The sequence below is a fragment of the Pseudophryne corroboree genome, chromosome 8 (assembly GCF_028390025.1).
Source record: "Pseudophryne corroboree isolate aPseCor3 chromosome 8, aPseCor3.hap2, whole genome shotgun sequence".
Lineage (NCBI taxonomy): Eukaryota > Metazoa > Chordata > Amphibia > Anura > Myobatrachidae > Pseudophryne > Pseudophryne corroboree.
In genome coordinates, this window is record NC_086451.1 from 170,741,556 (window position 1) to 170,883,044 (window position 141,489).

Sequence of the window (141,489 nt, forward strand, 5' to 3'; positions counted from 1 at the left end):
TAGAAGACTATTACAAGTGAAACCAATAATTGAAATCTGTAACCACACCCCACCCCCTCAAATGCCAGGCAATAAATTACCTTAAAAACAACAACCAGGCATTCCACAAAGATTAAACTGGGTCTATATCATTCAAAACTTTAAAAAAGTACTTCAAAATCACATACTATGCAATAATGTTTCAATTTGCATAACCCAGCAGAATTAGCTTTGCATATATAGATATAGTGCAGCAGAATATATTGGTGGTTGTAGTCAATTGTAATTACCTGTAGGTGACAAGAAGAGAAGAAACGTCAATTCACAATCAATATCAGCTGAAGATAAATTAACGCTGATTGAACGCTGCTGTTATGTGTCAATTTTATCACGCTTTGATAAAAATGCACGCTTAGATCAATAAATGCACAGCCAAACGGCTTTGCACAGCCTACACCATTGGACTTAAGTAGAAGACTATTACAAGTGAAACCAATAATTGAAATCTGTAACCACACCCCACACCCTCAAATGCCAGGCAATAAATTACCTTAAAAACAACAACCAGGCATACCACAAAGATTAAACTGGGTCTATATCATTCAAAACTTTAAAAAAGTACTTCAAAATCACATACTATGCAATAATGTTTCAATTTGCATTACCCAGCAGAATTAGCTTTGCATATATAGATATAGTGCAGCAGAATATATTGGTGGTTGTAGTCAATTGTAATTACTCAGCAGAATTAGCTTTGCATATTATAAGGGCACGGTCGTGCCCTTATATTAAGGCTGAATCGAACAAACGGAATTCTCCCATAGGGAACTTCTGAGATGGGGGCATGGTGTTTGAGGGGCTACACCTCAAAACTGATTGGACGTACCGAGCTGAAATTTGGCATGGACGTGTAGAATCGTCACCCGCTGGTGCATGCCAAATTTCAGGGCAAAATAATAAAAAATGAGGAATTGAGAGTAAGCTAAAGTTCCAACTGTCAGTTTTTTTCTGCCACTCCCTCTGTGGCTTTTTGACATGGTTTTCCTATAGAGTGAATGAGGATTTTTTTGGGAAGGCATAACTCAGGATAGAGGACAAATTAAGACTTGGGGTTTGTTTTATTAGATAGAGTATGTCCCAGTGTAGTGCCTTTTGGGGTTGTGGTTTTTCAAAAAGTTATAGTTTTTTTTTAATTAAGTAAAATATGCCCCATTATAAAGATAGGGCTTTTCAATTTGTTGCGCCTGCGCAGTGGCCGCCAGCAGGGGGTGAACATAGATGAGCTTGTCAAGTTGTGCACGAGGAGAGCGTGGGAAGCAGTGTCTCGTGCATGACGAGGACAGCTGCAGGCGGCGGGAGGACGAGAAGGAGGGAGCCTCTACAAGACCCGGAGGAGATCGCGGGACGTGAGCGATGGAGGGAGCCTTACTGGGGGAGGAGAACGACGGAGCAGAAGCCGGGTCCCCTTCAGGAGTGTCAGCGGGAGGAGATAGCCGCAGCTCGGAGGAAGCCGGGCCCACTTAACTCAGCGGGAGCATCGGCAGGATGTATGCCATCCTTTCTTATTTTTCTTATACTTCTCCCGCCCTGCTGTGTCCGCCCGCCCGGCCGCCCTGCTGTGTCCGCCCGCCCGGCCGCCCTGCTGTGTCCGCCCGCCCGGCCGTGTCCGTCCCCCGCCTGCCCGCCCGGCCGTGTCCGTCCCCCGCCTGCCCGCCCGGCCGTGTCCGCCCGGCCTGCTATGTCCGTCCTCCGATGCTGTGCCCGCCCTGCTGTGCCCGGCCGCCCGCCCGCCCTGCTGTGTCCGCCCGGCCTGCTGTGTCCATCCGGCCTGCTGTGTCCGTCCTGCCGTGTCCGTCCTCCGCCCTCCCTGCTGTGTACGCCCATCCCCCCCCGCCCTCCCTGCTGTGTACGCCCTCCCTGCTGTGTACGCCCATCCCCCCCCGCCCTCCCTGCTGTCTACGCCCATCCCCCCCGCCCTCCCTGCTGTCTACGCCCACCCCCCCCGCCCTCCCTGCTGTCTACGCCCATCCCCCCCCGCCCTCCCTGCTGTCTACGCCCATCCCCCCCCGCCCTCCCTGCTGTCTACGCCCATCCCCCCCCGCCCTCCCTGCTGTCTACGCCCTCCCTGCTGTCTACGCCCACCCCCCCGCCCTCCCAGCTGTCTACGCCCTCCCTGCTGTCTACGCCCACCCCCCCCGCCCTCCCAGCTGTCTACGCCCACCCCCCCCACCCTCCCAGCTGTCTACGCCCATCCCCCCCGCCCTCCCTGCTGTCTACGCCCATCCCCCCCCCGCCCTCCCTGCTGTCTACGCCCATCCCCCCGCCCTCCCTGCTGTGTACGCCCACCCCCCCGCCCTCCCTGCTGTGTACGCCCACCCCCCCCGCCCTCCCTGCTGTGTCCGCCCACCCCCCCCCGCCCTCCCTGCTGTGTACGCCCATCCCCCCGCCCTCCCTGCTGTGTACTCCCACCCCCCCCGCCCTCCCTGCTGTGTCCGCCCACCCCCCCGCCCACCCTGCTGTGTCCGCCCATCCCCCCCCCGCCCTCCCTGCTGTGTCCGCCCATCCCCCCCGCCCTCCCTGCTGTGTACGCCCGCCCTCCCTGCTGTGTACGCCCACCCCCCCGCCCTCCCTGCTGTGTCCGCCCATCCCCCCCCCCGCCCTCCCTGCTGTTTCCGTCCACCCCCCCGCCCTCCCTGCTGTGTCCGTCCACCCCCCCGCCCTCCCTGCTGTGTCCGTCCACCCCCCCCGCCCTCCCTGCTGTGTCCGTCCATCCCCCCCGCCCTCCCTGCTGTGTCCGTCCATCCCCCCCCGCCCTCCCTGCTGTGTCCGTCCATCCCCCCCCGCCCTCCCTGCTGTGTCCGTCCATCCCCCCCCGCCCTCCCTGCTGTGTCCGTCCATCCCCCCCGCCCTCCCTGCTGTGTCCGTCCATCCCCCCCGCCCTCCCTGCTGTGTCCGTCCATCCCCCCCCCGCCCTCCCTGCTGTGTCCGTCCATCCCCCCCCGCCCTCCCTGCTGTGTCCGTCCATCCCCCCCCGCTCTCCCTGCTGTGTCCGTCCATCCTCCCCCGCCCTCCCTGCTGTGTCCGTCCATCCCCCCCGCCCTCCCTGCTGTGTCCGTCCATCCCCCCCGCCCTCCCTGCTGTGTCCGTCCATCCCCCCCGCCCTCCCTGCTGTGTCCGTCCATCCCCCCCCGCCCTCCCTGCTGTGTCCGCCCATCCCCCCCGCCCTCCCTGCTGTGTCCGCCCATCCCCCCCGCCCTCCCTGCTGTGTCCGTCCATCCCCCCCGCCCTCCCTGCTGTGTCCGTCCATCCCCCCCCGCCCTCCCTGCTGTGTCCGTCCATCCCCCCCGCCCTCCCTGCTGTGTCCGTCCATCCCCCCCTGCCCTCCCATCCCCCCCGCCCTCCCTGCTGTGTCCGTCCATCCCCCCCCGCCCTCCCTGCTGTGTCCGTCCATCCCCCCCGCCGCCCTCCCTGCTGTGTCCGTCCATCCCCCCCGCCGCCCTCCCTGCTGTGTCCGTCCATCCCCCCCGCCCTCCCTGCTGTGTCCGTCCATCCCTCCCCGCCGTCCCCAGACGCATCACCTGACACTCACACGGACCTGACACACACGCACACATTCACACGCAGCGCCTGACACACACAGTCGCGCAGCGCCTGACACACACAGACGCGCAGCGCCTGACACACACAGACGCGCAGCGCCTGACACACACAGACGCGCAGCGCCTGACACACACAGACGCGCAGCGCCTGACACACACAGACGCGCAGCGCCTGACACACACAGACGCGCAGCGCCTGACACACACAGACGCGCAGCGCCTGACACACACAGACTCGCAGCGCCTGACACACACAGATGCGCAGCGCCTGACACACACACACACGCAGCACCTGACACACACACGCAGCACCTGACACACACACGCAGCACCTGACACACACACGCAGCACCTGACACACACACTCACGCACCTGACACATGCACTCACACGCAGCACCTGACATACTCACACGCAGCACCTTACACACACACACACACATGCAGCACCTGACACACACACGCAGCACCTGACACACGCAGACATGCAGCACCTGGCACACGCAGACACGCAGCACCTGGCACACGCAGACACGCAGCACCTGACACACGCAGACACGCAGCACTTGACATGCAGCACCTGACACACACACACGCAGCACCTGACACACACACACACACACACACACACACACAGCACCTGACATTCAGACATGCAGCGCCTGACACATACACACACGCAGACATGCAGCGCCTGACAGACACACACACAGACATGCAGCACCTGACACACACACACACAAATATGCAGCACTTGACACACCCACACACATACAGACATGCAGCACCTGACACACACACACACAGGCAGCACCTGACACACACACACAGACGCAGCACATGACACTCACACGGACCTGACACACGCACACACTCACACGCAGCACCTGACACACACACACAGACGTGCAGCGCCTGACACACACAGACGCGCAGCGCTTGACACACACAGGCACGCAGCACCTGACACACACACACAGACGCGCAGCACCTGACACACACAGACGCGCAGCACCTGACACAGACGCGCAGCGCCTGACACACACACACAGACGCGCAGCGCCTGACACACACACACAGACGCGCAGCGCCTGACACACACAGACGCGCAGCGCCTGACAGACACAGACACGCAGCGCCTGACACACGCAGCGCCTGACAGACACGCGCACTCACACGCAGCACCTGACAGACACGCGCACACGCACTCACACGCAGCACCTGACAGACACGCGCACACGCACTCACACGCAGCACCTGACAGACACGCGCACACGCACTCACACGCAGCACCTGACAGACATGCGCACACGCACTCACACGCAGCGCCTGACACACACGCGCACTCACACGCAGCGCCTGACACACACGCGCACTCACAGGCAGCGCCTGACACGCACACACACTCACACGCAGCGCCTAACACACTCACACGCAGCGCCTGACACGCACATACTAGTGATGAGTGGGTTCGGTTCGTCGGAATCCGGACCCCCCGAACTTCGCCCCTTTTACACGAGGCAGGTTCGAACCTTCCCGCCTTGCTCGGCTAACCCAAGCGCGCCCGAACGTCATCATCCCGCTGTCGGATTCTCACGAGATTCGGATGTCTGCATTCGTGGAAAGGGGTCCCATGTGTAAACATGGGACCCCTTTCAGTCCGTCTGGTCCGGGTGTTCGGTTTGTTGTTTTGCCAAGTACGTGGATTTAATCTGGAACCTGGATCAGGTGAGTATAATTATCTTTTATTTTCAGGTACCCGTGGATTCTACTTGGAGAAGAGGACCGACTGCTTCGTGTCAACATAGGTAAGTATATGTGTGACGGCAGGTGTGAAATAAAGTTATACTTTCACGGTGTCTGTGTCCTGTTTTTATTTGGGTATTTTTTTTCCAGTAGAACTACAGGTACCAGCGGGCCCGTTTTTCTCCCGCATGCTGGTACTTGTGGTTCTCAAAGTACCCGCTTGCGGGGGAGGCTTGCTGGGACTTGTAGTACTACTGGAAAAAACAATATTCTTTCAATTTTCTCAAGGCTATCAGCCTCCCATCCGCAGCCCTTGGATGGGGGGGACAGCCTCGGGCTTCACCCTTGGCCCTTGGGTGGCTGGGGGGGGGGGACCCCTTGATTGAAGGGGTCCCCACTCCCCCAGGGTACCCCGGCCAGGGGTGACTAGTTGGATATTTAATGCCACGGCCGCAGGGCACTGTATAAAAGTGACCCCCGGCTGTGGCATTATCTGTCCAGCTAGTGGAGCCCGATGCTGGTGTAAAAAATACGGGGGTCCCCTACTCTTTTTGTCCCCCGTATTTTTTGCACCAGCACCAGGCGCAGAGCCCGGTGCTGGTTTTAAAAATACGGGGGATCCGCTGTCCGTTTTTCCCCCGGATTTTTAGAACCAGGACCGGCTCGAAGAGCCCGAGGCTGGTTATGCTTTGGAGGGGGGACCCCACGCAATTTTTTTTTCCGGGTTTTTTACATTCCATTTAAAAAAATAATAATCTTTTAAAAAATATATAAATAATACTTGTGCCTCCAAAAAAGACAAACCAAGTACCTAATCCCTTCTAATATAGATATGCTATTACCAAAAAAACAACAACTTTTATTTATTAGATTCCGCCTGCAAAGTGTGACGGATTGAAAATGACGAATTTACTGTTTAAAAGCACTGTTGTCGAATTTACAAACTTCAATTGAATATACTTTTGTCGAATTGCTGCATTTGTACCATTGCAGAAAAGTCGAATTTGTCAAATGACGAATTTTAAAAAGTCGAATTTTGAAAGCCTGTAAGAATAGGCCCCGCCCCCTTCTTCACATCAGCCGTCCCCTTCTACCCCTGTACCTTGCTCTCTCCTGTCTGTGTTCTCTCCCGTCTGTAGGACTAGGCCCCGCCACCTTCTTACCCTCCAGTGACTGCTCTCTCCTGACAAGTGGACCAGGCCTGCCCCCTACACGCTGCTGGTGTCTTCATTGTTACTTGGTCTGGAGCTCCGTTGGGGAGAGAACTCACGTGAGCTCATTAAGAATGAGGAACTGGGATGTGCACCTGACACACACGCACACACGCAGCACCTGACACACACACACGCACACACGCAGCACCTGACACACACGCAGACACGCAGCACCTGACACACACACACACACACGCAGCACCTGACACACACACACAGCACCTGACACACACGCAGCACCTGACACACACACACACGCAGCACCTGACACACAGACACGCAGCACCTGACACACACACACGCAGACATGCAGCGCCTGACACACACATGCAGCACCTGACAGACACGCACACACAAAGACACGCAGCACCTGACACACACGCAGCATTTGACACACACACGCAGACACGCAGCACCTGACACACAGACATGCAGCGCCTGACACACGCAGACATGCAGCACCTGGCACACACATGCAGCACCTGAAAGACACACACACACACACACACACACACAGACATGCAGCACCTGACACACCCACACACACAGACATGCAGCACCTGACACACCCACACACATACAGACATGCAGCACCTGACACACACACAGGCAGCACCTGACACATATATACATGTGGCATTTAACGCACGCACGCACAGCACCTGACACACAATCATATACACACGCAGCACCTGCTACTCACACATATATACACATGCAGCACCTGCCACTCCCACATACATGAACAGCACCTAACACACACATATATACATGCAGCACCTGACACACACATACACGCGCAGCACCTGACAGTCGCACACATGCAGATGCGACACCTGACACAAACACATACACTCTCAACACCTGACACCCACGTGGCAGCTGACGCATACAAATGAAGCCCCTGAGATACACACATATACACGTGCAGCACCTGAGACACACACACACACACATGTATGTACACGCGCGGCTCCAGGCACACACATACGTACGTACACGCGCGGCACCTGACACACACACACACACACACGTACATACACGTGTGGCACCTGACACACACACACGTATGCACACGCGTGGCTCCTGACACACATACACACATGTACGTACACGCGCGGCTCCTGACACACACACATACACATATATGTACGTACACGCGCGGTTCCTGACACCCACACACATGGACATGCGCGGCTCCTGGCACACACACACGTACACGTGCGGCACCTGACACATACACGCGTGTACGTACACACATGCACAGCACCTGACATACACATGTAGGTACGCGCCACCTGACACACACACACGTACACGCACGACACCTGACACACGTACGTACACGCGCGGCACCTGACACACACGTACGTGCACGCACGGCACCTGACGCACACGTACATACTAGTGATGAGTGGGTTCGGTTCGTCGGAATCCGAACCCCCCGAACTTCACCCATTTTACACGGGTCCGAGGCAGGTTCGAACCTTCCCGCCTCGCTCGGCTAACCCGAGCGCGCCCGAACGTTGTCATCCCGCTGTCGGATTCTCGCGAGATTCGGATGTCTGCATTCGTGGACATGGGACCCCTTTCAGTCCGTCTGGTCCGTGTGTTCGGTTTGTTGTTTTGCCAAGTACGTGGATTTAATCTGGAACCTGGATCAGGTGAGTATAATTTATCTTTTATTTACAGTTACCCGTGGATTCTACTTGGAGAAGAGGACCGACTGCTTCGTGTCAACATAGGTAAGTATGTGTGTGTCGGCAGGTGTGAAATAAAGTTATACTTTCACGGTGTCTGTGTCCTGTTTTTATTTGGGTATTTTTTTCCCAGTAGAACTACAGGTACCAGCGGGCCCGTTTTTCTCCAGCATGCTGGTACTTGTGGTTCTCAAAGTACCCGCTTGCGGGGGAGGCTTGCTGGGACTTGTAGTACTACTGGAAAAAACAATATTCTTTCAATTTTCTCAAGGCTATCAGCCTCCCATCCGCAGCCCTTTTATGGGGGGGACAGCCTCGGGCTTCACCCCTGGCCCTTGGGTGGCTGGGGGGGGACCCCTTGATTGAAGGGGTCCCCACTCCCCCAGGGTACCCGGGCCAGGGGTGACTAGTTGGATATTTAATGCCACGGCCGCAGGGCACTGTATAAAAGTGACCCCCGGCTGTGGCATTATCTGTCCAGCTAGTGGAGCCCGATGCTGGTGTAAAAAATAAGGAGGACCCCTACTCTTTTTGTCCCCCGTATTTTTTGCACCAGGCGCAGAGCCTGGTGCTGGTTTTAAAAATACGTGGGATCCCCTGTCCGTTTTCCCCCCGGATTTTTAGAACCAGGACCGGCTCGAAGAGCCCGAGGCTGGTTATGCTTTAAGGGGGGACTCCACGCAATTTTTTTTACGGGTTTTTCACATTCCATTTAAAAAATAATAATAATCTTTTAAAAAATATATAAATAATACTTGTGCCTCCAAAAAAGACAAACTAAGTACCTAATCCCTTCTAATATAAATAGATATGATATTACCAAAAAAGAAAACTGCAAAAAAAACATGTTTTTACATTTTTTTATTAGATTCCGCCAGCAAAGTGTGGCGGATTGAAAATGACGAATTTACTGTTTAAAAGCACTGTTGTCGAATTTACAAACTTCAATTGAATATACTTTTGTCGAATTGCCGCATTTGTACCATTGCAGAAAAGTCGAATTTGTCAAATGTCGAATTTTTAAAAAAATCGAATTTTGAAAGCCTGTAAGAATAGGCCCCGCCCCCTTCTTCACATCAGCCGTCCCCTTGTACCCATGTACCTTGCTCTCTCCTGTCTGTGCTCTCTCCCGTCTGTAGGACTAGGCCCCGCCCCCTTCTTACCCTCCAGTGACTGCTCTCTCCTGACAAGTGGACCAGGCATGCCCCTACACGCTGCTGGTGTCTTCATTGTTACTTGGTCTGGAGCTCCGTTGGGAAGAGAACTCACGTGAGCTCATTAAGAATGAGGAACTGGGATGCTTTAATTTTATTGTGAGTAGTGTAGTGTGGTGATGTAGTATGTTGTATGGGGGGTATAGTGTAATTATGAAGTGCAGCATATGGGAGGGCTATAGCATAGTGATGTAGTGTGGCATATGGGGGGTGGTAGCGCATAGGCGTGCGTACAGGGGGTGCCTGGTGCGCACAGGCACTCCCTAATGTCCAGCATCGCTGCACGCCACGCTTGCTGTAGCACAGTGATCACTGAGTGTGTGATCGGTGGAGCCTAGCCTGCAGCTCATTTCCGTACCTCCCACCACCGATGCGCCCGCCCCCCCTCTGCCTGCTGCTAATACTATGCTGAGTGCATTAGTTGGCGGCCTCACTGGGGGGACTGGCGTCACCTTGCAATGTGACTTGGTGATGTCCGCCCATGCTCTCCTCCCGCCCACCTGTGCTTTCCTCCCGCTGCGGTCTCTCAGTCCTAGTGTGCCGCGGCCGCCACACCACTGGGGACTGGGAGCCGCCGGCAGACACATTCTGCTGAGACTTACTTGTCAGTGCGGGTTCCGGACGGCAGGCGGCGGGTGGGAGGGCAGACGGGGAGCAGGTGTCACAAGGAGTGTGTGGGTAACTAATTCACAATACTTCCGCTCAACGTGGCACTGCTGGTCCTTCATCTCCCATGTCTCTTCACCAGGTGGCGGGCGGCCCGGAAATTAAGTGATGTGTTGTGCAGCAGTCAGTGTGAAGTGACTGTGAGTAACACTGGTGGTGCTGATGATGCTGCTGCAGAATCGGGAAGCAATTAATTCATAAATATAATGTACTCTATCAATGTATTATACATACATAAACATGGACATACGTGTATTTGTGTATACATGTATATACATGAGTGTGTGTGTGTGTGTGTGTGTGTGTGTATATATATATATATATATATATATATATGACTTGGGGTTTGTTTTATTAGATAGAGCATGTCCCAGTGAAGTGCCTTTTGGGGTTGTGGTTTTTCAGAAAGTTACAGGTTTTTTTTAATTAAGAGAAATATGCCCCATTAGAGATCGGGCATTTCAATTTGTTGCGCCTGCACAGTGGCCGCCAGCAGGGGGTGTATTAGAGTGCCTTCACTTGAGAGCCGCAATATGGCCGCCTTCTCCCCGGTTATTCTGTAAATAGGAAAATAACCTCACAGGTTCACATAGGGCAGAGTTGCCACCACTAGTGCAGGGCTGTAACGTACAGTACTAAGGAAAAGCCATATACTAAAGCGGCACGGTGACCTCACCCCTCTCAGAGACACCAGGGCGCAGCACACTGTACGGGGTACACTTGGTACACACACCTGTTAGCTCAGGGCAGCACTATAGGACCCTCCTGTAATGCTGTGCTGGAGGCGTGTAGTGATCAGGGCACTGGGAGACTGGCTGGCTGGTCTCCGTCTCTGCTGCCTATAGAACTTCCACCTCTGTTATATATCAGGGCTGCTCTCCTGTGTGTTCTCTTCCTCTCCTACTTCACACTGGAACTAGCCGCCCAGAGAACGAGAGGGCAGCGGCTGACATCAGAGAGGGTGCAGCAATCTGTGTGGGCAGAGCCCCTCACAGCAAGGTGTCCTTTTGCTGTGCCCCATGTAATCACTGTGATCCATACAGACTCTTACCCTGGTAAGCTCTCTATTTATTATTTATTTTTGTACACTGCAGCATGCTCGAGGGAAGGGAGCAGGCACCCCCCCACCCCACCGCCACTACTCCTCCGCCAGCATCACTGCCGAGCCGGTCAGTGTTCCGGTGGCAATGAGCAGTAGGCAGCCACCAGCAACAACAGCCAGGAAGCTGTTACTCCCGGCAGCAGTAGCGTCAAGCTGCAATTCAGCCAGCGGCACGATGATCCGGGAGACAGTGGCAGCACAGGGAAGCAGTACCCCCTCCAATCGCAGCACCAACCTGGAGACTGAGGCAGCAACCCACCCCCAGCAGCAGCACCACCCTGATGATAGGTAAGATGCATTTTGGTGTCACAAGAAGGTGGCCGGAGTAGTGGCTGGCTGTGGTCACACCCCGGGCAAAAGTGATAGTGATTTCAGTGTTCCCTTGCGCGGGGATTGGATGTGTAGATGTATGAAGGCTATGTTTGTATAGATGTGAGCGGCAGTGTGCGGATGTATGAGAGCGGCAATGTACAGCTGTATGAGTGCGATGGTGTGCGGCTGTAAGAGTGCGATGGTGTGCGGCTGTAAGAGTGCGATGGTGTGCGGCTGTAAGAGTGCAATGGTGTGCGGCTGTAAGAGTGCGGCAGTGTGCGGCTGTAAGAGTGCGGCAGTGTGCGGCTGTAAGAGTGCGGCAGTGTGCGGATGTATGAGAGCGGGGTTGTACGGATGTATGAGAGCGGCAGTGTATGGATGTATGAGAGCAGCAGTGTACAGTTGTGTGAGAGCGGCAGTGTATGGATGGCAGCATCATGGGGAGGGATGTCAGAATGCTGTTATAGGGTTCCTAATACAAAATGGAATCCGTATAGTGGGCGGGGCTGCACCATGGCACCACGTTGGGCTTGATGGGCAGGTAGTGCGGCAAGCACACCCAAATTGGCGTCTGACGTCGCCCGCAGTCCACACTGTTGTGAGGAGTCAGAGTTAATTTTGACTGTGTAGTGTACTCACAGAGGACCTACCGCCCGTCCCCTCCTCGCATCTGAGCAGCAGGTCAGTCTCTTATTTTCTTTTTAATCAGGAGAGGCCGAGTGAACTCTGAGCAGGGGGGCAGAGCTACATGGGACCCAGAGGGGCTGCTGTGCTGTCAGAGAGGAAGAGAGAGATGAAGCTACTGCAGATCCCCAGCTGATTGTGAGGTGCCGGGTTGAAGGGTGATGTGATCACCCTTCTCCCTCGCTGCAGCTGGGGACCGCATCTAGGCTTCCTCCATCGAGTGCATGCGGCGCAGCAGTGGGCGGCGTGTAATGAGTTTGTCTGACTCATTATACTGCTGCCTGTTGTGGACACCTCCGTCCGTACGGACTGGTGTACATGCCCAGCACAGAGGTGACAGTGTTGGTAGAAGTGCTGCCCAGCTCTGACCCTGCAGGCCTCCCTGATCTGGCTGCGGCCGCTGCTGCTGTGGCCTGAAACCCCTGCCGGTCCCCTCCATAGACTTCCGCCTGGCCAGCGCTGAGGTACTAGGGGTAGCCCAGCTGCGGGAAGGGTATGTCTCTGGCTTTCTCTCCGGCAGGGGAAGGTGACAGCGGCGGAGGAAGTGCTGCCCACCTCAGACACTACAGGCCTCCCCGATCCAGCTGCGGCCACAGCTGATGCTGCCAGAACCCCCTGCTGGTCTCCTTTGTTGACTGCCGCATGGCCAGTGCTGAAGTACTGGGGGTAAGCCAGCTACGGGAAGAGTGTCTCTGCCTCTGGCTCTCTCTCTCTGGCAGGGGAAGGAAGGGCTGATTCTCTGGCACAACAGGGAGGGCTGGGCTGCAGGAACACAGCACTGGAAGAAACAGGAGGCCGAACTCATGACCAAAAAGTGAGCAGTGCAGTGATCAGCCCCCTAGTCTTTCCCTCTCTCTGGGTGCAGAGCTGTATTCTACAGAGAGAGCTGGGATGGGAAGAAGGGGAACGGCACTTGACATACACATACACGCGCAACCTGACACACACATACACGTGCGGCACCTGACACACACACACGTAGCATCAGACACAATAAAATAAACATGCAGCACCTGACCCACACATACACGCGCAACACCTGACACACACACATATACACAGGCGGCACCTGACACACACACGTAGCATCAGACACAATTAAATTAACATGCAGCACCTGACACATGCATATACACGCAGCACCTGACACATACATATACACGCACACCATCAGACACACACATACACATGCAGCACCTTACTCACACACACATAGACACGTGTAGTACCTGACGCACACACATGTACACGCGCAGCACCTGACGCACACTCATGTACACACGCAGCACCTGACGCACACTCATGTACACGCGCAGCACCTAATGCACACTCATGTACACACGCAGCACCCGACGCACACTCATGTACACGCGCAGCACCTAATGCACACTCATGTACACGCGCAGCACCTGATGCACACATGTACACGCGCAGCACCTGACACAGACATACGTATTCATGCACAGCACCAGACCTACCCTTGTACACACGCGGAGCACCTGATACTCACACACATATACACCCGCAACACCTGACACACATACACGTGCGGCAGCTGACGCATACACACGCACCATCAGACACACTCGTATATACACGCAGCACCTGACACACACACACACAGGAGCTGATACACAGGCAGCACCTGACACACACACACACATATACACGCGCAGCACCTGACACCACGCACTCACACGTACAAGCAATGCATTTCACGCCTACCTCCAGCCTCAGTCACAGGCTGCTGCCGCCTACCCCCCTCCCTGCATCAGCTGCAAAGGCAGCAAAATATTTTGACCAAAGTCTAAAGGCCCATACACATTAAACGATGTCGCTCTGTGAGCGACATCATCTAATGTTTCCCCCGGCCGGCGGCCAACTGTACACGCTGAGCGATATGACCGCTCATATCGCTCAGTGACGTCACGCCCCCGCCAGCCCTGCATGAAGGTCGTGGACGACAGTCCACATCCTTCATGCATGACCTACCGACAGCGACGATTGTTGCCGACCCGCGGGGCCGCGCATCGTTCGTCGCTGGCGGCATACACACTTAACGATAAAACGAGCGACATCGCTCAAAGAGGGGGAAAATGAGCGACGTTGCTCATTAAATCGTTAAGTGTGTATGGACCTTAAACAATTCGGTTTGGTTAATAAAATAATTTTGCACAGAACAGTGATGTTATACGAACATTTTCATTAAACATTTAAAAAATCAAATGTTTATTCTTACAGTGAAATTTTACATTTCTGAATAAAAAGAATAAATTTAAAAAAAGCGATGAAATTCCATAGACAAAAAACCTTACGGTTTCACATGTCCCATTAAGGCTTCTTAGACATGATCGAAATTTCAGAAACCTGTTGTAACTCTTCCACTCAAACTCCAAAAAGCAATGAAATTCCGATCATTAAGGCTGACGCCTTAATGGACGTGTTCCTTGCGCAATACAGATATGGTATGCCATCACAGCCTGTGGGTAAGTGCAGATTCAGCACTCTCACAGAGTGAGATTGCTGTCACTCACACAATGGTGGAGCTGCTAATTCACAGATTTGTGTGCTCATTGGAATACACACATGCAGTCTATGCAACTGAAGGTCTGAGCGGAAGACAAAGCTGCTCAGATGAGGTAAGAGTGTTGTTGATTGGAGGGAGGAGAGCGGTGTGGATGGGGGAACAGAAGTGTGTGGATAGAGTTGAACACTAAGCAGCACTGATGGGGGGGACAAAGAAACACAGGGGGTAATTCAGACCGCAGCAGCAGCAATCGCAGTCTGAATTAGTTTGTGAGGTGCGCACGTGCAATGGCCGCACTGTGCGTGCGTACCCCAGGAGCCCAGTGAGATGCTATCAGCATCTCACTGGCTGCGATCACCCTGCCTGATTGATAGGCAGAGGTGGTTGCGGGGAAGGAGGGGGGCGTGCAAACAGCGTTAGCATGCCATTGGCAGGGCATGGTCTGCACAACGGAGGCGTTTCCAGACCACTGGGGGGTGGGCTGTAGCGGTTATCCCCCTGCCAAGAGCACATGATCCACGAAATTTACCTTCAGGATGTCAGCTACATGAATGGGGTAAGAGTGGTGTGGATAGGGGGTAGATTAAGCAGCAAGTATGGGAAGGGAGACAGAGCGGTGCAGATGGGTTGAAAACACTGGCATGGATGGGTAGAAAACTGGTGCAGATGGGAGAGAAAATAGTGTGCCATGTACTGAAGGAGGCAGAGTGACGTTGAAGAAGGAAACACTGAGCAGCACAGAGAAGGAAACGGTGGTACAGACAAGGCACAGGTGGGGAAAGACAGATGGTGCAGATAAGTTAGTACAGACTAGCACAGATGGGAGAACACAGCAGTAGGGATTGGGGAAGACAGGGCAGCATGGGGGTGTATAGGGGAAGTAAGTGTAGATGCATAGACCGTAGATAGGGTATTATAGTTTTAGCAATTAACCAAGATGTTTGAGGGAGCTAAATGTGTATACTATGTGAGATGGATGTATGGAGTCAGAAGGATGTTGTAACAAGGTGGGATGGTTGTGGTGACCGAATGGGATGGTTGTGGGCACTGTGTGGGATGGGAGCACCACAAAACTGCTCAGACCTTCAGTTGCATAGACTGCATGTGTGTATTCCAATGAGCACACAAATCTGTGAATTAGCAGCTCCACCATTGTGTGAGTGACAGCAATCTCACTCTGTGAGAGTGCTGAATCTGCACTTACCCACAGGCTGTGATGGCATACCATATCTGTATTGCGCAAGGAACACGTCCATTAAGGCGTCAGCCTTAATGATCGGAATTTCATTGCTTTTTGGAGTTTGAGTGGAAGAGTTACAACAGGTTTCTGAAATTTCGATCATGTCTAAGAAGCCTTAATGGGACATGTAAAACCGTAAGGTTTTTTGTCTATGGAATATAGATATAGTGCAGCAGAATATATTGGTGGTTGTAGTCAATTGTAATTACCCAGCAGAATTAGCTTTGCAAATATAGATTTAGTGCAGCAGAATATATTGGTGGTTGTAGTCAGTTGTAATTACCCAGCAGAATTAGCTTTGCATATATATAGTGCAGCAGAATATATTGGTGGTTGTAGTCAATTGTAATTACCCAGCAGCAGCTCTACTGCACTCAACATCACCAGTGCTCACAATATATATAATGCTATATACTATGCCATAGTGGTGCTTACTATATAACACCTCCTACTGCGTTCCCCCTGGCAATGAGCATGACACCCAGAGAGTGAAACCCCTGGCAATGAGCATGACACCCAGCACGTGAAACTCTTGGCATTGAGCAGTTTTTGTAAAAGTAATTAGAAGCTTTACTGTAGGGCATAGTGTATAACAGATATTGTGGTGAGTGACATAATATGTTCCAAAGGGCATTAATGTGTGGGGCTTAACATGGTGAAAATTACTGTACTTTTTTCCCTGTGGTAGCCGAGGTCTGTTGGTGCAGGGTCAAGAACTGGGGTGTAAGGTAGTCTTTGCCTGCAAGGCTACGCCCATTTTATGGAGACCATACCCATTTTTGCGAGGTCACGCCCCCCATCCCGTCCGGAGCGCTCACGCAAATATATTTTTTTTTATATATATATATATGGGGGAGGGGCACAATTTTTAATGCCAATGGTGGCAGGGGGCACGCATTTGAAGCCAAATTGTTTAGAAACACCCCTGCAAGAAAATATCTGCAAATCCAATGTTACCATAAGTGTGGCATATACCTGCGCTTGCTCGCGGGGTGAGAACATCTCCCTAATTGAATTCAGCGATATGAATAGAGGTTGTGCAGCAGCCACAGAAAGGGTTAATCTCTGCAGCTTGTCACTAAATTACATTGTTGCAATTTTAGCTGGGAGCTGCAATAATTACTCTAATACATAACACAGCCAACACTTCTATATTCACACAATATACTGCATGGTGAATATAGAAGTGGTGCTTACTAAACAGCACCTCCTACTGCATTCCACATCACCGCTGGTCACACTCATATCAGGCCCATAATGCTGTATACTATGCCATAGTGGTGCTTACTATATAACACCAGGTGCTGTGCAGTGGTCAAAACACACTAACTGGTCCCATGCTGTTGTTGAACTAAAGGCCTATACACACGATGAGATTCGGTCTATGCTAATAGGTTTAAAAAGGTTACATAAAAGCTACTTTATGTATTTATTCATTAAAGTTTTTAAGTTGTATTTTACAACCATACAATGATATGATATATAATGTATCGTATAATCATTACATAATGTTGATGGCATTGAATTGTCTCTGCCTTGACTAGTGGCAGCAGCTTCAGCACTAGGTGGAAGCGGATCTTGATCTTTCCCTATTTTACCCTCCACCTTTTTGTTCTCCATTTTTTAATGTGTGGAATTATATGCCAGTAATATATCTGGAATTAGACGGTGGTAATGTCTGGAATTAGATACCACTAGATAGATACCAGATATCACTGTGACTGGAATGATGACATATGCACAGTGACAGGACACTACCACAGCACCCTACAGCAGCTATATGCGGCACAAGACACTGGAGTATTAGTAATGTACTGTAGTATACTGAGCACCACAAGACAATGAGCAGTGATACGGAGCACTGATGAGATTACTAGAACTGACACTGAGCAGCCAGATGCAGCACTGGACTATTAGTAATGTACTCTAGTATACTGAGCACCACAATGCAGCACAAGACAATGAGCAGTGATACTGAGCACTGATGAGGATACTACTGAGAACTGACACTGAGCAGGAGAGACACACTACAATTTCATCTTGCGCCTCTTTTTTTATTTATCTTTGCATCATGTGCTGTTTGGGGCTATTTTTTTAAGTGCCATCCTGTCTGACACTGCAGTGCCACTCCTAGATGGGCCAGGTGTTTGTGCTGCCCACTTGGGTCGCTTAGCTTAGTCATCCAGGGACCTTGGTGCAAATTTTAGGACTAAAAATAATATTGGGAGGTGTGAGGTGTTCAGAATAGACTGGAAAGGAGTAGAAATTATGGTTATTGAGCTTAATACTATAGGATCAAAATTACCCCCAAATTCTATGATTTTAGCTGTTTGAGGTTTTAAAAAAAAATCACCCGAATCCAAAACCCGAAAGGGTGGTTTTGCCAAAACGCGTCCGTATCCAAAACACAACTGCGGATCCGAAACCAAAACCAAAACATGAAACACGAAAAATGCCCGCTGCACATCTCTAGTTAGGGGAGAAGCATGTAGCCTTGTAGACTATGCACAGCTATATCTAGAAAAATATACGATCTAATCTTTAACCAACCAATGCAAGAAAGTATTTAATGTGAAAATACGAAACACTAGACTAATTGGAGGTGCGCCCTAAAGCAAATGACAATGTTAGGATTAGGGGGTTCGGAAAGACCTCTAGTGTATACACTACTATATACATTTTAAGGTAGGAAGGTACAAATTACATATTCACATTGCATCTATGGGCTGGATTCAAATGTCCCTTTCCTCCCTCAATCGTGCCCGTCAGCAGCTATTCTAATGTTGCTGCCAACGGGTGCGACATGTTTATTTCAGCTCGCTACCCCCAGGGGAAACAAGCTGAAATGTGTGCAAAGAGACCCATTTGGGCAACCAAACGGTGTCTTTTCACGATCGCGCCCATTACTTTATTCAGGTTTAGGTGCTTTGTGCACCTAAACCAGAGTGTAATGGGCGCAATAATTGAGGGCATTTGAATTTCCCTTATATGTGTGTGTGTGATATACACACAGACACACATACTGTATTTCTTTATATAATGGACACCTCAGTTTCTATTCATTCATGTCCTGCCCCCTACTCTGTCAGACCCCTTCCCCTCTACTTTTCTGACCCCAAACGCCACTCATTCTTGTTGAGTGCTGGTGGGCCCATTCAGAATTTTGCTATGGGGCCCACAAAGGTCTAGTTACGCCACTGGGCAGGGTTATAGAGGAGGCGGTGCAAGGCATCCTGGGAACAGTCAAAGCTTTAGCCTGTTGGTGCCTTGGATCAACATCCAACTCTACACCCCGATGTTAGTGTAGTGCCTTTTGGGGTTAAGGTTTTACAGAAAGTTACAGGTTTTTTTAATTTAGTAAAATATGCCCCATTTTAAAGATAGGGCATTTAAATTTGTTGCACCTGTGCAGTACATAGCAGCCTGCAGGGCATGTACAGTGGCTTCATTTGGGTGCACATACATTGCCGGCTCCTGGTCGCAAACTGAAATTATTGTGTGTAAGTGGAATTAGCGGTGTTTATGTCATACAGGGGGGTGGGGGAGGTTTGTGGTTGGCGGGGGGCACGCTGTGCGATTATTATCCTGCATCTATACATACATGCGCTAAAACCTGGACATACACTGATGTACCCACACCTAATATCCATACATACACGCCCTGACACCTGGACATACACCAACATTCCCACACCTGCATCTATACATACACATGCTGACACCTGGACATACACCAACATTCAAGCACCTGCATCTATATATACACGCGCTGACAAATGGACATACACCGACGTACCCACACTTGCATCTATACATACATGCACTGACATCTGGACATACAAGCACCTGCATCTATACATACACGCGCTGACACCTGAACCTACACTGACGTTCCCACACCTGCATCTATACATACACATTCTGACACCTGGACATACACAGACGTACCCACACCTGCATCTATACATACACGCGTTGACACCTGGACGTACACTGACGTACACACACCTACATCTATATATGCATGGATGCAAATGTGGGTACGACTGTATACGTCCAGTTGTTAGCATGTGTATGTATAGATGTTAGGTGTGGGTACATCAGTGTATGTCCAGGTGTCAGCACATGTATGTATAGATTCACATGTGGGTACGTTGGTGTACGTTTAGGGGTCAGCGTGTTTATGTATAGATGTTGGTGTGTGTATGTCAGTGTACGTACAGATATAGGTGTGTGTATGTATGTATGTATGTATGTATGTATATGTATAGAGGAAGGTGTGATACATACATATAACACATACATGATAGATACATACATATATCACACACACGATAGATAGATAGATAGATAGATAGATAGATAGATAGATAGATAGATAGATAGATAGATAGAACACATACATACAAGATAGATACATACATACATATATGATAGATACATATATACACACACATACGATAGATAGATAGATAGATAGATAGATAGATAGATAGATAGATACATATATATATATATATATATCACAAACATATATGATTCATACATATATCACACACACATACATGATACATACATGAGAAAGACCTGGGAAGGTGATGAGGCCCGGGCCCCCTGCTGATGTTGCGTTGAGGAAGGCAGTGTTCCAGGGCGGATGCCAGTCGGGGAGAGCGCCGCGCAGCCCGGGAAAAATACTGCTGAGGAGCTACATCTGGAAGAGCCCCAGGGAGGGAGAGTGTCACATGCCCCATCCTGCGCGGCACACTCTGCAGGCCTGCACATGGGAAGGGAGGTCTCTGGCCACACATACTCACCCTGCTGCTGAAGCCCCGCTGCTGTCCCCATCAGCGCTCTCCAGCGGGGAGCGGGGCCACGATGAACCTCAACCTGTGAGAACTATCTTCATGATCAAGAGATCTCATATGCAAGATAAGTATGTGTTGGGAAAGGGCTGGGGAGGGCGGCTGCTCGGGCACACCCTCGTCAAGTTAAGGAGATTTAACTGAGGAAGCACAAGGGAACTCTCGTCTGGGGACAACAACTGCAGGGAGACCACATCTTTTCAGATGAACATGGGAGGGCGGAAGGCTGCCTAATACTGAAGCACCCTCAGACATTAAACCATATGCAACAACTATTGCAAGCATTCCTGGGGGAAGGTCTGCAGCAGACGGATTTGCATTCAGTGATGTCATCCAAGCAGTGGGCCAAAGTTGGCTGGAACCCTCATCTGTATATGAAAAGAGAAAAGGGGCATGCGGGGCATGGCGGTCTTTTGCGGCGCTTGGATAACCCCAAGTTTGCATTAAACACCCCCACCCTCCTTCGGTGTGGGGCTCATGTTGGCCATGCCCAAGCCCCTGAAGCATTCAAGCTGATTTCTTGCAGCAGCTGGGCTCTACAAGACAAGTAAAAGGGTGTGGGCCCTGCAGCACCACCGGTAGTTTGCATACACACATATATAGGACAGCATCTCTTATATGCCCCAGGGTCAATAAAATAGTATCCTTGTCTAGGCTATCCATCCCCTCAGATAAGGCATTTGTCCATGCCGCTACAGCACTACACACCCAGGTCGACGCAATTGCCGGTCTGAGTAAGGTACCTGAATGTGTATAAATGGACTTCAGGGTAATCTCCTGTTTGCGGTCAGCACACTCTTTGAGGGTAGCCGTATCCTGGGACGGGAGGGCTACCTTCTTGGATAAGCGTGTTAATGCTTTGTCCACCCTAGGGGAGGATTCCCATCGTAACCTATCCGTTGATGGGAAAGGATACGCCATAAGAATCCTTTTGGAAATCTGCAGTCTTTTATCTGGAGATTTCCAAGCTTTTTTACATAACTCGTTCAGCTCGTGTGAGGGGGGAAAGGTTACCTCAGGCTTCTTTCCCTTGTACATATGTACCCTCTTGTCAGCGACAGGGGGTTACTCTGTGATGTGCAAAACATCTTTTATTGCCATAATCATAAATCGAATGGATTTTGCCAATTTTGGCTGTAACTTTGCATCATCGTAATCGACACTGGAGTCAGAATCCGTGTCGGTATCTGTGTCAACAAACTGGGATAGTGGGCGCTTATGAGACCCTGACAGTCCCTGCAACATAGGATCAGGCATGGGTTGAGACCCTGACTGTCCCAAAGCTTCTGCCTTGTCTAATCTTTTGTGCAATGAGTTTACACTAGCATTTAAAACATTCCACATATCCATCCAATCAGCTGTCGGCAGAGAAACCACATTCATTTGCTCCCGCTCCTCTCTAATATAGCCTTCTTCCTCAGACATGTCGACACACGTGTACCGACACACCACACACACAGGGAATGCTTTTTCTGAAGACAGTTTCCCCACAAGGCCCTTTGGAGAGACAGAGAGGGAGTATGCCAGCACACACCCCAGCGCTATATAACCCAGGAATAAAACAGTAACTTAATGTTTGCCCAGTAGTGCTGCTGTATGTAATTTGCGAATTATGTGCCCCCCCCCCTCTTTTCAACCCTCTTGTCTAACGTGGTATAAGCAGGGTAGAGTCCGGGGAGCTTCCTCTCAGCGGTGCTGTGGAGAAAAAAAGGCGCTGGTGAGTGCTAAGGGAGAAGCCCCGCCCCCTCGGAGGCGGGCTTCTGTCCCGCTTAAACTGTAAAATTGGTGGGGGCTCATACATTTATACAGTGCCCAGCTGTATATATGTTATATTTTTGCGAAAGAGGTTTATATTGCTGCCCAGGGCGCCCCCCCTGCGCCCTGCACCCTTACAGTGACCGGAGTATGTGAGGTGTATGGGAGCAAAGGCACACAGTGCTGTGCGTTACCTCAGTGAAGATCATGAAGTCTTCTGCAGCCTCTGAAGTCTTCTTTTCTTCTCATACTCACCCGGCTTCTATCTTCCGGCTCTGCGAGGGGGACGGCGGCGCGGCTCTGGGACGGACGGCGAGGGTGAGATCCTGCGTACCAATCCCTCTGGAGCTAATGGTGTCCAGTAGCCTAAGAAGCAGGACCTTGCAACTCAGAGAGTAGGGCTGCTTCTCTCCCCTCAGTCCCTCGATGAGGGAGTCTGTTGCCAGCAGTGCTCCCTGAAAATTAAAAACCTAACAAAATACTTTCTGTCAGAAAGCTCAGGAGAGCTCCTGAAAAGCACCCAGTCTCCACTGGGCACAGTATCAAACTGAGGTCTGGAGGAGGGGCATAGAGGGAGGAGCCAGTGCACACCCAGAACTAAAGTCTTTCTTAAAGTGCCCATGTCTCCTGCGGAGCCCGTCTATCCCCATGGTCCTTACGGAGTCCCCAGCATCCTCTAGGACGTTAGAGAAAATAGGATTTTAATACCTACTGGTAAATCCTTTTCTCTTATTCCGTAGAGGATGCTGGGCACCCGTCCCAGTGCGTACTGTGTCTGCAGTTATTAAATGGCCCTTAACTCCAGAACATTTATGTGGAGACAACTTTCCTGACTTGACCATCTTCCTTGGATGTTTTCCCCCTGTGTGACTGCTCCCCAGCCTCGGAGGGTTGCATCCGTGGTCCCTAGGATCCCGTCCTGGATCCCAAACCATCGCCCCTCTAGGTGGTGAGAACTGTGCAGCCACCAATGGAGTGAGATTCTGGTCTTGGAAGACAGGATTATCCTCCGGTGCATGTGTAGGTGGGATCCGGACCACTTGTCCAACAGGTCCCACTGGAACACTCTGGCATGGAGCCTGCCAAACTGAATGGCCTCGTAGGCCGCAACCATCTTCCCCAGCAACCGAATGCATTGATGGATTAACACTCTTGCTGGTTTCAGAATTTGTTTGACCAGACTCTGGATCTCCAGAGCCATTCCACTAGAAGAAAACCTCTTCTGTGTCCAGTATCACTCCCAAAAACAACAACCGCGTCATTAGGACCAACTGCGATTTTGGCAAGTTTAGGAGCCAACCATGTTGTTAAAGAACTGTCAGGGAGAGTAGATGTTTTGCACCAACTGGTACCGGGATCGCGTCCTTTATCAGGAGATCATCCAAGTACGGGATAATTGTGACTCCTTGCTTGCGAAGGAGAACCATCATTTCCGCCATCACCCTGGTGAAAATCCTCGGAGCCGTGGACAGACCAAACGGCAACGTCTGAAATTGGTAATGACAATCCTGAATTGCAAACCTCAGGTAGCTTGATGCAGTGGCTAAATGGGAACATGTAAGTAGGCATCCTTTATGTCTACCAAAACCATGAAATCTCCTTTATCCCCCTACCCTGAGAGATTCCATCTTGAAATTGAATTTCTTTAGGTAGAAATTAAGGGATTTCAGATTTAAGATTGGTCTGACTGAGCTGTCCGGCTTCGGGACCACGAAGAGGCTTGAATAAAAACCTTCTCCCTGCTGACTAAGGCTGATTTGAACAATTGGTGAGGGGGAACTTCTTGAAACCCCAGTTTGTACCCTTGGGACACTATTTGTAAAACCCACGAGTCCAGGTCCGAATGAATCCAGAACTGACTGAAGAGTTTTAGACGTGCCCCCCAGTGGCGGAACTAGCGAGCAGTGGGCCCATGTGCGACAAAATGGCTTGGGCCCCCCCCCCATCCCATCCCATCCAAGTCCACCCCCTCACCCCTGGAGAGGATCTGGTGAGGGGGGCCTGCTCAGGGAAGTGGATACCTAGCAACAGTGCCGTAACTAGACATTTTAGCAGTGTGTGCAAGAAACGGCATTGGAGCCCCACCCCTGCATGCAAAACAGGGGCAGTGCGCGCCGTAGGCGCGCGCAAAAAAACATAGTGGCGTGGCTTCGTGGTTAAGGGGTGTGGCCACAAAATAATACCAATTCATAAAACGGTGCACAGTAGTCTCCATTATTCAAATTACGCCGCACAGTAGCACCACTACACCAGGTAGAGACCCTTTTACACCTTACGGCGGACAGATTCCTCTTTTTACACATTACAGCAGACAGCGTCCTCTTTTTACACATTACAGCAGACAGCGTCCCCTTTTTACACATTACGGCAGACAGCATCCCCCTTTTTTACACAACGGCAGACAGCGTGCCCTTGTTACACATAGCGGCAGACAGCGTACATTTTTTTCACATAACGGCAGACAGCCTGCCCTTGTTAAACATAGCGGCAGACAGCGTACACTTTTTACACATAACGGCAGACAGCCTGCCCTTGTTAAACATAGCTGCAGACAGCGTACACTTTTTTCACATAACAGCAGTCAGCCTGCCCTTGTTATACATAATGGCAGACATCGTACACTTTTTACACATTACAGCAGACAGCTTGCCCTTGTTACACATTACATCAGACAGCTTGCCCTTGTTACACATTATGGCAGACAGCGTGCCCTTGTTACACATTACAGCAGACAGCATCCCCCTTGTTACACATTACGGCAGGCAGATTCCCCCTTGTTACACATTGCGGCAAGCAGATTCCCCCTTTTTACACATTGCGGCAAGCAGCTTCCTCCTTTTTACACATTGCGGCAGGCAGATTCCCCCTTTTTACACATTGCGGCAGGCAGTCCCCCTTTTTACACATAGCTGCAGGCAGATTCCCCCTTTTTACACATAGCGGCAGGCAGATTCCCCCTTTTTACACATTGCGGCAGGCAGTCCCCCTTTTTACACATAGCTGCAGGCAGATTCCCCCTTTTAACACATAGCTGCAGGCAGATTCCCCCCTTTTACACATAGCTGCAGGCAGATTCCCCCTTTTTACACAAAAAGCGGCAGGCAGATTCCCCCTTTTTACACATAGCGGCAGGCAGATTCCCCCTTTTTACACATAGCGGCAGGCAGATTCCCCCTTTTTACACATAGCGGCAGGCAGTCCCAACAAAGAAAGAAAGAGAAGAAAGAAAGAAAGAAAGAAAGAAAGAAAGAAAGAAAGAAAGAAAGAAAGAAAGAAAGAAAGAAAGAAAGAAGAATTATACTTACCCTCTCCGCTGGCTCAGGCTCCTCGTGCAGCTTGACGATTCCCGGGCAGTAGAGAAGGAGGAGAAGGGAGGTGGAGGAGGGAGCCGCAGCAGCGCTGTGTTATTGGTGGAGGCGCTGCTGCTGCTGCCCCTCTGCTTCACTATAGGCTGTTCTCGGAAGACAGCCTATAGTGAAGCAGAGGGGCAGCAGCAGCAGCGCCTCCACCAGTAACAAAGCGCTGCTGCGGCTCCTTCCTTCACCTCCCTCCTCCTCCTCCTCCCCCCCGTGCCGCTGCTCCTCTCATCTCCAAGCGACCCTCCTCCCTCTTCGTGTGTTACAGAGGCGGCAGCGTGTCTGGTGCTGTGGCTGCTGCCCGTAGTGCCCTGGCCTGATCTGTTCGTTACGACGGGCGGGCGGCGGGAGTCGCAGGACGCAGACCCGACGGGAGCGCTGGTGTGCGGCTGCGGCATGATACAATGAGTCATTGTGACTCATTGTAATGCCGGCGGCTGTGGGCCCTTGAGTGCGGCGGGGCCCCAGTGCAATGCACTGCCTGCCCTGCCAGTAGTTCCGCCCCTGGTGCCCCCCACTGGGTGGGCTCCTGCAAGAGAGCCCCAGCGTCATGCAGTGGATTTGGCAGAAGCAGAGGACTCTGCTCCTGCGATCTTGAAGAGGCTTCTTGGAGTCAGCATCAGCATTCCCTTGGTGAATCCACAATGCCCTCCTCTCCGAGACTGCCATGAAATTGGCCCGTGAGCACTTGTGCCCGGTGTAGGATTTTTAAATATGTGTAGTTTACTGTATGCAAGGGTTTAAAACCTTTTAGGAACTGAGATCTAAGGTGTATTACATGTAGTTTAAAAAAAACAAAAAAGGTTTATTTTATGGCAGTAGTTTCCAAACTGGGGTTCTTGCACTGGTAGCATAGTTTGGTGGTCCAGGACCAATTAAAATTATTTATACTTTATTAAATTGGCAAAACCATTCCCTCACAACATAACTGAACCTGAGAATGACATGCTATAAACACAATTTACTTAATTTTATATTTTTTTCTGAATTTCTCAATAAAAAAAACTTTGGCCTAGGGGTGCCGTGAAACAAATTTTGATACTATTTATTTATATAGTGCTCTTTCTCCAACAGGACTCAAGGCGCTTGAGATATGGCTTCTGGAACTGAACACAGGATTCTAAATGTGGCTGTACCAAGGACCTATACAGTGGCATTACAGGTTGAGTATCCCTTATCCAAAATGCTTGGGACCAGAGGAATTTTGGATATCGGATTTTTCTGTATTTTGGAATAATTGCATACCATAACGAGATATTATGGTGATGGGACCTAAATCTAAGCACAGAATGCATTTATGTTTCATATATACCATATACACACAGCCTGAAGGTCATTTTAGCCAATATTTTTTATAACTTTGTGCATTAAACAAAGTGTGTGTACATTCACAGAATTCATTTATGTGTCATATACACCTTATACACACAGTCTGAAGTTCATTTAATACAATATTTTTAATAACTTTGAGTATTAAACAAAGTTTGTGTACACTGAGCCATCAAAAAACAAAGGTTTCACTATCTCAGTCTCACTCAAAAAAGTCCGTATTTCGGAATATTCCGTATTTCGGAATATTTGGATATGGGATACTCAACCTGTATTACTTTTTTCTGCTACTGGTTCTTTACCTATGCAAACAAGCATCTGACTTGCCTTTCCTATTGCTTTGTTACATTGCTCACCTGAAATAGTAATACTTAGATAGCTTTCCTCTTGCCATTATAATGCCCTTAATATTATAGTTAGCCTTTGTATTTTTGAGACGTGTATGATTTTGCATTTTTTGGCATTAAATGTTGCCATGTTCTTGACCATTCCTCTAGTGCAGGGGCGGAACTGCCAGAGACAACGGAGTCAGTTGCCGCCGGGCTCCAGCCCTAAAGGGGCTTCCTCCATTGCCCTCCGGCTGTTACGTGCCCTTCCTACTAAATAGACAAAGGCGCTACCAGCAGGGTCTCGCAGTTTGTACATTCCATGCCGTAACACCCTTCTTTCCACCTTTTTAAAGACCCAGCCCAGCAGCCTCGCCGCTGCCACCACCGCTAGCTGCAGCACTGCCAGCGGTGGGGTGCCCCTGCTTCTTCTCACACCACAGATAGCTGGGCAGCACTGCAACTGCCTGCCTGATTGCTCCGCCCCCTTCCGGCTCCCAAGCACCTCTGCTGCCCAGTGATCCAGGAGCCTGCTGCTAGGAAGAAGTGGCCGAGCTTCAGCAAGCGAGTCTGGACACTGGCGGAGGAAGCCATGATAACCAGATAATGGGGAGTGGAGAGCCAGTTCCAAGGTAATACTTTATACAGCTGGTTGAGATCCTGGTCGGTGGATATGGATTCCAAGAAAACCCTGGAGGTGCTTCCTTTCAAGGGAGACACTCTCTTTGGAGAAGACCTCAATAAGATTGTAGCTGATCTGGCTACTGCTAAAACAGCTTGCCTACCTAGTATGACTCCTACCACGCAGAAGGCTAAAAGTACTTTCCCTTGGCCCTTTCATCCTCAAGGTAAAGCGTACCCAAGGTCAGGCATACCCAAAGCAAGCTCATGCTTCCAGACCTGACAAGCCCAGACTGAAGCAAGCCTGGGCTGCCCATCAGCCTGCTTCCAAAACGGACAAGCCTGCCGCATGACGGTGCAGGCCTCCCTCTGGGGGATCCCAGGGTGGGGGGCCCGACTTCTAGGTTTGGCATAATTCTAAGCTAGAGAATTCTGTTTGGAGCTCACCTTGTACTTTGTGAAGAAATAATCAGCATTGTGGCTGAGCAGATACATGTAGTGTGTGGCTGCAAACTGCATGGATCTGCTGCGTTGTAATGCTGATACTTTTTTTTTCAAAGTACCAATAGCTTCATATAATGTTCACAATTTTTATGCAGGATCAAATAGCTCAATAGGTAGGGTGTTTGATTAGAATTCAACAGGTTATAGGTTTGAATCCTGGGTATGGTAGTTATAGGTTTGAATCCTGGGTATGGTATAGTTGTTCTGACTGCCGGCATCCTATCACCTGGGATATCATACTAAATAAATGGAGTTGATCAATTTTTTTTTATTTTTTTTTTAAACTAGGGACAATTTCCAGATACTTTTCTTTATAACTGAGATTGCCCCCTGGAACTTCACATCAGTTGACAACTATGCATGAGTGGGCAGTGCTTGCTCTGGATGTGCCGTCATAAAAGAAAGCACAACTGACAGTTATCCTGGGCGTACACTACACAATTATCTGTCAGGCTATCTATCCAGTCTGGATGGATGGAATGAAAATCTGGTAATGTATAGAAGCAAATGTCAATTAACCATTTGCTCCCAAACACTAGAAAAGTGGTCAAAAATGGTCATTACACAAATTGGTTAAACCCAAAATTTAACCAATTTGTTTGAGGGACCATTTTTGTCCATTTTCTAGTGTTTGAGAGTAAATCGTTGATGGTCATTTGCTCACATAGATAACCGGATTTCTATTCCAACCAGCCAGTGTTGGAGATATGGTCTGCCAGATTACATAATGCATACCAGAGCCATAACTAGACTTTTTGGTGCCCTGTGACAGATAATTATATGCCCCCCCCCCCCTCCCCATTTTTGCAATATGGACAAAAGGCACATGCCTTGTGGGGAAGGGGCATAACAAGATTGGTCTCAGAGAAAGCACATGAGATATGAAGATATATCTAGTATACTTGACACTCAATGGTTTGTGGTATTGCCGGGGTGCCCTCCTTAAATGCATATACAGTCACACATGGCGTGTTTGTGCAAATGGCATATCAGCAGTCAGCACTAACTGGTGACATGCCATTTGTACAAGTAAGCCATGTGTGACTAATATATAAACATACTTTATTAAATAACACCTCAAACTATCATACCCAGGATTCAAACCTATAACCTGTTGAATTCTAATCAAATACCCTACCCATTGAGCTACTTGATCCTGCATCTATTCTAACCTCCAAAAACAGATTCAGTTGCATTTTCCAGCGTGTTTTGTTTGCGCCTTTGCAAATGTCTTACATCGACAAACTTATTTAGTACTATTTTGCAAATAGGGTTACATTGTCGCAACATTGTGTTCCCTAATTGCTTGATTTTTTTAAATGCAACAATTGATAAAGACACCTGATAATTGCTCTGTGGAGTCTTATTTTGTGTCTACTTCTTATCTACATTTAATTCCCTACCTCTAATCAAGGCATTTTTAAATGCTGGGGGCTGCCAGGACGTGAGGCCTACCTAGACTTTAGATCTGAATTTGAAAGTACTTGTGAACTAACTTAATTTCCTACTTCTAAATTCATTCCTAAATTCACTACTTACATTAATCCTGTAGTTGGGCATTTTGAGCCTTCAATTGTGGGCATTGTTTTGTGTCCAGACCAGCAGCTGGTGGTGTGCATTTGCTGGAAAGGCATCGAAGACCTCCGATATGCTGCATCTCCTGATGTGTGTCTCCCTCAAGTGGCTGTCAGCAAATGCATGCTAGACACCCCATTCCAAGCTGATTGTGACATCACGGAACATGCATCATAGAACAGGCATGCTAGAATATGGGTCTTCAACCTGCGACCCTCCAGCTGCTGTGGAACTACATATACCAGCATGCCCTGCCTCAGTTTTAGCATACCTTAATAGCAAAACTGTGGCAGGGCATGCTGGGATGTGTAGTTTCACAGCAGCTGGAGGGCCACAGGATGAAGACCCATGTGCTAGAGCCAAGCCGCAGGTACATTGAATGCTAGCAAGCTGAATGTTTAAATCATTTTTGTTCCGCAGCATTCCAATGCGGAAGATTCCATGGAACCAGAGATTATTCCATTGAGAAGGACATGCTGCCTGGATGACTGCACTGTGCAAATTAAATCACGGAGCCAGTTGGCTTGTGGGTGGCTCTGGTGACTGGGGGGTTGGGTGGGCGGTGTGTCGGAGGTGGAGCACATGCAAATGAATGTGTATCATCCAGCTAGTGAGAGTGAAAACTCATGCAGGAGTGTGCCTGCTTGTCAGTGGGTTATGCACCTTGCCAGGCGTCAAATCTACATGGAGCAGCTGGAGGGGACAATAGCAGGTTTGCAAAATATAGATAGAAGAGCATATATGCTGGCGCATTCTCCATGATTGTGTCAGCTTATGTTTTGGTGCACTGCACTTTCCTTCACTAAGTTTTAGCCATTTTGGTTAAACGCAAGTGTAGTTGCTTCTCGCACTTTTGGCTGTGATCTTGTATCGTGGTTGAAGAGTCTGCTGGAGGGATTGTTTTCTTCATTGGCGAGAGACTGAAGATATTCCAGGATGGAAGGCTTGGGAACACTATCCGTTTTTCAGTTGCGGAAGAGTTGAAAGACCGGATTGGACTACATTCTATAGTAAAGGATATCTTTGTATTTATTAATCCTCCCTTTATATGTGTCTGTCTTTCAATAAAGCTTCGGGCTTGTGATTCCCTCACCCTCTTACACTCCACACACATAGCCTTATTAACTGTTGTATTATTGTATAGTTTAAATGTATAGTGCAGTTCATGATTTATAGTGTAGGCTGGCCTGTGCTGTAGTTCTTGAACTGTACTATACCGACAGCATTTGTATTGTGTTTTATCTGTGCTGCAACACAGTACTTATGTGTGTAATGTTTATGTATGTTTTTTTGCTTCTTTATGTCAATAAAGACTGCTTTTTCAATCCAATATCTGAAAACAATCAATGTTTATCTTTGATGTCAATAGAAGTGGTATGATATTTGCTGCTTTTGAAAGGCAATATCTGATATGTCCCCTATCTGGGAACCATATATTAAATGGCTTTTCAGAAAAGGAAGATGGTAGAAGAGCTTTCAGTTCTTGTTGGACCGATGCACATTTCCTATTCTAGCCTCCAAAAACAGATTCAGTTGCATTTTCCAGCGTGTTTTAAATGTGCCTTTGCAAATGTCTTACATCGACAAACTTATTTAGTACTATTTTGCAAATAGGGTTACATTGTTGCAACATTGTGTTCCCTAATTGCTTGATTTTTTAAATGCAACAATTGATAAAGACACCTGATAACTGCTCTGTGGAGTCTTATTTTGCGTCTACTTCTTATCTCCATTTAATTCCCTACCTCTAATCAAGGCATTTTTAAATGCTGGGGGCTGCCAGGACGTGAGGCCTACCTAGACTTTAGATCTGAATTTGAATGTACTTGTGAACTAACTTAATTTCCTACTTCTAAATTCATTCCTAAATTCACTACTTACATGAATCCTGTAGTTGGGCATTTTGGGACTTCGATTGTGGGCATTGTTTTGTGTCCAGACCAGCAGCAGGTGGTGTGCATTTGCTGGAAAGGCATCGAAGACCTCCGATATGCTGCATCTCCTGATGTGTGTCTCTCTCAAGTGGCTGTCAGCAAATGCCTGCTAGATACCCCATTCCAAGCTGATTGTGACATCACGGAACATGCATCATAGAACAGGCATGCTAGAACATGGGTCTTCAACCTGCGACCCTCTAGCTGCTGTGGAACTACACATCCCAGCATGCCCTGCCTCAGTTTTAGCATACCTTAATAGCAAAACTGTGGCAGGGCATGCTGGGATGTGTAGTTTCACAGCAGCTGGAGGGCCACAGGATGAAGACCCATGTGCTAGAGCCAAGCCGCAGGTACATTGAATGCTAGCAAGCTGAATGTTTAAATCCTTTTTGTTCCGCAGCATTCCAATGCAGAAGATTCCATGGAACCAGAGATTATTCCATTGAGAAGGACATGCTGCCTGGATGACTGCACTGTGCAAATTAAGTCACGGAGCCAGTTGGCTTGTGGGTGGCTCTGGTCACTGGGTGGTTGGGTGGGTCGTGTGTCGGAGGTGGAGCACATGCAAATGATTGTGTATCATCCAGCTAGTGAGAGAGAAAACTCATGCAGGAGTGTGCCTGCTTGTCAGTAGGTTATGCACCTTTCCAGACGTCAAATCTACATGGAGCAGCTGGAGAGGACAAGAGCAGGTTTGCAAAATATAGACAGAAGAGCTCTCCAGCCTAGTTTGCTGTCTGTTTCCACTTCTCTTTTCTTGAGCCGCTCCCTTCTATGCCCTTGCGCACTATCCTGACTTCTCCCGTCTGCTTACTTTGTGCCTTCCAATGCACAATGCAAACTACAGGTAGTGCTGCAGGGCCCACACCCTTTTACTTGCCTTACAGAGCAGCTCTGGAGCTGTTACAGTGCCCAGCTGCTGCAAGAAATCAGCTTGAATGCTTCAGGGGCTGGGGCATAGCCAACATGAGCCCCACACCGAAGGAGGGTGGAGGTGTTTAATGCGAACTAGAGGTCATCCAAGCGCCGCAAAAGGCCGCCATGCCCTGCACGCCCCTTTTCTCTTTTCATATGCAGACGAGGGTTAAAGCCAACTTTGACCCACTGCTTGGATGGCATTACCATATGCAAATCAATCTGCTGCAGGCCTTCCCCCAGGAATGCTTGCACTAGTTGTTGCATTTGGTTTGTTGTTTGGGGGTGCTTCAGTATTAGGCAGCCTTCTGCCCTCCCATGTTCATCTGAAAATATGTGTTCTCCCTGCAGTTGTTGTCCCCAGATGAGAGTTCCCTTGTGCTGCCTCAGTTGAATCTCCTTTACTTGACAGAGATGTGCCTGAGCAGCGGCCCTCTCCAGCCCTATCCCAAATCATACTTATCGTGCATAGGAGATACCATGGTCATGAAGATTGTTATCCCAGGGTGAGGTTCATTCATTGCATTCTGGGTATGCTGACCCCTGTGATTTCCCCAAATGTGGGAAACTTGACTGCATTATTTGTAGTAGTGGGGGACTGTGTTTGTGCTTTCCTCTGGTCAGCTCTGGTAGAAGTCAGATTTCTTTGTCTCATTTCTTCCTCTAGCCTTGTTCTTCTTTCGAGAGTTCCCTTGTGCTGCCTCAGTTGGATCTCCTTCACTTGACAGGGGGGTGCCCGAGCAGCGACCCTCCCCAGCTCTAGCCCAACTCCTACTTACCTGCCAGGTGAGATACTATGATCATGTAGGTGCTTCTCCCAGGGCAAGGCTCACCCATTGCACTCTGGGTGTGCTGCTCCTGCGATTTCCCCAAATGTGGGACACTTGACTGCATAATTTGTGTTTCCCCTGGTCGGCTCTCGTATAATTCAGATCTCTTTGTCTCAGGTCTCTCTCCAGCCTAGTTTGCTGTCTGTTTCCACTTCTCTTTTCTTGAGCCGCTCCCTTCTATGCCCTTGCGCACTATTCTGACCTCTCCTGTCTGCTTACTTTGTGCCTTCCAACGCACAATGCAAACTACAGGTAGTGCTGCAGGGCCCACACCCTTTTACATGCTTTACAGAGCAGCTCTGGAGCTGTTACAGTGCCCAGCTGCTGCAAGAAATCAGCTTGAATGCTTCAGGGGCTGGGGCATAACCAACATGAGCCCCACACCGAAGGAGGGTGGAGATGTTTAATGCGAATTAGGGGTCATCCAAGCGCCGCAAAAGGCCGCCATGCCCTGCACATCCCTTTTTTCTTTTCATATGCAGACGAGGGTTGAAGCCAACTTTGACCCACTGCTTGGATGACATCACCATATGCAAATCCATCTGCTGCAGGCCTTCCCCAGGAATGCTTGCACTAGTTGTTGCATTTGGTTTGTTGTTTGGGGGTGCTTCAGTATTAGGCAGCCTTCTGCCCTCCCATGTTCATCTGAAAATATGTGTTCTCCCTGCAGTTGTTGTCCCCAGATGAGAGTTCCCTTGTGCTGCCTCAGTTGAATCGCCTTTACTTGACAGAGATGTGCCTGAGCAGCGGCCCTCCCCAGCCCTATCCCAAATCATACTTATTTTGCATAGGAGATACCATGGTCATGAAGATTGTTCTCCCAGGGTGAGGTTCATTCATTGCATTCTGGGTATGCTGACCCCTGTGATTTCCCCAAATGTTGGAAACTCGACTGCATTATTTGTGGTAGTGGGGGACTGTGTTTGTGCTTTCCTCTGGTCAGCTCTGGTAAAAGACAGATTTCTTTGTCTCAGATCTTCCTCTAGCCTTGTTCTTCTTTCGAGAGTTCCCTTGTGCTGCCTCAGTTGGATCTCCTTCACTTGACAGGGGGGTGCCCGAGCAGCGACCCTCCCCAGCTCTAGCCCAACTCCTACTTACCTGCCAGGTGAGATACTATGATCATGTAGGTGCTTCTCCCAGGGCAAGGCTCACCCATCGCACTCTGGGTGTGCTGCCCCTGTGATTTCCCCAAATGCGGGAAACTTGACTGCATAATTTGTGTTTCCCCTGGTCGGCTCTCGTATAATTCAGATGTCTTTGTCTCAGGTCTCTCTCCAGCCTAGTTTGCTGTCTGTTTCCACTTCTCTTTTCTTGAGCCGCTCCCTTCTATGCCCTTGCGCACTATCCTGACTTCTCCCGTCTGCTTACTTTTTGCCTTCCAACGCACAATGCGAACTACAGGTAGTGCTGCAGGGCCCACACCCTTTTACTTGCCTTACAGAGCAGCTCTGGAGCTGTTACAGTGCCCAGCTGCTGCAAGAAATCAGCTTGAATGCTTCAGGGGCTGGGGCATAGCCAACATGAGCCCCACACCGAAGGAGGGTGGAGGTGTTTAATGCGAACTAGGGGTCATCCAAGCGCCGCAAAAGGCCGCCATGCCCTGCATGCCAATTTTCTCTTTTCATATGCAGACGAGGGTTGAAGCCAACTTTGACCCACTGCTTGGATGACATCACCATATGCAAATCCATCTGCTGCAGGCCTTCCCCCAGGAATGCTTGCACTAGTTGTTGCATTTGGTTTGTTGTTTGGGGGTGCTTCAGTATTAGGCAGCCGTCTGCCCTCCCATGTTCATCTGAAAATATGTGTACCTCCTGCAGTTGTTGTCCCCAGATGAGAGTTCCCTTGTGCTGCCTCAGTTGAATCTCCTTTACTTGACAGAGATGTGCCTGAGCAGCGGCCCTCCCCAGCCCTATCCCAAATCATACTTATTTTGCATAGGAGATACCATGGTCATGAAGATTGTTCTCCCAGGGTGAGGTTCATTCATTGCATTCTGGGTATGCTGACCCCTGTTATTTCCCCAAATGTGGTAAACTTGACAGCATTATTTGTGGTAGTGGGGGACTGTGTTTGTGCTTTCCTCTGGTCAGCTCTGGTAAAAGTCAGATTTCTTTGTCTCAGATCTTCCTCTAGCCTTGTTCTTCTTTCGAGAGTTCCCTTGTGCTGCCTCAGTTGGATCTCCTTCACTTGACAGGGGGGTGCCCGAGCAGCGACCCTCCCCAGCTCTAGCCCAACTCCTTCTTACCTGCTAGGTAAGATACTATGATCATGAAGGTGCTTCTCCCAGGGCAAGGCTCACCCATTGCACTCTGGGTGTGCTGCTCCTGCGATTTCCCCAAATGTGGGAAACTTGACTGCATAATTTGTGTTTCCCCTGGTCGGCTCTCGTATAATTCAGATCTCTTTGTCTCATGTCTCTCTCCAGCCTAGTTTGCTGTCTGTTTACACTTCTCTTTTCTTGAGCCACTCCCTTCTATGCCCTTGCGCACTATCTTGACTTCTCCCGTCTGCTTACTTTGTGCCTTCCAACGCACAATGCGAACTACAGGTAGTGCTGCAGGGCCCACACCCTTTTAGTTTCCTTACAGAGCAGCTCTGGAGCTATTACAGTGCCCAGCTGCTGCAAGTAATCAGCTTGAATGCTTCAGGGGCTGGGGCATAGCCAACATGAGCCCCACACCGAAGTAGGGTGGAGGTGTTTAATGCGAACTAGGGGTCATCCAAGCGCCGCAAAAGGCCGCCATGCCCTGCACGCCCCTTTTCTCTTTTCATATGCAGACGAGGGTTGAAGCCAACTTTGACCCACTGCTTGGATGACATCACCATATGCAAATCCATCTGCTGCAGGCCTTCCCCCAGGAATGCTTGTACTAGTTGTTGCATTTGGTTTGTTGTTTGGGGGTGCTTCAGTATTAGGCAGCCTTCTGCCCTCCCATGTTCATCTGAAAATATGTGTTCTCCCTGCAGTTGTTGTCCCCAGATGAGAGTTCCCTTGTGCTGCCTCAGTTGAATCTCCTTTACTTGACAAGGGAGGCATTTTGGATTTTTTCTTTGGGTACCCTTACACCTGATGGTCTGAATGAGAGCATCGAACTGAACAACATTGGCAGTCTCTGAAGATTTTATCTATTGATTTACCTAATATATTATTTATTGAATATACATTTATTGTATGTTTAATAAATAAACAAAATTATTAGAAGTAGCTATTTTGGAAACAGCTTTCCTCTTAGGATGAAACTGTATAATCCTGTTGTGTGTATTCCTTTAAAGTTCCTTAGTAAAATCCACTAGTAATGATGAACATCAGATTTCTTCCTCCATCCTCTTTTTACACTTTCTCTTGGTTCTATATATATATTTTTTTTTCTATTTTTATTTTTTTCCCCTCCTTCTCCCAAAAGGCCACCCTCCCTCCCCCCCCCCCTCCCTGTTTTAAATTTTAAAATCTTTAAATATTTAAATCTTCGAATCCTTAAATTGTCTGTTTAATATTTATTTTTTCTTCAATTCTTTTTGTTGTTTAAACAGCAATGTAATTATTCCAGGGGTTAAAATAATGAAATATAGAAATAATATTAACAAAAATTAAAGGTAAAAATGAATTGATAGAATGATCCCATTAAAAGTAAATAAATAATATGGATGTTAAGCTGAGCAGGTTGGATTCGAACATGGGACTAGTTGCATAGAGTGCAGGTGATGTTTCCCCTGCGCCACAAGAACTGCTTTAGTAGTGGCATGGATTTATGTTACCCTAAAAGGTTTTATATAAGTAAATGGGGATCCTTAGTGCTGAGTCTCTGAATTATGTATATGTGATTATAGATATGAGGTATTGATTGAAAGATTATAGGTTAATCTGTATATAGATTATATATTTTCTGTTATTTTTTAAACCACCTTGTTGCTTATTTTATTATTATTTTTAATCACCATGTTGCTTATTTTTATATTATGAAATGCCTTTATATGTGCAATTGCAATTAGAAAGTTGTTCCATATGTGAGTCATTACATGTATGCATCCAATTAGTACATGTATGTATCCAATCAACTAATTAGTAATACTATTGGTCCGGTGCATTTTAAAAAGAGCCTGCTAGGCTGCTGATGTATCCTCTGACGAAACCGCTCTTGGATAACAGCGGAGAAACGCGTAAGTAAGGTGATTACCGGACACTCTGATTGCTGAGATATAAGCCCGTTCATGAACGAGCTACATCACGGCGGACGTCTGATGTAAAGACAGCGGTGAAGGGGAAAAAGCAATTTGAGACTGAGCAAAAGGAGGTCTCTACCCCACGGCAGGGAGAAATATCCCGACCGCGAGTGCCAATAAGATCCAGCCACGGTTAACGGGGGTCGTAGCATACCGCTGTGTTTCACCAACCATCACAGCGCTCTCCCCCTGTTTTCTTTCATTACTCACGTGAGTTACATATGAACTTTAACTGCAGTAAATAAGAGGCGTTGGTTACAACTGTTGCTGTTCATCCACAAGAAGGAATTTAATGTATCAATTACAATTGGAAAGTAACGATTAAATTACAACAGCTGTATCCAGGAGGATTTTTTGGACACTTTAATAAACATTCCGTTGTCATCAAGGGCAATATGAAATAGATCCTGATTACATTTAGATATGGATAGTGGTGCCTAGATATGTTGACTCCATTGTAATTTATTGAATGTGTGTTTCTTCTGTCTATATATATTTTTTAAAAATAAAGAGCTTGTATATTTTATTTTTTGCGCTCCCTTGATAACAAGTGTGATTATCTTTAAAATTTGGTTTATTATTGGTAGAACAGTACTACCTATGGGAGCAGCATTTTATAATATATGGTGAAAATTAATAGATGTATAAAGATTAAATAAGCAACAAATTGGTGAAATAGATAAGTTATGATAGGAGCGCTGGGTTCTATATATATATATTGACATTTGGTTATATATATGTATAGACTTTATAAATTCTTGACAGAGATGTGCCTGAGCCCTCCCCAGCCCTATCCCAAATCATACTTATTTTGCATAGGAGATACCATGGTCATGAAGATTGTTCTCCCAGGGTGAGGTTCATTCATTGCATTCTGGGTATGCTGACCCCTGTTATTTCCCCAAATGTGGTAAACTTGACAGCATTATTTGTGGTAGTGGGGGACTGTGTTTGTGCTTTCCTCTGGTCAGCTCTGGTAAAAGTCAGATTTCTTTGTCTCAGATCTTCCTCTAGCCTTGTTCTTCTTTCGAGAGTTCCCTTGTGCTGCCTCAGTTGGATCTCCTTCACTTGACAGGGGGGTGCCCGAGCAGCGACCCTCCCCAGCTCTAGCCCAACTCCTACTTACCTGCCAGGTGAGATATTATGATCATGAAGGTGCTTCTCCCAGGGCAAGGCTCACCCATTGCACTCTGGGTGTGCTGCTTCTGCGGTTTCCCCAAATGTTGGACACTTGACTGCATAATTTGTGTTTCCCCTGGTCGGCTCTCGTATAATTCAGATCTCTTTGTCTCAGGTCTCTCTCCAGCCTAGTTTGCTGTCTGTTTCCACTTCTCTTTTCTTGAGTTGCTCCCTTCTATGCCCTTGCTCACTATCCTGACTTCTCCCGTCTGCTTACTTTGTGCCTTCCAACGCATAATGCAAACTACAGGTAGTGCTGCAGGGCCCACACCCTTTTACTTGCCTTACAGAGCAGCTCTGGAGCTGTTACAGTGCCCAGCTGCTGCAAGAAATCAGCTTGAATGCTTCAGGGGCTGGGGCATAGCCCCACACCGAAGGTGGGTGGAGGTGTTTAATGCGAACTAGGGGTCATCCAAGTGCCGCAAAAGGCCGCCATGCCCTGCACGCCCCTTTTCTCTTTTCATATGTAGACGAGGGTTGAAGCCAACTTTGACCCACTGCTTGGATGACATCACCATATGCAAATCCATCTGCTGCAGGCCTTCCCCCAGGAATGCTTGCACTAGTTGTTGCATTTGGTTTGTTGTTTGGGGGTGCTTCAGTATTAGGCAGCCTTCTGCCCTACCATGTTCATCTGAAAATATGTGTTCTCCCTGCAGTTGTTGTCCCCAGATGAGAGTTCCCTTGTGCTGCCTCAGTTGAATCTCCTTTACATGACAGAGATGTGCCTGAGCAGCGGCCCTCCCCAGCCCTATCCCAAGTCATACTTATTTTGCATAGGAGATACCATGGTCATGAAGATTGTTCTCCCAGGGTGAGGTTCATTCATTGCATTCTGGGTATGCTGACCCCTGTGATTTCCACAAATGTGGGGAACTCGACTGCATTATTTGTGGTAGTGGGGGACTGTGTTTGTTCTTTCCTCTGGTCAGCTCTGGTAAAAGTCAGATTTCTTTGTCTCAGATCTTCCTCTAGCCTTGTTCTTCTATCGAGAGTTTCCTTGTGCTGCCTCAGTTGGATCTACTTCACTTGACAGGGGGGTGCCCGAGCAGCGACCCTCCCCAGCTCTAGCCCAACTCCTACTTACCTGCCAGGTGAGATACTATGATCATGAAGGTGCTTCTCCCAGGGCAAGGCTCACCCATTGCACTCTGGGTGTGCTACTCCTGCGGTTTCCCCAAATGTTGGACACTTGACTGCATAATTTGTGTTTCACCTGGTCGGCTCTCGTATAATTCAGATCTCTTTGTCTCAGGTCACTCTCCAGCCTAATTTGCAGTCTGTTTCCACTTCTCTTTTCTTGAGTTGCTCCCTTCTATGCCCTTGCGCACTATCCTGACTTCTCCCGTCTGCTTACTTTGTGCCTTCCAACGCACAATGCAAACTACAGGTAGTGCTGCAGGGCCCACACCCTTTTACTTGCCTTACAGAGCAGCTCTGGAGCTGTTACAGTGCCCAGCTGCTGCAAGAAATCAGCTTAAATGCTTCAGGGGCTGAGGCATAGCCATCATGAGCCCCACACCGAAGGAGGGTGGAGGTGTTTAATGCGAACTAGGGGTCATCCAAGCACCGCAAAAGGCCGCCATGCCCTGCATGCCAATTTTCTCTTTTCATATGCAGACGAGGGTTGAAGCCAACTTTGACCCACTGCTTGGATGACATCACCATATGCAAATCCATCTGCTGCAGGCCTTCCCCCAGGAATGCTTGCACTAGTTGTTGCATTTGGTTTGTTGTTTGGGGGTGCTTTAGTATTAGGCAGCCTTCTGCCCTCCCATGTTCATCTGAAAATATGTGTACCTCCTGCAGTTGTTGTCCCCAGATGAGAGTTCCCTTGTGCTGCCTCAGTTGAATCTCCTTTACTTGACAGAGATGTGCCTGAGCAGCGGCCCTCCCCAGCCCTATCCCAAATCATACTTATTTTGCATAGGAGATACCATGGTCATGAAGATTGTTCTCCCAGGGTGAGGTTCATTCATTGCATTCTGGGTATGCTGACCCCTGTTATTTCCCCAAATGTGGTAAACTTGACAGCATTATTTGTGGTAGTGGGGGACTGTGTTTGTGCTTTCCTCTGGTCAGCTCTGGTAAAAGTCAGATTTCTTTGTCTCAGATCTTCCTCTAGCCTTGTTCTTCTTTCGAGAGTTCCCTTGTGCTGCCTCAGTTGGATCTCCTTCACTTGACAGGGGGGTGCCCGAGCAGCGACCCTCCCCAGCTCTAGCCCAACTCCTACTTACCTGCCAGGTGAGATATTATGATCATGAAGGTGCTTCTCCCAGGGCAAGGCTCACCCATTGCACTCTGGGTGTGCTGCTTCTGCGGTTTCCCCAAATGTTGGACACTTGACTGCATAATTTGTGTTTCCCCTGGTCGGCTCTCGTATAATTCAGATCTCTTTGTCTCAGGTCTCTCTCCAGCCTAGTTTGCTGTCTGTTTCCACTTCTCTTTTCTTGAGTTGCTCCCTTCTATGCCCTTGCTCACTATCCTGACTTCTCCCGTCTGCTTACTTTGTGCCTTCCAACGCATAATGCAAACTACAGGTAGTGCTGCAGGGCCCACACCCTTTTACTTGCCTTACAGAGCAGCTCTGGAGCTGTTACAGTGCCCAGCTGCTGCAAGAAATCAGCTTGAATGCTTCAGGGGCTGGGGCATAGCCCCACACCGAAGGTGGGTGGAGGTGTTTAATGCGAACTAGGGGTCATCCAAGTGCCGCAAAAGGCCGCCATGCCCTGCACGCCCCTTTTCTCTTTTCATATGTAGACGAGGGTTGAAGCCAACTTTGACCCACTGCTTGGATGACATCACCATATGCAAATCCATCTGCTGCAGGCCTTCCCCCAGGAATGCTTGCACTAGTTGTTGCATTTGGTTTGTTGTTTGGGGGTGCTTCAGTATTAGGCAGCCTTCTGCCCTACCATGTTCATCTGAAAATATGTGTTCTCCCTGCAGTTGTTGTCCCCAGATGAGAGTTCCCTTGTGCTGCCTCAGTTGAATCTCCTTTACATGACAGAGATGTGCCTGAGCAGCGGCCCTCCCCAGCCCTATCCCAAGTCATACTTATTTTGCATAGGAGATACCATGGTCATGAAGATTGTTCTCCCAGGGTGAGGTTCATTCATTGCATTCTGGGTATGCTGACCCCTGTGATTTCCACAAATGTGGGGAACTCGACTGCATTATTTGTGGTAGTGGGGGACTGTGTTTGTTCTTTCCTCTGGTCAGCTCTGGTAAAAGTCAGATTTCTTTGTCTCAGATCTTCCTCTAGCCTTGTTCTTCTATCGAGAGTTTCCTTGTGCTGCCTCAGTTGGATCTACTTCACTTGACAGGGGGGTGCCCGAGCAGCGACCCTCCCCAGCTCTAGCCCAACTCCTACTTACCTGCCAGGTGAGATACTATGATCATGAAGGTGCTTCTCCCAGGGCAAGGCTCACCCATTGCACTCTGGGTGTGCTACTCCTGCGGTTTCCCCAAATGTTGGACACTTGACTGCATAATTTGTGTTTCACCTGGTCGGCTCTCGTATAATTCAGATCTCTTTGTCTCAGGTCACTCTCCAGCCTAATTTGCAGTCTGTTTCCACTTCTCTTTTCTTGAGTTGCTCCCTTCTATGCCCTTGCGCACTATCCTGACTTCTCCCGTCTGCTTACTTTGTGCCTTCCAACGCACAATGCAAACTACAGGTAGTGCTGCAGGGCCCACACCCTTTTACTTGCCTTACAGAGCAGCTCTGGAGCTGTTACAGTGCCCAGCTGCTGCAAGAAATCAGCTTAAATGCTTCAGGGGCTGAGGCATAGCCATCATGAGCCCCACACCGAAGGAGGGTGGAGGTGTTTAATGCGAACTAGGGGTCATCCAAGCACCGCAAAAGGCCGCCATGCCCTGCATGCCAATTTTCTCTTTTCATATGCAGACGAGGGTTGAAGCCAACTTTGACCCACTGCTTGGATGACATCACCATATGCAAATCCATCTGCTGCAGGCCTTCCCCCAGGAATGCTTGCACTAGTTGTTGCATTTGGTTTGTTGTTTGGGGGTGCTTTAGTATTAGGCAGCCTTCTGCCCTCCCATGTTCATCTGAAAATATGTGTACCTCCTGCAGTTGTTGTCCCCAGATGAGAGTTCCCTTGTGCTGCCTCAGTTGAATCTCCTTTACTTGACAGAGATGTGCCTGAGCAGCGGCCCTCCCCAGCCCTATCCCAAATCATACTTATTTTGCATAGGAGATACCATGGTCATGAAGATTGTTCTCCCAGGGTGAGGTTCATTCATTGCATTCTGGGTATGCTGACCCCTGTTATTTCCCCAAATGTGGTAAACTTGACAGCATTATTTGTGGTAGTGGGGGACTGTGTTTGTGCTTTCCTCTGGTCAGCTCTGGTAAAAGTCAGATTTCTTTGTCTCAGATCTTCCTCTAGCCTTGTTCTTCTTTCGAGAGTTCCCTTGTGCTGCCTCAGTTGGATCTCCTTCACTTGACAGGGGGGTGCCCGAGCAGCGACCCTCCCCAGCTCTAGCCCAACTCCTTCTTACCTGCTAGGTAAGATACTATGATCATGAAGGTGCTTCTCCCAGGGCAAGGCTCACCAATTGCACTCTGGGTGTGCTGCTCCTGCGATTTCCCCAAATGTGGGAAACTTGACTGCATAATTTGTGTTTCCCCTGGTCGGCTCTCGTATAATTCAGATCTCTTTGTCTCATGTCTCTCTCCAGCCTAGTTTGCTGTCTGTTTACACTTCTTTTTTCTTGAGCCGCTCCCTTCTATGCCCTTGCGCACTATCCTGACTTCTCCCGTCTGCTTAATTTGTGCCTTCCAACGCACAATGCGAACTACAGGTAGTGCTGCAGGGCCCACGCCCTTTTACTTGCCTTACAGAGCAGCTCTGGAGCTGTTACAGTGCCTAGCTGCTGCAAGAAATCAGCTTGAATGCTTCAGGGGCTGGGGCATAGCCAACATGAGCCCCACACCGAAGGAGGGTGGAGGTGTTTAATGCGAACTAGGGGTCATCCAATTGCCGCAAAAGGCCGCCATGCCCTGCACGCCCCTTTTCTCTTTTCATATGCAGACGAGGGTTGAAGCCAACTTTGACCCACTGCTTGGATGACATCACCATATGCAAATCCATCTGCTGCAGCCTTCCCCCAGGAATGCTTGCACTAGTTGTTGCATTTGGTTTGTTGTTTGGGGGTGCTTCAGTATTAGGCAGCCTTCTGCCCTCCCATATTCATCTGAAAATATGTGTTCTCCCTGCAGTTGTTGTCCCCAGATGAGAGTTCCCTTGTGCTGCCTCAGTTGAATCTCCTTTACTTGACAGAGATGTGCCTGAGCAGCGGCCCTCCCCAGCCCTATCCCAAATCATACTTATTTTGCATAGGCGATATCATGGTCATGAAGATTGTTCTCTCAGGGTGAGGTTCATTCATTGCATTCTGGGTATGCTGACCCCTGTGATTTCCCTAAATGTGGGAAACTCGACTGCATTATTTGTGGTAGTGGGGGACTGTGTTTGTTCTTTCCTCTGGTCAGCTCTGGTAAAAGTCAGATTTCTTTGTTTCAGATTTTCCTCTAGCCTTGTTCTTCTTTCGAGAGTTCCCTTGTGCTGCCTCAGTTGGATCTCCTTCACTTGACAGGGGGGTGCCCGAGCAGCGACCCTCCCCAGCTCTAGCCCAACTCCTACTTACCTGCCAGGTGAGATACTATGATCATGAAGTTGCTTCTCCCTGGGCAAGGATCACCCATTGCACTCTGGGTGTGCTGCCCCTGTGATTTCCCCAAATGTGGGAAACTTGACTGTGTAATTTGTGTTTCCCCTGGTCGGCTCTCATATAATTCAAATCTCTTTGTCTCAGGTCTCTCTCCAGCCTAGTTTGCTGTCTGTTTCCACTTCTTTTTTCTTGAGCCCCTCCCTTCTATACCCTTGTGCACTATCCTGACTTCTCCTCCCGTCTGCTTACTTTGTGCCTTACAATGCACAATGCAAACTACAGGTAGTGCTGCAGGGCCCACACCCTTTTACTTGCCTTACAGAGCAGCTCTGGAGCTGTTACAGTGCCCAGCTGCTGCAAGAAATCAGCTTGAATGCTTCAGGGGCTGGGGCATGGCCAACATGAGCCCCACACAGAAGGAGGGTGGAGGTATTTAATGCGAACTAGGGGTCATCCAAGCGCTGCAAAAGGCCGCCATGCCCTGCATACCCCTTTTCTCTTTTCATATGCAGATGAGGGTTCCAGCCAACTTTGGCCCACTGCTTGGATGACATCACCGTATGCAAATCCGTCTTCTGCAGACCTTCCCCCAGGAATGCTTGTACTAGTTGTTGCATTTGGTTTGTTGTTTGGGGGTGCTTCAGTATTAGGCAGCCTTCTGCCCTCCCATGTTCATCTGAAAATATGTGTTCTCCCTGCAGTTGTTGTCCCCAGATGAGAGTTCCCTTGTGCTGCCTCAGTTGAATCTCCTTTACTTGACAGAGATGTGCCTGAGCAGCGGCCCTCCCCAGCCCTATCCCAAATCATACTTATTTTGCATAGGAGATACTATGGTCATGAAGATTGTTCTCCCAGGGTGAGGTTCATTCATTGCATTCTGGGTATGCTGACCCCTGTGATTTCTCCAAATGTGGGAAACTTGACTGCATTATTTGTGGTAGTGAGTGACTGTGTTTGTGCTTTCCTCTGGTCAGCTCTGGTAAAAGTCAGATTTCTTTGTCTCAGATCTTCCTCTAGCCTTGTTCTTCTTTCGAGAGTTTCCTTGTGCTGCCTCAGTTGGATCTCCTTCACTTGACAGGGGGGTGCCCGAGCAGCGACCCTCCCCAGCTCTAGCCCAACTCCTACTTACCTGCCAGGTGAGATACTATGATCATGAAGGTGCTTCTCCCAGGGCAAGGCTCACCCATTGCACTCTGGGTGTGCTGCTCCTGCGATTTCCCCAAATGTGGGAAACTTGACTGCATAATTTGTGTTTCCCCTGGTCGGCTCTCGTATAATTCAGATCTCTTTGTCTCAGGTCTCTCTCCAGCCTAGTTTGCTGTCTGTTTCCACTTCTCTTTTCTTGAGCCGCTCCCTTCTATGCCCTTGCGCACTATCCTGTCTTCTCCCGTCTGCTTACTTTTTGCCTTCCAACGCACAATGCGAACTACAGGTAGTGCTGCAGGTCCCACACCCTTTTATTTGCCTTACAGAGCAGCTCTGGAGCTGTTACAGTGCCAACTGCTGCAAGAAATCAGCTTGAATGCTTCAGGGGCTGGGGCATAGCCAACATGAGCCCCACACCGAAGGAGGGTGGAGGTGTTTAATGCGAGCTAGAGGTCATCCAAGCGCAGCAAAAGGCTGCCATGCCCTGCACGCCCCTTTTCTCTTTTCATATGCAGACGAGGGTTGAAGCCAACTTTGACCCACTGCTTGGATGACATCACCATATGCAAATCCATCTGCTGCAGGCCTTCCCCCAGGAATGCTTGCACTAGTTGTTGCATTTTGTTTGTTGTTTGGGGGTGCTTCAGTATTAGGTAGCCTTCTGCCCTCCCATGTTCATCTGAAAATATGTGTTCTCCCTGCAGTTGTTGTCCCCAGATGAGAGTTCCCTTGTGCTGCCTCAGTTGAATCTCCTTTACTTGACAGAGATGTGCCTGAGCAGCGGCCCTCCCCAGCCCTATCCCAAATCATACTTATTTTGCATAGGAGATACCATGGTCATGAAGATTGTTCTCCCAGGGTGAGGTTCATTCATTGCATTCTGGGTATGCTGACCCCTGTGATTTCCACAAATGTGGGAAACTCGACTGCATTATTTGTGGTAGTGGGGGACTGTGTTTGTGCTTTCCTCTGGTCAGCTCTGGTAAAAGTCAGATTTCTTTGTCTCAGATTTTCCTCTAGCCTTGTTCTTCTTTCGAGAGTTCCCTTGTGCTGCCTCAGTTGGATCTCCTTCACTTGACAGGGGGCTGCCCGAGCAGCGACCCTCCCCAGCTCTAGCACATGTAAGTTTGTTTTTATTTTACTACATTGTGGTTTGTGGCTCTATACCATGTAATGCATGTCTTTTAACAGTAGTCAAGTCTTCCAATGTGCTTGTTAGTGAAACCCAATACATAGCTTTATTTTATTTTGTTTCTTCAAATATTGAATGCATATGTCTTATAACTTTTTTTTTCAATATATAAACATTTTTATTATAAGATTTTCAATGACACAAGTACATCCAAGTTGCAGATTATGGGTTGTGAAGGACAAATCAACCATATAAACAATTTAAGCAATTTAAATTGCATGCAGGTAGTAGAATATCAAACTCCTTGGATGAGAGTTGGTCGTAATAAACTAGGATAGAAAAGAATAAAGTAGAAAATAAGATTTTAAACCTACCGGTAAATCTTTTTCTCGTAGTCCGTAGAGGGTGCTGGGGACTCCGTAAGGACCATGGGGATAGACGGGCTCCGCAGGAGACATGGGCACTTTAAGAAAGACTTTAGTTCTGGGTGTGCACTGGCTCCTCCCTCTATGCGCCTCTATGCCACAGTTAGAGAAACTGTGCCCAGAGGAGACTGACAGTATGAGGAAAGGATTTTGTTAATCCAGGGCAAGATTCATACCAGCCACACCAATCACACCGTATAACTTGTGATAAACTACCCAGTTATGAGTACGAAAAAACAACATACTGTAGCATCAGTGCAGGACCAATGCAACTATAACATAACCCTTATTGAAGCAATAACTATATACAAGTATTGCAGAAGTAGTCCGCACTTGGGACGGGCGCCCAGCATCCTCTACGGACTACGAGAAAAAGATTTACCGGTAGGTTTAAAATCTTATTTTCTCTAACGTCCTAGAGGATGCTGGGGACTCCGTAAGGACCATGGGGATTATACCAAAGCTCCAAAACGGGCGGGAGAGTGCGGATGACTCTGCAGCACCGATTGAGCAAACATGAGTTCCTCCTCAGCCAGGGTATCAAACTTATAGTATTTTGAAAAGGTGTTTGAACCTGACCAAGTAGCAGCTCGACACAGCTGTAGTGCCGAGACCCCTCGGGCAGCCGCCCAAGAAGAGCCCACTTTCCTCGTGGAATGGGCCTAGACCGATTTCGGTAACTGCAATCCAGCCATAGAATGCGCTTGCTGAATCGTGTTACAAATCCAGCGAGCAATAGCCTGCTTTGAAGCAGGGGCACCAATCTTGTTGGTTGCATACAGGACAAACAGCGCTTCAGTTTTCCTGACTCTAGCCGTCCTGGCCACGTAAATTTTCAAAGCCCTGACCACATCAAGTAACTCGGAATCCTCCAAGTCACGCGTAGCCAAAGGCACCACAATAGATTGGTTCATATGAAAAGATGAGACCACTTTTGGTAGGAATTGAGGATGGGTCCGCAATTCCGCTCTATCCACATGGAACACCAAATATGGGCTTTTATGTGACAAAGCCGCTAATTCCGACACTCGCCTAGCCGAAGCCAAGGCTAATAACATGACCACCTTCCACGTGAGATATGTTAACTCCACCGTTTTAAGGCTGCTAAAAACTGCTAGCGAGCAATCAACTCAGAATGACCCCCATAGTGTATTGCAAGAAAATATCTGTAAATCCAATGGTACCGTAAGTGCGGTATATACTCGCACTTCTTTGCGGGGCGAGAACATCTCCCCTAAGTGAAGTCAGCCCTATGAATAGAGTTTGTGTGATCCCTGTGCAGCAGTCACAGAAAGGGTTCATCTCTGCAGTTTGTCACTCAAATTACATTGTTGCATTTTTTCTAGAAGTGGATCTGAGAGCTGTTACCCGCAGACCAGCTACAATAATTATCCTGGGATAGTGCGCAAGGGCATAGAAGGGAGCGGCTCAAGAAAAGAGAAGTGGAAACAGACAGCAAACTAGGCTGGAGAGAGACCTGAGACAAAGAGATCTGAATTATACGAGAGCCGACCAGGGGAAACACAAATTATGCAGTCAAGTTTCCCACATTTGGGGAAATCGCAGGAGCAGCACACCCAGAGTGCAATGGGTGAGCCTTGCCCTGGGAGAAGCACCTTCATGATCATAGTATCTCACCTGGCAGGTAAGTAGGAGTTGGGCTAGAGCTGGGGAGGGTCGCTGCTCGGGCACCCCCCTGTCAAGTGAAGGAGATCCAACTGAGGCAGCACAAGGAAACTCTCGAAAGAAGAACAAGGCTAGAGGAAGATCTGAGACAAAGAAATCTGACTTTTACCAGAGCTGACCAGAGGAAAGCACAAACACAGTCACTCACTACCACAAATAATGCAGTCAAGTTTCCCACGTTTGGGGAAATCACAGGGGTCAGCATACCCAGAATGCAATGAATGAACCTCACCCTGGGAGAACAATCTTCATGACCATGGTATCTCCTATGCAAAATAAGTATGATTTGGGATAGGGCTGGGGAGGGCCGCTGCTCAGGCACATCTCTGTCAAGTAAAGGAGATTCAACTGAGGCAGCACAAGGGAACTCTCATCTGGGGACAACAACTGCAGGGAGAACACATATTTTCAGATGAACATGGGAGGGCAGAAGGCTGCCTAATACTGAAGCACCCCCAAACAACAAACCAAATGCAACAACTAGTACAAGCATTCCTGGGGGAAGGTCTGCAGAAGACGGATTTGCATACGGTGATGTCATCCAAGCAGTGGGCCAAAGTTGGCTGGAACCCTCATCTGCATATGAAAAGAGAAAAGGGGTATGCAGGGCATGGCGGCCTTTTGCAGCGCTTGGATGACCCCTAGTTCGCATTAAATACCTCCACCCTCCTTCTGTGTGGGGCTCATGTTGGCCATGCCCCAGCCCCTGAAGCATTCAAGCTGATTTCTTGCAGCAGCTGGGCACTGTAACAGCTCCAGAGCTGCTCTGTAAGGCAAGTAAAAGGGTGTGGGCCCTGCAGCACTACCTGTAGTTTGCATTGTGCATTGTAAGGCACAAAGTAAGCAGACGGGAGGAGAAGTCAGGATAGTGCACAAGGGTATAGAAGGGAGGGGCTCAAGAAAAAAGAAGTGGAAACAGACAGCAAACTAGGCTGGAGAGAGACCTGAGACAAAGAGATCTGAATTATATGAGAGCCGACCAGGGGAAACACAAATTACGCAGTCAAGTTTCCCACATTTGGGGAAATCACAGGGGCAGCACACCCAGAGTGCAATGGGTGATCCTTGCCCAGGGAGAAGCAACTTCATGATCATAGTATCTCACCTGGCAGGTAAGTAGGAGTTGGGCTAGAGCTGGGGAGGGTCGCTGCTCGGGCAGCCCCCTGTCAAGTGAAGGAGATCCAACTGAGGCAGCACAAGGGAACTCTCGAAAGAAGAACAAGGTTAGAGGAAAATCTGAGACAAAGAAATCTGACTTTTACCAGAGCTGACCAGAGGAAAGCACAAACACAGTCCCCCACTATCACAAATAATGCAGTCGAGTTTCCCACATTTGTGGAAATCACAGGGGTCAGCATACCCAGAATGCAATGAATGAACCTCACCCTGGGAGAACAATCTTCATGACCATGGTATCTCCTATGCAAAATAAGTATGATTTGGGATAGGGCTGGGGAGGGCCGCTGCTCAGGCACATCTCTGTCAAGTAAAGGAGATTCAACTGAGGCAGCACAAGGGAACTCTCATCTGGGGACAACAACTGCAGGGAGAACACATATTTTCAGATGAACATGGGAGGGCAGAAGGCTACCTAATACTGAAGCACCCCAAAACAACAAATAAAATGCAACAACTAGTGCAGGCATTCCTGGGGGAAGGCCTGCAGCAGATGGATTTGCATATGGTGATGTCATCCAAGCAGTGGGTCAAAGTTGGCTTCAACCCTCGTCTGCATATGAAAAGAGAAAAGGGGCGTGCAGGGCATGGCAGCCTTTTGCGGCGCTTGGATGACCCCTAGCTCGCATTAAACACCTCCACCCTCCTTCAGTGTGGGGCTCATGTTGGCTATGCCCCAGCCCCTGAAGCATTCAAGCTGATTTCTTGCAGCAGCTGGGCACTGTAACAGCTCCAGAGCTGCTCTGTAAGGCAAATAAAAGGGTGTGGGACCTGCAGCACTACCTGTAGTTCGCATTGTGCGTTGGAAGGCAAAAAGTAAGCAGACGGGAGAAGTCAGGATAGTGCGCAAGGGCATAGAAGGGAGCGGCTCAAGAAAAGAGAAGTGGAAACAGACAGCAAACTAGGCTGGAGAGAGACCTGAGACAAAGAGATCTGAATTATACGAGAGCCGACCAGGGGAAACACAAATTATGCAGTCAAGTTTCCCACATTTGGGGAAATCGCAGGAGCAGCACACCCAGAGTGCAATGGGTGAGCCTTGCCCTGGGAGAAGCACCTTCATGATCATAGTATCTTACCTGGCAGGTAAGTAGGAGTTGGGCTAGAGCTGGGGAGGGTCGCTGCTCGGGCACCCCCCTGTCAAGTGAAGGAGATCCAACTGAGGCAGCACAAGGAAACTCTCGAAAGAAGAACAAGGCTAGAGGAAGATCTGAGACAAAGAAATCTGACTTTTACCAGAGCTGACCAGAGGAAAGCACAAACACAGTCACTCACTACCACAAATAATGCAGTCAAGTTTCCCACATTTGGGGAAATCAGAGCCGACCAGGGGAAACACAAATTATGCAGTCAAGTTTCCCACATTTGGGGAAATCGCAGGAGCAGCACACCCAGAGTGCAATGGGTGAGACTTGCCCTGGGAGAAGCACCTTCATGATCATAGTATCTCACCTGGCAGGTAAGTAGGATTTGGGATAGAGCTGGGGAGGGTCGCTGCTCGGGCACCCCCCTGTCAAGTGAAGTAGATCCAACTGAGGCAGCACAAGGAAACTCTCGATAGAAGAACAAGGCTAGAGGAAGATCTGAGACAAATAAATCTGACTTTTACCAGAGCTGACCAGAGGAAAGAACAAACACAGTCCCCCACTACCACAAATAATGCAGTCGAGTTTCCCACATTTGGGGAAATCATAGGGGTCAGCATACCCAGAATGCAATGAATGAACCTCACCCTGGGAGAACAATCTTCATGACCATGGTATCTCCTATGCAAAATAAGTATGACTTGGGATAGGGCTGGGGAGGGCCGCTGCTCAGGCACATCTCTGTCAAGTAAAGGAGATTCAACTGAGGCAGCACAAGGGAACTCTCATCTGGGGACAACAACTGCAGGGAGAACACATATTTTCAGATGAACATGGGAGGGCAGAAGGCTGCCTAATACTGAAGCACCCCCAAACAACAAACCAAATGCAACAACTAGTGCAAGCATTCCTGGGGGAAGGCCTGCAGCAGATGGATTTGCATATGGTGATGTCATCCAAGCAGTGGGTCAAAGTTGGCTTCAACCCTCGTCTGCATATGAAAAGAGAAAAGGGGCGTGCAGGGCATGGCGGCCTTTTGCGGCGCTTGGATGACCCCTAGTTCGCATTAAACACCTCCACCCTCCTTCGGTGTGGGGCTATGCCCCAGCCCCTGAAGCATTCAAGCTGATTTCTTGCAGCAGCTGGGCACTGTAACAGCTCCAGAGCTGCTCTGTAAGGCAAGTAAAAGGGTGTGGGCCCTGCAGCACTACCTGTAGTTTGCATTGTGCGTTGGAAGGCACAAAGTAAGCAGACGGGAGAAGTCAGGATAGTGCGCAAGGGCATAGAAGGGAGCAACTCAAGAAAAGAGAAGTGGAAACAGACAGCAAACTAGGCTGGAGAGAGACCTGAGACAAAGAGATCTGAATTATACGAGAGCCGACCAGGGGAAACACAAATTATGCAGTCAAGTGTCCAACATTTGGGGAAACCGCAGGAGCAGCACACCCAGAGTGCAATGGGTGAGCCTTGCCCTGGGAGAAGCACCTTCATGATCATAGTATCTCACCTGGCAGGTACAGATGTGTCCACTATTACCTTTCTGAAAAGAGTGCAATGGCAGTAAATTTGGCATGACATGAATTCCTTTTGTTGTTGGGCCATCATGTTGTGCAATGACAATTCATGACAATTCATAGTTTCACCACTGGGTGTCCAGTGCATCACGTAACGTAGCTTTCCACCAACATTGCTGTTAAATAGACACTGTAATCAGGTCGTTCTGATTTATGGCCAGCTTTAGAGTCTAATTGCTAATTGTGTAGGTGTGAAAATCTCAGTATGAGAGGCCTTTGAAGTAGACTCCTTGGTGGGTACAGATTTTATCCTGGCTGGGGGATGTTACTATACAGTATGTTGCTCAGAGCACAGAGGTGAATTAAGTTTAAAGTGAAATTAAATAATAAGTTAAGAAAAACCTTAGTGCTATAGAGTAAAAGAACATATAAGATTTTGCAATGATAAAATATTTCCAAATAAAGGGCCTCATTACGAGTTGATCGCACGAAGCTGCTTTTTGCAGCCCGTATCTCCGCCTATGAGGGTTGTTTCTTCCCCATAGCAAGGCTGCAATCGCTTGTGCAGGCCTGCTATGGTAAAAAATGTTGTGCAGTTTCTAAGTAGGTCTGGACTTAAGCTAGCCATACATCAGACCAACTTTTCTCCAACACTCCAAACTTCCAACCATCCAACTTGTCTGTTCAACTAAAACAGTGCCCCACACATCTCACCAACTTTTTACCAGTGCTCCACACATCTAACCAACTTTTCATCAGACCAACCAACCTTCCAACTTCTGTCCAACTTGAGATGTCACCGAAGTAGGCGGACAGTGCCTTCCTACAGTTCTTCAGTTTTGTTTTGTTTTTTAATTTCAAAACATGCAGAAGTGTCTTTTTTTCAGTGAAACTGGGCTTTTCTTTCACCACCATACATTTATTAGATTTACTTATTTTTATACTGAACTATGGATACCAGCATGGTTGGGCTGCCAAGGCAAATAAATATATATATATATATATATATATATATATATATATATACCAGATGTAGATATTCGGCACTCCCAATGTAGTAAAATGTACAGCTTGCCTGGTGCCCTCCTGAGCTTCAAAAAGCAAACATATCACAAACGATAGGCGGCACTCTAGGACTTTTCAATAATCAAGAACATACGTGACCCTGTTCTGCCAGCTTAACGTTTCGGTTTCGGTCATTTTCAATCCGCCACACTTTGCTGGCGGAATCTAATAAAAAAATTTAAAAACATGTTTTTTTTGGTGTTTTTTTTTTGGGTAATAGCAATGGCATATCTATTTATATTAGAAGGGATTAGGTACTTGGTTTGTCTTTTTTGGAGGCACAAGTATTATTTATATATTTTTAAAAAGATTATTATTATTTTTTTTTGTTCAAATGGAATGGGAAAAACCCGAAAAAAAATTGCGTGGGGTCCCCCCTCCAAAGCATAACCAGCCTCGGGCTCTTCGAGCCGGTCCTGGTTCTAAAAATCCAGGGGAAAAATGGACAGGGGATCCCCCGTATTTTTAAAACCAGCACCGTGCTCTGCGCCTGGTGCTGGTGCAAAAAATACGGGGGACAAAAAGTGTAGGGGTCCCCCGTATTTTTTACACCAGCATCGGGCTCCACTAGCTGGACAGATAATGCCACAGCCGGGGGTCACTTTTATACAGTGCCCTGCGGCCGTGGCATTAAATATCCAACTAGTCACCCCTGGCCGGGGTACCCTGGGGGAGTGGGGACCCCTTCAATCAAGGGGTCCCCCCCCAGCCACCCAAGGGCCAGGGGTGAAGCCCGAGGCTGTCCCCCCCATCCAAAGGCTGCGGATGGGGGGCTGATAGCCTTGAGAAAATTGAAAGAATATTGTTTTTTCCAGCAGTACTACAAGTCCCAGCAAGCCTCCCCGCAAGCTGGTACTTGGAGAACCACAAGTACCAGCATGCGGGAGAAAAACGGGCCCGCTGGTACCTGTAGTTCTAATGGAAAAAAAATACCCAAACAAAAACAGGAGACACACACCGTGACAGTAAAACTTTATTTCACACATGTCGACACACACATACTTACCAATGTTGACACAAAGCAGTCGGTCCTCTTCTCCAAGTAGAATCCACGGGTACCTGAAAATAAAAGATAATTATACTCACCTGATCCAGGGTCCAGATTATAATCCACGTACTTGGCAAAACAACAAACCGAACACCCGGACCAAACGGACTGAAAGGGGTCCCATGCTGTCACAGAAGTGTCTCTTCAGCCAATCAGGAAGCGCCACTCCGTGGCACTCACCTGATTAGCTCTGTGCGCGTCTGAAGTGACAGAAGGCTGGCGCGGGGGGGGGGGGAATTAGCGGTGCGGGAGCCGGTGCGGGCGGAGGTAGGCTGGCGGACGGGTTGGGGGGGTGAATTAGCGGTGCGGGAGCCGGTGCGGGCGGAGGGAGGCTGGCGGGCGCGGGGGGGGGGTGAATTACCGGTGCGGGAGCCGGTGCGGGCTGGAGCTGGCCCTGGTGGTGGCGAGGGGGAAGGGGTGCCGCGATCTTGGGGGGGCAGTGACTGCAGGAGGGGAGCAGAGGTGCTGCGATCGTGGGTGATATGCAGGGGGTGCCGCGATCGTGGGTGATATGCGGGGGGTGCCGCGATCGCGGGTGATATGCGGGGGGTGCCGCGATCGTGGGTGGGGTGCGGGGGTACCGCGATCATGGGTGGGGTGCGGGGGGTGCAGCGATCGCGGTTGAGGTGCGGGGGTGCCGCGATCGCGGGTGGGGTGCGGGGGCTGCCGACACTCCTGCACTGAGGATACCGCCGGCACAACTGCACTGGGGATACTGCCAGCACTCCGCCGGCATCCGTGATTCTGCTGACCGGAAGTTGGACCCGGTCACATGCTCATTGCCAGGGGTTACATGCTCGTTGCCAGGGGTTACATATGCTTGTTGCTATAGGGGTTACATGCTCAGTGCCAGGGGGTTACATGCTCAGTGCCAGGGGGTTACATGCTCATTCCGGGTAGCGCTGGGTAATGGTCTAGTAATACCTCTAGTATATGTTTCCTAGAAGGCAGCTGCCATTTTTAAAGGGCCATCTTCCATGCTGTCTGCATGGAATCTGCAGCTTCCAGTAGTAGGTAGAGCCTAAGCATCTATTGTGCCGGTGCTGCGCCCCCCCCAGGACTCAGACATCCAGGCTGATCAGGCCCTGGGTCTCATGTTTCTTCACCCGCTTGTATGGCAGACAGAGCACTGAGTGACTTATTATCGAGCACAGCTACAGCACTGGACTGATTTATGCAGACAGACGCAGCCCCACTTGTATGGCAGACAGAGCACTCAGTGACTTATTATGGCAGCATAGCCCCAGCACTGGACTGATTTGTGGCAGACAGACACAGCACCCATGTGTATGGCACACAGAGCACCCAGTGACTTATTATGGAGCACAGCCACAGCACTGGACTGATTTATGGCAGACAGATGCAGCCCCCACTTGTATGGCAGACAGAGCACCCAGTGACTTATTATGGCAGCATAGCCCAAGCACTGGACTGATTTGTTACAGCACAGGACAACAGCACCGACAGCAGAACCAGCACCCACCCCACACCACCCTTCCTGCCACCCTCCCACAGACAGACAACAGACATGTCCGTCCTGCTTCCTCTGCAATGCTGGAGTGATAATTGCAGCAAGAAGTGTGGAATAGCATATAGTCCAGATCTCGCGAGAATCCGACAGCGGGATGATGACGTTTTGACTTGTTCCGGGATCTGAGTCTGGAAGGAAAACCCGAGCCGGACTCTGATCCCGGCTCGGATCGGGAAGTTCGGATGGGCTCGGATCTTGTAGATCTGAGCCCGCTCATCCCTACCTACTATAAGTATGAACAGCATTTGATGATGAAAGAGGGAGAGAACGCAGTTATTTTTTTCTCAATTCAGTGTGTAATCCAGAGATTATTATGGGTTCATGAACAAAGCCTAAATTGTCTCAGTTACTGTATTGCTATAACCTATTGCTTCTCTTTAATCCAATGGATATATTATACTTTTCTTTTCTGCTGCTGAATAATGGGGCCTACACACGGGGTATTAGATTGCTCAGATCGCTCAGCACACAGCGCTGCACCAACAATGTGTGCTGAGCGATCTGTCACTGCACGAGTTCTCAATAGAGAAAACACGGGAGATGACTAGATCTTTCACACATGCTTGAACTAACTAGATGGGCGATAGTGAAGCGCGGGGATGCGCATCACTATTGCTATAGTCCACGCACAGAGCAATTTGTGCTGAATTTCTAAGCGATTCACTCAAATCACTTAGAAAAGCAGGCTAAATCGCTACGTGTGTAGGTCCCAGTAGTCAATTTTTCCAGGCACGTCGTATGGGTACAAAGCGGATCGTTGCTGTGCACTGGTTCTAGCGAAGAATCCATTCGCACAGCCGATCGCAAAGAGATTGATAGGAAGAGCGCGATTGTGGGTGTCAACTGACCATTTTCTGGGAGTGTCTGGAAAAACGCAGGCGTGTTGAGGCATTTGCAGGGTGGGTGTCTGATGTCAATTCCGGGCTTGAATAGGCTGAAGGGATCGCTGCGGCTGAGTTAGGTCAGAGCAACTCAGAAACTGCACAAGCTGTTTTTGTACAGGGCGGATGCACACGCGTTCGCACACTTGCAAAGCTAAAGTACACTCCCCTATAGGTGGCGTCTATCTGTTCGCAGCGCTGCAAAAAATAGCTAGCAAGTGAATAGATCTGAATTAGAGAAAAAAACAATCGAGAGAGCGCTATACACATCTGTTGTGGATATTTAAAAAATATTTTTATTTCTATCAATATTCCTTTTCACAATTATACTTAGTGCCGGCCGGCATCACATAAAAAATAAAAAAATTGAGGAAGCGGCCGATGCTATTGAGTAGGCTGGGAAACGCGTCTGTCACCATCTCCATACACAGACTGCAGCGGATCATTATCCATCAGCTGGCTGGCTGAATCACATCCCCAAAGCAGGGAAATGGCTGTGTAACCATCTGCCCATTGACTCCGGATAAGGCCAGGAGTGAAAGTACCGGCCGGGAGGACAAGCGGTCACATTGCGGTTAAAGCGAATAAGATGTCCACTCCAACTAAAAGGCTACCGGTAGGAGCATTAGCCAGGAGGATGACCGCAAATACTGTGACTTCAACAGAGGCATCTATATGGTATGCTTTTCAACATTATTCACAAAAGCAGCTCAAACAACCAAAAGGGAGCTGCTTTCAGCTCAAAATCGCTGGAGGAGAGAGCACCGATACACAGAGCTAGATTAAAGGGGGGGGGAGTACGTACCCCGGGCCCCCCTTTCCAAAGGGCCCCCTGCCACACCACAGATCGGATCTCTCTTCCGATCCAATCTGCGGTGCTGGGCTCCCGGCTCACGTCCTCGCTGCATAGGCGGCCGCACAGGTAGGACAGCTGAGCTGAGCGACAGCTCAGCTGTCCAATAATATATGAATGAAGCAGCCAGTCCCTGCAGCCTGCGTGCCCATCCAATGACTGGCTACTTCATTCATACATTATTGGACAGCTGAGCCGTCGCTCAGCTCAGCTGTCCTACCTGTGTGGCCACTGCTGCAGTGCGGTAGTGCAGGGCAGGTCAGGAGGTCCGCCGTGGGCTGCTTGGGGAGCACATTAAGCTGCTGCATATATATATATATATATATATATTCAGCTGCCTTCTTTTTATTAGAGGCTCCACAGTATTAAGAGCCACAGGCCCCCCATGGTCTTAATCCGGCTCTGCCGATACACATACAGTACGATACACCCTTGTCATTTGTTTTTATTTAAACTCTTTGACAATACTGTATTCTTGCTGATATGGCATAGATATATTATAGATAGTACTTTACATTTTGATTATAATCTCTAATTTTTCATCGACTGTACTTTAGGAGAGTCAAGAAAATAGTAGATGAGCTGACTGCTGATAATGATGAGCTTACTGCCATAGAACTCCGTCGTATTCTGCAAGCTGAGTATGGCCTTGACATCTCCTGTAGTAGCATAAAAAGAATGCGGAGGCAACTTGGTTGGACTTATGCCGGTGCTAGGTACTGTACAGTAAATTGAAATTTCAATTACAATTATAATACAATTTCTATACAGTTTGTATACAGTGCGGTAAACTAATTACATCTCTGAAATCAGCATCTGATTTTTCTTTAACATTATCTTAGTTTGGACGCTCAATTATCCTATTCCCACTGTAAACTGTATCCCATTTTACATTCCTTTCACAGGATGACTCACATGATTAGAGATGTTAACAAGGAAAAGAGAGTTCAACAGGCTCGTCAATGGATTGCTATTGGAGAAAATTTTGACAATGTCATATTTACAGATGAAACTTCTGTAGCACTTGAGAGGTTTGCAAGGAGGTCCTTCCGCAAACGTGGCCATTTATCATTTAAGCCATCTCCAAAGCACCCATTAAAAGTACATGTGTGGGGTGGTATCTCCCGCAGAGGCCCAGGACCAATTTTAATTTTTGAAGGTACATATAAAGTACAGTAGTAATGTACATTACTATGTTGTTTTTCAATATTTTCTATTTAGAACTACTGTCCAGTGACTACTGTAAGTCTATGGACTACGAGAAAAGGATTTACTGGTAGGTATATAAAATCCTGTTTTTTTTATTGTTCTACGTCAGGTATCATGGATAAAACATTCTTCCAGTCCATGATCATTAATGATACTTTAGTGCCGTATGTAAGAAAGTATTGGTCATCTGGACATCGAATGTTCCAGGACAATGATCCAAAACATAGTGCTTCGGCCAAATTCATAGAGGAAAAAGGCATCATTTGGTAACGCACACCACCAGAGTAAGTACAGTTTTGCCCTGTAGACTGATGCTTCCTGTAAAGCATGAAATGCCAAATATTCCATATTTAAATTCTCTCCCTTTATTGACTTTTCACAGATCACCGGACATGAATCCTATCGAGCTAGTGTGGTCTCAAATGAAAAGTTATATTCGTTCTCAATGTAAGCCAAGGACAAAAGAGCAACTGATTGATGGCATCAATACATTTTGGAAAAACGTACTTACATTGGAGACCTGTAATAATTATGTAGACCATTTATTTTCTGTGCTGCCAGTGATTATAGAAAGAAATGGACAAGCCAGCTGCATGTAATTGGAATGGATCATATTGTCGACAAAAAGAAGGTCAACAGTCATTAGGTCGACCAATATTGGTCGACAGGCCATATGTCGACACATCAAAAAAGACAGTACGCAAACGAATAATGCATAGAATTTGCATAAAGGGCCCTTTACCTATCGTACTCATCCTTTCTGCAAATGCTTGAAATATCAAAATTAGACTACCTGCTTAAATTAATTAATTTGTTATATTTTATCTGTAACATGTACTTCACCCTAGTATTACATTTGTTATGCAATCTTGAAAATTGTTTAAAAAAAAAAAGTAGTCACCTCTGCAACACTGTATTTTGTAATTGTGTATGGATTGTACAAAGCATCCAAGTGATTGCATTCAGTTTTGTCTAACTTACAGTATATTTATACTATTTAGTTGGAATTATTTTATCATTGCAAAGTCTTATAATATGTTCCATTACCTTGTAGCACTATTAGGTTTTAATTAACTTATTCTTTAATGTCACTTTAGACTTCATTCACCTCTGTGCTCTGAGTAACAAATAACCCCAATTTTTGCATTAATAAACTGAGGCTCTGAATTGCTAAAAGTTCACTGTTTATTTCAAATTCCAGGACAGCAGCCCTTCCCCCACCCAGAATACACGTTACTGTGCTGTAACTCTATTCCCCAAGGAATCTACTTCAAAGGCCTCTCACACTGAGATTTTCACACCTACACAATTAAGAACTGGACTCTAAAGCTGGCAATACTGTACATCAGAATGACCTGAATACGATCACACACACATAGCGATTTGGGCTGCTTTTCTAATTGATTTGCTGAGTCACTTAGAAATACAGCACAAATCTCTATGTGTGTATGGACTATAGCGATAGTGATGTGCGTCCCTGCATGCTTGAAAGATCTAGTCATCACCCATGTTTTCTCTATTGCAAACACGGGCAGTGACAGATCGCTCAGCACACATCGCTGGTGCAGCTCTGTGTGCTGAGTGATCTTGCTGAGCCCGTGTGATCACCGATATCGCTGGGCAGAAAACAGTCAACATACAGTGGCGTAACTACTGCCCCCGCAGCCCTCGCGGTGGCTTGGGGGGCGAGGGGCTGCGGGGGCGCCACTGATTTAGTGCAGACTGACATGCGGACGAGCGTCCGCATGTCAGTCTGCGGTCTCGTTTCCTCCCTGCTGTTAGGAGGGACACAGAGGGCACAGTGCGCGCCTCTCCTGTGTCCCTCCTGGGTCTCCGGCGGCCGCGGGTCTCATAAAGGAAGTGCCGTTCGTGAGCACTTCCTTTATTACAATGACCCGCGGCCGCCGGAGACACAGGAGAGGCGCGCACTGTGCCCTCTGTGTCCCTCCTAACAGCAGGGGAGCGGCGGTGGCTGCGGCGGCGGAGGAGGAAGGGGGGGGGGGGGAACGACGCACTGAGGGGGCATATCTGGCACTGAGGGGGCATATCTGGCAATGGGGGAATATCTGGCACTGGGGACATTTATGGCACTGGGGGGAATATCTGGCACTGGGGACATTTATGGCACTGGGGGGAATATCTGGCACTGGGGGCATATTTGGCAGGGAGGGGGGGGGAGAGAATATCTGGCACTGGGGACATTTATGGCACTGGGGGGAATATCTGGCACTGGGGCATATGTGGCACAGGGGGGGGATATCTGGCACTGGGGCATATGTGGCACTGGGGGGGAATATCTGGCACGGGGCATATGTGGCACTGGGGGGGAATATCTGGAACTGGGGCATATGTGGCACGGGGGGGGATATCTGGCACTGGGGCATATGTGGCACTGGGGGGGGGGCAATATGTGGCACTGGGGGGGGAATATCTGGCACGGGGCATATGTGGCACTGGGGGGGAATATCTGGCACTGGGGCATATTTTGGCACTGGGGGCAAATGTGGCACTGTGGGGGAATATCTGGCACTGGGGATAATGTGGCACTGGGGAGGTATATGTGTACCTGGCACATGGGGGGGGCTATATTTGGCACTGGGGGCATGTGAGTACCTGGCACCGTGGGGGAATATCTGGCACTGGAGACATATGTGGCACTGGGAGCACAGCCCTAGCAACAAGGACTACCTCCTAGCAACGAGCATGACACCCAGTGCATGAAACCCCTGGCAACAAGCATGACACCCAGTGCATGAAACCCCTGGCAACGAGCATGACACCCAGTGCATGAAACCCCTGGCAACGAGCATGACACCCTGAGCATGAAAACCCCTGGCACCGTGCATGGAACCAAGAGCATAAAACCCCTGGCAACGAGCATGACACCCAGTGCATGAAACCCCTGACAACGAGCAGGTAATTGAAAAGTAATTAGAAGCCTTACTGTAGGACTTAATGTGTAATGGGCATTACGGTGTGTGGCATAATGTATCACGGACATTGCGGTGTGTGTCATAATGTGTCACAGGCATTACGGTGTATGGTATATTATATCGCGGGCATTGTGATATGTGGTATAATGTCTCAGGGTCATTGCAGTGTGTGGCATAATGTATCACGGACATTGCGGTGTGTGTCATAATGTGTCAGGCATTACGGTGTGTGGTATACTATATCACGGGCATTGTGGTATGTGGTATAATGTCTCAGGGTCATTGCAGTGTGGCATAATATATAACGGACATTGCGGTGTGTGGCATAGGGTATAACGGGCATTGCGATGTGTCACAGGCATTACGGTGTATGGTATACTATATCACGGGCATTGTGGTATAATGTCTCAAGGTCATTGCAGTGTGTGGCATAATGTGTCACAGGCATTGTATGTGCTATAATGTATCGGGCATTGCAGTGTGTGGTATAATGTATCACGGACATTGCAGTGTGTGTCATAATGTGTCACAGACATTGTATGTGCTATAATGTATCAGGGGCAGTGCAGTGTGTAGCATAATGTATAACGGGCATTGCGATTCCTGTCATAATGTGTCACAGGCATTACGGTGTGTGGCATAATGTGTCAGGGGCATTATGGTGTGTACATACTGTGTCATGTGCATTATTGTGTGTGGCATACTGTCTAAGGGCCATTGCAGTATGTGGCATAATGTATACTGGGCATTACTATAAGGAGGAAAAATTACAAATAATGTAAGGGGCATGAATCAGGATTATTTTTCTTTCCTGTGGTGGCCAACGTCTGGGCGTGCAGGTTGCAAAACTGGGGTATAAGGTAGTCTTTTCCTGCAATGCCACGCCCATTCCAATGAAACCACGCCCATCCCAACGAATCCACGCCCCCTTTTTTGCTGGCGCGCGCATATTTACCCCTTTATTCCTCCCAATTATGGGGGATGGGGGGGGGGGGCGCCGAAGAAGTTTTTGGCTTGGGGGAGATAAATTTCTAGTTACGCCACTGTCAACATAGGTAAGTATGTGTGTGTCGACATGTGTGAAATAAAGTTTTACTGTCACGGTGTGTGTCTCCTGTTTTTATTTGGGTATTTTTTTTCCATTAGAACTACAGGTACCAGCGGGCACGTTTTTCTCCCGCATGCTGGTACTTGTGGTTCTCCAAGTACCAGCTTGCGGGGGAGGCTTGCTGGGACTTGTAGTACTACTGGAAAAAACAATATTCTTTCAATTTTCTCAAGGCTATCAGCCCCCCATCCGCAGCCTTTGGATTGGGGGACAGCCTCGGGCTTCACCCCTGGCCCTTGGGTGGCTGGGGGGTGGACCCCTTGATTGAAGGGGTCCCCACTCCCCCAGGGTACCCTGGCCAGGGGTGACTAGTTGGATATTTAATGCCATGGCCGCAGGGCACTGTATAAAAGTAACCCCTGGCTGTGGCATTATCTGTCCAGCTAGTGGAGCCCGATGCTGGTGTAAAAAATACGGGGGACCCCTACTCTTTTTGTCCCCCGTATTTTTTGCACCAGCACCAGGCACAGAGCCCGGTGCTGGTTTTAAAAATACAGGGGATGCCCTGTCCATTTTCCCCCTGGATTTTTAGAACCAGGACTGGCTCGAAGAGCCCGAGGCTGGTTATGCTTTGGAGGGGGGACCCCACGCAATTTTTGGGGTTTTTTTTCCCATCCCATTAAAAAAAATATATATATATATAATAATATTCTTTTTAAAAATATATAAATAATACTTGTGCCTCCAAAAAAGAGGGCAGTGGGGTGCTGGCAGTGCGGGAGTGCCAGAAGTGTCCACTGTACCATCAACCAAGTGCAAGGAGGACATCTCCCGCACTACTGACACTCCTGCACTGGGGATACTGCCAGCCCTCCTGCACTGATTACACCACCTACACCTCTGCACCGAGGACACTACTGGCACTCCCACATGTATTGGAGATATATTAATACTTCACAATTAGCTGCCACTGCTGATATTCCCGTGTGGCTGATGGATAAATTGCCCTGCACATACAGATGTCCATGTAGCTGCCCACGGTGCTGTTGGTGGCTAGAGGTGGGAGGAGAAGCCACCGGCATCCTTGACTCTGCTGACCGGAAGTCTGACCCGGTCACATGCTCGTGGTCAGGGGTTACATGCTCGTTGCCAGGGGTTACATATGCTTTTTGCCATAGGGGTTATATGCTTAGAGCCAGGGGGTTACATGCTCATTCTGGGTAGCGCTGGGTAATGGTCTAGTAATACCCCTGGCATCTGTCTCCTATAAGGGCCGTCTTCCAATGCGATCTGCATGGAATCTGCAGCTTCCAGTAGTAGGTAGAGCCTAAGCATCTATTGTGCCAGTGCTGCGCCCCCCCAGGACTCAGCTATCCAGGCTGCAGCCTTATGGCTGATCAGGCCCTGGGTCTCATGTTTCTTCACCCACTTGTATGGCAGGCAGAGCACCCAGTGACTTATTATGGAGCACAGCCCAAGCACTGGACTGATTTGTGGCAGACAGGCACAGCACCCACTTGTATGGCAGACAGAGCACCCAGTGATTTATTATGGAGCACAGCCCAAGCACAGGACTGATTTGTGGCAGACAGGCACAGCACCCACTTGTATGGCAGACAGAGCACCCAGTGATTTATTATGGAGCACAGCCCAAGCACAGGACTGATTTGTGGCAGACAGGCACAGCACCCACTTGTATGGCAGACAGAGCACCCAGTGATTTATTATGGAGCACAGCCCAAGCACAGGACTGATTTGTGGCAGACAGGCACAGCACCCACTTGTATGGCAGACAGAGCACCCAGTGACTTATTATGGAGCACAGCCCAAGCACAGGACTGATTTGTGGCAGACAGGCACAGCACCCACTTGTATGGCAGACAGAGCACCCAGTGACTTATTATGGCAACACAGCCTCAGCGCTGGACCGATTTGTGGCAGACAGGTGCAGCACCCACGTGTATGGCACACAGAGCACCCAGTGACTTATTATGGCAACACAGCCTCAGCGCTGGACCGATTTGTGGCAGACAGACGCAGCACCCACTTGTATGGCAGACACTGTCGATCTTCAGACCGGATCCCAGTGAAATATATGTGGTATTGAAATACCAAAAATTCTCTCTACTCACACCTTAACCACCAAACAATTGCAAAAAATGACAAGTATCAATAGTGCCTTTTAGTTAGTATCATAATTTCTATATTGAATCTCTGTGTGGAGTTTGTATGAACTCTTCATCAACACATTATCAATCACAAGGAAAAAGATTTTTTTAAACATATAGGCAACATTGAGCCAGGTACATGTTGGAAGTTAGTATGAGAGATGTATTTGAAAAATATTAATACTTCACAATTAGCTGCTGCAGCTGATATTCCCGTGTGCATGATGGATAAATTGCCCTGCACATACGGCTCATGGGGGTCATTCTGACCCGATCGCTGCTGCTGACCAGCCGCTGCGGGCCGTGTAGTAATGAGTAGCTCCCGGCCAGCACGCTAAAGCTGCGCTGGCCGGGAGCTACTCCTGAAATACAAAAGCATCTCCGCTGTGCAATACTTTTGCACTTCTGCAGGGGGGGGCGTAACTGACCTGCGGGGCGGACTGGCCCTGTGCTGGGCATCCCCCGCATGTCTCTGTTCCTGATCGTAGCCCTGCAAAATTTTGCAGGGCTACGATCAACTCGGAATGACACCCCATAGCTGCAATTTTGTTAGCAGATGGGCAAAACCATGGGGGTCATGCAGGCCTGATTGCACGCTAGGTTGTTTTGCTGAGCTGCGATCAGGACATAACTGCGCATGTGTGTGCCCCGCAATACGCAGGAGCGTCGCACAGGTACAAAGTGGATCGTTGCTGAGCAATGGATTTAATGAATAATCCATTCGCACAGACAATCGCAAGGAGATTGACTGGAAGAAAACATTTGTGGATGTCAACTGACCATTTTCTGGGAGTGTTTGGAAAAACGCAGGTGTGTCAATGTGTTTGCAGGGTGGGTGTCTGATGTAAATTCGGGGCAAACACTTTAGCCTGTTCGTGTCCGGAATTGACGTCAGACACCTGCCCTGCAAACGCTTGGACACGCCTGCGTTTTTCCAAACACTCCCAGAAAGCGTTCAGTTGCCACCCACAAATGCCCTCTTCCTGTCAATCTCCTTGCGATCTGCTGTGCGAATCGATTCTTCGTTAAATCCATTGCTCAGCAATGATCCGCTTTGTACCCGTACGACGCACATGCGCATTGAGGTGCATACGCATGTGCAGTTTCGACCTGATCGCACCGCTGTAAAACAACCTAGCGTGCGATCATTTCGGAATGACCCCCATGGTTTTGCCCATTTGCAAATAAAATGCTGCTAGAATCAGGTCTGAACTACTCCCTCTAGAATCTCTTTATCAGACTTTCTGCTTGCTCAGTTTCTGAAAATGCCACCTGCTGTCTGAAAAGTGGTACTGCACTATATTTCAGAGGAGATACACATGGCTTGCCGTCTATATCTTAAGAGGAAATCTTATCTCGTGCCATGAACGGCAGGCCATGATACTTTTTTCAGAAAGGTAATAGTGGACACATCTGTAAGTAGGAGTTGGGCTAGAGCTGGGGAGGGTCGCTGCTCGGGCACCCCCCTGTCAAGTGAAGGAGATCCAACTGAGGCAGCACATGGAAACTCTCGAAAGAAGAACAAGGCTAGAGGAAGATCTGAGACAAATAAATCTGACTTTTACCAGAGCTGACCAGAGGAAAGCACAAACACAGTCCCCCACTACCACAAATAATGCAGTCGAGTTTCCCACATTTGGGGAAATCACAGGGGTCAGCATACCCAGAATGCAATGAATGAACCTCACCCTGGGAGAACAATCTTCATGACCATGGTATCTCCTATGCAAAATAAGTATGATTTGGGATAGGGCTGGGGAGGGCCGCTGCTCAGGCACATCTCTGTCAAGAATTTATAAAGTCTATACATATATATAACCAAATGTCAATATATATATATAGAACCCAGCGCTCCTATCAAAACGTATCTATTTCACCAATTTGTTGCTTATTTAATCTTTATACATCTATTAATTTTCACCATATATTATAAAATGCTGCTCCCATAGGTAGTACTGTTCTACCAATAATAAACCAAATTTTAAAGATAATCACACTTGTTATCAAGGGAGCGCAAAAAATAAAATATACAAGCTCTTTATTTTTAAAAAATATATATAGACAGAAGAAACCCACATTCAATAAAATACAATGGAGTCAACATATATAGGCACCACTATCCATATCTAAATGTAATCAGGATCTATTTCATATTGCCCTTGATGACAACGGAATGTTTATTAAAGTGTCCAAAAAATCCTCCTGGATACAGCTGTTGTAATTTAATCGTTACTTTCCAATTGTAATTGATACATTAAATTCCTTCTTGTGGATGAACAGCAACAGTTGTAACCAACGCCTCTTATTTACTGCAGTTAAAGTTCATATGTAACTCACGTGAGTAATGAAAGAAAACAGGGGGAGAGCGCTGTGATGGTTGGTGAAACACAGCGGTATGCTACGACCCCCGTTAACCGTGGCTGGATCTTATTGGCACTCGCGGTCGGGATATTTCTCCCTGCCGTGGGGTAGAGACCTCCTTTTGCTCGGTCTCAAATTGCTTTTTCCCCTTCACCGCTGTCTTTACATCAGACGTCCGCCGTGATGTAGCTCGTTCATGAACGGGCTTATATCTCAGCAATTAGAGTGTCCGGTAATCACCTTACTTACGCGTTTCTCCGCTGTTATCCAAGAGCGGTTTCGTCAGAGGATACATCAGCAGCCTAGCAGGCTCTTTTTAAAATGCACCGGACCAATAGCATTACTAATTAGTTGATTGGATACATACATGTACTAATTGGATGCATACATGTAATGACTCACATATGGAACAACTTTCTAATTGCAATTGCACATATAAAGGCATTTCATAATATAAAAATAAGCAACATGGTGATTAAAAATAATAATAAAATAAGCAACAAGGTGGTTTAAAAAATAACAGAACATATATAATCTATATACAGATTAACCTATAATCTTTCAATCAATACCTCATATCTATAATCACATATACATAATTCAGAGACTCAGCACTAAGGATCCCCATTTACTTATATAAAACCTTTTAGGGTAACATAAATCCATGCCACTGCTAAAGCAGTTCTTGTGGCGCAGGGGAAACATCACCTGCACTCTATGCAGCTAGTCCCATGTTCGAATCCAACGTGCTCAGCTTAACTTCCATATTATTTATTTACTTTTAATGGGATCATTCTATCAATTCATTTTTACCTTTAATTTTTGTTAATATTATTTCTATATTTCATTATTTTAACCCCTGGAATAACTACATTGCTGTTTAAACAACAAAAAGAATTGAAGAAAAAATAAATATTAAACAGACAATTTAAGGATTCGAAGATTTAAATATTTAAAGATTTTAAAATTTAAAACAGGGAGGGGGGGGGGAGGGAGGGGGGCCTTTTGGGAGAAGGAGGGGAAAAAAATAAAAATAGAAAAATATATATATATAGAACCAAGAGAAAGTGTAAAAAGAGGATGGAGGAAGAAATCTGATGTTCATCATTACTAGTGGATTTTACTAAAGAACTTTAAAGGAACACACACAACAGGATTATACAGTTTCATCCTAAGAGGAAAGCTGTTTCCAAAATAGCTACTTCTAATAATTTAGTTTATTTATTAAACATACAATAAATGGATATTCAATAAATAATATATTAGGTAAATCAATAGATAAAATCTTCAGAGACTGCCAATGTTGTTCAGTTCGATGCTCTCATTCAGACCATCAGGTGTAAGGGTACCCAAAGAAAAAATCCAAAATGCCTCCCTTGTCAAGTAAAGGAGATTCAACTGAGGCAGCACAAGGGAACTCTCATCTGGGGACAACAACTGCAGGGAGAACACATATTTTCAGATGAACATGGGAGGGCAGAAGGCTGCCTAATACTGAAGCACCCACAAACAACAAACCAAATGCAACAACTAGTACAAGCATTCCTGGGGGAAGGCCTGCAGCAGATGGATTTGCATATGGTGATGTCATCCAAGCAGTGGGTCAAAGTTGGCTTCAACCCTCGTCTGCATATGAAAAGAGAAAAGGGGCGTGCAGGGCATGGCGGCCTTTTGCGGCGCTTGGATGACCCCTAGTTCGCATTAAACACCTCCACCCTACTTCGGTGTGGGGCTCATGTTGGCTATGCCCCAGCCCCTGAAGCATTCAAGCTGATTACTTGCAGCAGCTGGGCACTGTAATAGCTCCAGAGCTGCTCTGTAAGGCAACTAAAAGGGTGTGGGCCCTGCAGCACTACCTGTAGTTCGCATTGTGCGTTGGAAGGCACAAAGTAAGCAGACGGGAGAAGTCAAGATAGTGCGCAAGGGCATAGAAGGGAGTGGCTCAAGAAAAGAGAAGTGTAAACAGACAGCAAACTAGGCTGGAGAGAGACATGAGACAAAGAGATCTGAATTATACGAGAGCCGACCAGGGGAAACACAAATTATGCAGTCAAGTTTCCCACATTTGGGGATATCGCAGGAGCAGCACACCCAGAGTGCAATTTATGAGCCTTGCCCTGGGAGAAGCACCTTCATGATCATAGTATCTCACCTAGCAGGTAAGTAGGAGTTGGGCTAGAGCTGGGGAGGGTCGCTGCTCGGGCACCCCCCTGTCAAGTGAAGGAGATCCAACTGAGGCAGCACAAGGGAACTCTCGAAAGAAGAACAAGGCTAGAGGAAGATCTGAGACAAAGAAATCTGACTTTTACCAGAGCTGACCAGAGGAAAGCACAAACACAGTCCCCCACTACCACAAATAATGCTGTCAAGTTTACCACATTTGGGGAAATAACAGGGGTCAGCATACCCAGAATGCAATGAATGAACCTCACCCTGGGAGAACAATCTTCATGACCATGGTATCTCCTATGCAAAATAAGTATGATTTGGGATAGGGCTGGAGAGGGCCGCTGCTCAGGCACATCTCTGTCAAGTATAGGAGATTCAACTGAGGCAGCACAAGGGAACTCTCATCTGGGGACAACAACTGCAGGAGGTACACATATTTTCAGATGAACATGGGAGGGCAGAAGGCTGCCTAATACTGAAGCACCCCCAAACAACAAACCAAATGCAACAACTAGTGCAAGCATTCCTGGGGAAAGGCCTGCAGCAGATGGATTTGCATATGGTGATGTCATCCAAGCAGTGGGTCAAAGTTGGCTTCAACCCTCGTCTGCATATGAAAAGATAAAATTGGCATGCAGGGCATGGCGGCCTTTTGCGGTGCTTGGATGACCCCTAGTTCGCATTAAACACCTCCACCCTCCTTCGGTGTGGGGCTCATGATGGCTATGCCCCAGCCCCTGAAGCATTCAAGCTGATTTCTTGCAGCAGCTGGGCACTGTAACAGCTCCAGAGCTGCTCTGTAAGGCAAGTAAAAGGGTGTGGGCCCTGCAGCACTACCTGTAGTTTGCATTGTGCGTTGGAAGGCACAAAGTAAGCAGACGGGAGAAGTCAGGATAGTGCGCAAGGGCATAGAAGGGAGCAACTCAAGAAAAGAGAAGTGGAAACAGACTGCAAATTAGGCTGGAGAGAGACCTGAGACAAAGAGATCTGAATTATACGAGAGCCGACCAGGTGAAACACAAATTATGCAGTCAAGTGTCCAACATTTGGGGAAACCGCAGGAGTAGCACACCCAGAGTGCAATGGGTGAGCCTTGCCCTGGGAGAAGCACCTTCATGATCATAGTATCTCACCTGGCAGGTAAGTAGGAGCTGGGCTAGAGCTGGGGAGGGTCGCTGCTCGGGCACCCCCCTGTCAAGTGAAGGAGATCCAACTGAGGCAGCACAAGGGAACTCTCGAAAGAAGAACAAGGCTAGAGGAAGATCTGAGACAAAGAAATCTGACTTTTACCAGAGCTGACCAGAGGAAAGCACAAACACAGTCCCTCACTACCACAAATAATGCAGTCCAGTTTCCCACATTTGGGGAAATCACAGGGGTCAGCATACCCAGAATGCAATAAATGAACCTCACCCTGGGAAAACAATCTTCATGACCATGGTATCTCCTATGCAAAATAAGTATGATTTGGGATAGAGCTGGGGAGGGCCGCTGCTCAGGCACATCTCTGTCAAGTAAAGGAGATTCAACTGAGGCAGCACAAGGGAACTCTCATCGGGGGACAACAACTGCAGGGAGAACACAAATTTTCAGATGAACATGGGAGGGCAGAAGGCTGCCTAATACTGAAGCACCCCCAAACAACAAACCAAATGCAACAACTAGTGCAAGCATTCCTGGGGGAAGGCCTGCAGCAGATGGATTTGCATATGGTGATGTCATCCAAGCAGTGGGTCAAAGTTGGCTTCAACACTCATCTGCATATGAATAGAGAAGAGGGGCGTGCAGGGCATGGCGGCCTTTTGCGGCGCTTGGATGACCCCTAGTTCGCATTAAACACCTCCACCCTCCTTCGGTGTGGGGCTCATGTTGGCTATGCCCCAGCCCCTGAAGCATTCAAGCTGATTTCTTGCAGCAGCTGGGCACTGTAACAGCTCCAGAGCTGCTCTGTAAGGCAAGTCAAAGGGTGTGGGCCCTGCAGCACTACCTGTAGTTCGCATTGTGCGTTGGAAGGCACAAAGTAAGCAGACGGGAGAAGTCAGGATAGTGCGCAAGGGCATAGAAGGGAGCAGCTCAAGAAAAGAGAAGTGGAAACAGACAGCAAACTAGGCTGGAGAGAGACCTGAGACAAAGACATCTGAATTATACGAGAGCCGACCAGGGGAAACACAAATTATGCAGTCAAGTTTCCCACATTTGGGGAAATCACAGGGGCAGCACACCAAGAGTGCGATGGGTGAGCCTTGCCCTGGGAGAAGCACCTACATGATCATAGTATCTCACCTGGCAGGTAAGTAGGAGTTAGGCTAGAGCTGGGGAGGGTCGCTGCTCGGGCACCCCCCTGTCAAGTGAAGGAGATCCAACTGAGGCAGCACAAGGGAACTCTCGAAAGAAGAACAAGGCTAGAGGAAGATCTGAGACAAAGAAATCTGACTTTTACCAGAGCTGACCAGAGGAAAGCACAAACACAGCCCCCCACTACCACAAATAATGCAGTCGAGTTTCCAACATTTGGGGAAATCACAGGGGTCAGCATACCCAGAATGCAATGAATGAACCTCACCCTGGGAGAACAATCTTCATGACCATGGTATCTCCTATGCAAAATAAGTATGATTTGGGACAGGGCTGTTGAGGGCCGCTGCTCAGGCACATCTCTGTCAAGTAAAGGCGATTCAACTGAGGCAGCACAAGGGAACTCTCATCTTGGGACAACAACTGCAGGGAGAACACATATTTTCAGATGAACATGGGAGGGCAGAAGGCTGCCTAATACTGAAGCACCCCCAAACAACAAACCAAATGCAACAACTAGTGCAAGCATTCCTGGGGAAGGCCTGCAGCAGATGGATTTGCATATGGTGATGTCATCCAAGCAGTGGGTCAAAGTTGGCTTCAACCCTCGTCTGCATATGAAAAGAAAAAAGGGATGTGCAGGGAATGGCGGCCTTTTGCGGCGCTTGGATGACCCCTAATTCGCATTAAACATCTCCACCCTCCTTCGGTGTGGGGCTCATGTTGGCTATGCCCCAGCCCCTGAAGCATTCAAGCTGATTTCTTGCAGCAGCTGGGCACTGTAACAGCTCCAGAGCTGCTCTGTAAAGCATGTAAAAGGGTGTGGGCCCTGCAGCACTACCTGTAGTTTGCATTGTGCGTTGGAAGGCACAAAGTAAGCAGACAGGAGAGGTCAGAATAGTGCGCAAGGGCATAGAAGGGAGCGGCTCAAGAAAAGAGAAGTGGAAACAGACAGCAAACTAGGCTGGAGAGAGACCTGAGACAAAGAGATGTGAATTATACGAGAGCCGACCAGGGGAAACACAAATTATGCAGTCAAGTTTCCCACATTTGGGGAAATCACAGGGGCAGCACACCCAGAGTGCAATGGGTGAGCCTTGCCCTGGGAGAAGCACCTACATGATCATAGTATCTCACCTGGCAGGTAAGTAGGAGTTGGGCTAGAGCTGGGGAGGGTCGCAGCTCGGGCACCCCCCTGTCAAGTGAAGGAGATCCAACTGAGGCAGCACAAGGGAACTCTCAAAAGAAGAACAAGGCTAGAGGAAGATCTGAGACAAATAAATCTGACTTTTACCAGAGCTGACCAGAGGAAAGCACAAACACAGTCCCCCACTACCACAAATAATGCAGTCAAGTTTCCCACATTTGGGGAAATCACAGGGGTCAGCATACCCAGAATGCAATGAATGAACCTCACCCTGGGATAACAGTCTTCATTACCATGATATCTCCTATGCAAAATAAGTATGATTTGGGATAGGGCTGGGGAGGGCCGCTGCTCAGGCACATCTCTGTCAAGTAAAGGAGATTCAACTGAGGCAGCACAAGGGAACTCTCATCTGGGGACAACAACTGCAGGGAGAACACATATTTTCAGATGAACATGGGAGGGCAGAAGGCTGCCTAATACTGAAGCACCCCCAAACAACAAACCAAATGCAACAACTAGTACAAGCATTCCTGGGGGAAGGTCTGCAGAAGACGGATTTGCATACAGTGATGTCATCCAAGCAGTGGGCCAAAGTTGGCTGGAACCCTCATCTGCATATGAAAAGAGAAAAGGGGTATGCAGGGAATGGCGGCCTTTTGCGGCGCTTGGATGACCCTTAGTTCGCATTAAACACCCCCACCCTCCTTCGGTGTGGGGCTCATGTTGGCAATGCCCCAGCCCCTGAAGCATTCAAGCTGATTTCTTGCAGCAGCTTGGCACTGTAACAGCTCCAGAGCTGCTCTGTAATGCAAGTAAAAGTTTGTGGGCCCTGCAGCACTACCTGTAGTTTGCATTGTGCATTGGAAGGCACAAAGTAAGCAGACAGGAGGAGAAGTCAGGATAGTGCACAAGGGTATAGAAGGGAGGGGCTCAAAAAAAAAGAAGTGGAAACAGACTGCAAACTAGGCTGGAGAGAGACCTGAGACAAAGAGATCTGAATTATATGAAAGCCGACCAGTGGAAACACAAATTATGCAGTCAAGTTTCCCACATTTGGGGAAATCACAGGGGCAGCACACCCAGAGTGCAATGGGTGAGCCTTGCCCTGGGAGAAGCACCTTCATGATCATAGTATCTCACCTGGCAGGTAAGTAGGAGTTGGGCTAGAGCTGGGGAGGGTCGCTGCTTGGGCACCCCCCTGTCAAGTAAAGGAGATCCAACTGAGGCAGCACAAGGGAACTCTCGAAAGAAGAACAAGGCTAGAGGAAGATCTGAGACAAAGAAATCTGACTTTTACCAGAGCTGACCAGAGGAAAGCACAAACACAGTCCCCCACTACCACAAATAATGCAGTCAAGTTTCCCACATTTGGGGAAATCACAGGGGTCAGCATACCCAGAATGCAATGAATGAACCTCACCCTGGGAGAACAATCTTCATGACCATGGTATCTCCTATGCAAAATAAGTATGATTTGGGATAGGGCTGGGGAGGGCCGCTGCTCAGGCACATCTCTGTCAAGTAAAGAAGATTCAACTGAGGCAGCACAAGGGAACTCTCATCTGGGGACAACAACTGCAGGGAGAACACATATTTTCAGATGAACATGGGAGGGCAGAAGGCTGCCTAATACTGAAGCACCCCCAAACAACAAACCAAATGCAACAACTAGTGCAAGCATTCCTGGGGGAAGGCCTGCAGCAGATGGATTTGCATATGGTGATGTCATCCAAGCAGTGGGTCAAAGTTGGCTTCAACCCTCGTCTGCATATGTAAAGAGAAAAGGGGCGTGCAGGGCATGTCGGCCTTTTGCAGCGCTTGGATGACCCCTAGTTCGCATTAAACACCTCCACGCTCCTTCGGTGTGGGGCTCATGTTGGCTATGCCCCAGCCCCTGAAGCATTCAAGCTGATTTCTTGCAGAAGCTGGGCACTGTAACAGCTCCAGAGCTGCTCTGTATGGCAAGTAAAAGGGTGTGGGCCCTGCAGCACTACCTGTAGTTCGCATTGTGCGCTGGAAGGCACAAAGTAAGCAGATGGGAGAAGTCAGGATAGTGCGCAAGGGCATAGAAGGGAGCGGCTCAAGAAAAGAGAAGTGGAAACAGACAGCAAACTAGGCTGGAGAGCTCTTCTGTCTATATTTTGCAAACCTGCTCTTGTCCTCTCCAGCTGCTCCATGTAGATTTGACGTCTGGCAAGGTGCATAACCCACTGACAAGCAGGCACACTCCTGCATGAGTTTTCTCTCTCACTAGCTGGATGATACACAATCATTTGCATGTGCTCCACCTCCGACACACCACCCACCCAACCACCCAGTGACCAGAGCCACCCACAAGCCAACTGGCTCCGTGATTTAATTTGCACAGTGTAGTCATCCAGGCAGCATGTCCTTCGCAATGGAAGGATCTCTGGTTCCATGGAATCTTCCACATTGGAATGCTGCGGAATAAAAAGGATTTAAATATTCAGCTTGCTAGCATTCAATGTACCTGCGGCTTGGCTTTAGCACATGGGTCTTCATCCTGTGGCCTTCCAGCTGCTGTGAAACTACACATCCCAGCATGCCCTGCCACAGTTTTGCTATTAAGGTATGCTAAAACTGAGGCAGGGTATGCTGGGATGTGTAGTTCCACAGCATCTGGAGGGTCGCAGGTTGAAGACCCATGTTCTAGCATGCCTGTTCTATGATGCATGTACCGTGATGTCACAATCAGCTTGGAATGGGGTGTCTAGCAGGCATTTGCTGACAGCCACTTGAGGGAGACACACATCAGGAGATGCAGCATATCGGAGGTCTTCGATGCCTTTCCAGCAAATGCACACTACCTGCTGCTGGTCTGGACACAAAACAATGCCCACAATCGAAGTCCCAAAATGCCCAACTACAGGATTCATGTAAGTAGTGAATTTAGGAATGAATTTAGAAGTAGGAAATTAAGTTAGTTCACAAGTACATTCAAATTCAGATCTAAAGTCTAGATAGGCCTCACGTCCTGGCAGCCCCCAGCATTTAAAAATGCCTTGATTAGAGGTAGGGAATTAAATGTAGATAAGAAGTAGACGCAAAATAAGACTCCACAGAGCAGTTATCAGGTGTCTTTATCAATTGTTGCATTTAAAAAATCAAGCAATTAGGGAACACAATGTTGCAACAATGTAACCCTATTTGCAAAATAGTACTAAATAAGTTTGTCGATGTAAGACATTTGCAAAGGCGCATTTAAAACACACTGGAAAATGCAACTGAATCTGTTTTTGGAGGCTAGAATAGGAAATGTGCATCGGTCCAACAAGTACTGAAAGCTCTTCTACCATCTTCCTTTTCTGAAAAGCCATTTAATATATGGTTCCCAGATAGGGGACATATCAGATATTGCCTTTCAAAAGCAGCAAATATCATACCACTTCTATTGCCATCAAAGATAAACATTGATTGTTTTCAGATATTGGATTGAAAAAGCAGTCTTTATTGACATAAAGAAGCAAAAAAACATACATAAACATTACACACATAAGTACTGTGTTGCAGCACAGCCAAAACACAATAAAAATGCTGTCGGTATAGTACAGTTCAAGAACTACAGCACAGGCCAGCCTACACTATAAATCATGAACTGCACTATACATTTAAACTATACAATAATACAACAGTTAATAAGGCTATGTGTGTGGAATGTAAGAGGGTGAGGGAATCACAAGACCGAAGCTTTATTGTAACACAGACACATATAAGGGGAGGGGCAATAAATAGAAAGGTATCCTTTACTATAGAATGTAGTCCAATCCGACCTCTGTGCTCTTCCACAACTGAAAAACGGATAGTGTTCCCAAGCCTTCCATCCTGGAATATCTTTGGTCTTTCGCCAATGAAGAAAACAATCCCTCCCTCCAGCAGACCCTTCAACCACGATACAAGATCACAGCCAAAAGGCCGAGAAGCAACTACACTTGAACTTAACAAAAATGGCTAAAACTTAGTGGAGGAAAGTGCAGTGCACCAAAACATAAGCTGACACAATCATGGAGAATGTGCCAGCATATATGCTCTTCTATCTATATTTTGCAAACCTGCTCTTGTCCCCTCCAGCTGCTCTATGTAGATTTGACGTCTGGCAAGGTGCATAACCCACTGACAAGCAGGCACACTCCTGCATGAGTTTTCTCTCTCACTAGCTGGATGATACACAATCATTTGCATGTGCTCCACCTCCGACACACCACCCACCCAACCACCCAGTCACCAGAGCCACCCACAAACCAACTAGCTCCGTGATTTAATTTGCACAGTGTAGTCATCCAGGCAGCATGTCCTTCTCAATGGAAGGATCTCTGGTTCCATGGAATCTTCCACATTGGAATGCTGCGGAACAAAAAGGATTTGAATATTCAGCTTGCTAGCATTCAATGTACCTGCGGCTTGGCTCTAGCACATGGGTCTTCATCCTGTGGCCCTCCAGCTGCTGTGAAACTACACATCCCAGCATGCCCTGCCACAGTTTTGCTATTAAGGTATGCTAAAACTGAGGCAGGGCATGCTGGGATGTGTAGTTCCACAGCAGCTGGAGGGTCGCAGGTTGAAGACCCATGTTCTAGCATGCCTGTTCTATGATGCATGTACCGTGATGTCACAATCAGCTTGGAATGGGGTGTCTAGCAGGCATTTGCTGACAGACACTTGAGGGAGACACACATCAGGAGATGCAGCATATCGGAGGTCTTCGATGCCTTTCCAGCAAATGCACACCACCTGCTGCTGGTCTGGACACAAAACAATGCCCACAATCGAAGTCCCAAAATGCCCAACTACAGGATTCATGTAAGTAGTGAATTTAGGAATGAATTTAGAAGTAGGAAATTAAGTTAGTTCACAAGTACATTCAAATTCAGATCTAAAGTCTAGGTAGGCCTCACGTCCTGGCAGCCCCCAGCATTTAAAAATGCCTTGATTAGAGGTAGAGAATTAAATGTAGATAAGAAGTAGACACAAAATAAGACTCCACAGAGCAGTTATCAGGTGTCTTTATCAATTGTTGCATTTAAAAAAGCAAGCAATTAGGGAACACAATGTTGCAACAATGTAACCCTATTTGCAAAATAGTACTAAATAAGTTTGTCGATGTAAGACATTTGCAAAGGCGCATCCAAAACACGCTGGAAAATGCAACTGAATCTGTTTTTGGAGGCTAGAATAGGAAATGAGCATCGGTCCTACAAGTACTGAAAGCTCTTCTCCCATCTCCCTTTTCTGAAAAGCCATTTAATATATGGTTCCCAGATAGGGGACATATCAGATATTGCCTTTCAAAAGCAGCAAATATCATACCACTTCTATTGCCATCAAAGATAAACATTGATTGTTTTCAGATATTGGATTGAAAAAGCAGTCTTTATTGACATAAAGAAGCAAAAAAACATACATAAACATTACACACATAAGTACCGTTTTGCAGCACAGCCAAAACACAATACAAATGCTGTCGGTATAGTACAGTTCAAGAACTACAGCACAGGCCAGCCTACACTATAAATCATGAACTGCACTATACATTTAAACAATACAATAATACAACAGTTAATAAGGCTATGTGTGTGGAGTGTAAGAGGGTGAGGGAATCACAAGCCCAAAGCTTTATTGAAAGACAGACACATATAAAGGGAGGATTAATAAATACAAAGATATCCTTTACTATAGAATGTAGTCCAATCCGGTCTTTCAACTCTTCCACAACTGAAAAACGGATAGTGTTCCCAAGCCTTCCATCCTGGAATATCTTCAGTCTCTCGCCAATGAAGAAAACAATCCCTCCAGCAGACTCTTCAACCACGATACAAGATCACAGCCAAAAGGGCTAAAACTTAGTGAAGGAAAGTGCAGTGCACCAAAACATAAGCTGACACAATCATGGAGAATGCGCCAGCATATATGCTCTTCTATCTATATTTTGCAAACCTGCTCTTGTCCCCTCCAGCTGCTCCATGTAGATTTGACGCCTGGCAAGGTGCATAACCCACTGACAAGCAGGCACACTCCTGCATGAGTTTTCACTCTCACTAGCTGGATGATACACATTCATTTGCATGTGCTCCACCTCCGACACACCGCCCACCCACCCACCCAGTCACCAGAGCCACCCACAAGCCAACTGGCTCCGTGATTTAATTTGCACAGTGCAGTCATCCAGGCAGCATGTCCTTCTCAATGGAATAATCTCTGGTTCCATGGAATCTTCCGCATTGGAATGCTGCGGAACAAAAATGATTTAAACATTCAGCTTGCTAGCATTCAATGTACCTGCGGCTTGGCTCTAGCACATGGGTCTTCATCCTGTGGCCCTCCAGCTGCTGTGAAACTACACATCCCAGCATGCCCTGCCACAGTTTTGCTATTAAGGTATGCTAAAACTGAGGCAGGGCATGCTGGTATATGTAGTTCCACAGCAGCTGGAGGGTCGCAGGTTGAAGACCCATATTCTAGCATGCCTGTTCTATGATGCATGTTCCGTGATGTCACAATCAGCTTGGAATGGGGTGTCTAGCATGCATTTGCTGACAGCCACTTGAGGGAGACACACATCAGGAGATGCAGCATATCGGAGGTCTTCGATGCCTTTCCAGCAAATGCACACCACCAGCTGCTGATTTGGACACAAAACAATGCCCACAATTGAAGGCTCAAAATGCCCAACTACAGGATTAATGTAAGTAGTGAATTTAGGAATGAATTTAGAAGTAGGAAATTAAGTTAGTTCACAAGTACATTCAAATTCAGATCTAAAGTCTAGGTAGGCCTCACGTCCTGGCAGCCCCCAGCATTTAAAAATGCCTTGATTAGAGGTAGGGAATTAAATGTAGATAAGAAGTAGACACAAAATAAGACTCCACAGAGCAATTATCAGGTGTCTTTATCAATTGTTGCATTTAAAAAAATCAAGCAATTAGGGAACACAATGTTGCGACAATGTAACCCTATTTGCAAAATAGTACTAAATAAGTTTGTCGATGTAAGACATTTGCAAAGGCGCAAACAAAACACGCTGGAAAATGCAACTGAATCTGTTTTTGGAGGTTAGAATAGATGCAGGATCAAGTAGCTCAATGGGTAGGGTATTTGATTAGAATTCAACAGGTTATAGGTTTGAATCCTGGGTATGATAGTTTGAGGTGTTATTTAATAAAGTATGTTTATATACTAGTCACACATGGCTTACTTGTACAAATGGCATGTCACCAGTTAGTGCTGACTGCTGATATGCCATTTGCACAAACACGCCATGTGTGACTGTATATGCATTTAAGGAGGGCACCCCGGCAATACCACAAACCATTGAGTGTCAAGTATACTAGATATATCTTCATATCTCATGTGCTTTCTCTGAGACCAATCTTGTTATGCCCCTTCCCCACAAGGCATGCGCCTTTTGTCCATATTGCAAAAATGGGGAGGGGGGGGGGGCATATAATTATCTGTCACAGGGCACCAAAAAGTCTAGTTATGGCTCTGGTATGCATTATGTAATCTGGCAGACCATATCTCCAACACTGGCTGGTTGGAATAGAAATCCGGTTATCTATGTGAGCAAATGACCATCAACGATTTACTCTCAAACACTAGAAAATGGACAAAAATGGTCCCCTAAACAAATTGGTTAAATTTTGGGTTTAACCAATTTGTTTAATGACCATTTTTGACCACTTTTCTAGTGTTTGGGAGCAAATGGTTAATTGACATTTGCTCCTATACATTACCAGATTTTCATTCCATCCATCCAGACTGGATAGATAGCCTGACAGATAATTGTGTAGTGTACGCCCAGGATAACTGTCAGTTGTGCTTTCTTTTATGACGGCACATAAATGGGTGGGCAGATCCAGAGCAAGCACTGCCCACTCATGCATAGTTGTCAACTGATGTGAAGTTCCAGGGGGCAATCTCAGTTATAAAGAAAAGTATCTGGAAATTGTCCCTAGTTTAAAAAAAAATTTAAAAAAATTGATCAACTCCATTTATTTAGTATGATATCCCAGGTGATAGGATGCCGGCAGTCAGAACAACATACTTTATTAAATAACACATCTCAAACTACCATACCCAGGATTCAAACCTATAACCTGTTGAATTCTAATCAAACACCCTACCTATTGAGCTATTTGATCCTGCATAAAAATTGTGAACATTATATGAAGCTATTGGTACTTTGAAAAAAAAAGTATCAGCATTACAACGCAGCAGATCCATGCAGTTTGCAGCCACACACTACATGTATCTGCTCAGCCACAATGCTGATTATTTCTTCACAAAGTACAAGGTGAGCTCCAAACAGAATTCTCTAGCTTAGAATTATGCCAAACCTAGAAGTCGGGCCCCCCACCCTGGGATCCCCCAGAGGGAGGCCTGCACCGTCATGCGGCAGGCTTGTCCGTTTTGGAAGCAGGCTGATGGGCAGCCCAGGCTTGCTTCAGTCTGGGCTTGGCAGGTCTGGAAGCATGAGCTTGCTTTGGGTATGCCTGACCTTGGGTACGCTTTACCTTGAGGATGAAAGGGCCAAGGGAAAGTACTTTTAGCCTTCTGCGTGGTAGGAGTCATACTAGGTAGGCAAGCTGTTTTAGCAGTAGCCAGATCAGCTACAATCTTATTGAGGTCTTCTCCAAAGAGAGTGTCTCCCTTGAAAGGAAGCACCTCCAGGGTTTTCTTGGAATCCATATCCACCGACCAGGATCTCAACCAGCTGTATAAAGTATTACCTTGGAACTGGCTCTCCACTCCCCATTATCTGGTTATCATGGCTTCCTCCGCCAGTGTCCAGACTCGCTTGCTGAAGCTCGGCCACTTCTTCCTAGCAGCAGGCTCCTGGATCACTGGGCAGCAGAGGTGCTTGGGAGCCGGAAGGGGGCGGAGCAATCAGGCAGGCAGTTGCAGTGCTGCCCAGCTATCTGTGGTGTGAGAAGAAGCAGGGGCACCCCACCGCTGGCAGTGCTGCAGCTAGCGGTGGTGGCAGCGGCGAGGCTGCTGGGCTGGGTCTTTAAAAAGGTGGAAAGAAGGGTGTTACGGCATGGAATGTACAAACTGCGAGACCCTGCTGGTAGCGCCTTTGTCTATTTAGTAGGAAGGGCACGTAACAGCCGGAGGGCAATGGAGGAAGCCCCTTTAGGGCTGGAGCCCGGCGGCAACTGACTCCGTTGTCTCTGGCAGTTCCGCCCCTGGACTAGAGGAATGGTCAAGAACATGGCAACATTTAATGCCAAAAAATGCAAAATCATACACGTCTCAAAAATACAAAGGCTAACTATAATATTAAGGGCATTATAATGGCAAGAGGAAAGCTATCTAAGTATTACTATTTCAGGTGAGCAATGTAACAAAGCAATAGGAAAGGCAAGTCAGATGCTTGTTTGCATAGGTAAAGAACCAGTAGCAGAAAAAAGTAATACAGGTTGAGTATCCCATATCCAAATATTCCGAAATACGGAATATTCCGAAATACGGACTTTTTTGAGTGAGACTGAGATAGTGAAACCTTTGTTTTTTGATGGCTCAGTGTACACAAACTTTGTTTAATACTCAAAGTTATTAAAAATATTGTATTAAATGAACTTCAGACTGTGTGTATAAGGTGTATATGACACATAAATGAATTCTGTGAATGTACACACACTTTGTTTAATGCACAAAGTTATAAAAAATATTGGCTAAAATGACCTTCAGGCTGTGTGTATATGGTATATATGAAACATAAATGCATTCTGTGCTTAGATTTAGGTCCCATCACCATAATATCTCGTTATGGTATGCAATTATTCCAAAATACAGAAAAATCCGATATCCAAAATTCCTCTGGTCCCAAGCATTTTGGATAAGGGATACTCAACCTGTAATGCCACTGTATAGGTCCTTGGTACAGCCACATTTAGAATCCTGTGTTCAGTTCCAGAAGCCATATCTCAAGCGCCTTGAGTCCTGTTGGAGAAAGAGCACTATATAAATAAATAGTATCAAAATTTGTTTCACGGCACCCCTAGGCCAAAGTTTTTTTTATTGAGAAATTCAGAAAAAAATATAAAATTAAGTAAATTGTGTTTATAGCATGTCATCCTCAGGTTCAGTTATGTTGTGAGGGAATGGTTTTGCCAATTTAATAAAGTATAAATAATTTTAATTGGTCCTGGACCACCAAACTATGCTACCAGTGCAAGAACCCCAGTTTGGAAACTACTGCCATAAAATAAACCTTTTTTGTTTTTTTTAAACTACATGTAATACACCTTAGATATCAGTTCCTAAAAGGTTTTAAACCCTTGCATACAGTAAACTACACATATTTAAAAATCCTACACCGGGCACAAGTGCTCACGGGCCAATTTCATGGCAGTCTCGGATAGGAGGGCATTGTGGATTCACCAAGGGAATGCTGATGCTGACTCCAAGAAGCCTCTTCAAGATCGCAGGAGCAGAGTCCTCTGCTTCTGCCAAATCCACTGCATGACGCTGGGGCTCTCTTGCAGGAGCCCACACCAGTGGGGGGCACCAGGGGCGGAACTACTGGCAGGGCAGGCAGTGCATTGCACTGGGGCCCCGCCGCACTCAAGGGCCCACAGCCGCCGGCATTACAATGAGTCACAATGACTCATTGTATCATGCCGCAGCCGCACACCAGCGCTCCCGTCGGGTCTGCGTCCTGCGACTCCCGCCGCCCGCCCGTCGTAACGAACAGATCAGGCCAGGGCACTACGGGCAGCAGCCGCAGCACCAGACACGCTGCCACCTCTGTAACACACGAAGAGGGAGGAGGGTCGCTTGGAGATGAGAGGAGCAGCGGCACGGGGGGGAGGAGGAGGAGGAGGGAGGTGAAGGAAGGAGCCGCAGCAGCGCTTTGTTACTGGTGGAGGCGCTGCTGCTGCCCCTCTGCTTCACTATAGGCTGTCTTCCGAGAACAGCCTATAGTGAAGCAGAGGGGCAGCAGCAGCAGCGCCTCCACCAATAACACAGCGCTGCTGCGGCTCCCTCCTCCACCTCCCTCCTCCTCCTTCTCTACTGCCCGGGAATCGTCAAGCTGCACGAGGAGCCTGAGCCAGCGGAGAAGGTAAGTATAATTCTTCTTTCTTTCTTTCTTTCTTTCTTTCTTTCTTTCTTTCTTTCTTTCTTTCTTTCTTTCTTTTTTTCTTTCTTTCTTTCTTTCTTTCTTTCTTTCTTTCTTTCTTTCTTTCTTTCGTCTCTTTCTTTCTTTGTTGGGACTGCCTGCCGCTATGTGTAAAAAGGGGGAATCTGCCTGCCGCTATGTGTAAAAAGGGGGAATCTGCCTGCCGCTATGTGTAAAAAGGGGGAATCTGCCTGCCGCTATGTGTAAAAAGGGGGAATCTGCTTGCAGCTATGTGTAAAAGGGGGGAATCTGCCTGCAGCTATGTGTTAAAAGGGGGAATCTGCCTGCAGCTATGTGTAAAAAGGGGGACTGCCTGCCGCAATGTGTAAAAAGGGGGAATCTGCCTGCCGCTATGTGTAAAAAGGGGGAATCTGCCTGCAGCTATGTGTAAAAAGGGGGACTGCCTGCCGCAATGTGTAAAAAGGGGGAATCTGCCTGCCGCAATGTGTAAAAAGGGGGAAGCTGCTTGCCGCAATGTGTAAAAAGGGGGAATCTGCTTGCCGCAATGTGTAACAAGGGGGAATCTGCCTGCCGTAATGTGTAACAAGGGGGATGCTGTCTGCCGTAATGTGTAACAAGGGCACGCTGTCTGCCATAATGTGTAACAAGGGCAAGCTGTCTGCTGTAATGTGTAACAAGGGCAAGCTGTCTGCTGTAATGTGTAAAAAGTGTACGATGTCTGCCATTATGTGTAACAAGGGCAGGCTGACTGCTGTTATGTGAAAAAAGTGTACGCTGTCTGCCGCTATGTTTAACAAGGGCAGGCTGTCTGCCGTTATGTGTAAAAAGTGTACGCTGTCTGCCACTATGTTTAACAAGGGCAGGCTGTCTGCCGTTATGTGAAAAAAATGTACGCTGTCTGCCGCTATGTGTAACAAGGGCACACTGTCTGCCGTTGTGTAAAAAAGGGGGATGCTGTCTGCCGTAATGTGTAAAAAGGGGACGCTGTCTGCTGTAATGTGTAAAAAGAGGACGCTGTCTGCTGTAATGTGTAAAAAGAGGAATCTGTCCGCCGTAAGGTGTAAAAGGGTCTCTACCTGGTGTAGTGGTGCTACTGTGCGGCGTAATTTGAATAATGGAGACTACTGTGCACCGTTTTATGAATTGGTATTATTTTGTGGCCACACCCCTTAACCACGAAGCCACGCCACTATGTTTTTTTGCGCGCGCCTACGGCGCGCACTGCCCCTGTTTTGCATGCAGGGGTGGGGCTCCAATGCCGTTTCTTGCACACACTGCTAAAATGTCTAGTTACGGCACTGTTGCTAGGTATCCACTTCCCTGAGCAGGCCCCCCTCACCAGATCCTCTCCAGGGGTGAGGGGGTGGACTTGGATGGGATGGGATGGGGGGGGGGGCCCAAGCCATTTTGTCGCACATGGGCCCACTGCTCGCTAGTTCCGCCACTGGGGGGCACGTCTAAAACTCTTCAGTCAGTTCTGGATTCATTCGGACCTGGACTCGTGGGTTTTACAAATAGTGTCCCAAGGGTACAAACTGGGGTTTCAAGAAGTTCCCCCTCACCGATTGTTCAAATCAGCCTTAGTCAGCAGGGAGAAGGTTTTTATTCAAGCCTCTTCGTGGTCCCGAAGCCGGACGGCTCAGTCAGACCAATCTTAAATCTGAAATCCCTTAATTTCTACCTAAAGAAATTCAATTTCAAGATGGAATCTCTCAGGGTAGTGATCTCCAGTCCGGGGGATAAAGGAGATTTCATGGTTTTGGTAGACATAAAGGATGCCTACTTACATGTTCCCATTTAGCCACTGCATCAAGCTACCTGAGGTTTGCAATTCAGGATTGTCATTACCAATTTCAGACGTTGCCGTTTGGTCTGTCCACGGCTCCGAGGATTTTCACCAGGGTGATGGCGGAAATGATGGTTCTCCTTCGCAAGCAAGGAGTCACAATTATCCCGTACTTGGATGATCTCCTGATAAAGGCGAGATCCCGGTACCAGTTGGTGCAAAACATCTACTCTCCCTGACAGTTCTTTAACAACATGGTTGGCTCCTAAACTTGCCAAAATCGCAGTTGGTCCTAATGACGCGGTTGTTGTTTTTGGGAGTGATACTGGACACAGAAGAGGTTTTTTTCTAGTGGAATGGCTCTGGAGATCCAGAGTCTGGTCAAACAAATTCTGAAACCAGCAAGAGTGTTAATCCATCAATGCATTCGGTTGCTGGGGAAGATGGTTGCGGCCTACGAGGCCATTCAGTTTGGCAGGCTCCATGCCAGAGTGTTCCAGTGGGACCTGTTGGACAAGTGGTCCGGATCCCACCTACACATGCACCGGAGGATAATCCTGTCTTCCAAGACCAGAATCTCACTCCATTGGTGGCTGCACAGTTCTCACCACCTAGAGGGGCGATGGTTTGGGATCCAGGACGGGATCCTAGGGACCACGGATGCAACCCTCCGAGGCTGGGGAGCAGTCACACAGGGGGAAAACATCCAAGGAAGATGGTCAAGTCAGGAAAGTTGTCTCCACATAAATGTTCTGGAGTTAAGGGCCATTTAATAACTGCAGACACAGTACGCACTGGGACGGGTGCCCAGCATCCTCTACGGACTAAGAGAAAAGGATTTACCAGTAGGTATTAAAATCCTATTTTCTCTAAAGTCCTAGAGGATGCTGGGGACTCCGTAAGGACCATGGGGATAGACGGGCTCCGCAGGAGACATGGGCACTTTAAGAAAGACTTTAGTTCTGGGTGTGCACTGGCTCCTCCCTCTATGCCCCTCCTCCAGACCTCAGTTTGATACTGTGCCCAGTGGAGACTGGGTGCTTTTCAGGAGCTCTCCTGAGCTTTCTGACAGAAAGTATTTTGTTAGGTTTTTAATTTTCAGGGAGCACTGCTGGCAACAGACTCCCTCATCGAGGGACTGAGGGGAGAGAAGCAGCCCTACTCTCTGAGTTGCAAGGTCCTGCTTCTTAGGCTACTGGACACCATTAGCTCCAGAGGGATTGGTACGCAGGATCTCACCCTCGCCGTCCGTCCCAGAGCCGCGCCTCCGTCCCCCTCGCAGAGCCGGAAGATAGAAGCCGGGTGAGTATGAGAAGAAAAGAAGACTTCAGAGGCGGCAGAAGACTTCATGATCTTCACTGAGGTAACGCACAGCACTGCAGCTGTGTGCCTTTGCTCCCATACACCTCACATACTCCGGTCACTGTAAGGGTGCAGGGCGCAGGGGGGGCGCCCTGGGCAGCAATATAAACCTCTTTCGCAAAAATATAACATATATACAGCTGGGCACTGTATAAATGTATGAGCCCCCACCAATTTTACAGTTTAAGCGGGACAGAAGCCCGCCTCCAAGGGGGCGGGGCTTCTCCCTCAGCACTCACCAGCGCCATTTTTTCTCCACAGCACCGCTGAGAGGAAGCTCCCCGGACTCTACCCTGCTTATACCACGTTAGACAAGAGGGTTGAAAAGAGGGGGGGGGGGGGGCACATAATTCGCAAATTACATACAGCAGCACTACTGGGCAAACATTAAGTTACTGTTTTATTCCTGGGTTATATAGCGCTGGGGTGTGTGCTGGCATACTCCCTCTCTGTCTCTCCAAAGGGCCTTGTGGGGAAACTGTCTTCAGAAAAAGCATTCCCTGTGTGTGTGGTGTGTCGGTACACGTGTGTCGACATGTCTGAGGAAGAAGGCTATATTAGAGAGGAGCGGGAGCAAATGAATGTGGTGTCTCCGCTGACAGCTGATTGGATGGATATGTGGAATGTTTTAAATGCTAGTGTAAACTCATTGCACAAAAGATTAGACAAGGCAGAAGCTTTGGGACAGTCAGGGTCTCAACCCATGCCTGATCCTATGTTGCAGGGACTGTCAGGGTCTTATAAGCGCCCACTATCCCAGTTTGTTGACACAGATACCGACACGGATTCTGACTCCAGTGTCGATTACGATGATGCAAAGTTACAGCCAAAATTGGCAAAATCCATTCGATTTATGATTATGGCAATAAAAGATGTTTTGCACATCACAGAGTAACCCCCTGTCGCTGACAAGAGGGTACATATGTACAAGGGAAAGAAGCCTGAGGTAACCTTTCCCCCCTCACACGAGCTGAACGAGTTATGTGAAAAAGCTTGGAAATCTCCAGATAAAAGACTGCAGATTTCCAAAAGGATTCTTATGGCGTATCCTTTCCCATCAACGGATAGGTTACGATGGGAATCCTCCCCTAGGGTGGACAAAGCATTAACACGCTTATCCAAGAAGGTAGCCCTCCCGTCCCAGGATACGGCTACCCTCAAAGAGTGTGCTGACCGCAAACAGGAGATTACCCTGAAGTCCATTTATACACATTCAGGTACCTTACTCAGACCGGCAATTGCGTCGACCTGGGTGTGTAGTGCTGTAGCGGCATGGACAAATGCCTTATCTGAGGGGATGGATAGCCTAGACAAGGATACTATTTTATTGACCCTGGGGCATATAAGAGATGCTGTCCTATATATGTGTGTATGCAAACTACCGGTGGGGCTGCAGGGCCCACACCCTTTTACTTGTCTTGTAGAGCAGCTCTGAAGCTGTTACAGTGCCCAGCTGCTGCAAGAAATCAGCTTGAATGCTTCAGGGGCTTGGGCATGGCCAACATGAGCCCCACACCGAAGGAGGGTGGGGGTGTTTAATGCAAACTTGGGGTTATCCAAGCGCCGCAAAAGACCGCCATGCCCCGCATGCCCCTTTTCTCTTTTCATATACAGATGAGGGTTCCAGCCAACTTTGGCCCACTGCTTGGATGACATCACCGAATGCAAATCCGTCTGCTGCAGACCTTCCCCCAGGAATGCTTGCAATAGTTGTTGCATATGGTTTAATGTCTGAGGGTGCTTCAGTATTAGGCAGCCTTCCGCCCTCCCATGTTCATCTGAAAAGATGTGGTCTCCCTGCAGTTGTTGTCCTCAGACGAGAGTTCCCTTGTGCTTCCTCAGTTAAATCTCCTTAACTTGACGAGGGTGTGCCCGAGCAGCCGCCCTCCCCAGCCCTTTCCCAACACATACTTATCTTGCATATGAGATCTCTTGATCATGAAGATAGTTCTCACAGGTTGAGGTTCATCCTGGCCCCGCTCCCCGCTGGAGAGCGCTGATGGGGACAGCAGCGGGGCTTCAGCAGCAGGGTGAGTATGTGTGGCCAGAGACCTCCCTTCCCATGTGCAGGCCTGCAGAGTGTGCCGCGCAGGATGGGGCATGTGACACTCTCCCTCCCTGGGGCTCTTCCAGATGTAGCTCCTCAGCAGTATTTTTCCCGGGCTGCGCGGCGCTCTCCCCGACTGGCATCCGCCCTGGAACACTGCCTTCCTCAACGCAACATCAGCAGGGGGCCCGGGCCTCATCACCATCCCAGGTCTTTCTCATGTATGTATCATGTATGTGTGTGTGATATATGTATGAATCATATATGTTTGTGATATCTATCTATCTATCTATCTATCTATCTATCTATCGTATGTGTGTGTATATATGTATCTATCATGTATGTATGTATCTATCTTGTATGTATGTGTTCTATCTATCTATCTATCTATCTATCGTGTGTGTGATATATGTATGTATCTATCATGTATGTGTTATATGTATGTATCACACCTTCCTCTATACATATACATACTGTGACAAGAACACTGGGATAGTGTTTGAGGGCAGGTATATTTGTCCCAGGTTCTTGTCTTACATGTTTTAGAAAATGTTAACTTCTAGGAAAAATGCTTTTTGTTTTGTCTGAACCTTTTCAGTTTGCTGTAAAAGCTGGGTAAAGGCTCTGAGAGAGAGATAAGGCGAGTTCTAGACATTGGGCCCAGTTCGGGTCTTTGGCCTCACAGAGGGCTAATCAGGGTTTCAGCTGTGTAAGAGTGATATAGTGCTTCTAACCTGATTAGTATGGGCAGACTGCCTGGGAAGGCTGCAGGATCTGTGTGTGAGAGACACGCTTTCTGATGCAAGTAAGCTATACAGTATGTACTGAAGAACTCTGTGTTTTGTTTAGTGACAGTTAGGAACGTCTTATGTTTAGTTAGTGCCGGACAGGCAAGGTATTTTTATTTTGGGGTTTGTTTTATTTTCTGTTTCAATAAAACTGGCCGGGGTCAGTTGTACCAGAAACTGGACTTGTGTTGTTCCTCAGCTGCTGCGTGCTGCCATATTCCCCAGGAAAAGGCACCTTGCACCCCTACAGTGTTACAACTTGGTGGAGAATGCGAGCAGGCCGTTCTGCGCATAAGTGAAAGCAGCAGCTTTGTGAGGCCTGCAGAAAACGGTGGTTTATGCAGATACAGCCCAGTGTGAAGTTACTGAGACTCACCCCTGAGGGTTTGATATATGTCCTGGGTGAAAGCAGCTGCAAAGCCGCCTGAAAAATCTGTTGACATGGAGGATCTGCTTAAAGCCTTGCTGCAAGCTACAGCGGCTCAGCAGGAGGCCAACCGACAGCAGCAGGTGGCAATGGAGGAAAATTGGAGACTACAGCAGGAGGCCAACAGACAGCAGCAGGTGGCAATGGAGGAAAATAAGAGACAACAGCAGGCAGTTGTTGATGAACTTTACAGGCAACAGCGTCAGGATAGAGAGGCCTTAGCAGAAGTGGTGCAGAGACTTGCAGCTCGGGTTGGAGATGTGGCCGTCAGTGCTCCAACCAGCTCTAGTTCTATACGAGCCAGTCACTTCCTGCAGAAAATGACAGAGGCTGATGATGTGGAGGCCTATCTGACCACGTTTGAAAGGACTGCCGAGCGTGAGAACTGGCCGAAAGCACAGTGGGCCAGTCTGCTGGCACCTTTCCTGTCAGGTGAGCCCCAAAAAGCTTACTTTGATTTAAGCCCTGCTGAGGCTCGGGACTATGATAAACTAAAGACTGAGATCCTGACCCGCCTGGGAGTCACGCTGTCAGTACGAGCACAACGGGTGCACCGTTGGCTGTACGCCATGGAGAAGCCTCCGCGCTCCCAGATGCACGACCTTATTCAGCTAACAAAAAAATGGCTACAGCCAGAGACATTAACTGGTCCCCAGATGGTGGAAAGAGTCGTCATGGACCGCTACTTGAGATCTTTGCCCATGGTCCTGCGCAAGTGGGTGAGCCATGGAAACCCGGGTACTGCTGACCAATTAGTGGACATGGTAGAGAGGTATTTGGCAGCAGAGGAACTACTGATGACCACCCAGCAACCCATAGATCCTCGACAGCGCCCTTCAGTAAAGACTGGTAAGACTGTTCCGTGGGAAAACGTTGCTGGGCGGTTAAGAGAACGCAAGGCTGGAGAGACTGTAAACACTGGCCCTGGAAACAGGCCAATGGGGCTAGAACGGTCTATGCTGCCCAAATGGGTTGATAATCGTGTGGTTAAATGTTTTAGGTGTGGTATGCCAGGTCATGTTATTGCCAATTGCCCAGTCACGCAAGAACCCATGCAATGTGATGCTGCCTTTGAATGTCGCAGAATGTCTTTCTTTACTAGGTTAGCCTGTACTGTGGTACCTTCACCTGAGCTGGAAAAACAAATGTGTGATGTGTTCTTAGAAGGTAACCGGGTAGAGGCCTTGCTAGATTCAGGAAGTTTAGTTACCCTCGTGAAAGCTGGGTTAGTGAACCCCTTAAAGGTCCAGCAAATACCTATTGGGGTAACTTGCATACATGGGGATACCCAACATTATGCCACTGCTGAGGTGAATATAGAAACTTGTTGTGGGTCAGCAATGGTTAAAGTGGGACTGGTCCCTACCTTGGTGCATGAGGCCATAATAGGGAGGGATTTTCCTCATTTTTGGAAACTGTGGGAATCACGGTTATCAACAGATGTGAGAAGTAAAAAGCCAGTTGATAATACCGGTGATTTTATGGATGTACGTGGGTCTTCGGAACTTTCTGGCCCTTTGCCTTTTGCTAGTTTGGCTGGGGAAGTGACAGATGGGGAGTCCAGTGAGGACCCTCTTGCCGGGAACAGAGACATAGTAGTTAGAACTGAAAGCGTGCCTGACCTGGAGGTAAAGAAGGATCTGTTTGCGTCTGAACAGTTAAAGGATCCTACCTTAATAAAGGCTAGAGAGAATGTTAAGATTGTTAATGGGGAACCTGTGGTACCAGGTGACAGGGTTACGTATCCCCACATGGCCATCTGTAATGAGCTCTTGTACCACATTGTCAAAAGGGGTGAGGATGTGGTGGAACAGCTGGTAGTTCCCCAGCCTTATCGGAGAACGGTACTAGATTTAGCTCATAGTCACGTTACCGCAGGACATTTAGGGGCAGAAAAAACCACTGAAAGAGTTTTACAAAGGTTCTTTTGGTCAGGGGTTTATAAAGAAGTGTCTGAATATTGTTCTTCCTGTCCTGAATGCCAGTATCATGCCCCTAGACCCCATTTCAGGAGCCCACTAGTTCCCATGCCTATTATAGAGGTCCCGTTTGACAGAATAGCCATGGATCTCGTGGGGCCCTTGTTAAAGTCTGCTCGGGGCCATCAGTATATCCTGGTAATTATGGACTATGCCACTCGATATCCTGAGAGAGGTCCCTTTACGCACTATCACAACCAAGGCGATAGCTAGGGAGCTGGTGCAGGTATTTAGTAGAGTGGGAATACCAAAAGAAATTTTGACTGACCAAGGTACTCCATTTATGTCAAGGATCATGAAAGAATTGTGCAAGTTATTTAAGGTCACTCACCTCAGGACGTCCATCTACCATCCCCAAACTGACGGGTTGGTGGAAAGGTTTAATAAAACATTAAAAAGTATGTTAAAAAAGGTTGTTGAGAGAGATGGGAAAAACTGGGATTGTTTGTTGCCCTACTTGTTAATGGCCATCAGAGAAGTTCCTCAGTCCTCTACGGGGTTTTCTCCATTTGATTTGTTGTATGGTAGACACCCCAGAGGGCTGTTGGATGTTGCCAAAGAGACGTGGGAAGGACAGCCCACTCCTTATAGAAGCGTTATTGAGCATGTAACACAAATGCAGGATAGGATTGCAGCCGTGGTACCTGTTGTCAGAGAGCACATGGAACAGGCCCAAAGTGCTCAACAGAGGGTCTATAACCGGAGTGCCAAGATACGGGAATTTGCTCCTGGAGATAGAGTTCTTGTTTTGGTACCCACTGTGGAAAGCAAATTCCTAGCTAAATGGCAGGGTCCATTTGAGATTAGGGAAAAAATGAATGAGGTTAATTACAAAGTATACCAGCCGGGAAAGAGAAAACCCGAACAGATCTACCATGTTAACTTAATCAAACCCTGGAAAGATAGGTTGTCTCTGTCAGCGGAGCCTTGCCCTTCGGTGTCTTCACCCCGGTTGCTTCCCGCAGTGAAGGTGTCAGAGACATTATCAGCTGATCAGAACAATCAGGTTAAAGAATTTCTCATCCAAAATAGGGAGGTATTTTCAGAGCTGCCTGGCCGAACGACCATAATAAAACATGACATTGTCACAGAACCAGGGGTCAGGGTTCATTTAAAGCCATATAGGATTCCTGAAGCTCAGCGAGAAGCTATTTCTAAGGAAGTTAAAACCATGTTAGAACTTGGAGTCATAGAGGAGTCTAACAGTGAGTGGTCCAGTCCCATAGTGCTCATCCCGAAGCCCGACGGTAGCATACGCTTCTGTAATGACTTTCGTAAGTTAAATGAGGTGTCCAAGTTTGACGCATACCCCATGCCCCGTGTGGATGAGCTTGTAGAAAGGCTGGGAACAGCCAGGTTTCTCACCACATTGGACCTGACCAAAGGTTACTGGCAAATACCTTTATCTGATAGCGCCAAAGAAAAAACAGCCTTTTCGGTTCCGGAGGGGCTGTACCAGTATAAGATGTTACCCTTTGGGTTGCATGGGGCTCCAGCAACCTTTCAACGGGCGATGGATAAAATTTTGAGGCCCCATAGAAAATATGCAGCTGCCTATTTGGATGATGTGGTAATTCACAGTACAGACTGGGGGTCACATTTGGTTAAAGTACAAGCAGTACTGGACTCAATCAGAGAGTCAGGGTTAACTGCTAACCCAAAGAAGTGCTGCCTCGCAATGGAGGAGGTCAAATACTTGGGCTTCACCATAGGCAGAGGTCTGATTAGGCCCCAATTGAATAAAGTTGATGCTATTCAAAACTGGCCTCGTCCAGTGAATAAAAAACAGGTAAGGGCTTTTTTGGGAATTACTGGGTACTATAGACGGTTTATTCCTAATTTTGCGACCACAGCGGTGCCGTTGTCAGACCTTACCAAAGGGAAGCAGTCAAATGTGGTGAAATGGAACCCTGATGCAGAAAAGGCGTTCCAAGCGTTAAAAGTGGCTTTGTGTTCACAACCGGTGTTGATAACACCAGATTTTTCAAAAGAATTTGTGGTACAGACAGATGCCTCAGAGGTAGGGATAGGTGCTGTGCTGTCCCAAACCAGAGATGGGGACGAACACCCTATCATTTATTTGAGTAGGAAACTCAATGAGCATGAAAAAAGGTATGCCATTGTGGAAAAGGAGGCTTTGGCCATTAAGTGGGCACTAGATACCTTGAGATATTACCTCTTGGGTAGACAATTCAGACTAGTGACAGACCATGCCCCTTTAAAATGGATGTATGTAAATAGAGGCAAGAATGCTCGTGTAACTAGATGGTTTCTAGCGTTGCAGGACTTTAAGTTTACTGTCGAACATAGACCGGGAACACAATTGGCCAACGCAGATGCATTGTCTCGCATCTTCTGTTTGGGGGCTACAAGTGTTCCGGCCCCTAGGTCGAAACAGGGGAGGGGGATATGTGACAAGAACACTGGGATAGTGTTTGAGGGCAGGTATATTTGTCCCAGGTTCTTGTCTTACATGTTTTAGAAAATGTTAACTTCTAGGAAAAATGCTTTTTGTTTTGTCTGAACCTTTTCAGTTTGCTGTAAAAGCTGGGTAAAGGCTCTGAGAGAGAGATAAGGCGAGTTCTAGACATTGGGCCCAGTTCGGGTCTTTGGCCTCACAGAGGGCTAATCAGGGTTTCAGCTGTGTAAGAGTGATATAGTGCTTCTAACCTGATTAGTATGGGCAGACTGCCTGGGAAGGCTGCAGGATCTGTGTGTGAGAGACACGCTTTCTGATGCAAGTAAGCTATACAGTATGTACTGAAGAACTCTGTGTTTTGTTTAGTGACAGTTAGGAACGTCTTATGTTTAGTTAGTGCCGGACAGGCAAGGTATTTTTATTTTGGGGTTTGTTTTATTTTCTGTTTCAATAAAACTGGCCGGGGTCAGTTGTACCAGAAACTGGACTTGTGTTGTTCCTCAGCTGCTGCGTGCTGCCATATTCCCCAGGAAAAGGCACCTTGCACCCCTACAGTGTTACAATACATACATACATACATACATACACACACCTATATCTGTACGTACACTGACATACACACACCAACATCTATACATAAACACGCTGACCCCTAAACGTACACCAACGTACCCACATGTGAATCTATACATACATGTGCTGACACCTGGACATACACTGATGTACCCACACCTAACATCTATACATACACATGCTAACAACTGGACGTATACAGACGTAACCACATTTGCATCCATGCATATATAGATGTAGGTGTGTGTACGTCAGTGTACGTCCAGGTGTCAACGCGTGTATGTATAGATGCAGGTGTGGGTACGTCTGTGTATGTCCAGGTGTCAGAATGTGTATGTATAGATGCAGGTGTGGGAACGTCAGTGTAGGTTCAGGTGTCAGCGCGTGTATGTATAGATGCAGGTGCTTGTATGTCCAGATATCAGTGCATGTATGTATAGATGCAAGTGTGGGTACGTCGGTGTATGTCCATTTGTCAGCGCGTGTATATATAGATGCAGGTGCTTGTATGTTGGTGTATGTCCAGGTGTCAGCATGTGTATGTATAGATGCAGGTGTGGGAATGTTGGTGTATGTCCAGGTGTCAGGGCGTGTATGTATGGATATTAGGTGTGGGTACATCAGTGTATGTCCAGGTGTTAGCGCATGTATGTATAGATGCAGGATAATAATCGCACAGCGTGCCCCCCGCCAACCACAAACCTCCCCCACCCCCCTGTATGACATAAACACCGCTAATTCCACTTACACACAATAATTTCAGTTTGCGACCAGGAGCCGGCAATGTATGTGCACCCAAATGAAGCCACTGTACATGCCCTGCAGGCTGCTATGTACTGCACAGGTGCAACAAATTTAAATGCCCTATCTTTAAAATGGGGCATATTTTACTAAATTAAAAAAACCTGTAACTTTCTGTAAAACCTTAACCCCAAAAGGCACTACACTAACATCGGGGTGCAGAGTTGGATGTTGATCCAAGGCACCAACAGGCTAAAGCTTTGACTGTTCCCAGGATGCCTTGCACCGCCTCCTCTATAACCCTGCCCAGTGGCGTAACTAGACCTTTGTGGGCCCCATAGCAAAATTCTGAATGGGCCCACCAGCACTCAACAAGAATGAGTGGCGTTTGGGGTCAGAAAAGTAGAGGGGAAGGGGTCTGACAGAGTAGGGGGCAGGACATGAATGAATAGAAACTGAGGTGTCCATTATATAAAGAAATACAGTATGTGTGTCTGTGTGTATATCACACACACACATATAAGGGAAATTCAAATGCCCTCAATTATTGCGCCCATTACACTCTGGTTTAGGTGCACAAAGCACCTAAACCTGAATAAAGTAATGGGCGCGATCGTGAAAAGACACCGTTTGGTTGCCCAAATGGGTCTCTTTGCTCACATTTCAGCTTGTTTCCCCTGGGGGTAGCGAGCTGAAATAAACATGTCGCACCCGTTGGCAGCAACATTAGAATAGATGCTGACGGGCACGATTGAGGGAGGAAAGGGACATTTGAATCCAGCCCATAGATGCAATGTGAATATGTAATTTGTACCTTCCTATCTTAAAATGTATATAGTAGTGTATACACTAGAGGTCTTTCCGAACCCCCTAATCCTAACATTGTAATTTGCTTTAGGGCGCACCTCCAATTAGTCTAGTGTTTCGTATTTTCACATTAAATACTTTCTTGCATTGGTTGGTTAAAGATTAGATCGTATATTTTTCTAGATATAGCTGTGCATAGTCTACAAGGCTACATGCTTCTCCCCTAACTAGAGATGTGCAGCGGGCATTTTTCGTGTTTCATGTTTTGGTTTCGGATCCGCAGTTGTGTTTTGGATACGGACGCGTTTTGGCAAAACCACCCTTTCGTGTTTTGGATTTGGGTGATTTTTTTTTAAAACCTCAAACAGCTAAAATCATAGAATTTGGGGGTCATTTTGATCCTATAGTATTAAGCTCAATAACCATAATTTCTACTCCTTTCCAGTCTATTCTGAACACCTCACACCTCCCAATATTATTTTTAGTCCTAAAATTTGCACCAAGGTCCCTGGATGACTAAGCTAAGCGACCCAAGTGGGCAGCACAAACACCTGGCCCATCTAGGAGTGGCACTGCAGTGTCAGACAGGATGGCACTTAAAAAAATAGCCCCAAACAGCACATGATGCAAAGATAAATAAAAAAAGAGGCGCAAGATGAAATTGTAGTGTGTCTCTCCTGCTCAGTGTCAGTTCTCAGTAGTATCCTCATCAGTGCTCAGTATCACTGCTCATTGTCTTGTGCTGCATTGTGGTGCTCAGTATACTAGAGTACATTACTAATAGTCCAGTGCTGCATCTTGCTGCTCAGTGTCAGTTCTAGTATCCTCATCAGTGCTCAGTATCACTGCTCATTGTTTTGTGCTGCATTGTGGTGCTCAGTATACTACAGAACATTACTAATAGTCCAGTGCTGCATCTGGCTGCTCAGTGTCAGTTCTAGTAATCTCATCAGTGCTCCGTATCACTGCTCATTGTCTTGTGGTGCTCAGTATACTACAGTACATTACTAATACTCCAGTGTCTTGTGCCGCATATGGCTGCTGTAGGGTGCTGTGGTAGTGTCCTGTCACTGTGCATATGTCATCATTCCAGTCACAGTGACATACCCACCAACTGTACCTTTTTAATAGGTACAGTACCTTTTTTTCATGGTCTGTACCTATTTTTGGCTCTCCAAACTTCCATTGAAAGTATAGGAAAAGGGGCGTGACCACGCCCCCCTTTACCCGTGACCACGCCCCTTTTCCTAATTTGTACCAATTTTTGTGTGTAAAATGTTGGAGGGTATGCAGTGATATCTGGTATCTATCTAGTGGTATCTAATTCCAGACATTACCACCGTCTAATTCCAGATATATTACTGGCATATAATTCCACACATTAAAAAATGGAGAACAAAAAGGTGGAGGGTAAAATAGGGAAAGATCAAGATCCACTTCCACCTAGTGCTGAAGCTGCTGCCACTAGTCAAGGCAGAGACAATTCAATGCCATCAACATTATGTAATGATTATACGATACATTATATATCATATCATTGTATGGTTGTAAAATACAACTTAAAAACTTTAATGAATAAATACATAAAGTAGCTTTTATGTAACCTTTTTAAACCTATTAGCATAGACCGAATCTCATCGTGTGTATAGGCCTTTAGTTCAACAACAGCATGGGACCAGTTAGTGTGTTTTGACCACTGCACAGCACCTGGTGTTGTATAGTAAGCACCACTATGGCATAGTATACAGCATTATGGGCCTGATATGAGTGTGACCAGCGGTGATGTGGAATGCAGTAGGAGGTGCTGTTTAGTAAGCACCACTTCTATATTCACCATGCAGTATATTGTGTGAATATAGAAGTGTTGGCTGTGTTATGTATTAGAGTAATTATTGCAGCTCCCAGCTAAAATTGCAACAATGTAATTTAGTGACAAGCTGCAGAGATTAACCCTTTCTGTGGCTGCTGCACAACCTCTATTCATATCGCTGAATTCAATTAGGGAGATGTTCTCACCCCGCGAGCAAGCGCAGGTATATGCCACACTTATGGTAACATTGGATTTGCAGATATTTTCTAGCAGGGGTGTTTCTAAACAATTTGGCTTCAAATGCGTGCCCCCCGCCACCATTGGCATTAAAAATTGCGCCCCTCCCCCATATATATATATATATATATATATATATATATATATATATATATATAAAAAACTATATTTGCGTGAGCGCTCCGGACGGGATGGGGGGGCGTGACCTCGCAAAAATGGGTATGGTCTCCATAAAATGGGCGTAGCCTTGCAGGCAAAGACTACCTTACACCCCAGTTCTTGACCCTGCACCAACAGACCTCGGCCACCACAGGGAAAAAAGTACAGTAATTTCCACCATGTTAAGCCCCACACATTAATGCCCTTTGGAACATATTATGTCACTCACCACAATATCTGTGATACACTATGCCCTACAGTAAAGCTTCTAATTACTTTTACAAAAACTGCTCAATGCCAAGAGTTTCACGTGCTGGGTGTCATGCTCATTGCCAGGGGTTTCACTCTCTGGGTGTCATGCTCATTGCCAGGGGGAACGCAGTAGGAGGTGTTATATAGTAAGCACCACTATGGCATAGTATATAGCATTATATATATTGTGAGCACTGGTGATGTTGAGTGCAGTAGAGCTGCTGCTGGGTAATTACAATTGACTACAACCACCAATATATTCTGCTGCACTATATATATGCAAAGCTAATTCTGCTGGGTAATTACAACTGACTACAACCACCAATATATTCTGCTGCACTATATCTATATTTGCAAAGCTAATTCTGCTGGGTAATTACAATTGACTACAACCACCAATATATTCTGCTGCACTATATCTATATATGCAAAGCTAATTCTGCTGAGTAATTACAATTGACTACAACCACCAATATATTCTGCTGCACTATATCTATATATGCAAAGCTAATTCTGCTGGGTAATGCAAATTGAAACATTATTGCATAGTATGTGATTTTGAAGTACTTTTTTAAAGTTTTGAATGATATAGACCCAGTTTAATCTTTGTGGAATGCCTGGTTGTTGTTTTTACGGTAATTTATTGCCTGGCATTTGAGGGGATGGGGTGTGGTTACAGATTTCAATTATTGGTTTCACTTGTAATAGTCTTCTACTTAAGTCCAATGGTGTAGGCTGTGCAAAGCCGTTTGGCTGTGCATTTATTGATCTAAGCGTGCATTTTTATCAAAGCGTGATAAAATTGACACATAACAGCAGTGTTCAATTAGCGTTCAATCGAAGTGAAAAAGAAGGAAAACAGAAGCACACCAATCTAACAAAACAAAAAAAACTGAAGAACTAATAACAAATGTGAGTCACTTACTCCTCAGATCACTCACCTCCTGATTGTTGCATCTGATTACATAGCACAGAACTACCTTACTTGGACATTTCATAAACCATCCATTTACATAGTAACATAGTAACATAGTATCTGAGGTTGAAAAAAGACAATTGTCCATCGAGTTCAACCTATTTGTGGTGTCCTCTGCATGATGATTTGACTAAATAGTAACTATAATGCATGACTATGCACCATACCCCTGGATATCCTTATCCAATAGGAATTTATCTAACCCATTCTTAAAGGTGTTGACAGATTCCGCCATTACAACTCCCTCGGGCAGGGAATTCCAAACACGTATTGTCCTTACCGTGAAAAAGCCTTTACGCCGTATTGTGCGGAATCTCCTCTCCTCTAACCTGAGCGAGTGTCCACGAGTCCTCTGTGTTGATCTAACCAAAAACAGGTCCCGCGCAAGCTCTGAGTATTGTCCCCTTATATATTTGTAGATGTTGATCATGTCCCCTCTTAGTCTCCGCTTTTCCAATATAAACATGCCTAGTCTTTCAAGCCTTTCCTTGTATTCCATCGTCTCCATGCCCTTAATTAGTTTGGTCGCCCTCCTTTGTACCTTTTCAAGCTCCAGGATATCCTTTTTGTAGTACGGTGCCCAGAACTGTACACAGTATTCAAGGTGTGGCCTCACTAGTGATTTATATAATGGGAGTATAATACTCTCGTCCCTAGCATCAATACCCCGTTTTATGCATGCTAATATCTTATTAGCCTTCTTTGCTGCAGTCCTACTTTGGGTACTACTGCTTAGCTTGCTATCTATGAGGACACCTAAGTCCTTTTCCAGTACAGAATCCCCTAGTTTTACCCCATTTAGTAGGTAGGTGTAATTTTTGTTCTTGTTACCACAGTGCATTACCTTACACTTGTCTGTGTTGAAGCGCATTCTCCATTTGGCTGCCCATGCTTCTAATTTAACTAAGTCGTTCTGAATGCCTGTATCTGTATTATTGTAATTTTGTTTTTTAAGCACAGCTGCACCAATGCAATTTTACCTGCAAACACTTAAAACATCTAACATAATTACCATTGCTTCTTAAACCTCTCACAATCCTTTCATTTCTTACACTCCAAATACTTTTCTGCACCCACTTTATCTACGCTTTTGACTCATTTCATACTAAATCTACACCCCTTGAGCCTACACTGCTTTTCTCACCTGCATTTCTGCAATTCTTCTGCTCGGATTGCCTTACAGTCTCCTCTCCTACTTCCACTTTCCCTCAACCTATTTACCTACTTAACACTATGTCAATGTTTTCTTATACTCCCCACATCACTCAGTGTCTACCTAATAATGTATCTTTAGCCTTCCCCCCTAGTCTCCTCCACCTCCTCCTCTCTCCCCTCCTCTGTCTCCCCTCCATCCCTCTGTTTCCTTCCCCCACCTTTCCTGTTACCCCACTTTCATTCACCTCTGCCCCATGGTCCTGCTACCCCACAACTCAGCCCTGCTCCCTCTCTCCCTTCCCTGTCACCTCCCCACACCCCCATCCACATCACACTGACCTCCCTCCCTGCCCACCTCCTGCAGTTTCCCCTCCTAGCTCAGGCACCCGTACCATCACTACTCTCTCATCATCCCTGCCCTCAAACTTAATCCCACCTCATCGCTACAGCAACCCTGAAAATCTAATTCACATCTCTCCCACAAACTCATACCCCCTATCCTGTGCTCTCTGGAATGCCAGATCTGTTTATAACAAACTGGTCCCCACTCATGACCTTTTCATTTCCAACTCCCTACACCTACTAGCCATTACTGAAACTTGGATTACGCCCTCTGACACTACTTCTGCTGCTGCTCTCTCTGCTGGGGGCCTTACATTCACACACACACCCCGACCTGGGGGTTGCCATGGGGGTGGTGTTGGGGTCCTTTTACCTTCTAGTTACTCCTACCAACTCATACCACCAGAACCATCCCTTATATTCTCTACATTTGAGGTCCACGCCATATGCCTCTTCCAACCAGTCCATCTTAGAGTAGCTGTCATTTACCGCCCCCCTGGCACTGCTTCCAAATTAATCGACAACTTTGCTTCCTGGCTTCCTCACTTCCTCTCTTCTGACATTCCCACCATTATCCTAGGCGATTTCAACATCCCTATTGACATCCCCACACAATCCCCTGCCTCTAAACTCCTTAACCTCACCTCTTCACTTGGTCTCTCCCAGTGGACCTCCTCACCCTCCCATGTGAATGGGAGCTCACTGGATCTGGTCTTCACTCACCGCTGTGATATTTCTGATTTTTCCAACTCCCCATTTCCCCTCTCTGACCACCACCTGCTCTCCTTCAACCTATCTCTCTCGACTTCCCCATCTCTACCTCCTAAGGCTACCATCACTAAGCGTAACATTGAAGCTATTGACACCACATTCCTTTCCTCCCTGTTTGACTCACTTCTCTCTCCTATTCTCTCTCTCTCTCATGCCCTGAACAAGCCACTTCCACATACAATGCTTCCCTTACTTCTGCTCTTGACTCTGTTGCTCCACCAACCACTATTCACCCTCACAAATTAACACCTCAACCCTGGCACACCAAATGCACCAGATATCTGCAAAAATGCTCACGTACGGCTGAGCGACACTGGAGGAAATCACGCTCTAAGGCAGACTTCCTCCATTTCAAACTTATGCTCTCATCCTTCAGTGCTGCCCTTTCTCTTGCTAAACAGTCATACTTCAAGAACCTCATCTCCTCCCAGTCTTCCAACCCCCGGCGCCTCTTTGCCACTCTCAACTCACTCCTCTGCCCACCTCCACCTCGTCTCCCTTCCTCACTCTCTGCTCTTGACTTTGCCACTTACTTCACATCCAAAATTGACTCCATACGTCAGGACATCACATCACACCAGACTATCAGTAACCAGCCTTCTCCCAACCCTTACCAACCCTCCCCATCCCTCGCACCAACTCTGTCATCTTTCTCCCATGCATCTGGAGAGGAAGTCATGGCCCTCATTCGTTCCTGTCCCCTCACCACCTCCCCACTTGACCCAATCCCCTCCCGCCTCCTTTGCCACCTCTCTTCTTCTGCTTTTTCCCATCTTTCCCACCTTCTCAATCTCTCCCTCTCATCAGACACTGTCCCCTCTGCCTTCAAGCACGCTCTCATCTCTCCTATTCTTAAAAAACCTACCCTTGATCCAAACACTCTCTCCAACTACCGACCCATCTCTCTCCTCCCTTTTGCCTCCAAACTCCTTGAGCGTATTGTCTACAACCGCCTTACTTCCTTTCTTTCCTCACACTCACTGCTTGACCCATTCCAGTCTGGCTTCCGTCCTCTCCACTCCACTGAAACTGCCCTTACAAAAGTATGCAATGACCTCCATGCTGCTAAATCTAAGGGACACTACTCTCTACTTATTCTACTTGATCTCTCTGCTGCTTTTGACACTGTGGACCATCCTCTCCTACTGCAAATCCTTCACTCCATTGGTCTGCGTAACACAGCCCTCTCTTGGTTGTCGTCCTACCTTTCTGACCGTTCATTCTCTGTCTCCTCTCATGACTCCACCTCCCCCTCACTTCCACTAACTGTAGGGGTACCCCAAGGTTCTGTCCTTGGTCCTCTTCTCTTCTCTCTCTATACGTCCTCACTAAGCTCATTAGTTCTTTTGGTTTCCAATATCATCTCTATGCTGATGACACTCAAATCTATCTTTCCTCTCCAGACCTCTCCCCTACTCTCCTCACTCGTATCTCCAACTGTCTCTCTGCTATCTCTTCCTGGATGTCCCAGCTCTTTCTTAAACTTAACATGTCTAAGACCGAGCTGATCATCTTCCCTCCCTCCCGCATAACCTCACCTCCTACAATCTCATTATCTATTGATGGCACTACTATCTCCTCTACCCCCCAAGTGCGCTGTCTTGGAGTAATCCTTGACTCCTCCCTCTCCTTCAAACCACACATTCAGCACCTCTCACAAACCTGCCGTTTTCATCTAAAAAATATTTCCAGGATCAGACCCTTTCTGACCCAGGATGCTACTAAGACTCTTATCCACTCACTGGTCATCTCCAGACTGGACTGCTGTAATCTCTTCCTGACTGGCATTCCTGACAAATACCTCTCTCCACTCCAATCTATCCTCAATGCTGCTTCCCGGCTCATTTTCCTCACCAAACGCACTACGTCCACCTCTCCTCTCTTACTAGTCCTTCACTGGCTCCCCTTCCCTTTCAGAATCCATTTCAAGCTTCTCACACTTGCTTACAAAGCCCTCACCCACTCCTCTCCCATCTACATCTCTGATCTTATCTCGCTTTACACTCCCACCCGTCCTCTTCGCTCTGCTAATGCACACAGACTCCTGCCTACGGATTACTTCCTCCCACTCCTACCTCCAAGATTTTTCACGTGCTGCACCACTTCTCTGGAATTCCCTACCTCTCCCCCTCAGACTCTCCACCTCTCTACAAAACTTCAAACGGGCTCTCAAGACCCACTTCTTCACCAAACCCAGCCAAATCTCATCCTAAACCTCTGTTCCACGCTCTCTATGTACCCCATCTGTCTCACCCCTGTCTGTCTACCCCTCCCTTTTAGAATGTAAGCTCTCACGAGCAGGGCCCTCTTCCCTCATGTGCTTACTCTTTTCTTACTTTAATAATCTTCAGCTGCACCAAATCCAGCAGTCTTCTGCCACCTGATACTTATTCCAGTGTCATCTGCTGATGTAGCTATGTTTATTTACCCTGTACTTGTCCTATATTGTTGTCAACTGTAAGTTGCTGTTTTCCTGTTTGATTATTTGTTTATGTACTCTGTAATTGGGCACTGCGGAACCCTTGTGGCGCCATATAAATAAAGGATAATAATAATAATAAATAATATAATATATAGCAGTACGGTACAGTAGGCCACTGCTCTACCTACCTCTGTGTCGTCAAGTATACTATCCATCCATACCTGTGGTGCATTTTAGAAAAAAACATGTCTCGGCAGAGCAATCTATAAATCCATAATTTTTCAGACAGCAACAGTGGGTATTGTAATAGTCACCCAATCCATCACTTTTATAGGGTTACATGCACCCACATGCTACAGCCTGTCTCAATAATTTTACTGTCACGCTGTGTGTGTTTGTGTTTTTATTTGGGTATTTTTTGTTGTTGTAGAACTACAGGTACCAGCAAGCCCGTTATTTCCCCGCCTGCTGGTACTTGAGGTTCTCCAAGTACCAGCAAGCGGGGGAGGCTTGCTGGGCCTTGTAGTTCCACAACAAAAAAAACAATATTCTTTTTTTACACACATGGCTATCAGCCCGGCACCCACCACCCAGGGGTGCTGGGGACAGCCTCGGGCTTCACCTCTGGCCCTTGGGTGCCTCGAGGGGAGGAACCTCTTGATTTAAGGGGTCCCCACTCCTCCAGGGAACCCCAGCCAGGGGTGACTAGTTGGAGGGGTAATGCCAGGGCCGCAGGGACCTACATAAAAGTGTCCCCCGGCTGTGGCATTATCTCTCTGGCTAGTGGAGCCCGGTGCTGGTTTTAAAAATATGGGGGACCCCTACATCTTTTGTCCCACGTATTTTTGGAACCTGGACCGTTCTAAGAGCCCGGTGCTGGTTGTCTAAATACGAGGAACCCCTGTCCAATTTTTCCCCCAGTATTTAAATAACCAGGACCGGCTCAAAGAGCCCGAGGCTGGTTATACTAAGGAGGGGGGACCTCACGCATTTTTTTTTAACCCATTCAGACCCTTCTCCTTTAAGTTAATGGAAGCCCTGGACAACAAAATTGCATTCATGTCCTCCTCCCTCACCCTTCCCAGTCCCAAACACTCATTTTTTTTTCTTTAAAAATGTATAATATATAACAAGAACAATGAGCAGGCAGGCAGCGGGCATTGGCGGCATCGGACTGAGATAGAAATTAGTGGTGGAGGGCTGGGTCAGTTGATTGTGGGAGAGTTTGTAAGCCATTGGCGGTGGCAGCGGGTATCGGCTCAGAGGCAGTAGCGGGCATTGGCTAAGGGTCATCGGCAGGATTCGGCGGAAATTATGGCTGTAGTGCCTCACTAGCCACTGACCTCACCGCACGCCACTGTGGGACAGATGTAACATGCAGAGAGAGGTAGATTTGGGAGGGGGAATGTCCTAGCATAACTGTTAATTGCAGTGTAATACTGTAATTCAGCTGTGCAGCATTTGTGGCTAAATGTCAAAGAAGCCAGTATTTACCCTGCATGCAAAACAATAAATGTATTTGAACATACCTCCCAACTATACCAATTTTTGCAGGACAGTCACTTTTTTTGGGAATGTCCAGCTAACCCAAACAACCCCCCCCCCCTGTGGGGGCCGCAGTGTCCCATAGTCATGGGGAAGGGGGGGGGGGGTGGAAGGCTCCCTGTAGCTTGTTGCTCTGCAAATATGCACATTGTGGGTAATTCAGACCTGATCGCTAGGGTGTGTTTTTTGCATCCCTGTAATCAGGTAGTTGCCGCCTACAGCGGAAGGGAAAATTTGCTGTGCAGGTGTGTGATCACATGTGCACAAGAGCTGCACAGCTCAGCACTTACTCAGCCATTGAGGTGACGTCACAAATCCTCCCACAAAACGCCGGGTCCCTCCAGTGTTTTTCCGGACACTCCCTAGAAACATTCAGTTGCCACCCACACAAACACCCTCTTCTTGTCAATCTTCTTGTGATCTCCGGACCGTCGCACTTACGCATTGTGGCGCATACGCATGTGCAGTGCAGACCTGATTGCCCGCTGGGTGAAAATAAATTGAAGCGATCTGGTCTGAATAAGCCTCAATGTCTATTCACGGGAGACAGAGGGGCTGGGGCATGGCCAGCAGCTCACAGAGCACCTATAATGACAAAAATGGGAGACATGGCTCATGATCGCGATATACCTGCGAAGGTACGCCCTCTACTGATTGACAGGCAGAGGCATTCGCATTTTCTGCGGGGCACCCGGAGAAAATGTAGGCACACGCACAGGATGGACCCTGCGTATATGCCCCCATCCTCTTCATAGTTTTTGCGGTTGTAACGCGTATTACGATCCAAACTATGTCTTATATACACGAGCAGTGTGAAAATGGGGGTAATTCGATGGGGGTAATTCCAAGTTGATCACAGCAGGAATTTTGTTTGCAGTTGGGCAAAACCATGTGTACTGCAGGGGAGGCAGATATAACATGTGCAGAAAGAGTTAGATTTGGGTGAGTTATTTTGTTTCTGTGCAGGGTAAATACTGACTGCTTTATTTTTACACTGCAAATTAGATTGCAGATTGAACACACCACACCCAAATCTAACTCTCTCTGCACATGTTAAATCTGCCTTCCCTGCAGTGCACATAGGTGGTCATTCCGAGTTGTTCGCTCGGTAATTTTCTTCGCATCGCAGCGATTTTCCGCTTAATGCGCATGTGCAATGTTCGCACTGCGACTGCGCCAAGTAAATTTGCTATGCAGTTAGGAATATTACTCACGGTTTTTTCATCGTTCTGGTAAACGTAATGTGATTGACAGGAAGTGGGTGTTTCTGGGCGGAAACAGACCGTTTTAGGGGCGTGTGGGAAAAAATGCTACCGTTTCTGGAAAAAACGCGGTAATGGCTGGAGAAACGGAGGAGTGTCTGGGCGAACGCTGGGTGTGTTTGTGACGTCAAACCAGGAACGACAAGCACTGAACTGATCGCACTGGCAGAGTAAGTCTCGAGCTACTCAGAAACTGCACAGAGATGTCTTATCGCAATATTGCAAATCTTTCGTTCGCAATTTTAAGATGCTAAGATTCACTCCCAGTAGGCGGCGGCTTAGCGTGTGCAATGCTGCTAAAAGCAGCTTGCGAGCGAACAACTCGGAATGAGGGCCATGGGGGGTAATTCTGAGTTGATCGCAGCAGGATTTTTGTTAGCAGTTGGGCAAAACCATGTGCACTGCATTTACGAACAGATGATTTTTTATATAAATTTTAAAATGTTAGTAAATGTGTGTTTTTTTTTCAACCTGGAAGCCCAACATCGATTAAGATCGATCTTAAATAGACCCCTGGGTTTTAAGGATAACCATGGTTGAGTCCAATGGTTAATTCACATTGACCGAAGTTCTAATTAAGTCACCTGTGCTCAAGCATGATATCCTTAAAATCTGGATTGCAATGACAGCATTTGGGAACGATGCCTAAGGGTTTAATTTTTACATTTATCCACTGACAATAAATCTACCTACAATATCCCTGTAACTGTTATGATTACAGTATTTCACTAAATAATTTAATTTGCTGAACCCTCTGTAAAAAGAAATATTAAGATGCTGTAATTCCCAGATGCAGCAAATTTGTTAGCTAGTGGGCAAAACCATGTGCACTGCAGGGATGGGGGGGGGGGGGCAGATATAACATTTGCAGAGAGATTTAGGTGGGTTATATTGTTTGTGTGCAGGGTAAATACTGGCTGTTTTGTTTTTACACTGCAATTTAGATTTCAGTTTGAACACACCGCACCAAAATCTAACTCTCTCTGCACATATTATACACCCCCCCCCCCCCCTGCAGTGTACATGGTTTTAGCTAATAAATTTGCTGCTGTGATCAGATCTGAGTTAAGCCCTATGTATTTGGCACTGGCAAAGGGTTAGAGGCCTTGCTGTAGAGCTCACACCTTTCTTATCATGCATTGTAATATTTCCTATGTCCTGATGTTGTGCTCTCTGCTCCATCCAAGTAAACAGCAATGTAGCGTGGCTATCAAAGAGCGTGAAGATTGCAGATTTCCTGGGATTAATGCTAAAGAATGCTATTATAGAGGCTGCTGCTTTAATTCAAGTGTCACTGGGGTTAAATGGTGTTTTTACCTTAAAAACACAGGTAGAGTATACAGTACAGTGGTAGAGTGGGAGCATGTAGTGCTATTGATTACAGATTTGATGGAGCTTAAACATGGATAAGGTCCATAGCTATAAGAGTTTATCTTGTGTATCCTTTATTCTTAGTCATGGTCAGATAAGATTAGAAAATACCATTTAAGTGGAAATTTCCTGTTAGCTGTTTTAGCTAAATTGCACCAGTTAAAAAAAAAAAAAAAACTAAGCTGCTGTAATTCCTGGATGTTTCCTTACTGCATCAACAGGAAGTGACAAGAAACAATGTAATGTGGAACCGTACAGCAGAAGGGATTGCGGCTACCCCACAATAAGTGCAGCGGAATGTAAGAAGAGGAATTGTTGCTTTGACTGCAGCATTCCCGGGGTTAACTGGTGTTTCTTCAAGTCACAAGGTATGGAGCTGCTGTATAGTTACTCGCAAGTCAGTAGTTGTATGATGCTCACCTGTTAAGCTGGATACACACAGAATGCCCTACACAGGGGGTGAAATGAGCGCCCCCCCACCCCCCGTACGCTCAGCACACATCACGCTGTGCTGAGCGGGGGGAGAGATGTGTGCTGAGCAGTTCGCTCAGCACACATCTCCCCAAAATCGGGCCGTGAATACGGACCTTTAAACTGGATCCACACTTAGATTATCTGTCCAATTTTTTTTTTTCTAGTTGAAACAAAATTATGCTAATATGTGGCAGCAAATGACAATTGACCATTTGCTCACAAACACTGGAAAACATCCAAAAATGGTCATTTAGATAAATTGGTTAAATCCATTTCATTTAGCTAATTTATCCAAACTACCTTTATTGTATCTTTGTGGGTGAATGATGTGTGGGTCAGTGTTGAGGGTGGTGGAGGAGATGGGTAATAGGCACAGCAGGGTGTGGACAGTCAAATAGTGTGCTTAGAGGTTCAGAGTCATTGTATGAGACTCTGGCAACAGTGACTTGATGAGTCTGGTGTCCATAGGGTGGGACGCACTAACCTTTTTATGCTATTGAAATAGTTCTCCTCCTGACCGACGCAGTTCCTTGCTCCGAGGTTGGTGTATTGTCCTGTTGCAGCGCCTCTCCACTGTGGTCACAGTGAGCTGTGTGGTGTTGCTGGCGCATGCCAATCTCCCCCCAACCTCCCTCTGGCATTTCAGACCTACGTACGCATGATGGGATCTTGTATGATATGCGCGTGTGCTGTAGAGATGAAAGTGGCGGTGAGGAGGCAGATCGTGAGATGGGGAAACTTTGTGGACTGTTAGCGAAGGGGAGCACTGGGCAATCTGAGTTGCAAAGAGGGCAGCAGAAGAGGTTATTGCATGTGCACTGGTGACAGGTCCATCCTTGGTGGCTAGCCTCAGTGGTAAAGGGGTACATGAGCTAGTGTCCCTTGGTCAGCCATGTACCATGGCCACCTCCCTACCTCCTATATATTCTCCCTAATCTGTCACTTTGTTACGGTCTGCTGCTGGCACTGGTGTATCGTCCTGCAGATGCCGTCTCCGCCCATTGATGTGACTTCCCCCAGAGTTAGCCACACAGAGTGACAGATCTGGGAAAATATATAGGAGATCATTACTTTCACTTGCAGCCTACCTTATTTTTTGCAGCCTAGCATGCTCCTGACCCCTTCTCTCACTAATACTTTTACAACATTCATGAACTCATCTTAAGGTTTCTTTATTATTCAGTCACACTGTCTTGGATCCAAACCATTTCCTGTGGCATTGCAGTCAAACAATTGAGCTATTTACCCTTGCATAGAAAGGTATAATCTAAGCTAGAGAATTCTATTTGGAGCTCACCTTGTACTTTGTGAAGAAATAATCAGCATTGTGGCTGAGCAGATATATGGAGTGTGTGGCTGCACACTGCATTGATCTGCTGAGTTGCAATGTTAATAATATTTTTTTGCAAAGTACCAATAGCTTCATATAATGTTCACAATTTTTATGCAGGATCAAGTAGCTCAATGGGTAGGGTGTTTGATTAGAATTCAACAGGTTATAGGTTTGAATCCTGGGTATGGTAGTTTGAGGTGTTATTTAATAAAGTGTGTTTATATATTAGTCACACATGGCTTACTTGTACAAATGGCATGTCACCAGTTAGTGCTGACTGCTGATATGCCATTTGCACAAGCAAGCCATGTGTGACTGTATATGCATTTAAGGAGGGCCCCCCGGCAATACCACAAACCATTGAGTGTCAAGTATACTAGATATATCTTCATATCTCATGTGCTTTCTCTGAGACCAATCTCGTTATGCCCCTTCCCCACGAGGCATGCGCCTTTTGTCCATATTGCAAAAATAGTGGGGGGTGGGGGGCATATAATTCTCTGTCACAGGGCACTAAAAAGTCTAGTTATGGCTCTGGTATGCATTATGTAATCTGGCAGACCATCTCTCCAACACTGGCTGATTGGAATAGAAATCCGGTTATCTATGTGAGCAAATGACCATCAACGATTTACTCTCAAACACTAGAAAATGGACAAAAATGGTCCCCTAAACAAATTGGTTAAATTTTGGGTTTAACCAATTTGTGTAATGACCATTTTTGACCACTTTTCTAGTGTTTGGGAGCAAATGGTTAATCGACATTTGCTCCTATACATTACCAGATTTTTATTCCATCCATCCAGACTGGATAGATAGCCTGACAGATAATTGTGTAGTGTACGCCCAGGATAACTGTCAGTTATGCTTTCTTTTATGATGGCACACAAATGGGTGGGCAGATCCAGGGCAAGCACTGCCCACTCATGCATAGTTGTCAACTGATGTGAAGTTCCAGGGGGCAATCTCAGTTATAAATAAAAGTATCTGGAAATTGTCCCTAGTTTAATAAAAAAAAAAAAAATTGATCAACTCCATTTATTTAGTATGATATCCCAGGTGATAGGATGCCGGCAGTCAGAATAACATGCTTTATTAAATAACACATCTCAAACTACAATACCCAGGATTCAAACCTATAACCTGTTGAATTCTAATCAAACACCCTACCCATTGAGCTATTTGATCCTGCATAAAAATTGTGAACATTATATGAAGCTATTGGTACTTTGAAAAAAAAAAGTATCAGCATTGCAACGCAGCAGATCCATGCAGTTTGCAGCCACACACTACATGTATCTGCTCAGCCACAATGCTGATTATTTCTTCACAAAGTACAAGGTGAGCTCCAAATAGAATTCTCTATCTTAGAATTATACCTGTCTATGCCAAACCTAGAAGTCGGGCCCCCCACCCTGGGATCCCCCAGAGGGAGGCCCGCCCCGTCATGCGGCAGGCTTGTCCGTTTTGGAAGCAGGCTGACCGGCAGCCCAGGCTTGCTTCAGTCTGGGCTTGGCAGGTCTGGAAGCATGAGCTTGCTTTGGGTATGCCTGACCATGGGTACGCTTTACCTGGAGGATGAAAGGGCCAAGGAAAAGTACTTTTAGCCTTCTGCGTGGTAGGAGTCATACTAGGTAGGCAAGTTGTTTTAGCAGTAGCCAGATCAGCTACAATCTTATTGAGGTCTTCTCCAAAGAGTGTCTCCCTTGAAAGGAAGCACCTCCAGGGTTTTCTTGGAATCCATATCCACCGACCAGGATCTCAACCAGCTGTATAAAGTATTACCTTGGAACTGGCTCTCCACTCCCCATTATCTGGTTATCATGACTTCCTCCGCCAGTTTCCAGACTCGCTTGCTGAAGCTCGGCCACTTCTTCCTAGCAGCAGGCTCCTGGATCACTGGGCAGCAGAGGTGCTTGGGAGCCGGATGGGGGAGGAGCAATAAGGCAGGCAGCCTTTGGCACCCACACACACCCACACACACCAAAAAAGAACATATCCCAGTTAGTGATGAGCGGATTCGGTATTACTCGGTTTTACTCGGTTCTCAAAACCGAATCTTATTGGCTCACTGATGTCACGTGTTTTGGATAGCCAATAAGATTTGGTTTTGAGAACCGAGTAAAACCGAGTAAAACCGAATCCGCTCAGCACTAATCCCAGTTTAACATAACGCTATGTGGTGCAAGGTATGGAGCTGGTCACTTGTATCAGACCTCTGACATTTGCCTTTTCACCCATATTGCATACTTTTTCTTGCAGGTTGTGTCTTAATTCAAGAAGTGTTCTAAGTACTTCAGCTTAGTATCTTTACTGACCCCTCTTTACCCCACACTACATAACTGACCCCTCTATACCCTACACTACATCACTGACCTTTCTATAACCATCACTGCATTACTGACCCCTCTTTACAGTACACTGACCTCTATATACCTGCTAGTACATCCCTGATGCCTATATTCCCTACGCTACATCCCTGACACCTCTATTCCCTACGCCACATCCCTGACGCCTCTATTCCCTACGCCACATCCCTGACGCCTCTATTCCCTACGCCACATCCCTGACGCCTCTATTCCCTACGCCACATCCCTGACGCCTCTATTCCCTACGCCACATCCCTGACGCCTCTATTCCCTACGCCACATCCCTGACGCCTCTATTCCCTACGCCACATCCCTGACGCCTCTATTCCCTACGCCACATCCCTGACGCCTCTATTCCCTACGCCACATCCCTGACGCCTCTATACAGTACAATGCATTACTGATCCCTCTAGACCATACATCCTCATTACATCAGAGAGTTAGTGAAACACTGGAAAAAATAAGGGTATAAGTGGACTACAGAAACTGATGCTCTAAACAAAGGAGAGAGAGAGAGAGTAAAGCACAAGGGAAAGTGGGCAATTGGAACACCATAGAGAGAGGAGTGATAGAAATGCCTGAAAAAGTAAAGGGGGTTGGGTATGGCATCCGGCGCTCGGGATTCCAGAGGTCACATGATCCCCAATCCTAATACTAGCCCTCTGGGGGGGTGGCGGATAGGGCTAACCCTCAGGGGGTGGCAGCTAGGGCTACCCCCCCCCCTCCTAGTGCCTTCCCTTACACCACCTCCCCTGGTCCGACTCCTAACCCTCCCTCCAATACTCACCTTCGGGATGTTGGCTGTCTGTGTGCCGGCACCAGTCTCCCAAGCGGTGTCAGGATTCCAACATCGGTCAAATGACCGCCGGTATACCGTCTGCCAGGATGGTAAATGTATCCTGAGGACAGGTAGTGAGTGTGGAGGGATAGGTGGTTCAGTAAAATGTAACGGCTCAAACTGCGATCATTCACTGATAAATTGATTTATAGCTCTCCCTTTTTAACCATTGCAATTATAAAAGCAATGTTTTTTAAACTTTTAAATAAAGCTTGTTAGCATCCCCAGCACACTGTATATGCTGGGAGATGTAGTTCTCAATATGAAAACATTTAATTACTGTATGAACTCTAATCCCCCAACTGAAACCTGGATGGTGCTCCTGGCAAGTGACATCCTGGCCAAGGGGTAGATACGCCCCTGAGGGTCAGGGCCAGCAACAGAAATCTTGGGCCCCAGTACACTGATATCTCTGGGGCCCCCTTAAGCCCCCCTTAACTTGGCAGAGGGATCTTTAAAAAAAAAATGGAGCCTTTGACTCGGACCGTCAGTGAGGCCGGCAGGTGGTTTTCATACTGGGCTATCCAGCTCTTCGGTGGCGGTGGCAGGGACATTCAGAAAAGGGCCAGCACAGCAACATGCATAATAATGGCAATACAGTATGGACCACAGGGACTGGACAAAGTGATGGGGTAAAGGAGGGGGGAGGGTTTAGTTGGTCTGTTGACACTGCAGCATACTTACGACTGCAAGGGATATAGGACTCTTGAGTTCACGGGCCAATTTCATGGCAGTCTCGGATAGGAGGGCATTGTGGATTCACCAAGGGAATGCTGATGCTGACTCCAAGAAGAAAGGGAGTCTCTTCCCTATGAAGGTGAAGCCTTGTTTGGCGACGGCCTAGTTAATTTGATCTCGGCAGCTCCCGCAGGTAAGTCAACCTTCTTGCCCTATGTTCCCTCTCAACGGATGAAGATGCATCATTATCTAACGCAGTCATTTTGGCCCAATAGATATGCAAGAAGTTAAGATTCCCCTTTCTTTGCAGGTAGAGGAAGGAGAAGGAAGAGGTCTGTAGCCTCTTCAAGATCGCAGGAGCAGAGATTGTCCTCTGCTTCTGCCAAATCCACTGCATGACGCTGGGGCTTTCTTGCAGGAGCCCACACCAGTGGGGGCACGTCTAAAACTCTTCAGTCAGTTCTGGATTCATTCGGACCTGGACTCGTGGGTTTTACAAATAGTGTCCCAAGGGTACAAACTGGGTTTTCAAGACGTTCCCCCTCACCGATTGTTCAAATTGGCCTTAGTCAGCAGGGAGAAGGTTTTTATTCAAGCCTCTTCGTGGTCCCGAAGCCGGACGGCTCAGTCAGACCAATCTAAAATCTGAAATCCCTCAATTTCTTCCTAAAGAAATTCAATTTCAAGATGGAATCTCTCAGGGTAGTGATCTCCAGTCCGGAGGAAAGAGATTTCATGGTTTTGGTAGACATAAAGGATGCCTACTTACATGTTCCCGTTTAGCCACTGCATCAAGCTACCTAAGGTTTGCAATTCAGGATTGTCATTACCAATTTCAGACATTGCCGTTTGGTCTGTCCACGGCTCCGAGGATTTTTACCAGGGTGATGGCGGAAATGATGGTTCTCCTTCGCAAGCAAGGAGTCACAATTATCCCGTACTTGGATGATCTCCTGATAAAGGCGAGATCCAGGGACCAGTTGGTGCAAAACATTGCACTCTCCCTGACAGTTCTTCAAGAACATGGTTGGCTCCTACACTTGCCAAAATCTCAGTTGGTCCCAATGACGCGGTGGTTGTTTTTGGGAGTCATGCTGGACACAGAAGAGGTTTTCTTCCAGGGGAAAGGCTATGGAGATCCAGAGTCTGGTCAAACAAATTCTGAAACCAGCAAGAGTGTTAATCCATCAATGCATTCGGTTGCTGGGGAAGATGGTTGCGGCCTACGAGGCCATTCAGTTTGGCAGGTTCCATGCCAGAGTGTTCCAGTGGGACCTGTTGGACAAGTGGTCCGGATCCCACCTACACATGCACCGGAGGATAATCCTGTCTTCCAAGACCAGAATCTCACTCCATTGGTGGCTGCACAGTTCTCACCTCCTAGAGGGGCGATGGTTCGGGATCCAGCACTGGATCCTAGGGACCACAGATGCAACCCTCCGAGGCTGGGGAGCAGTCACACAGGGGGAAAACGTCCAAGGAAGATGGTCAAGTCAGGAAAGTTGTCTCCACATAAATGTTCTGGAGTTAAGGGCCATTTAATAACTGCAGACACAGTACACACTGGGACGGGTGCCCAGCATCCTCTACAGACTAAGAGAAAAGGATTTACCGGTAGGTATTAAAATCCTAGTTTCTCTAACGTCCTAGAGGATGCTGGGGACTCCGTAAGGACCATGGGGATAGACGGGCTCCGCAGAGTTCATGATCTTCACTGAGGTAACGCACAGCACTGCAGCTGTGCGCCATTGCTCCCATACACCTCACATACTCCGGTCACTGTAAGGGTGCAGGGCGCAGGGGGGGCACCCTGGGCAGCAATATAAACCTCTTTTTGGCAAAAATATAACATATATACAGCTGGGCACTGTATATATGTATGAGCCCCCGCCAATTTTACAGTTTAAGCGGGACAGAAGCCCGCCGCCGAGGGGGCAGGGCTTCTCCCTCAGCACTCACCAGCGCCATTTTTTCTCCACAGCACCGCTGAGAGGAAGCTCCCCGGACTCTCCCCTGCTTATACCACGGTAGAGAAGATGGTTGAAAAGAGGGGGGGGGGCACAAAATTCGGCGCAAATTACATACAGCAGCGCTACTGGACAAACATTAAGATACTGTGTTATTCCTGGGTTATATAGCGCTGGGGTGTGTGCTGGCATACTCTCTCTCTGTCTCTCCAAAGGACCTTGTGGGGAAACTGTCTCCAGAAAAAGCATTCCCTGTGTGTGTGGTGTGTCGGTACACGTGTGTCGACATGTCTGAGGAAGAAGGCTATATTAGAGAGGATTGGGAGCAAATGAATGTGGTGTCCTCGCTGACACCTGATTGGATGGATATGTGGAATGCTTTAAATGCTAGTGTAAACTCATTGTACAAAAGATTAGACAAGGCTGAAGCTTTGGGACAGTCAGGGTCTCAACCCATGCCTGATCCTATGTTGCAGGGACTGTCAGGGTCTCATAAGCGCCCACTATCCCAGATTGTTGACACAGATACCGACATGGATTCTGACTCCAGTGTCGATTACGATGATGCAAAGTTACAGCCAAAATTGGCAAAATCCATTCGATATATGATTATGGCAATAAAAGATGTTTTGCACATCAGAGGAACCCCCTGTCCCTGACAAGAGGGTACATATGTACAAGGGAAAGAAGCCTGAGGTAACCTTTAAGGGGGTCACACGAGCTGAACGAGTTATGTGAAAAAGCTTGGGAATCTCCAGATAAAAGACTGCAGATTTCCAAAAGGATTCTTATGGCGTATCCTTTTCCATCAATGGATAGGTTACGATGGAAATCCTCCCCTAGGATGGACAAAGCATTAACACGCACAGCTACAGTTGGAAAATCAAATTTTTACCTTATGTTCCCTCACAGCATAAGAAAGCTCTGCATTATCAAATGCAGTCCTTTCGGTCACAAAGAAACAAGAAAGTGCGAGGTGCGTCCTTTCTTGCCAGAGGTAGGGGCAGAGGAATAAAGCTGCACAACACAGCTAGTTCCCAGGAACAGAAGTCCTCCCCGGCCTCTACAAAATCTACCTCATGACGCTGGGGCTCCACTGGCAGAGTCCGGCCCATGTGATGTCATGCAGCTGCTCTGACCACACCTCCTGTTTCTCCGTTGCCGACCCCATTTTGAAACCGTGCCCCCGCACCGCTCCATCTCCGACTTGGAAATGGAGTGTTGTTGACCCCCCTCCCCCCCCCCCCCCCTTCACCGATGCAGAGGCGATCGCATTATCTGCGGGGTGCCGCAGAAAATGCAGGCGGATGCGTATGCTCTTAGCAGTTTTTGCAGTTGGATTGCGATCCAACCTGAATCAGGCCCCATTACCTATCACAATGCAATGCGGGTAGTACAAAATGGGGTTAATATAGGAGAAAAAACCCCAGAGCTGTGCTCCTTAACTGTCCCTGGTGGCTAGTGGAGCGGCTGCCCAGTAATCAGTGTCCGACTGACCTTAGGAAGAAACCGGAGCCTCCGCTGCAGTGACCCAGCAACCGGGGCACGGGAGTATACTGCGCCACTGGGAGTGATGGAGCTGCAGTAAAGAAGTCTATTAGACCTAGCCTGCTGCAGCCCTTGTAGATTCTTATGAAAAAAGTTCTTCTTTTCTTGCCAAAATTAATAGCTAAGAATAGGCTGCCTGAGGCAGCCCCCTGTTAAGTGGCCTGCTACTGAAGGCATCAACTACAAACTGAGCTCCCTGTTCATGGAAGCGAGGTTATAGAGGAGGGGGCGCTGAGCATCTTGGGAACAGTCAAAAGCTTTGAGCCTGTTGGTGCCTCAGATCAAGATCCTACTCTACACCCCAATGTGAATCCTTGTGGAGTCCAGTGTACCCCACAGAAGAAATTAATGTGTCACACCCATTGGCAGCAACATTAGAATAGCTGCTGATGGGCACAATTGAGAAAGGAAGGGGGGAAAACATTTGAATCCAGCACATATATGTAATTTGAATATGTAATTTGTACCTTCCTACTTTAAAATGTAATGGATGAACCTCACCCTTTGAGAACTATCTTTATGATCAAAAGATCTCATATGCAAGATAAGTATGTGTTGGGATAGGGCTGTGGAGGGCGGCTGCTCGGGCACACCCCTGTCAAGTTAAGGAGATTCAACTGAGGCAGCACAAGGGAACTCTCATCTGGGGACAACAACTGCAGGGAGAACACATTTTCAGACGAATGTGGGAGGGCAGAAGGCTGCCTAATACTGAAGCACCCCCAAACAACAAACCAAATGCAACAACTAGTGCAAGCATTCCTGGGGGAAGGCCTGCAGCAGATGGATTTGCATATGGTGATGTCATCCAAGCAGTGGACATAGTTGGCTGCAACCCTCGTCTGCATATGAAAAGAGAAAAGGGTCACGCAGGGCATGGCGGCCTTTGTGGGGTTGCGCTTGGATGACACCTAAATCGCTTTATACACCCCCACCCCCCATCAGTGTGGGCTCATGTTGGCCATGCCCCAGCCCCTGAAGCATTCAAGCTGATTTCTTGCAGCAGCTGGACCCAGTAACAGCTCCAGAGTTGCTCTACAAGACAAGTAAAAGGGTGTGAGCCCTGCAGCACCACCTGTAGTTTGCATACACACATATATAGGACAGCATCTCTTATATGCCCCAGGGTCAATAAAATAGTATCCTTATCTATGGTATCCATCCCCTCAGATAAGGTAACCGTCCATGCCGCTACAGCACTACACACCCAGGCCGACGCAATTGCCGGTCTGAGTAAGGTACCTGAATGTGTATAAATGGACTTCAGGGTAATCTCCTGTTTGCGGTCAGCAGACTCTTTGAGGGTAGCCGTATACTGGGACGGGAGGGCTACCTTCTTGGATAAGCGTGTTAATGCTTTGTCCACCCTAGGGGAGGATTCCCCTCGTAACCTATCCATTGATGGGAAAGGATACGCCATAAGAATCCTTTTGGAAATCTGCAGTCTTTTATCTGGAGATTCCCAAGCTTTTTCACATAACTCGTTCAGCTCGTGTGACCCCCTCAAAGGTTACCTCAGGCTTTTTTCCCTTGTACATATGTACCCTCTTGTCAGGGACAGGGGGTTCCTCTCTGATGTGCAAAACATATTTTATTGCCATAATCATATATCGAATGGATTTTGCCAATTTTGGCTGTAACTTTGCATCATCGTAATCGACACTGGAGTCAGAATCCGTGTCGGTATCTGTGTCAACAATCTGGGATAGTGGGCGCTTATGAGACCCTGACAGTCCCTGCAACATAGGATCAGGCATGGGTTGAGACCCTGACTGTCCCAAAGCTTCAGCCTTGTCTAATCTTTTGTGCAATGAGTTTACACTAGCATTTAAAACATTCCACATATCCATCCAATCAGCTGTCGGTGTAGACACCACATTCATTTGCTCCTGCTCCTCTCTAATATAGCCTTCTTCCTCAGACATGTCGACACACGTGTACCGACACACCACAAACACAGGGAATGCTTTTTCTGAAGACCGTTTCCCCACAAGGCCCTTTGGAGAGACAGAGAGAGAGTATGCCAGCACACACCCCAGCGCTATATAACCCAGGAATACACAGTAACTTAATGTTTGCCCAGTAGTACTGCTGTATGTAATTTGCGCCGAATTATGTGCCCCCCCCCCTCTTTTCAACTCTCTTGTCTACTATGGTATAAGCAGGGGAGAGTCTGGGGAGCTTCCTCTCAGCGGTGCTGTGAAGAAAAAATGGCGCTGGTGAGTGCTGAGGGAGAAGCCCCGCACCCTTGGCGGCGGGCTTCTGTCCCGCTTAAACTGTAAAATTGGTGGGGGCTCATACATATATACAGTGCCCAGCTGTATATGTGTTATAGTTTTGCCAAAAAGAGGTTTATATTGCTGCCCAGGTGCCCCCCCTGCGCCCTGCACCCTTACAGTGACTGGAGTGTGTGAGGTGTATGGGAGCAATGGCGCACAGCTGCAGTGCTGTGCGTTACTTCAGTGAAGATCGTGAAGTCTTTTGCCACCTCTGAAGTCTTCTTTTCTTCTCATACTCACCCGGCTTCTATCTTCCGGCTCTGCAAGGGGGACGGAGGTGCGGCTCTGGGACGGACGGCGATGGTGAGATCCTGCGTACCAATCCCTCTGGAGCTAATGGTGTCCAGTAGCCTAAGAAGCAGGACCTTACAACTCGGAGAGTAGGGCTGCTTCTCTCCCCTCAGTCCCTCGATGAGGGAGTCTGTTGCCAGCAGTGCTCCCTGAAAATTAAAAACCTAACAAAATACTTTCTGTCAGAAAGCTCAGGAGAGCTCCTGAAAAGCACCCAGTCTCCACTGGGCACAGTATCAAACTGAGGTCTGGAGGAGGGGCATAGAGGGAGGAGCCAGTGTACACCCAGAACTAAAGTCTTTCTTAAAGTACCCATGTCTCCTGCGGAGCCTGTCTATCCCCATGGTCCTTACGGAGTCCCCAGCATCCTCTAGGACGTTAGAGAAAATAGGATTTTAATACCTACCGGTAAATCCTTTTCTCTTAGTCCGTAGAGGATGCTGGGCACCCGTCCCAGTGCTTACTGTGTCTGCAGTTATTAAATGGCCCTTAACTCCAGAATATTTATGTGGAGACAACTTTCCTGACTTGACCATCTTCCTTGGATGTTTTCCACCTGTGTGACTGCTCCCCAGCCTCGGAGGGTTGCATCCGTGGTCCCTAGGATCCAGTCCTGGATCCCGAACCATCGCCCCTCTAGGAGGTGAGAACTGTGCAGCCACCAATGGAGTGAGATTCTGGTCTTGGAAGACAGGATTATCCTCCGGTGCATGTGTAGGTGAGGTCCGGACCACTTGTCCAACAGGTCCCACTGGAACACTCTGGCATGGAACCTGCCAAACTGAATGGCCTCATAGGCCGCAACCATCTTCCCCAGCAACAGAATGCATTGATGGATTAACACTCTTGCTGGTTTTAGAATTTGTTTGACCAGACTCTGGATCTCCATAGCCTTTCCACTGGAAGAAAGCCTCTTCTGTGTCCAGTATGACTCCCAAATACAACAACCGCGTCATTGGGACCAACTGCGATTTTGGCAAGTTTAGGAGCCAACCATGTTGTTGAAGAACTGTCAGGGAGAGTAGATGTTTTGCACCAACTGGTCCCTGGATCTCGCCTTTATCAGGAGATCATCCAAGTACGGGATAATTGTGACTCCTTGCTTGCGAAGGAGAACCATAATTTCCGCCATCACCCTGGTGAAAATCCTCGGAGCCGTGGACAGACCAAACGGCAACGTCTGAAATTGGTAATGACAATCCTGAATTGCAAACCTCAGGTAGCTTTATGCAGTGGCTAAACGGGAACATGTAATTAGGCATCCTTATGTCTACCAAAACCATGAAATCTCCTTCCTCCGGACTGGAGATCCCTACCCTGAGAGATTCCATCTTGAAATTGAATTTCTTTAGGTAGAAATTGAGGGATTTCAGATTTAAGATTGGTCTGACTGAGCCGTCCGGCATCGGGACCACGAAGAGGCTTGAATAAAAACCTTCTCCCTGCTGACTAAGGCCGATTTGAACAATCGGTGAGGGGGAACGTCTTGAAACCCCAGTGTCACAATCCTGACTGTAGGTTTTATATTTGGTGACTTACCCCTGCCATCTGTCCTGGATCCTGTGTCTTTTTCACTCACGGAGTTAAACAGCTTGTCAGCACTGAGTTTTCCTGAGTTCTCTGCCTGAGAGGTAATAGTTAATTAGCTCCACCTGTGGTGATCTCCTGTGTGAGGCTGAATTCAGTAATCTGAAGTTCAGGCTTCAGTGTTCTCTCGGCCTGCTAGGCCTCGCTGCACTTCACAGCCTCCTCTAGAGTAGTCACATGACAGTGACTTCACCTGACCCAGAGTTGTCCAATCCTCTGCCAGCCTGAGACTCTCTACATCACCTAATCCTGCCCACCAATCATCAAGGACCAGGAAGTATAAATCAGGAGGCTGAGTTGGAATCTGGGCCAGTTCCTTGTGTCACATACAGCCTTGTGTGGGTCTTAAGCTGAGCTCCCTAAAGGTAACCTTTGTACCTAAGTTCCTGTGGAAACTCTGTTCCCTTGTTACCGTTTGGTTTATTTGTGTGTTGCCATTTGATTTCACCATTTCCCTGAGGCTCAATGTAAAGGTACAGCTGCAATGTTTCGTCTTAAAGGCACAGTACTGAATTCCGTGTTCTCCACTGAAAACCACAGCTGTCGTGTTTCAGTTTTACTACTGTTGTAGTTGGGATCTCCAGGGCTCAGTACCTCGTGCCTCAGCATTTCCGTGCTTCCAGCATCTCCGTGCTTCCAGCATCTCCGTGCTTCCAGCATCTCCGTGCTTCCAGCATCTCCGTGCCTCAGCATCTCCGTGCCTCAGCACCTCAGTATCTCCGTGCCTCAGCACCTCAGTGCCTCAGCACCTCAGTGCCTCAGCACCTCAGTGCCTCAGCATCTCAGTGCCTCAGCACCTCCGTGCTTCCAGCACCTCAGTATCTCCGTGCCTCAGCATCTCCGTGCCTCAGCACCTCAGTGCCTCAGCATCTCCGTGCCTCCGTGCTTCCAGCACCTCCGTGCATCAGTACCTCCATGCATCAGTACCTCCGTGCCTCAGTACCTCCGTGCTTCCAGCACCTCAGCATCTCCGTGCCTCAGTGCCTCAGTACCTCCGTGCTTCCAGCACCTCCGTGCCACAGCACCTCCGTGCCTCAGTACCTCCGTGCCTCAGCATCTCCGTGCTTCCAGCACCTCCGTGCCTCAGCACCCCTACGCACCCCAGTGTCTCCACGCACCTCAGTGCCACCACGCACCTCAGTGTCCGCAAGCACCTCAGTGTCCGCAAGCACCTCAGTGTCCGCAAGCACCTCAGTGTCCGCAAGCACCTCAGTGTCCGCAAGCACCTCGGTGTCTCCAAGCACCCCGTGCCCTTTAGCACAATTATACCTGGTATTCTTCACTGATTCATCAGTGCCTTTCCAGTTCTGTCTTTCAGGAGACCTTCAGCATGCCTCCTGTCTGCCGACCTAATCCTGCATGAGGAGAACCTAGATTCGGCCATCTCTGCTGCGGTTCCTCTTCCCAGTCACCGGAAGAAACCCAGAGTCCACAATAGTCCCAAACCAGGTCAGTGGTAGTATTCATATAATCCTCCAGTCGCCCGCACAGACTTCACTAACACCGGGTTCACAAAACCTTAGTCATGACAGTAGGAACTGGCCACATGGACCCGGCCGAAAGTGTTTGTCTGACGCATGACCTCCTAAGCAATATTGCAGGACGCTTGGAAGGTCTGGAGTCGACTCAGCATCGATTGGCACAGTGTCTGCAGCGGAATTCGTCCTCCAGAGATTCTATGACCTTCTGCTCTAAGACTCCTGACCAACTGCAGATTTTCTACCAGATGTTACTACAGTTACAAGAACTTTTGCCTAGTATTCTCTCTGTGATGCCTGATCTCCTCAGGAATACTACCAACGTTAATGATCCTGTTTTGTCCCATCCAGTTAATAGTCTCTTCCTCTGCGCAAGGGAAAGTTTTTCATCAGAGCTATCCACGGCCCAAGCTCTCTGAAGCTGAACGTCAGCGGCGTAAGGAGCTACATCTCTGTCTTTACTGTGGAAATTCTGGTCATTTTGTTAAAGACTGCATTCTTCGCAAGCCAGGTAATAGTGACAAATCTCAGTATCATAGTGCTCATGACTATAAGTCATCCACAGTATCCGATCCTTCTGCTGCTGACGGGGGTATCAAGAAGGCTACTCTTCTGAGAGAGACTCAAATTTATGACTGGGGTCCGGTGGTTAAAAGACCTTATCCCAAGTTGGGTGTCCAGAGAAGAATGTTCAAGCCATTTACAGTCACAGAGGAGTCCGTGTCCACAGCCCCAGGAGGGGCGTCTTCAGAGCGTCCAGCCCCAGGAGGGGCGTCTTCAGAGCGTCCAGCCCCAGGAGGGGCGTCTTCAGAGCGTCCAGCCCCAGGAGGGGCGTCTTCAGAGCGTCCAGCCCCAGGAGGGGCGTCTTCAGAGCGTCCAGCCCCAGGAGGGGCGATTTCAGAGCGTCCAGCCCCAGTGAGGGGTTCAGAGCGCCCAGCCCCAGTGAGTCTTCAGAGTGCTGCCCAGCCAGTGAGTCTTCAGAGTGCTGCCCAGCCAGTGAGTCTACAGAGTGCTGCCCAGCCAGTGAGTCTACAGAGTGCTGCCCAGCCAGTGAGTCTACAGAGTGCTGCCCAGCCAGTGAGTCTACAGAGTGCTGCCCAGCCAGAGATTCTACAGAGTGCTGCCCAGCCAGAGATTCTACAGAGTGCTGCCCAGCCAGAGATTCTACAGAGTGCTGCCCAGCCAGAGATTCTACAGAGTGCTGCCCAGCCAGAGATTCTACAGAGTGCTGCCCAGCCAGAGATTCTACAGAGTGCTGCCCAGCCAGAGATTCTACAGAGTGCTGCCCAGCCCCGTGAAGAGGGGGCTCTTGCCTCAGCCCAGCCCCGTGAAGAGGGGGCTCTTGCCTCAGCCCAGCCCCGTGAAGTGGGGGCTCTTGCCTCAGCCCAGCCCCGTGAAGTGGGGGCTCTTGCCTCAGCCCAGCCCCGTGAAGTGGGGGCTCTTGCCTCAGCCCAGCCCCGTGAAGTGGGGGCTCTTGCCTCAGCCCAGCCCTGTGAAGAAAGGGCTCAGCCCGTCCCGGTTCCAGCCGGTCCAGCAATACTCCAGGCTCCGCCTGGTCAGTCCGTCCCGGTTCCAGACGGTCCAGCAATACTCCAGGCTCCGCCTGGTCAGTCCGTCCCGGTTCCAGACGGTCCAGCAATACTCCAGGCTCCGCCTGGTCAGTCCGTCCCGGTTCCAGCTGGTCCAGCAATACTCCAGGTTCCGCCTGGTCAGTCCGTCCCGGTTACAGCCGGTCCAGCAATACTCCAGGACCAGCCTGGTCCGTCTCCTTTGGCTCCAGCCAATTCAAGTATCCTCGGATCCAATCCAGTCCTACTCGTCCAGCCAAAGCTTTCTTCAGTTTCATCCTCTAAGCTTTCGTCTGATGGTTTTCCACCTATTTACTTTGATGGAGATTTATTGCAATATGCCGCTCTGGTTGAACAATTTCTCTCTCGGATGGAGTCTGATCCTTCAGGTGCAGTAACTCCTTCCAACGTTACTCGATATCTGTTCCTGGCATTCAGAGGAAGAGCTTTGGAGTGGGCCAACATGCTCTTTGAGAGTAATGATCCTGTGTTCCATGACTTACAGACTTTCAGTAACGCTGTAGTTAAAGAATTTAGTCCTAAACCTTTGGAATCTGCATCAACGAAGGTCCTAAATTCTTCTGTATGAATTTCTCAAGTTCCTCTAAGATTCAAGATGGGTGTCCGGAGTCCACCCTTGAAGAGGGGGATACTGTCACAATCCTGACTGTAGGTTTTATATTTGGTGACTTACCCCTGCCATCTGTCCTGGATCCTGTGTCTTTTTCACTCACGGAGTTAAACAGCTTGTCAGCACTGAGTTTTCCTGAGTTCTCTGCCTGAGAGGTAATAGTTAATTAGCTCCACCTGTGGTGATCTCCTGTGTGAGGCTGAATTCAGTAATCTGAAGTTCAGGCTTCAGTGTTCTCTCGGCCTGCTAGGCCTCGCTGCACTTCACAGCCTCCTCTAGAGTAGTCACATGACAGTGACTTCACCTGACCCAGAGTTGTCCAATCCTCTGCCAGCCTGAGACTCTCTACATCACCTAATCCTGCCCACCAATCATCAAGGACCAGGAAGTATAAATCAGGAGGCTGAGTTGGAATCTGGGCCAGTTCCTTGTGTCACATACAGCCTTGTGTGGGTCTTAAGCTGAGCTCCCTAAAGGTAACCTTTGTACCTAAGTTCCTGTGGAAACTCTGTTCCCTTGTTACCGTTTGGTTTATTTGTGTGTTGCCATTTGATTTCACCATTTCCCTGAGGCTCAATGTAAAGGTACAGCTGCAATGTTTCGTCTTAAAGGCACAGTACTGAATTCCGTGTTCTCCACTGAAAACCACAGCTGTCGTGTTTCAGTTTTACTACTGTTGTAGTTGGGATCTCCAGGGCTCAGTACCTCGTGCCTCAGCATCTCCGTGCTTCCAGCATCTCCGTGCTTCCAGCATCTCCGTGCTTCCAGCATCTCCGTGCCTCAGCATCTCCGTGCCTCAGCACCTCAGCACCTCAGTGCCTCAGCACCTCAGCGCCTCAGTGCCTCAGCACCTCAGTGCCTCAGCATCTCAGTGCCTCAGCACCTCCGTGCTTCCAGCACCTCAGTATCTCCGTGCCTCAGCATCTCCGTGCCTCAGCACCTCAGTGCCTCAGCATCTCTGTGCCTCCGTGCTTCCAGCACCTCCGTGCTTCCAGCACCTCCGTGCATCAGTACCTCCATGTATCAGTACCTCCGTGCCTCAGTACCTCCGTGCTTCCAGCACCTCAGCATCTCCGTGCCTCAGTGCCTCAGTACCTCCGTGCTTCCAGCACCTCCGTGCCACAGCACCTCCGTGCCTCAGTACCTCCGTGCCTCAGCATCTCCGTGCTTCCAGCACCTCCGTGCCTCAGCACCCCTACGCACCCCAGTGTCTCCACGCACCCCAGTGTCTCCACGCACCTCAGTGCCTCCACGCACCTCAGTGTCCGCAAGCACCTCAGTGTCCGCAAGCACCTCAGTGTCCGCAAGCACCTCAGTGTCCGCAAGCACCTCAGTGTCCGCAAGCACCTCAGTGTCTCCAAGCACCCCGTGCCCTTTAGCACAATTATACCTGGTATTCTTCACTGATTCATCAGTGCCTTTCCAGTTCTGTCTTTCAGGAGACCTTCAGCATGCCTCCTGTCTGCCGACCTAATCCTGCATGAGGAGAACCTAGATTCGGCCATCTCTGCTGCGGTTCCTCTTCCCAGTCACCGGAAGAAACCCAGAGTCCACAATAGTCCCAAACCAGGTCAGTGGTAGTATTCATATAATCCTCCAGTCGCCCGCACAGACTTCACTAACACCGGGTTCACAAAACCTTAGTCATGACAGTAGGAACTGGCCACATGGACCCGGCCGAAAGTGTTTGTCTGACGCATGACCTCCTAAGCAATATTGCAGGACGCTTGGAAGGTCTGGAGTCGACTCAGCATCGATTGGCACAGTGTCTGCAGCGGAATTCGTCCTCCAGAGATTCTATGACCTTCTGCTCTAAGACTCCTGACCAACTGCAGATTTTCTACCAGATGTTACTACAGTTACAAGAACTTTTGCCTAGTATTCTCTCTGTGATGCCTGATCTCCTCAGGAATACTACCAACGTTAATGATCCTGTTTTGTCCCATCCAGTTAATAGTCTCTTCCTCTGCGCAAGGGAAAGTTTTTCATCAGAGCTATCCACGGCCCAAGCTCTCTGAAGCTGAACGTCAGCGGCGTAAGGAGCTACATCTCTGTCTTTACTGTGGAAATTCTGGTCATTTTGTTAAAGACTGCATTCTTCGCAAGCCAGGTAATAGTGACAAATCTCAGTATCATAGTGCTCATGACTATAAGTCATCCACAGTATCCGATCCTTCTGCTGCTGACGGGGGTATCAAGAAGGCTACTCTTCTGAGAGAGACTCAAATTTATGACTGGGGTCCGGTGGTTAAAAGACCTTATCCCAAGTTGGGTGTCCAGAGAAGAATGTTCAAGCCATTTACAGTCACAGAGGAGTCCGTGTCCACAGCCCCAGGAGGGGCGTCTTCAGAGCGTCCAGCCCCAGGAGGGGCGTCTTCAGAGCGTCCAGCCCCAGGAGGGGCGTCTTCAGAGCGTCCAGCCCCAGGAGGGGCGTCTTCAGAGCGTCCAGCCCCAGGAGGGGCGTCTTCAGAGCGTCCAGCCCCAGGAGGGGTGTCTTCAGAGCGTCCAGCCCCAGTGAGGGGTTCAGAGCGCCCAGCCCCAGTGAGTCTTCAGAGTGCTGCCCAGCCAGTGAGTCTTCAGAGTGCTGCCCAGCCAGTGAGTCTTCAGAGTGCTGCCCAGCCAGTGAGTCTACAGAGTGCTGCCCAGCCAGTGAGTCTACAGAGTGCTGCCCAGCCAGTGAGTCTACAGAGTGCTGCCCAGCCAGAGATTCTACAGAGTGCTGCCCAGCCAGAGATTCTACAGAGTGCTGCCCAGCCAGAGATTCTACAGAGTGCTGCCCAGCCAGAGATTCTACAGAGTGCTGCCCAGCCAGAGATTCTACAGAGTGCTGCCCAGCCAGAGATTCTACAGAGTGCTGCCCAGCCAGAGATTCTACAGAGTGCTGCCCAGCCAGAGATTCTACAGAGTGCTGCCCAGCCCCGTGAAGAGGGGGCTCTTGCCTCAGCCCAGCCCCGTGAAGAGGGGGCTCTTGCCTCAGCCCAGCCCCGTGAAGTGGGGGCTCTTGCCTCAGCCCAGCCCCGTGAAGTGGGGGCTCTTGCCTCAGCCCAGCCCTGTGAAGAAAGGGCTCAGCCCGTCCCGGTTCCAGCCGGTCCAGCAATACTCCAGGCCCTGCCTGGTCAGTCCGTCCCGGTTCCAGACGGTCCAGCAATACTCCAGGCTCCGCCTGGTCAGTCCGTCCCGGTTCCAGCTGGTCCAGCAATACTCCAGGTTCCGCCTGGTCAGTCCGTCCCGGTTACAGCCGGTCCAGCAATACTCCAGGACCAGCCTGGTCCGTCTCCTTTGGCTCCAGCCAATTCAAGTATCCTCGGATCCAATCCAGTCCTACTCGTCCAGCCAAAGCTTTCTTCAGTTTCATCCTCTAAGCTTTCGTCTGATGGTTTTCCACCTATTTACTTTGATGGAGATTTATTGCAATATGCCGCTCTGGTTGAACAATTTCTCTCTCGGATGGAGTCTGATCCTTCAGGTGCAGTAACTCCTTCCAACGTTACTCGATATCTGTTCCTGGCATTCAGAGGAAGAGCTTTGGAGTGGGCCAACATGCTCTTTGAGAGTAATGATCCTGTGTTCCATGACTTACAGACTTTCAGTAACGCTGTAGTTAAAGAATTTAGTCCTAAACCTTTGGAATCTGCATCAACGAAGGTCCTAAATTCTTCTGTATGAATTTCTCAAGTTCCTCTAAGATTCAAGATGGGTGTCCGGAGTCCACCCTTGAAGAGGGGGATACTGTCACAATCCTGACTGTAGGTTTTATATTTGGTGACTTACCCCTGCCATCTGTCCTGGATCCTGTGTCTTTTTCACTCACGGAGTTAAACAGCTTGTCAGCACTGAGTTTTCCTGAGTTCTCTGCCTGAGAGGTAATAGTTAATTAGCTCCACCTGTGGTGATCTCCTGTGTGAGGCTGAATTCAGTAATCTGAAGTTCAGGCTTCAGTGTTCTCTCGGCCTGCTAGGCCTCGCTGCACTTCACAGCCTCCTCTAGAGTAGTCACATGACAGTGACTTCACCTGACCCAGAGTTGTCCAATCCTCTGCCAGCCTGAGACTCTCTACATCACCTAATCCTGCCCACCAATCATCAAGGACCAGGAAGTATAAATCAGGAGGCTGAGTTGGAATCTGGGCCAGTTCCTTGTGTCACATACAGCCTTGTGTGGGTCTTAAGCTGAGCTCCCTAAAGGTAACCTTTGTACCTAAGTTCCTGTGGAAACTCTGTTCCCTTGTTACCGTTTGGTTTATTTGTGTGTTGCCATTTGATTTCACCATTTCCCTGAGGCTCAATGTAAAGGTACAGCTGCAATGTTTCGTCTTAAAGGCACAGTACTGAATTCCGTGTTCTCCACTGAAAACCACAGCTGTCGTGTTTCAGTTTTACTACTGTTGTAGTTGGGATCTCCAGGGCTCAGTACCTCGTGCCTCAGCATCTCCGTGCTTCCAGCATCTCCGTGCTTCCAGCATCTCCGTGCCTCAGCATCTCCGTGCCTCAGCATCTCCGTGCCTCAGCATCTCCGTGCTTCCAGCACCTCAGTATCTCCGTGCCTCAGCATCTCAGTATCTCCGTGCCTCAGCACCTCCGTGCTTCCAGCACCTCCGTATCTCCGTGACTCAGCATCTCCGTGCCTCAGCACCTCAGTGCCTCAGCATCTCCGTGCCTCAGTGTCTCAGCACCTCCGTGCTTCCAGCACCTCCGTGCCTCAGTACCTCCGTGCCTCAGTACCTCCGTGCTTCCAGCACCTCAGCATCTCCGTGCCTCAGTACCTCCGTGCTTCCAGCACCTCCGTGCTTCCAGCACCTCCGTGCTTCAGTACCTCCGTGCCTCAGCATCTCCGTGCTTCCAGCACCTCCGTGCCTCAGCACCCCTACGCACCCCAGTGTCTCTACGCACCCCAGTGTCTCTACGCACCCCAGTGTCTCTACGCACCCCAGTGTCTCTACGCACCCCAGTGTCTCTACGCACCTCAGTGTCTCCACGCACCTCAGTGTCTCCAAGCACCTCAGTGTCTCCAAGCACCTCAGTGTCTCCAAGCACCCCGTGCCCTTTAGCACAATTATACCTGGTATTCTTCACTGATTCATCAGTGCCTTTCCAGTTCTGTCTTTCAGGAGACCTTCAGCATGCCTCCTGTCTGCCGACCTAATCCTGCATGAGGAGAACCTAGATTCGGCCATCTCTGCTGCGGTTCCTCTTCCCAGTCACCGGAAGAAACCCAGAGTCCACAATAGTCCCAAACCAGGTCAGTGGTAGTATTCATATAATCCTCCAGTCGCCCGCACAGACTTCACTAACACCGGGTTCACAAAACCTTAGTCATGACACCCAGTTTGTACCCTTGTGACATTATTTGTAAAACCCACGAGTCCAGGTCTAAATTAATCCAGAACTGACTGAAGTGTTTTAGACGTGCCCCCACTGGTGCGGGCTCCTGCAAGAAAGCCCTAGCGTCATGCAGTGGATTTGGCAGAAGCAGAGGACGATCTCTGCTCCTGCGATCTTGAAGAGGCTACAGACCTCTTCCCTCTTTTCCTTCCTCTACCTGCAAAGAAAGGGGAATCTTAACTTCTTGCATATCTATTGGGCCAAAATGACTGCGTTAGACAATGATGCGTCTTCATCCGTTGAGAGGGAACATAAGGCAAGAAGGTTGACTTACCTTCGGGAGCTGCCGAGATCAAATTAACTAGGCCGTCACCAAACAAGGCTTCACCTTCATAGGGAAGAGACTCCCTTTCTTCTTGGAGTCAGCATCAGCATTCCCTTGGTGAATCCACAATGCCCTCCTATCCGAGACTGCCATGAAATTTGCCCGTGAACTCGAGTCCTATATCCCTTGCAGTATTAAGTATGCTGCAGTGTCCTTGATATGATCCAACGTAAGGAGTATCCCATCTCTCCAAGATATCTATATCGGATGACGAGGTATTCGACCAATTCTTGAATACTACTACTCACCCATGCGCATGTAATGGCAGGTCTAAGTAATGTACCCGAGGTTACATAACTAGAAATAATGTAGCTTCCTGCATACGATCCGCTGGATTTGTGACAGGGCCCCGTGCAGAAGAGGGGGTGACTCCCACTTTATTCTGTCCGCAGCAGGAAATGAATAAACAACCGGAAACCTTTTGGGGATTTGAAACCATCTTGTCGAGCTGGCCCAGACTTTCTCAAACAGAGATGGAGGAACGTTACATCAGCTTTCATTATATATCTATATATACATACATATATATACCCCTTTGTCAGGAACAGCAGGGTCCTCAGTGATGTTAATATGTCCTTAATATCCACAATCATGTACTGAATGCTCCTTGCCAATATTGGATCTAATCAGGAAATATTATGGCCGACATATGAATCAGTATCCGAGTCAGTATCGATGTGTAGTAACATTTTTGCGGGCCTGAGTGAAAAGAAGCATAGCCATGAACATCACATCTTTTCTCTACGTCTGTGTCTGGGACACAGATTTATCCAACCTCACTCTGATATTACTGAAACTTTCACCCAGTCAGTTATTGGTGGTGCCAACAGGGCCACCATCATATGTCTGCATTCCTAATATAGTTTCCTCTTGGGAAAAACATTCAGCCACCGACATGTTGACACACATGTACCAAGTACCCACAGACACATCGGCTTATGGGGGATAGACCTACAGTAAATCTGTCAGAGGGACAGAGGATTTTTCAGCTCACAATCCAGCGCCAAAAGTACGCAGTCTGGGAAATAATAAACTCTATAGTGATAGACTTGTTACGCTCTATAGATGTGCTGGTGAGGTGAGGAAGAAGCCCCGCCGCTGTAATGGCACGCTTCTGTCCCGCTCAGAAACAAATAATTAATTACGCTGGCGGGGTAAGTACAGTGCCCAGGCACTAATGTCCACTTTTGCCAGCCTTTTGTGAGGAATTTATGCTGCCCAGGGTGTCCCCCTTCCCCACCCACATGCCCTGCACCCTGCAGTGCCTGTGTTTGTGTGGAAGCATGGCGCACAGCATTCCGCTCGCTGCGTGGTACCTCAGAATGCCGTCACTGGAGAAGAAGTTTTCTGTTCTTCTGCTACTCGCCTGTCTTCTGACTTCTGGCTCTGTAAGGGGGTGATGGCAGGCTACGGGAGTGGGCATCTAGGCGTACCTAGCGATCAGCACCCTCAGGAGCTAATGGTGTCCTGTCAGCCAGAAGCATAGCCATTTAACTCACTAGAAGTTGGTCATACTTCTCTCCCCTAAGTTCCACGAAGCAGGGAGACTGTTGCCAGCAGCCTCCCTGAAAATAAGAAAAACTAACATAAGTCTTTTCAGAGAAACTCAGTAGAGCTCCCCTGTAGTGCATCCAGTCTCACTGGGCACAATTCTAAAACTGGAGTCTGGAGGAGGGCAGAGCCGAAACTAGGGAGGGGCTGGGGGGGCATGTGACCCGGGCGCGGGATTTGATAGGGCGCTGGGATCAGCTGGGTCTGACACAGCAGAGAATCTATTGAAGAAAATGGGATTTGTAGTCATGTGTGCTACTGCTTAGACTTTATGCAGTAGCATAGAGACTACAAATCCCATGAGGCATTGCAGAAAGCTGGCCACGGCTGCTGGAGCTAGGAAGTCAGGGTAACGTCTAGTTTCCCTTCCTAAGCAGCGGCGGCAAGCCCAAAAAAGTATACTGCCCGCCCGCACGAGCTACGAATGTGGTCAGCTACTGACCTTTTTCTGGCCCCACACAGCATTGCATTCAGCCCGACAGCACAGTGATGGATGGAAGCAGGACAGCGAGAGACTGAGGTAAAACACACACACATATTCACTGTGACTGGTGTTAACCCCTGCAGCTCATACAAACTACTGCTCATTTTCACCACTGTGACAGCTACAGATATACAGATATATACAGATATATATATATTCCATAGACAAAAAACCTTACGGTTTCACATGTCCCATTAAGGCTTCTTAGACATGATCGAAATTTCAGAAACCTGTTGTAACTCTTCCACTCAAACTCCAAAAAGCAATGAAATTCCGATCATTAAGGCTGACGCCTTAATGGACGTGTTCCTTGCGCAATACAGATATGGTATGCCATCACAGCCTGTGGGTAAGTGCAGATTCAGCACTCTCACAGAGTGAGATTGCTGTCACTCACACAATGGTGGAGCTGCTAATTCACAGATTTGTGTGCTCATTGGAATACACACATGCAGTCTATGCAACTGAAGGTCTGAGCAGTTTTGTGGTGCTCCCATCCCACACAGTGCCCACAACCATCCCATTCGGTCACAACCATCCCACCTTGTTACAACATCCTTCTGACTCCATACATCCATCTCACATAGTATACACATTTAGCTCCCTCAAACATCTTGGTTAATTGCTAAAACTATAATACCCTATCTACGGTCTATGCATCTACACTTACTTCCCCTATACACCCCCATGCTGCCCTGTCTTCCCCAATCCCTACTGCTGTGTTCTCCCATCTGTGCTAGTCTGTACTAACTTATCTGCACCATCTGTCTTTCCCCACCTGTGCCTTGTCTGTACCACCGTTCCCTTCTCTCTGTGCTGCTCAGTGTTTCCTTCTTCAACGTCACTCTGCCTCCTTCAGTACATGGCACACTATTTTCTCTCCCATCTGCACCAGTTTTCTACCCATCCATGCCAGTGTTTTCAACCCATCTGCACCGCTCTGTCTCCCTTCCCATACTTGCTGCTTAATCTACCCCCTATCCACACCACTCTTACCCCATTCATGTAGCTGACATCCTGAAGGTAAATTTCGTGGATCATGTGCTCTTGGCAGGGGGATAACCGCTACAGCCCACCCCCCAGTGGTCTGGAAACGCCTCCGTTGTGCAGACCATGCCCTGCCAATGGCATGCTAACGCTGTTTGCACGCCCCCCTCCTTCCCCGCAACCACCTCTGCCTATCAATCAGGCAGGGTGATCGCAGCCAGTGAGATGCTGATAGCATCTCACTGGGCTCCTGGGGTACGCACGCGCAGTGCGGCCATTGCACGTGCGCACCTCACAAACTAATTCAGACTGCGATTGCTGCTGCTGCGGTCTGAATTACCCCCTGTGTTTCTTTGTCCCCCCCATCAGTGCTGCTTAGTGTTCAACTCTATCCACACACTTCTGTTCCCCCATCCACACCGCTCTCCTCCCTCCAATCAACAACACTCTTACCTCATCTGAGCAGCTTTGTCTTCCGCTCAGACCTTCAGTTGCATAGACTGCATGTGTGTATTCCAATGAGCACACAAATCTGTGAATTAGCAGCTCCACCATTGTGTGAGTGACAGCAATCTCACTCTGTGAGAGTGCTGAATCTGCACTTACCCACAGGCTGTGATGGCATACCATATCTGTATTGCGCAAGGAACACGTCCATTAAGGCGTCAGCCTTAATGATCGGAATTTCATTGCTTTTTGGAGTTTGAGTGGAAGAGTTACAACAGGTTTCTGAAATTTTGATCATGTCTAAGAAGCCTTAATGGGACATGTGAAACCGTAAGGTTTTTTGTCTATGGAATTTCATCGCTTTTTTTAAATTTATTCTTTTTATTCAGAAATGTAAAATTTCACTGTAAGAATAAACATTTGATTTTTTAAATGTTTAATGAAAATGTTCGTATAACATCACTGTTCTGTGCAAAATTATTTTATTAACCAAACCGAATTGTTTAAGGTCCATACACACTTAACGATTTAATGAGCAACGTCGCTCATTTTCCCCCTCCTTGAGCGATGTCGCTCGTTTTATCGTTAAGTGTGTATGCCGCCAGCGACGAACGATGCGCGGCCCCGCGGGTCGGCAACAATCGTCGCTGTCGGTAGGTCATGCATGAAGGATGTGGACTGTCGTCCACGACCTTCATGCAGGGCTGGCAGGGGCGTGACGTCACTGAGCGATATGAGCGGTCATATCGCTCAGCGTGTACAGTTGGCCGCCGGCCGGCCGGGGGAAACATTAGATGATGTCGCTCACAGAGCGACATCGTTTAATGTGTATGGGCCTTTAGACTTTGGTCAAAATATTTTGCTGCCTTTGCAGCTGATGCAGGGAGGGGGGTAGGCGGCAGCAGCCTGTGACTGAGGCTGGAGGTAGGCGTGAAATGCATTGCTTGTACGTGTGAGTGCGTGGTGTCAGGTGCTGCGCGTGTATATGTGTGTGTGTGTGTGTGTGTGTGTGTGTGTGTGTCAGGTGCTGCCTGTGTATCAGCTCCTGTGTGTATGTGTGTCAGGTGCTGCGTGTATATACGAGTGTGTCTGATGGTGCGTGTGTATGCGTCAGCTGCCGCACGTGTATGTGTGTCAGGTGTTGCGGGTGTATATGTGTGTGAGTATCAGGTGCTCCGCGTGTGTACAAGGGTAGGTCTGGTGCTGTGCATGAATACGTATGTCTGTGTCAGGTGCTGCGCGTGTACATGTGTGCATCAGGTGCTGCGCGTGTACATGAGTGTGCATTAGGTGCTGCGCGTGTACATGAGTGTGCGTCGGGTGCTGCGTGTGTACATGAGTGTGCATTAGGTGCTGCGCGTGTACATGAGTGTGCGTCAGGTGCTGCGTGTGTACATGAGTGTGCGTCAGGTGCTGCGCGTGTACATGTGTGTGCGTCAGGTACTACACGTGTCTATGTGTGTGTGAGTAAGGTGCTGCATGTGTATGTGTGTGTCTGATGGTGTGCGTGTATATGCATGTGTCAGGTGCTGCATGTTTATTTAATTGTGTCTGATGCTACGTGTGTGTGTCAGGTGCCGGACGTGTATATGTGTGTGTGTCAGGTGTTGCGCGTGTATGTGTGGGTCAGGTGCTGCATGTTTATTTTATTGTGTCTGATGCTACGTGTGTGTGTGTCAGGTGCCGCACGTGTATGTGTGTGTCAGGTTGCGCGTGTATGTGTATGTCAAGTGCCGTTCCCCTTCTTCCCTTCCCAGCTCTCTCTGTAGAATACAGCTCTGCACCCAGAGAGAGGGAAAGACTAGGGGGCTGATCACTGCACTGCTCACTTTTTGGTCATGAGTTCGGCCTCCTGTTTCTTCCAGTGCTGTGTTCCTGCAGCCCAGCCCTCCCTGTTGTGCCAGAGAATCAGCCCTTCCTTCCCCTGCCAGAGAGAGAGAGCCAGAGGCAGAGACACTCTTCCCGTAGCTGGCTTACCCCCAGTACTTCAGCACTGGCCATGCGGCAGTCAACAAAGGAGACCAGCAGGGGGTTCTGGCAGCATCAGCTGTGGCCGCAGCTGGATCGGGGAGGCCTGTAGTGTCTGAGGTGGGCAGCACTTCCTCCGCCGCTGTCACCTTCCCCTGCCGGAGAGAAAGCCAGAGACATACCCTTCCCGCAGCTGGGCTACCCCTAGTACCTCAGCGCTGGCCAGGCGGAAGTCTATGGAGGGGACCGGCAGGGGTTTCAGGCCACAGCAGCAGCGGCCGCAGCCAGATCAGGGAGGCCTGCAGGGTCAGAGCTGGGCAGCACTTCTACCAACACTGTCACCTCTGTGCTGGGCATGTACACCAGTCCGTACGGACGGAGGTGTCCACAACAGGCAGCAGTATAATGAGTCAGACAAACTCATTACACGCCGCCCACTGCTGCGCCGCATGCACTCGATGGAGGAAGCCTAGATGCGGTCCCCAGCTGCAGCGAGGGAGAAGGGTGATCACATCACCCTTCAACCCGGCACCTCACAATCAGCTGGGGATCTGCAGTAGCTTCATCTCTCTCTTCCTCTCTGACAGCACAGCAGCCCCTCTGGGTCCCATGTAGCTCTGCCCCCCTGCTCAGAGTTCACTCGGCCTCTCCTGATTAAAAAGAAAATAAGAGACTGACCTGCTGCTCAGATGCGAGGAGGGGACGGGCGGTAGGTCCTCTGTGAGTACACTACACAGTCAAAATTAACTCTGACTCCTCACAACAGTGTGGACTGCGGGCGACGTCAGACGCCAATTTGGGTGTGCTTGCCGCACTACCTGCCCATCAAGCCCAACGTGGTGCCATGGTGCAGCCCCGCCCACTATACGGATTCCATTTTGTATTAGGAACCCTATAACAGCATTCTGACATCCCTCCCCATGATGCTGCCATCCATACACTGCCGCTCTTACACAACTGTACACTGCTGCTCTCATACATCCATACACTGCCGCTCTCATACATCCGTACAACCCCGCTCTCATACATCCGCACACTGCCGCACTCTTACAGCCGCACACTGCCGCACTCTTACAGCCGCACACCATTGCACTCTTACAGCCGCACACCATTGCACTCTTACAGCCGCACACCATTGCACTCTTACAGCCGCACACCATTGCACTCTTACAGCCGCACACCATTGCACTCTTACAGCCGCACACCATTGCACTCTTACAGCCGCACACCATTGCACTCTTACAGCCGCACACCATTGCACTCTTACAGCCGCACACCATTGCACTCTTACAGCCGCACACCATCGCTCTCATACAGCCGTACATTGCCGCTCTCATACATCCGCACACTGCCGCTCACATCTATACAAACATAGCCTCCATACATCTACACATCCAATCCCCGCGCAAGGGAACACTGAAATCACTATCACTTTTGCCCGGGGTGTGACCACAGCCAGCCACTACTCCGGCCACCTTCTTGTGACACCAAAATGCATCTTACCTATCATCAGGGTGGTGCTGCTGCTGGGGGTGGGTTGCTGCCTCAGTCTCCAGGTTGGTGCTGCGATTGGAGGGGGTACTGCTTCCCTGTGCTGCCACTGTCTCCCGGATCATCGTGCCGCTGGCTGAATTGCAGCTTGACGCTACTGCTGCCGGGAGTAACAGCTTCCTGGCTGTTGTTGCTGGTGGCTGCCTACTGCTCATTGCCACCGGAACACTGACCGGCTCGGCAGTGATGCTGGCGGAGGAGTAGGGGCGGTGGGGTGGGGGTGGGGGTGGGGGGGTGCCTGCTCCCTTCCCTCGAGCATGCTGCAGTGTACAAAAATAAATAATAAATAGAGAGCTTACCAGGGTGAGAGTCTGCATGGATCACAGTGATTACATGGGGCACAGCAAAAGGACACCTTGCTGTGAGGGGCTCTGCCCACACAGATTGCTGCACCCTCTCTGATGTCAGCCGCTGCCCTCTCGTTCTCTGGGCGGCTAGTTCCAGTGTGAAGTAGGAGAGGAAGAGAACACACAGGAGAGCAGCCCTGATATATAACAGAGGTGGAAGTTCTATAGGCAGCAGAGACGGAGACCAGCCAGCCAGTCTCCCAGTGCCCTGATCACTACACGCCTCCAGCACAGCATTACAGGAGGGTCCTATAGTGCTGCCCTGAGCTAACAGGTGTGTGTACCAAGTGTACCCCGTACAGTGTGCTGCGCCCTGGTATCTCTGAGAGGGGTGAGGTCACCGTGCCGCTTTAGTATATGGCTTTTCCTTAGTACTGTACGTTACAGCCCTGCACTAGTGGTGGCAACTCTGCCCTATGTGAACCTGTGAGGTTATTTTCCTATTTACAGAATAACCGGGGAGAAGGCGGCCATATTGCGGCTCTCAAGTGAAGGCACTCTAATACACCCCCTGCTGGCGGCCACTGTGCAGGCGCAACAAATTGAAATGCCCGATCTCTAATGGGGCATATTTCTCTTAATTAAAAAAAACCTGTAACTTTCTGAAAAACCACAACCCCAAAAGGCACTTCACTGGGACATGCTCTATCTAATAAAACAAACCCCAAGTCATATATATATATATATATATATATATATATATATATATATATACACACACACACACACACACACACACACACACACACACACTCATGTATATACATGTATACACAAATACACGTATGTCCATGTTTATGTATGTATAATACATTGATAGAGTACATTATATTTATGAATTAATTGCTTCCCGATTCTGCAGCAGCATCATCAGCACCACCAGTGTTACTCACAGTCACTTCACACTGACTGCTGCACAACACATCACTTAATTTCCGGGCCGCCCGCCACCTGGTGAAGAGACATGGGAGATGAAGGACCAGCAGTGCCACGTTGAGCGGAAGTATTGTGAATTAGTTACCCACACACTCCTTGTGACACCTGCTCCCCGTCTGCCCTCCCACCCGCCGCCTGCCGTCCGGAACCCGCACTGACAAGTAAGTCTCAG

The 141,489-nt window shown here is 48.2% G+C and overlaps 1 long non-coding RNA gene, 36 other non-coding genes and 4 pseudogenes across 37 annotated transcripts; 22 read left to right on the top strand and 19 right to left on the bottom strand.

Annotated features, from left to right (window-relative positions):
* The first annotated feature begins 33,617 nt into the window (after window positions 1-33,617).
* On the top strand, window positions 33,618-33,781 carry LOC134951640 (U1 spliceosomal RNA). The gene has a single exon (XR_010184343.1). It is a non-coding gene; the product is annotated as a U1 spliceosomal RNA (small nuclear RNA).
* Window positions 33,782-33,933: 152 nt separating this feature from the next.
* Window positions 33,934-34,096, top strand: LOC134952588 (U1 spliceosomal RNA). Its single transcript, XR_010185080.1, has one exon. It is a non-coding gene; the product is annotated as a U1 spliceosomal RNA (small nuclear RNA).
* A 670-nt stretch (window positions 34,097-34,766) lies between these two features.
* Window positions 34,767-34,930, top strand: LOC134950803 (U1 spliceosomal RNA). The gene has a single exon (XR_010183658.1). It is a non-coding gene; the product is annotated as a U1 spliceosomal RNA (small nuclear RNA).
* Window positions 34,931-35,082: 152 nt separating this feature from the next.
* Window positions 35,083-35,245, top strand: LOC134952976 (U1 spliceosomal RNA). Its single transcript, XR_010185331.1, has one exon. It is a non-coding gene; the product is annotated as a U1 spliceosomal RNA (small nuclear RNA).
* A 671-nt stretch (window positions 35,246-35,916) lies between these two features.
* Window positions 35,917-36,080, top strand: LOC134951267 (U1 spliceosomal RNA). The gene has a single exon (XR_010184039.1). It is a non-coding gene; the product is annotated as a U1 spliceosomal RNA (small nuclear RNA).
* A 152-nt stretch (window positions 36,081-36,232) lies between these two features.
* On the top strand, window positions 36,233-36,395 carry LOC134953116 (U1 spliceosomal RNA). Its single transcript, XR_010185433.1, has one exon. It is a non-coding gene; the product is annotated as a U1 spliceosomal RNA (small nuclear RNA).
* A 2,623-nt stretch (window positions 36,396-39,018) lies between these two features.
* Window positions 39,019-39,182, top strand: LOC134951268 (U1 spliceosomal RNA). Its single transcript, XR_010184040.1, has one exon. It is a non-coding gene; the product is annotated as a U1 spliceosomal RNA (small nuclear RNA).
* A 152-nt stretch (window positions 39,183-39,334) lies between these two features.
* On the top strand, window positions 39,335-39,497 carry LOC134953130 (U1 spliceosomal RNA). Its single transcript, XR_010185445.1, has one exon. It is a non-coding gene; the product is annotated as a U1 spliceosomal RNA (small nuclear RNA).
* Window positions 39,498-40,158: 661 nt separating this feature from the next.
* LOC134951064 (U1 spliceosomal RNA) lies at window positions 40,159-40,322 on the top strand. Its single transcript, XR_010183873.1, has one exon. It is a non-coding gene; the product is annotated as a U1 spliceosomal RNA (small nuclear RNA).
* Window positions 40,323-40,474: 152 nt separating this feature from the next.
* LOC134953023 (U1 spliceosomal RNA) lies at window positions 40,475-40,637 on the top strand. The gene has a single exon (XR_010185370.1). It is a non-coding gene; the product is annotated as a U1 spliceosomal RNA (small nuclear RNA).
* Window positions 40,638-41,308: 671 nt separating this feature from the next.
* Window positions 41,309-41,472, top strand: LOC134951271 (U1 spliceosomal RNA). Its single transcript, XR_010184042.1, has one exon. It is a non-coding gene; the product is annotated as a U1 spliceosomal RNA (small nuclear RNA).
* Window positions 41,473-41,624: 152 nt separating this feature from the next.
* LOC134953131 (U1 spliceosomal RNA) lies at window positions 41,625-41,787 on the top strand. Its single transcript, XR_010185446.1, has one exon. It is a non-coding gene; the product is annotated as a U1 spliceosomal RNA (small nuclear RNA).
* A 661-nt stretch (window positions 41,788-42,448) lies between these two features.
* Window positions 42,449-42,612, top strand: LOC134951065 (U1 spliceosomal RNA). The gene has a single exon (XR_010183874.1). It is a non-coding gene; the product is annotated as a U1 spliceosomal RNA (small nuclear RNA).
* Window positions 42,613-42,764: 152 nt separating this feature from the next.
* LOC134953025 (U1 spliceosomal RNA) lies at window positions 42,765-42,927 on the top strand. Its single transcript, XR_010185371.1, has one exon. It is a non-coding gene; the product is annotated as a U1 spliceosomal RNA (small nuclear RNA).
* A 671-nt stretch (window positions 42,928-43,598) lies between these two features.
* LOC134951272 (U1 spliceosomal RNA) lies at window positions 43,599-43,762 on the top strand. Its single transcript, XR_010184043.1, has one exon. It is a non-coding gene; the product is annotated as a U1 spliceosomal RNA (small nuclear RNA).
* A 152-nt stretch (window positions 43,763-43,914) lies between these two features.
* LOC134953584 (U1 spliceosomal RNA) lies at window positions 43,915-44,077 on the top strand. The gene has a single exon (XR_010185658.1). It is a non-coding gene; the product is annotated as a U1 spliceosomal RNA (small nuclear RNA).
* Window positions 44,078-44,747: 670 nt separating this feature from the next.
* LOC134951697 (U1 spliceosomal RNA) lies at window positions 44,748-44,911 on the top strand. Its single transcript, XR_010184389.1, has one exon. It is a non-coding gene; the product is annotated as a U1 spliceosomal RNA (small nuclear RNA).
* A 152-nt stretch (window positions 44,912-45,063) lies between these two features.
* On the top strand, window positions 45,064-45,205 carry LOC134953270 (U1 spliceosomal RNA; annotated as a pseudogene).
* A 695-nt stretch (window positions 45,206-45,900) lies between these two features.
* On the top strand, window positions 45,901-46,064 carry LOC134951660 (U1 spliceosomal RNA). The gene has a single exon (XR_010184359.1). It is a non-coding gene; the product is annotated as a U1 spliceosomal RNA (small nuclear RNA).
* A 152-nt stretch (window positions 46,065-46,216) lies between these two features.
* Window positions 46,217-46,379, top strand: LOC134952034 (U1 spliceosomal RNA). The gene has a single exon (XR_010184656.1). It is a non-coding gene; the product is annotated as a U1 spliceosomal RNA (small nuclear RNA).
* Window positions 46,380-47,049: 670 nt separating this feature from the next.
* Window positions 47,050-47,213, top strand: LOC134950740 (U1 spliceosomal RNA). Its single transcript, XR_010183606.1, has one exon. It is a non-coding gene; the product is annotated as a U1 spliceosomal RNA (small nuclear RNA).
* Window positions 47,214-49,288: 2,075 nt separating this feature from the next.
* On the bottom strand, window positions 49,289-49,451 carry LOC134952035 (U1 spliceosomal RNA). Its single transcript, XR_010184657.1, has one exon. It is a non-coding gene; the product is annotated as a U1 spliceosomal RNA (small nuclear RNA).
* Window positions 49,452-49,603: 152 nt separating this feature from the next.
* LOC134951336 (U1 spliceosomal RNA) lies at window positions 49,604-49,767 on the bottom strand. Its single transcript, XR_010184095.1, has one exon. It is a non-coding gene; the product is annotated as a U1 spliceosomal RNA (small nuclear RNA).
* Window positions 49,768-50,462: 695 nt separating this feature from the next.
* LOC134953313 (U1 spliceosomal RNA) lies at window positions 50,463-50,604 on the bottom strand (annotated as a pseudogene).
* Window positions 50,605-50,756: 152 nt separating this feature from the next.
* LOC134950864 (U1 spliceosomal RNA) lies at window positions 50,757-50,920 on the bottom strand. The gene has a single exon (XR_010183708.1). It is a non-coding gene; the product is annotated as a U1 spliceosomal RNA (small nuclear RNA).
* Window positions 50,921-51,591: 671 nt separating this feature from the next.
* On the bottom strand, window positions 51,592-51,754 carry LOC134952474 (U1 spliceosomal RNA). The gene has a single exon (XR_010184987.1). It is a non-coding gene; the product is annotated as a U1 spliceosomal RNA (small nuclear RNA).
* A 152-nt stretch (window positions 51,755-51,906) lies between these two features.
* LOC134952127 (U1 spliceosomal RNA) lies at window positions 51,907-52,127 on the bottom strand (annotated as a pseudogene).
* Window positions 52,128-52,279: 152 nt separating this feature from the next.
* LOC134950635 (U1 spliceosomal RNA) lies at window positions 52,280-52,443 on the bottom strand. Its single transcript, XR_010183520.1, has one exon. It is a non-coding gene; the product is annotated as a U1 spliceosomal RNA (small nuclear RNA).
* Window positions 52,444-53,104: 661 nt separating this feature from the next.
* Window positions 53,105-53,267, bottom strand: LOC134953523 (U1 spliceosomal RNA). The gene has a single exon (XR_010185614.1). It is a non-coding gene; the product is annotated as a U1 spliceosomal RNA (small nuclear RNA).
* Window positions 53,268-59,707: 6,440 nt separating this feature from the next.
* On the top strand, window positions 59,708-60,378 carry LOC134947586 (uncharacterized). The gene is made up of 3 exons (XR_010182639.1): window positions 59,708-59,796; window positions 59,956-60,130; window positions 60,229-60,378. It is a non-coding gene; the product is annotated as an uncharacterized LOC134947586 (long non-coding RNA).
* A 7,192-nt stretch (window positions 60,379-67,570) lies between these two features.
* LOC134950349 (U1 spliceosomal RNA) lies at window positions 67,571-67,734 on the bottom strand. Its single transcript, XR_010183284.1, has one exon. It is a non-coding gene; the product is annotated as a U1 spliceosomal RNA (small nuclear RNA).
* A 2,626-nt stretch (window positions 67,735-70,360) lies between these two features.
* LOC134953505 (U1 spliceosomal RNA) lies at window positions 70,361-70,523 on the bottom strand. Its single transcript, XR_010185606.1, has one exon. It is a non-coding gene; the product is annotated as a U1 spliceosomal RNA (small nuclear RNA).
* Window positions 70,524-70,675: 152 nt separating this feature from the next.
* Window positions 70,676-70,839, bottom strand: LOC134951273 (U1 spliceosomal RNA). Its single transcript, XR_010184044.1, has one exon. It is a non-coding gene; the product is annotated as a U1 spliceosomal RNA (small nuclear RNA).
* Window positions 70,840-71,510: 671 nt separating this feature from the next.
* On the bottom strand, window positions 71,511-71,673 carry LOC134953026 (U1 spliceosomal RNA). The gene has a single exon (XR_010185372.1). It is a non-coding gene; the product is annotated as a U1 spliceosomal RNA (small nuclear RNA).
* A 152-nt stretch (window positions 71,674-71,825) lies between these two features.
* LOC134951749 (U1 spliceosomal RNA) lies at window positions 71,826-71,989 on the bottom strand. Its single transcript, XR_010184432.1, has one exon. It is a non-coding gene; the product is annotated as a U1 spliceosomal RNA (small nuclear RNA).
* Window positions 71,990-72,660: 671 nt separating this feature from the next.
* On the bottom strand, window positions 72,661-72,823 carry LOC134953447 (U1 spliceosomal RNA). Its single transcript, XR_010185585.1, has one exon. It is a non-coding gene; the product is annotated as a U1 spliceosomal RNA (small nuclear RNA).
* Window positions 72,824-72,975: 152 nt separating this feature from the next.
* LOC134950925 (U1 spliceosomal RNA) lies at window positions 72,976-73,139 on the bottom strand. The gene has a single exon (XR_010183757.1). It is a non-coding gene; the product is annotated as a U1 spliceosomal RNA (small nuclear RNA).
* A 691-nt stretch (window positions 73,140-73,830) lies between these two features.
* Window positions 73,831-73,972, bottom strand: LOC134952722 (U1 spliceosomal RNA; annotated as a pseudogene).
* Window positions 73,973-74,124: 152 nt separating this feature from the next.
* On the bottom strand, window positions 74,125-74,288 carry LOC134951800 (U1 spliceosomal RNA). Its single transcript, XR_010184473.1, has one exon. It is a non-coding gene; the product is annotated as a U1 spliceosomal RNA (small nuclear RNA).
* Window positions 74,289-74,962: 674 nt separating this feature from the next.
* Window positions 74,963-75,125, bottom strand: LOC134952223 (U1 spliceosomal RNA). The gene has a single exon (XR_010184793.1). It is a non-coding gene; the product is annotated as a U1 spliceosomal RNA (small nuclear RNA).
* A 152-nt stretch (window positions 75,126-75,277) lies between these two features.
* Window positions 75,278-75,441, bottom strand: LOC134950531 (U1 spliceosomal RNA). The gene has a single exon (XR_010183434.1). It is a non-coding gene; the product is annotated as a U1 spliceosomal RNA (small nuclear RNA).
* Window positions 75,442-141,489: the final 66,048 nt, after the last annotated feature.